Source organism: Oncorhynchus masou, chromosome 32, assembly GCF_036934945.1.
Source record: "Oncorhynchus masou masou isolate Uvic2021 chromosome 32, UVic_Omas_1.1, whole genome shotgun sequence".
Classification (NCBI taxonomy): Eukaryota; Metazoa; Chordata; class Actinopteri; order Salmoniformes; family Salmonidae; genus Oncorhynchus; species Oncorhynchus masou.
In genome coordinates, this window is record NC_088243.1 from 26,901,264 (window position 1) to 27,045,442 (window position 144,179).

The window sequence follows — 144,179 nt, forward strand, 5'->3', positions numbered from 1 at the left end:
TCCCTACATCGTAGTTCCTCTCCGTGGCATTGAGACAATGTGAGAAGAAGGCGAAGGGATGTAACTTGAGGTCCAGGGCAAAACACTGGGACAGGACAGCTCCCACTCTGACATCCGAAGCATCGGCCTCCTGTTACGCGGGATGGAACAGGGGAACCCAAGAGCACACTCAGACGAGGAGACTCGGATGAAGTAACCAAGGTATTTATTGAACCCCTGGGGTAGATGGAGTGCAGATCAGGGAAGCTCGGGCGGGCGGGTTGCTGGAAACCAGGTGCGGAGACTGAGGCTGGAGTGAGAGGGGTTGAGACAGGGTAAGCAGGTCCGGAGGGGAATCCAAGGGGGTAGTAGAGTGTGGAATCCAGGACAGAGGAGCAGGATGATGAGACGTGGGACAGGAGACAGGGACCAGAGGCAGAGCGGGCAGAACTGTAGCAGAGAGAAAAACTGCGTCAGGCAGAAAACAGGCACAACAGGATAACAACTGAATAGTAACTATTCTGCCCTTGTGTTGCATTCCCATGCAAAACTAGACAGATAGCTAACAACTAAGTCTTCAATAAAACTCCCAAGGCGTGAATTTTCTTGAATAAATATATTGAAAATGTTTATGTTGTGAAACTGCAAAATACAGAAAAGAATATATACTTTAGCATTCGATTCACACCGACATACTGTAGCTGTACATTATACATTTGAAGTTGCATTAATACAAAGCACGTGCTAAGGTACCATGCATCTGGCATGATGCCAAACCATATAGCTAATTGTTACTCATATGGTAATTGGTTAACTCCTTTCATTACTCTAATAATGTACAACCATCTCTGTAAAATAACAAAGCATATTACACTAGAAACAGTAACAAAACTACAGTATTGTATATTTTACAATTCATTTGCATGACGCACGAGCAAAGTAATACAGCTGACGGCATACATGAAAGCCATTGCAATTTGTGTGAGTAAATGCAACCAACCAACATTGATATGTAAGCAACTCTATCAATAACAAGATTATCATCACTAGCTTAATGCTTGAATCGAACTTACAAACAAATATTTTCTGAGGCTGAAGCGTGACTAGAAATAACTACACTGAAAGACCTAGCGTTGTTTTTAGCTGCTTCTATGCATGCAGAACAAATTCTCTATTTCCTGTTTGCGTACAGTCTAAGTACCAGAACGCTCCACTAGGGGGCGAATATCACCATGGAACACAATGAAAATCCATCTTAACTATTGTAATAAAATAATCTGTTACCTTCTAACAGGATGGCAGAACAGTAACAAATGGCTAGAACGTGGACTGACTAAGCAAAGATTATGATCCGGCAGCGTGGAAGTGGCAAGGCTGAGTATTTGGTGGTGAAACGGTGTTTGAAATCCCGGAACGCCCGGTCAGCAGCTAGGGACTACCTGAACTGAACCTTGGTAGAGGTGAGTGCAGACTGGGTGGAAGCCAGGGTGCTGTAACCTTGGATTAATCGGAGATAAAATTTGGCGAACCCCAGGAAACGCTGCAGCTGCACCCTGGACATAGGGTGGGGCCAATCCACCACCGCTCTCACCTTTCCAGGATCCATCTGTACACACCCTGCAGTGATAATGTAACCCAGGAAGGGGATGGTGGAGCTTTGTAATTTGGAGAACCTGTCCGACGTGGACCACATGGTCTTGAGTGGAGCAAGAGAAGATGAGGATGATTTCGAGGTAGATGAAGATGAACCGGTTCAACATGTCGCGGAGAACATCATTAACCAGAACATGGAACACAGCTGGGGCGTTGCTAAAGGCCAAATGGCATGACTAGATACTCGTAGGGACTGCTGGCCGTGTTGAAGGCAGTCTTCCATTATTCCTGTAGCCGCACTAGGTGGTAGGCATTCAGTAGGTCCAGCTTGGACAACACGGTGGCCCCCTGGAGTGGCTCCAAGGCCGAGGAGATGAGTGGTAGTGGGTAGCGGTTCTTCACCGTGATGTCGTTGAGGCCCCGGTAGTCGATGCACGGGAGCAGGGTTTTGTCCTTCTTCTCCACAAAGAAGAACCCTGCACCGGTGGGGGAGGCAGAAAGACAGATAAACCCTTTAGCTTGGGAGTCCTCAATACAGGTCTTCATAGCCTTGGTCTCCGGACCCGACAGAGAGTACAGTCATCCCCGGGGCCGGAGTGGTGCCTGGGAGAAGGTCAATCCCGCAGTCATAGGGTCGGTGCAGCGGAAGCGAAGTGGCCCAGGCCTTACTGAACACCCCCAGGAGATCCTGGTTTTACGCAGGAATTGCAGAGAGGTCCGGGGCAATTTCCTAGCCCCCAGGAAGACGTCCTGGGGCAGGCTGCGCTGACTTCAAGCAATGAGCTTGGCAGAACGGGCTCCAGCTTATGATGGAACCAGCAGACCAGTCAATAAGGGGACTGTGTCGCTGGAGCCAAGAGAATCCCAATACCACGGGAACCTGAGGAGAATTAATTGGATCATCTTGCTGTGGTTCTCTGACACACGTAGGTTGATGGAGGTGGTATTGTGGGTGACCCAGCCTATAGAGTGCCCGTCCAGCGCTCTAACATCCATAGGAATGGAGAGGGGCTAAGTGGGGATGCCCAGCTCGGACTCCAGGGCAGTGTCCATAAAGCTCTCATTTTCCCCAGAGTCGATGAGTACCCCGGAGAGATTTCGACTGGTTCCCCCACAGCAAAATGACATGAAAAGGAGTGCGAGTAAGGGGAGAGGAAAAGTTGTCCGTATGGCCCAGGAGAGTACTCGCTCCTACCGGTGAGCCTGGTCTTTTAGTCGACAGGTGGTGACGAAATGACCAGTAGTCCTGCAATACAGGCAACTCTTAGTGTGAAGCCTGTATAGCCATTCGGCTGGAGACAGCCTAGCTCTGCCTAGTTGCATTGGCTCGGGAAGAGGTGAATCGGCAGACTTCAGAGACTCTCGGGGGAACTCGGGTAACCTTGGGTTCTCTTGGCAACAAAGCTGTCGGGGACTTCTGGGATGCCTCAGAGGCGAGGTGGAATCCTTGGGTGAGCGAGTGAAATCGAATCTCCTCTCCTTCCTTCGTTCCCGTAGTCGCACATCGATTGAATGGTCAAAGCGATGAGCAAGTCGAGATGAGTCAGTAGTTCCCGGGCTGCAAGCTCGTCCTTTACTTCCTCCGATACTCAGTGCAGGAACATGTCGAACAGCGCCTCCGGGTTCCAGACCCTCTCAGCTACCAACATGTAGACATCTACTGCATAGTCTGCCACACTGCAGAAGTCTTGTCGAAGCTGGAGTAACTTCCGGGCAGGCTCTCACCCGGACAATGGAGCATCAAAAACTCTCTTTACCGCCACCATGAACTCTTCCAGACAGAAGCATACAGCCGACTCTTGTTCTCATACTGCCGTAGCCCAGGCGAGAGCCTTCCCGGACATCAGCGTGATGAGGTACGCTTTCTTAGAGTGGTCCGAGGGGAATGATGAGGGCTTTAGCTCGATGATGAGGGAAAACTGAGTGAGAAACACCCAACAGCTGCCCGACTCTCCATCTAAGCGTTCCAGGGGAGATGAGCCGGGTTCCCAGGAAACTGTGGTGGCCGGGGAGACGGCGCTGCTAACAGCCGAGTTACTGAGTGGCTGGAAGGTTACCGTCGTGGTAGGCTGCCTAACAGACAACCCTCAGATTTGCTCCAGCAATGTGTTCAATGCTCGTCATGGCATTCGGCCAAGGTCTGGATCCCTTCCATAAGACCACACAGCCACTCCTTGTGCCTTCCAATGGCCACTCTTTGGGAGGAGATGGCGTTACGGACATGGTCCAAGTCTGCTGGGTCAGTCATGACCAGTTCATACTATCACGTTTTAGGGAAGACCCAGATGCAGACAATGTCGAAGTAACAAAGGTTTATTACTCGAACAGGGGCCAGGCAAAACGACAGGTCAAGGCCAGGCAGAGGTCAGTAATCCAGATCAGAGTCCAAAAGGTACAGAACGGCAGGCAGTCTCAGGGTCATGGCAGGCAGAATGGTCAAAACCAGGAAAACTAGAAAACAGGAACTAGAAATAGACAGGAGCAAGGGGAAAAACACTGGTTGGCTTGACAAACAAAACGAACTGGCAACAGACCAGTAGAGAACACAGGTAAAAATACACTGGGGATAATGGGGACGATGGGCGACACCTGGAGGGGGGGTGGAGACGGGCACAAAGACAAGTGAAACAGATCAGCTCTAACGTTACAAGCTTCACTGTCATGGTGCACTGTAAAGGTCTGCGTGGGACCGATTTCTTGAACCCGCTCCCACCTTCACCCGCTGGCTTCCTGTCCGACTCCCATCCGCTACCTCAAAAACTGGTCCCAAACCCAACCGTAGTCCCGCAATGTCATTTTAGGCGTATGTGACGCAACTCACTTGCCAGCCATGGTACCAGCAATTGTGCCCCCTATAGCCAATATCAAATGCGCAAAAATAACTTACGAAATAGGTTAAATTACCAGAGATGTTTGCATGGCCCTTACATTGTATTACTGGGCTATATCAGCCAATAAGCTAGATGTAGTTTGAGGAGAGCAGAGTTGGAGATAGCCCACCTTTTAGGAGTAGGAAGATTTTTAGATGGAGAAATATGGGTGATCAATATTTAGGCCTATTTCTATGCAATGTAGTAAACTATAGCCTCATCATAGGCCTATTTAGGAAGTACATTTCCTTGGAAAGTTAACTGTCCCGTACTCTATTTAATTGAGACCACACGCAAGAATTATTTGACCTATAGGATATAGCCTGCCGTTTAGGAGGACGATTTACAGGCAGAGAAAAATAAAGAGGTAATCCATACCCAGCTAGCAATGAGGAATCGGCCCAGAAGCGGTCCTTTTCCGGGGGGGCGGGACTAATTGAATAGGCCCGGAATCGGGTGTTGGACTCGGCCCGGAATCAAAATCAATGACTGCACAGAATCTGCCCACGTACATCGGGCCGTTTCGCCGTTTCCATTCAGCCGACATTGCTGGCAGTTTACCAGGATCCCCCCAGAAGCGGCCGATGCAAATTTAAATAAATGTATACAAAATTACCCGATGTAGTCATTTTAAATGTTACTATTATACATTTTATACATACAAAGTATACCCATCCACAAAAAAACATTGTGTTAAGAGGAAAAACCATACACCTGGTGACCATGTCAGCGTACATGCGCCTGGAGTCGCTACTGCGCGATGGGACAAGGACATCCCGGTCGGCCAAACCCTCCCCTAACTCGGACGATGCTGGCCCAATTGTGCATCGACTTCGTGGATTTCCCGGGCGCGGCCAGTACGGGTCTCGAACCAGCATCTGTCTGCGTCACTCCGGAGGTTTCGGATTGCCTTGCACAAAGTATCAAAATAATAAAATACTACACAGGACTCTTAAAGAATTTCATTTCAATGTTAACTGTATTTTTTGATCACAGAAACAATGAGAAAATCTGGAAAAATAAATAATGAAATGCTAATTATATTAAGCAGCCCGTGAGATAATCTGCCAGATAGTTGCCCCAATCCACCCGAGCACCAAGTAATATATTTGGGCCAGATAACTAAGGAATCACCAGAACACCAAGTAATACATAATAACCCATTAACTCAACACCGGAATTGGCTTGAGCTCAATCCCCGCATCGTATCCATTAGTAATACTGCCGAAAGTGGTCCAGACTAGGGCCACATGACGTCGGCCGAGTCTGACTCTCAGCCGAGTCCCCTGACTTTCAGCCAGAATCGGTCCAGATCCACTGTGCTAGCTGGGTACTTACTGAAAATGAGAAGGCGCAATGCTCGCTAACCACAGTAGCCTAATCTATGTGCCCGTTGTGCCTTTTCCTTTTCAATCATGATTACATATTTTGATTGCACCTAGACTCCTATTGGTTGAGTGCCCTCCACTTCTTTTCATTATCAATATTTATTTACAGACACTGTAGTAAACTACAGTCTAAAAATATTTAAGATAATTTCATATTCAAGTTAACTGCCACGTGATTCTCCGTCTATGTAGGCAGCCTACTCTATTTCAATGAGACCACACATACTAGGCGCTCTTCGACTGTCACGGCCATCAAGGAGAGGTAGGCTTCTGAAGTTGAAGCTGCGAATTCTGTGTGTGAATAATGACAAAAAGTTGTGCTTTTAACACAATAGGTAGGCTAACGAATACAAAGCAGAATAATCTGTGGGACAACAGAAATATTTTCTTTCCCAGTCATCTGTCTGACCGCCTGCTCCTGCCCGCTGCATGAAAAATGCCGACCCTGCCGCAATGATCACCCGCGTGGTCAAACAGCCAGGGAAGACCAGTCTACCGAGCGTAGGTGAATTTTGCAGTTTATTAATTGAATGATACAAAGTTCGTTATTGAATTGATGGGAAGACCTACAGTAGCTACAGGACAGCAGTTTAAAGCTACAGTCTGGGATCTGGGAATAATGGTCATTTCAATTATTGAACCATTGATTCTATTCTTGGACAATACAATGTATAAATGTACACCAAGGGAATTCTTTGTCATGCCTCATTTTAGGAGGATCAGATGGTGACAGGGGTCTCAGCCGAGTCAGGCAGCCATGGAAGACAAGTCTGTAACAGAGGTGAGGTGAACTTTTGCAGAATAAACACTTAATTCTCTCTGTGCAGCAAATACTGGACACGCTAGAAGCTTAAAATATTTCATATATTTTAAGGCAGTATGACAAACCTGCATAGTTGATTTCCAAACTGTATCAAGGGTTGATAGAGGCTTTCCTGATGACACAAAACATGTCAAACAAAAATGTGAGGAAGACCTGGGAGATGCTATTGATGATGAAGAATGGATACAGATAAGTTAGAATGTCTAGTCATGTTCATATCATCTCAGACATAAGTTACTGCAGGTTAAGACCATCCATAGAACATACTATATGCCAGTGAAACTGAATATCATGCACTCGGAAACTGTATTATTCTGATTTAGGTGTAAAGCACAGTAGGTGACATATTTGCATATATTGTGGTCTTGTGAAAGCTGGCTGAATTCTGGCAAAGAGTTTAAAATATTTTCCTGTTTGAAAGTTCGTCAGAGGACATAGCAGGATTTCGTATAAGCTTCCGGGTTAGAGTACCGCTCCTTGAAAGTGGCAGCTCTACCCTTTAGCTCAGTGCGGATGTTGCCTGTAATCCATTCTGGTTGGGTTATTTACATACAGTCACTGTGGGGACGACGTCTTCGGTGCACTTATTGATGAAGCCAGTGACTGATGTGGTGTACTCCTCAATACCATCGGAAGAATCCCGGAACATATTCTAGTCTGTGCTAGCAAAACAGTCCTGTAGCTTTGCATCTGCTTCATCTGGCCATTATTTTACTGACTGAGTCACTGGTGCTTCCTGCTTTAGCTTTTGCTCATCAACCCCCAAATCTGTGCATTACTGTACTTTTCAGTGAGGGCCATCAATTGCCATTTGATGTCAAGCAAAGCAAGGTAATGACAGTGCACTCACTCGCTCAGTCATTAGCCCTGCTTAAAGCTGGGAGTTAACACAAATTAATTGAAGTTAAGTACATGCATTGGAGGAGCTCTTCAGGGGAGAGAGCATTCCACTCTTGCAGAAACTAAACTCAGAAACGTTCCTTTTTCAGGACCCTGTCTTTCAAAGATACATTCGTAAAAATCCAAATAACTTCACAGAGCTTCAATGTAAAGGGTTTAAACACTGTTTCCAATGCTTGTTCAATGAGCCATAAACAATTAATGAACATGCACCTGTGGAACGGTCGTTAAGACACTAACAGCTTACAGACGGTAGGAACTTAAGGTCACAGTTATAAAAACTTAGGACACTAAAGAGACCTTTCTACTGACACTGAAAAACACCAAAAGAAAGATGCCCGGGGTCCCTGCTCATCTGTGTGAATGTGCCTTAGGCATGCTGCAAGGAGGCATGAGGACTACAGATGTGGCCAGGGCAATAAATTGCAATGTCCATACTGTGAGATGCCTAAGGCAGCACTACAGGGAGACAAGACGGACAGCTGATTGCCCTCGCAATGGCAGAGCACGTGTAACAATACCTGCACAGGATCGGTATATCCGAACATCACACCTGCGGGACAGGTACAGGATGGCAACAACAACTGCCCGAGTTACACCAGGAATGCACAATCCCTCCATCAGTGCTCAGACTGTCTGCAATACGCTGAGAGAGGCTGGACTGAGGGATTGTAGGCCTGTTGTAAGGCAGGTCCTCACCAGACATCACTGGCAACAATGTTGCCTATGGGCACAAACCCACCGTCGCCGGACCAGACAGGACTGGCAAAAAATGCTCTTCACTGACAAGTCGCGGTTTTGTCTCACCAGGGGTGATGGTCGGATTGGTGTTTATCGTCGAAGGAATGAGCGTTACACTGGGGCCTGTACTCTGGAGCGGGACCGATTTGGAGGTGGAGGGTCCGTCATGGTCTGGGGCGGTGTGTCACAGCATCATCGGACTGAGCTTGTTGTCATTGCAGGCAATCTCAATGGTGTGCGTTACAGGGAAGACATCCTCCTCCCTCATGTGCTTCCCTTCCTGCAGGCTCATCCTGACATGGCCCTCCAGCATGACAATGCCACCAGCCATACTGCTCGTTCTGTGTGTAATTTCCTGCAAGACAGGAATGTCAGTGTTCTGCCATGGCCAGCGAAGAGCCCGGATCTCAATCCCATTGAGCACGTCCGGGACCTGTTGGATTGGAGGGTGAGGGCTTGGGCCATTCCCCCCAGAAATCTGGGAACTTGTAGGTGCCTTGGTGGAAAAGTGGGGTAACAACTCACAGCAAGAACTGGCAAATCTGGTGCAGTCCATGAGGAGGAGATGTACTGCAGTACTTAATGCAGCTGGTGGCCACACCAGATACTGACTGTTACTTTTGATTTTGACCCCCACTTTGTTCATGGACACATTATTCCATTTCTGTTCTGTGGAACTTGTTCAGTTTGTCTCAGTTGTTGAATCTTATGTTCATACTAATATTTCCACGTGTTAAGTTTGCTGAAAATAAACGCAGTTGACAGTGAGAGGACGTTTCTTTTTTTGTTGAGTTTAGTTGTTGTTCCATAAGATTTAATCAGGTCACGTTAGCTGTGAGCATAACCTAAGACATTACTGAACATCGACTCAACCTGAACTTGAATCAATGTGTTACTCCGTGGAAGATCATTTGCAGTGTTCTGACTAACAGCAGGCTGAGGGCAGGGCGTAAGGAGCACTAGGGACACCTAGAGGTCAATGGCATCACTGGGTGCAGGATTACGTAGATTACTTTCTAAATGTAATCTTTAAAAGTTACTAGTTACCTGTCCACAAGCATAATCAGTAACGTAACTTTTTTTTCTCTCGCAAACACTCTTTCTGAATTAGTAAGTAATCACCTAGTTTTTCAAAAGTATCTGTAATCTGATTATTTTTTGTTGTTGTTACTGGTAACGTAACTGATTACAGTTTTTTGTAAACGGATTACATGTACCTGATCACATGTAATCAGTTACTCCCCAACCCTGACTGGATGTGTGGGAAACCAACTTTCACTTCATGTTGGTTTACATCATTAGCTCGGGGCACAGAGGGCATACATGTGCATGTTACACCCAGGTTAATTCCTGATTTAGTGCTAATACTGTACTTATCAGAGGAGCCTTGTTTCTGTTAAACTGTCTAATACTGGGCTACATTAACATGAATACAGCAATGATGGTAAATTAAGTCAGCTCTCACATCACTCAAAGGGCCAACTGTAAGAGATCACTGGTTTATTTTTGTAGTAACGGTCCATGAGAGTTGCCTATTAGAGGGAAAACCAGAGTGGGCCTTTTAAAAGAGGCTAACATGCTGAAACTGACAGATCTCTGCAATCCATTTGGATCTCATTCAAGATTATGACCCAATCTAAGTGACTGCAGATTATTGTCCACAGAGAGGTGCGCTAAACCCAGATTATCCACTTGCTGGGGATCCATTTGACCCGATGAACACAACAAGCCAGCTTCACACGCCCTTGCATCTGTGGGTGTTTATTATTTTTTCAGTTTTGGAGGCAAGGAAAGGAGTGTAATGGACATTACTCAAAACCTCACAGTATTAAATAGATTACAGCGGTCACTGGTTGGAGAATAACAGTTGTGGATAGAAAGAGACAGTTGTTCATGCCCCACTCTCCTAACATACGGATACTGTATACACAGTTGAAGTCAGAAGTTGACATAAACCTTAGCCAAATACATTTAAACTCAGTTTTTCACAATTCCTGACATTTAATCCCAGTAAAAATTCCCTGTTTTACATCAGTTAGGATCACCACTTTATTTTAAGAATGTGAAATATCAGAATAACAGTAGAGAGACTGTTCTCTCTACGATCGAATGACAAGCGGTACCGGAGTGCCAAGTCTCGGACAAAAAGGCTTCTCAACAGTTTTTACCCCCAAGCCAAAAGACTCCTGAACAGGTAACCAAATGGCTACCTGGACTATTTGCATTGTGTCCCCCCCCCCCCCAACCGCTCTTTTACGCTGCTGCTACTCTCTGTTTATCTTATATGCATAGTCACTTTAACTATACATTCATGTACATACTACCTCAATTGCCCCGACCAACCAGTGCTCCCGCACATTGGCTAACCGGGCTATCTGCATTGTGTCCCACCACCCGTCAACCCCTCTTTTTACGCTACCGCTACTCTCTGTTCATCATATATGCATAGTCACTTTAACCATACACACATGTACATAATAAGCCTGACTAACCAGTGTCTGTATATAGCCTTGCTACTCTTATTTTCAAATGTCTTTTTACTGTTGTTTTATTTCTTTACTTACCTACACATACTTTTTTTTCTTTCTCTGCACTATTGGTTAGAGCCTGTAAGTAAGCATTTCACAGTAAGGTCTACTACACCTGTTGTATTTGGCGCACCTGACAAATAAACTTGGATTTGATTTGATATATTTCAGTTTTTACTTCTTTCATCACATTCCAAGTGGGTCAGATGTTTACATACACTCAATTAGTATTTGGTAGCATTTCCTTTAAATTGTTTAACTTGGGTCAAACGGTTTGGGTAGCCTTCCACAAGCCTCCCACAATAAAGTTGGGTTAATTTGGCCCATTCCTCCTGACAGAGCTGGTGTAACTGAGTCAGGTTTGTAAGCCTCCTTGCTCGAACACGCTTTTTCAGTTCTGCCCACACATTTTCTATGGGACTGATGTCAGGGCTTTGTGATGGCCACACCAATACATTGACTTTGTTGTCCTTAAGCTATTTTGCTACAACTTTGAAAGTATGCTTGAGGTCATTGTCCATTTGGAAGACCCATTTGCGACCAAGCTTTAACTTCCTGACAGATGTCTTGAGATGTTGCTTCAATATATCTACATCATTTTCCTTTCTCATGATGCCATTTATTTTGTGAAGTGCCCCAGTCCCTCCTGCAGCAAAGCACCCCCACAACATGATGCTGCCACCCACTTGCTTCACAGTTGGGATGGTGTTCTTCGGCTTGCAAGTCTCCACCTTTTCCTCAAAAACATAACGATGGTCATTATGGCCAGACAGTTCTATTTTTGTTTCATCAGATCAGAGGACATTTCTCAAAAAAGTACGATCTCTGTCCCCATATGCAGTTGCAAACCATAGTCTGGCATTTTTATGGCAGTTTTGGAGCAGCGGCTTCTTCCTTGCTGAGCGGCCTTTCAGGTTGTGTGAATATAGGACTTGTTTTACTGTGGATATAGATACTTTTGTACCCGTTTCCTCCAGCATCTTCACAAGGTCCTTTGCTGTTGTTCTGGGATTGATTTACACTTTTTGCACCAAAGTACATTCATCTCTAGGAGACAGAATGCGTCTCCTTCCTGAGCGGTATGACGGCTGCTTGGTCCCATGGTGTTTATACTTGCGTACTATTGTTTGTACAGATGTATGGTACCTTCAGGCATTTGGAAATTGCTGGATGAACCAGACTTGTGGAGGTCTACAATTTATTTTCTGAAGTCTGACTGATTTCTTTTGATTTTCCCTTGTCAAGCAAAGAGGCACTGAGTTTGAAGGTAGGCCTTGAAATACATCCACGGGTACACGTCCAATTGACTCAAATGATGTCAATTAGCCTATCAGAAGCTTCTAAAGCCATGACATAATTTTCTGGAATTTTCCAAGCTGTTTAAAGGCATAGTCAACTTAGTGTAGGTAAACTTCTGACCCACTGGATTTGTGATAGTGAATTCTAAGTGAAATAATCTGTCTGTAAACAATTGTTGGAAAAATTACTTGTGTCATGCACAAAGTAGATGTCCTAACCAACTTGCCAAAACTATAGTTTGTTAACAAGAAATTTGTGTAGTGGTTGAAAAACGAGTTTTAATGACTCCAAACTAAGTGTATGTAAACTTCCAACTTCAACTGGACATGTAGCTTTTTTCAAGTATCATCAGCTCACTGGCCCTGAACGTGTTTGTGAAAATGAAAAGAAAAAAAACGGAAAGTATCGACATCACATATATTTTGACAAAGCATACAGCAGTTCATGTTTCACATTATATATGTCACAAAAGTAAATATACTGAACAAAAATGTTAACGCAACATGCAACAATTTCAAAGATTTTACTGACTTACTGTTCAAATGAGGAAATCAGTTAATTGAAATACATTCATTATGCCCTAATCTTTCAATTTCACATGACTGGGAATTGGTCACAGAAACCTTTAAAAAAAAAAATGGGCCTCACAATGGGCCTCAGGATCTCATCACGGTATTTTTGTGCATTCAAATTGCTATCGATTAAATGCAATTGTGTTTGTAGTCCGTAGCTTAAGACTGCCCATACCATAACCCCACCATGTTGCACTATGTTCACAACGTTGGTATCAGCAAACCGCTCACACGATGCCATACACGTGGTCTGCGGTTGTGAGGCCTGTTGAAAGTACTGCAAATTCTCGAAAATGACATTGGAGGTGGCTTATGGTAGAGAAATGAACATTAAATTATCTGGCAACAGCTCTGGTGGACATTCCTGCAGTCAGCTTGCCAATTGCACGCTCCCTAGAAACGTGAGACATCTGTGGCATTGTGTTGTGTGACAAAACTACATATTTTAGAGTGGCCTTTTATTGTCCCAAGCACAAGGTGCACTTGTGTAATAATCATGCTGTTTGATCAGCTTCTTGATAAGCCACACCTGTCAGGTGGATGGATTATCTTGGCAAAGGAGAAATGCTCACCAACAGGGATGTAAACAAATTTGTGCACAACATTTGAGAGAAACAAGCTTTTTGTGCATATGGAACATTTCAGCTCATGAAACATGGGACCAACACTTTACATGTTGAGTTTATATTTTTGTTCAGTGTACATTTATAAACAGACAAACTAAAGGAAAGGGGGTTATCCGCAGTTCACTAATCTACAGTCTATGGAGCAGAAGTGAACCGAATTCAGCTGAACAATACTTTCCACTCTTACTCTGCATGTGTGCAATGACCCACACAGGAGTATCAGGATCCTCCCATTTCTCTACTTCCTCGTGCCCACAGTAGTGTCTCCCATTCCTCTGCCCAAACCCCTAGGGTGCTACATAGGTGGGGGTTTAGGAGCACCACCACTCTGGTATCTGTAAAAGAAACACAAGCATTCGGGTAGGGTTTTACAGTGTATCCTCCGCTCTAGAACACGGACATCTGACCTCAAGACCAAACTAGGTTTATTCACTACAACCCAAGGGTCTGAGTTTAGGGCTTTACCCACCTGCTGTCCTGCTCGAGGTTGGTAATCAGGACCCTGTACCCGTTAGGAAGGAGGCCGGTGGATGGCAGGGTACTTGCCATTCCTCTGATCTGCCTAAAGGTCATCTCTGCCTGGGCACTGCGGGCGTGGTGGGCAGTGCTGCTGTGTTTTTGCTTCTTGTCTGAGATGGGAATTAACACAGTTGTGTGGATAAAGTGGTATCTCTGACCGGATGAGTGTCAAAACCTAATGAGTGGATAACCGAGCCTGAGTCCCATAGCATAGCCAAAAAGAGATAGAGAGAGACGTATGCGTCTCTGTGTTGGTTAACAGCTCTGCCCATCATGGAGGTGAATGATACATGTGTGTTCCCCATAACCAGACACTTTTAGATTCTAATGTTGGTATTTCATTAATATTGATGAGGATATCATGATGTACTGTGCGGATGTGCCGTGTGTGTGACATATAAGAGGGAGTGCTAACTAACGTTTGGGCGTGTCATGGGGCGGTGCTTCATCTAAGTTGCAGGGCATCAGGATCTCATGACCCAGGAAGTGCTGCAGCTGCAGTCCTCCACTCAGACTGGTCCCCCGCAGAGGGGCAGTCCGGGACATGAGGGGAAGCAGGCCAGGCAGGTTCATATCCATGCCGGATCCATGAGCCATTGGGCACTGTGGGGAGAAAGGGAGAGACAGTGAATACTACACCAATACTATACCACAAAAGGGGATCTCCAGCCTACATAAAGCTACTTTGAGTCAGGTGATATTAATGGGTGTCCATAATAAGTGCACCTGGGGACACGTTAGCAACACTGTCTCAACTCTCTGACCTCACTAATTAATATGTCCTGCATTGGCTCCCATCTATGCTTCCTGCCTCACTACACCCTCCATAGCTAGTCTCTGCTACACCCACGTTACAGTATGGATGGACAAATTTCTATTGTCTTTTATCACGTGTAAAAATCTAATTAGAGAATGATAATGATCACTCAATAATAATAACTGTTGAATGAAAACAAAAAAAGAGCCGGGTGAGAGCAGGCATAAGCCTGAAACGAAAGGGATGGGGGTCAAGAGCAGGAAGAGGGTTTTGAATTTATGTTTTTAATGAGAAAACCCAGGCTCCCCCTCTCTCTCTCGCTCCCAAATACTCTCTTAACGAGCACAGGGGGCAGGGTTGACCCAGCTAATAGGGGGGCAAATCCATTGGTGCATTATCGGCCGTGCACATTTCATCTAATCAGCAGGATGAACTGAGCTGGCTTAGGCTGCTTTTAATTCAGCACTGGAGGAGCATTACTGCCCCCATCTCTTGTTATGTGCAGATCAAATCAGGGAGACAAACTGGAAGTTTGATCCTTGTTTTTTGGTAGTTGCTGTTTGGTTGTTGTTTTTCTGTACGCTGTTTGAGTTCAAGTTGCATTGCAGTTGACATGATATGGCCAGTTATCTGGCCTTTTACAGAAATTAGGCCTTTGTGGCTTTTTAGGTCAGTCTCGTAAGGGCATGGAGATAGCTGCAGTGGTCGCAGGAGAAGATGCAGGTAAGAAGACAACGCTCTTACCAAACAGGTGATACACAAAGGCAGTACAATAACTCTCACCTGGACCTCTGTGCAGAGTAGCTCAGCCCTGGTCCTCTCCTCCAGGGTGACCATCACCCCATCCAGAACCTGCAGTCTGGAGAGGCGCAGTACCACTGCCGGCCTATGGAGGGATCGCCGGGCCACCTGGGACAACAGAAAACATTTACTCATGTAGGACCTCGGAGTGAAGGATGCAAGGCTGTCCTGTAAGGACTAAACTGGCATGGGTCTGTTTGTGAGTCCAACAGTGAGTCCAAATCACCACCCTCATAGACCACACTCTCATCATCTCCTATGCCGGCCCCACTAGCCCTACCCTTCTCCCTGGTCCAGCTGATGGAACCCTCTGCTCCCCCTTCACAGGGGACAAAGCCATCCTCTCCGGTCAGAGCCCTGTCAGTCCATACAGGAGGTAAAACTGAACAGAAGAGAAGGAGAAGAGAGGAGAGATGATCTGGCCAGGGCACATGGGTGCAGCAGTGATTTCATGCGGCTGACAGCAGGAGGTATTGTCTCTGGAGCGGCTGCTGGCTCTCCACCCTGGCAGGATTAAGTCCCATGGGGGAAGGGATGGGACGGGGCCTGTGGGGTAAATAGGCTGGCCCAGCTGAGAAGGCCTCCATGGATGGCAAGCCCTCTGCACTGGGCAATAAGAGCTCTGATCCATGGGCTCCAGATGGGTGCTGAACCCAGGCCAATAGTGTCTGATAACGGCCCTGCGATTTGGTCAGCGGATTTGTCTCTGATGCAGGCCAGTTTGAGGCACAGCAGATGGTCCATCATGTAATCGCTTAATTTATAACTATAGAGTTGCACTGAGTGTGTGTTTTGTAAAAGTGAATCTGTGAGCTTGTGTGTGAGAATTTGGGTGAGCGTGTAAATGAGGTAGTGTGTGTGTGTGTGTGTGTGTGTGTGTGTGTGTGTGTGTGTGTGAGTCTGTGTCTCAGTACACATATTTGAAGTGTCCTCTGGCCTCTAAATAAGAGCAGCCAAGTTTGGTCTCTTGGATTTCCATTGCGCACAGAACTCCGGGGCTTTTCAGACAAAATGAACACACACTGAAATGCAAGTGAAGGAGACCCATAATGGGAATAATTTGACAATTGTCATACTGTCATGGGGGTAATACAATTCACTTAGCCCTTGCTTGATTGTAGTAATTGTAGCTTCCGGTAGACATACAAGGTTGTAACCGACATTGGTAAAAAATAAAAAAAATAAAAAGATACTCACAGGATTCCCTACAACTGACAGCTCAATCAGGGAGGGAAGGACTTCTAGCTTATCCAGCTCTGAGATGTCCTACAGGGAATAGAAATGAGAGATAAGACATATTATACTGTCTGTCCTACTCACTTCATAGCAGCATGAATTTAACCCCTCCCCAATCCATTAGGGCCAAACCTCATTTTGAAGCTGTGAGAGAGGAGCAGGGCAGCTCATGGGAGAGATTACATGTGTGATCTTTCATTAATCTCATGAGAGTTTAGGTATGCAAAAGGGGAGCGGGGGCCTCTCTCTCCCCCACGGAACGTGACTGAGCCGGGCTATGACTCACACATACCTCCATTAATTGAAAACATGAAAAGATTAAGGAAGAAAAAGAAGCGAATTGGAGAAAAAAAATTGAGACAAAGCACAAATCACCCGCCTGGGGTGAGAATGAGATGTAGGCTGAGACACTGATTACACGTTGCCTTGATTGTTCCTCTCTGTCCTCATATGTATAACCCTGACCTTCAGTCAATGTCGATTCTCCTTAATACTAGCTACTCCCACACACACACGCCACAGCGGGGTGGTAACGATCTATAATTATGGGACTATATTTTCACCCTCTAGAATACACTGTAGATAAAAATTAAAAATAAAACACATTTTAGATGTCAAACGCTTTGCACATGATGAGTGCATCACCATAATTCAGTAACTGCTGTACAGGGAGTTTGACTTTGAACTTGGTGGACATTTCCACACTGTATGAATGAATTCCTCATTATAGTATATGAATGCATATGAAAGGCTCAGTATTGCCAGAAAGGACAATAACTTGCAGTTGCAGGACACTGGAGGACTGCTGGAGGAGGGGTACCTGTAGTTTGTTCATGCCCAGGAACAGCCTCCTCAGCTCGGTAAGGGGTTGGAGGTGGTTAAGTTCCCGTAGGCGGTTCTCTGCCAGGTGCAGCTCCAGCAGAAAAGCCTGACCAAAAAAGGAGTTCTCCCCCAGGGCCTTGATCCGGTTCCGGTCCAAGACCAGCTCCCGGAGCTGATGCAGACCCTCCAAGCCCTCCACCTGGCTGATCTCATTACCTGAGAGGAGAAGGTAAGATATTAAATCAGTAGGTAATTACATGACTACAGCTACCCCTGTTACAAATATGATTTGACCGGGCGGCATCATTGCAAATTACAACACTGTGAATTTCAATCATTAACTCTGAAATTCACTCAGATATTTAAAGGGGAAATCTGTAGGTGAAACAACAACAGAGCGAACACCCCACCACTGTTTTTGGTAAACTGCTGAAGGATGGGGCTTGAGCAATGTAACCACTCTCTAATTCATAGACAGAGCTATCGATAGGACTGACCATCCATGCGATTAAAATAATAGTTTTAACCATATTTTGGGGCTATACAGTGTGTGTTTACAATTACATCGTTTACAAACAATGGAATAAAACAAGCTTATATTTTGGGTTCTGATAGGTAACGACAGTTGAACAAAGCTAATGAGGCATTTATAAGTTATACATTGGGGCAAAAAAGTATTTAGTCAGCCACCAATTGTGCAAGTTCTCCCACTTAAAAGTATGAGGCCTGTAATTTTCATCATAGGTACACTTCAACTATGATAGACAAAATGGGAGAAAAATAATCCAGAAAATCACATTGTAGGATTTTTAATGAATTTATTTGCAAATTATGGTGGAAAATAAGTATTTGGTCAATAACAAAAGTTTATCTCAATACTTTGTTATATACCCTTTGTTGGCAATGACAGAGGTCAAAGTCTTCACAAGGTTTTCACACACTGTTGCTGGTATTTTGGCCCATTCTTCCATGCAGATCTCCTCTAGAGCAGTGATGTTTTGGGGCTGTTGCTGGGTAACACAGACTTTCAACTCCCTCCAAAGATTTTCTATGGGGTTGAGATCTGGAGACTGGCAAGGCCACTCCAGGACCTTGAAATGCTTCTTACGAAGCCACTCCTTCGTTGCCCGGGCAGTGTGTTTGGGATCATTGTCATGCTGAAAGACCCAGCCACGTTTAATCTTCAATGCCCTTGCTGATGGAAGGAGGTTTTCACTCAAAATCTCACGATACATGGCCCCATTCATTCTTTCCTTTACACGGATCAGTCGTCCTGGTCCCTTTGCAGAAAAACAGCCCCAAAGCATGATGTTTCCACCCCCATGCTTCACAGTAGGTATAGTGTTCTTTGGATGCAACTCAGCATTCTTTGTCCTCCAAACACGACGAGTTGAGTTTTTAACAAAAAGTTCTATTTTGGTTTCGTCTGACCATATGACATTCTCCCAATCTTCTTCTGGATCATCCAAATGCTCTCTAGCAAACTTCAGATGGGCCTGGACATGTACTGGCTTAAGCAGGGGGACACGTCTGGCACTGCAGGATTTGAGTCCCTGGCGGCGTAGTGTGTTACTGATGGTAGGCTTTGTTACTTTGGTCCCAGCTCTCTGCAGGTCATTCACTAGGTCCCCCGGTGTGGTTCTGGGATTTTTGCTCACAGTTCTTGTGATCATTTTGACCCCACGGGGTGAGATCTTGTGTGGAGCCCCAGATCGAGGGAGATTATCTGTGGTCTTGTATGTCTTCCATTTCCTAATAATTGCTCCCACAGTAGATTTCTTCAAACCAAGCTGCTTACCTATTGCAGATTCAGTCTTCCCAGCCTGGTGCAGGTCTACAATTTTGTTGCTGGTGTCCTTTGACAGCTCTTTGGTTTTGGCCATAGTGGAGTTTGGAGTATGACTGTGAGGTTGTGGACAGGTGTCTTTTATACTGATAACAAGTTCAAACAGGTGCCATTAATACAGGTAACGAGTAGAGGACAGAGGAGCCTCTTAAAGAAGAAGTTATAGGTCTGTGAGAGCTAGAAATCTTGCTTGTTTGTAGGTGACCAAATACTTATTTTCCACCATAATTTGCAAATAAATTCATTAACAATCCTACAATGTGATTTTCTGGATTTTTTTTTCTCATTTTGTCTGTCATAGTTGAAGTGTACCCATGATGAAAATTACAGGCCTCATATTTTTAAGTGGGAGAACTTGCACAATTGGTGGCTGACTAAATACTTTTTCCCCCACTGTATATCTATAATTGAAAAGTACAAAAATGTATGTAGCAACTACATATTGCCATTTTAAAGAGGAACTGGAAAAGGTGCATCTTCTGCCCTGAATCCGTGTGTATAGTGAGTGTGGTCTGTGCTGTGTACAAAGCTGTCTTGACAGGATTATAAACAAACACCCAGGGTGGGATTAGGATCAGACAGTCACTCAACTGAAGAAAATAATAATCAAATGCAAACAATGGCAGACAGAAAAAGGCACTGTTTTCCTGTGACTCATTGCCATGCCCATTTCATTCCTATTCTTGTTGCACCATCTCCACCTGGACAGGTCTGAGAGAGCCTCGTCTGTTACTGAGCTGTACTTTTCATCAGCTTTGAAACCTGAAGGAAGCTGTTACTGTACCTTGGAGGAAGAGTGCTTTGAGATTTGTGAGCCTGCTGAGCTGCAGATTGGCCATATTTGAGATGCCATTGTGGCTCAAATGCAGCACCTCCAGGCTGCTCATTAGTGGCTCTAGGCTGTCCACAGGACCCACTTCCCTGAAAGAGAGGGAAAGAATGGGCACTGAGCTTTAGCTGCCACTCTGACTGAATGCACTGCAACTTCTCTCCCCAGTGCCTCATTTAGAAGGCCAGACCTCAGGTGCACAGCAACTCAAGGCAAACCACACAAAAGCCTGACCCCCCCCCCAACCCCTTCACATTTTAAACCTTTTACTTTGTGTAAACTCTCCTCTGGTCTTTTTCAATAGTATCAGTGAAAAGGGAGATTTGTGCTTTTCCGAGAGCAGCTAACAGAAGCCTAAAGTCTTTGTCACTTCAACAGCTTCGTGCTGCCCCCAAGTGGCTGAAAGTAGAAAAATATACTCTAGTCTATTGCAACAAAGACATGAAATGAGTCCTTTGCCAACCACACAGTATACTGAGAAGACAGAAATGTTTAAAGCTATTCATGAATTGTACAGTTACACCTCACAAACTAGGTTTAAAAGTAATACATTTCAATGCCATGTTCAAATATTATAATTTTATCTGTACTGCTGGTACCTGCTGCCTTTTGATGAGCCTTGCTGGCCATAGCCACTGGAGTTCACCTTGTGATAGAGAATCTGTCTGTTAGTCAGGGGGGCCTGGGCCTTCTGCCTGGGCAGGATGGATTCTATGTGGTTATAGTTCAAACATAGTGCCTACATGGAAGAAAATAAAAAAATGTTTTTTTATTGTTGATGGTTTTAAAAAACCTGACAGTGCAACTGATAAATGTAAAATATATGGCACAGATTACATTTTAGAATGGTTGGAAAAGTTTGGCCGGTTGGTAAAAATAATTTGGCAGGCCCACCTTGATGTTGGGCAGGTAGACAAGGCCACTGAAGGAGGTGAGGTTGTTGTGCTCCAGGTTGACACTGCGCATGTTGTGGAACAGGTCTGCTGGGGCCAAGTCCACCATACTGGGGAGAAAGGGCACAGTTTATAGACACTCACTCTTTCTTTTACTGTCTCTTCTACTCATCTAAAAGGTGACTGAAATACTGTGATGAACTATAAAACACTATGCTCAATGACCTGATAGCACTAGACTGCAGGTTGAGATCAACGACGTCGGAGTAGTTGGAGTGTCCCAGTTTCTCTGCCACCATGTCAGGGGTCAGGCGTCCACCAAACACATCCTTGGCGTTCTCACACTCCGTCATTTCCTGTGGATCACAATGACGTCACTTCTGTTTCATCTCAATTCAGCAAAAGTTTGATTTATCTCTAAAACGAATAGCTCTATTTGATTATGACGTAAACAAACCACTGCAACCCCATCCAGTGCCTTTAGAGAGGGTAGATGGAACACCACATAAATCCTGTAGCTTTCCAGTTTCTCCACTAAAGGATTACCATACAGATCCAGAATGATTAAGTTTGTCAAAGCCTAGAAGAAAATGTAAAAAACAATGATCTTACTTTATTTTAATTTCCACATTGACTATTAGTAACAGTGTATAAAAAACAGCTTTTATGTATCCTGTGGGTTGGTGTACAGTATGTTATCATGCTTGGCTGTGTGAGGTCAGCTCACCTTTAGGTGGTAGATGTCTCGTGTGGAGGTGATGATGTTGTTGCCTATGTACAGCTCGAATAGTGAGCGGGCCCTATGCACCCCGTTCAGGGAGCCAATGCAGTTGTTCTCCACAGACAAGAAGTGGAGGTTGGGCATCCGGTCCAGGACAGTGCCATCCAGACAGGACAGCTGGTTCCCATTCACACTGAGCTTAGTGAGCTGGTGCAGTTTGGACACACCTGAGAGGACAAAGATAGGGAGGGATATCTCATACATCTTTGATGGACATGATTCCCTTGTCAATACCAAATTGTTCTCTCTTCCTTGAATAGACCTAGTGCATTCTGAACCAAGAGTGCCAAGGGTTTTCTATTGTGTTAAAATATATATGACAACACTTAATAATTTGTCATGTGGTGACCATTGAGATTAGGACTGACCGTCGAGCCTAGAGATGCAGTTGTCGTTGAGGGACAGCTCCTCTAGATGCTGGCAGTTGTCCAGACCCTCCACTTTAGAGATGTTGTTGTCATTGAAGGAGGCCCAGCGCAGGTTGACCAGTTTGTCCAGGTTGGTGAGCCTGGAGAGCCTCTGGCTGTCAAAGTTAAGGGCTGTGATCTGCTCAGAGTTCAGAGGTCACTGTTAAGTAAACAGACTGCACTTGTACCCCAGATGAAGCACCAGGAGAGAACCCATAAACTACAAGCTGAAACGAGTACATCTTTATTGTTCCTGGACTCCAGTATTGTGTATATTAGTGTTTGTTTCACCTTGGTGGTCCAGCCTTGCTCTAGGTCTCCAGTGATGTCCCAGGGCGAGGGGCTGAGTTGATCCAGGAGCTGGGCTGCAGAGAGCAGGCTGAGACTGCGGGGGCGCTCACTGTCCGTCCGGGAGTGGGCCAGCAGAGATGCCTGTAGCCAGAGTGTGAATCAGACTGAGGAATTACTACTCTCAACACAGACGGTAGACCAAACTTTGTCATGCAGCATGTAACAGCAAAGTTAGCCCACTTACATTAAAGTATTCAACCTATCTGGCAAATCATGAACTAAGAAGAGAGAGTGATTCTCTTGTCTAACTCTGTTTCAAATATTTTTATTAAACACACACAAGAATGGTGTATAGGTATACAAGACAGGTATACAATTCTTATCTAAACATAAAAGAGCATTCAGGAACAACAAGACCCAGAGCCCTGGGTGCAAAACAAATAATACAAAACACGACATACAAAACAAGGACATGTAGAAAGAAAGAGGGAAGATGTACCCCCTGTCCCCCAATTATTCCCCCCACCCCAACTGCTCGGGTGGCAGGGCCAGCACAAGCTGCCCAAAGGTAGATTAAAATATTACAGTTGAGTGCGTTAATAAGTACAAATTCACAGCGCCGACTCGTCCAAGTAGGAGAGGAAAGGCTGCCAGATTTGATCAAATGTTGATCATTTATTGTTCAGAATATATCCAATTCTTTCTAAGTGTACAGTGTTTGCCAATTCACTGAGCCATAATTTGGTAGAGGGCGCTTCCCTCCTTTTCCAAAACAACAAGATTAGTTTTTTTGCCGAAATGAGACCGTACGAGATGAGTTGTTTTTGGGGGTTGGTTAATCCGTTTAGGGACTCAGATACTCCCAGGATTATCAGAAGCGGGTCTGGATCTATTGAAGTCTCCAAAACTTCAGAGAGGATCCCAAAAGTTCCACACCAATAACCATGCAAGCTAGAGCATAGGGCAAAGCAGTGGAGTAGTGTACTCTGCGCAGCCTGACATTTATCACATGTAGGGGATGTATCAGGAAATATCCTATGCAGTTTAGTTTTGGAATAGTGTAATCTGTGTAAAACCTTGAATTGTATGAGACGATGTCTGGAATTAATGGAGCATGTGTGGATATACTCCAAGCTCTCTTCCCAGTCTGCCACAGAAATGTCAGTCCCTAGTTCTTCCTCCCATTTTGCCTTGATGGCATCTGTAGAAGGTGTGCTAACAGATTGAAAAGCATCATATAGACGCGATATCAGTTTATCTGAGGTGGGGCATAATTTTATGCATCCGTCAAACATGGAAGGTTTAGCATTCCCAAATGTTGGGAGGTGTTTTCTAACGTAGTCTCTAATTTGTAGGTATCTGAAAAAATTACTTCTGGGAAGATTATAAGTTTCCCTCAGCAACTCAAAGGAAGCAAAGGTCCCTTCTATGTATAAATCCCCTACGGTACTTATCCCCAGCTCTCCCCATCGCTCAAAGGTGTTATCAAGGTTAGAAGGGGCAAAGGAGGGATTCTTGGCGACAGGGAGCATGAATGACATTGGTCTAAGCTCAAAGTGGACTTTAATTTGCTTCCAGATTTGGACTGTTGTGCTATGTATAATAGGATTGTTACAATAAAGTGATATCTCCAGATTGACAGGCGACAAAATCACAGCGCCAATAGAGAAGGGGTGACACTCCTCACGCTCCATACTAAGCCAGCTGGATGACGGAAGTGCGTCATCCAGCAGAAACGTAACAACGCGGAGGTTAGCGGCCCAGTAATAAAATATAAAATTTGGGAGAGACAGTCCTCCTTCCATTCACAGCGCAGCGGTGTTTTTTGTACCTATCCTGTGTGTTTTATAATCCCAGATGAAAGGATTAATAATTGAGTCCAGTTGTTTATGAAAGGATTTAGGTATGAATACTGGGACGTTCTGATATAGGTAGAGCAGTTGTGGGAGGAAGACCATTTTAATGGCATTAATTCTTCCGAGGAGAGAAATTGGGAGAGTTCTCCAAAATAGTATGTTTGCTTTGAGTTTTTGTATCAGAGAGGGGAAATTCTCTTTAAATAGTAAGGAGTATTGTTTGGTAACTACAATTCCTAGGTAGGTAAATTTTTCTGAAGATAACTTAAATGGGAGATGTTCTAGCCAGGAGGTGCTTTGCGACCGTATGGGCATTAATTCACTCTTGTTCCAATTTATTCTGTATCCCGAGAAGGTACCAAACAAATTGATCACATCAAGAATAGCTGGGATAGTAGCCTGGGGTTCTGTTACATAGAGGAGGATGTCATCTGCGTATAGGGAAATCTTATTTAGAGTATCTTTAGTATAATAGCCGTGTATTGCTGCATGAGATCTAATCGTCTGAGCGAGGGTTTCGATAATTAGGGCGAAGAGCATAGGCGACAGCGCACAACCCTGCCTTGTCCCCCTGTTAAGGTTAAATCGGGGCGACAATGATTGGTTAGTGAGTATTCTGGCACAGGGGTTCCTATATAAAAGCTGGATCCAATTTATGAACTCATCTCCAATATTAAATTTCTGTAGGATCTTGAATAGATAGGGCCACTCAACTTGGTCAAAGAACTTTTCGGCGTCAAGAGATATGACGGCAAGGTCCACGTTGGGTAACCTCTGAGAATACATAATATTGAAGAGGCGCCTGAGATTGAAGAATGAGTTTCTGTTAGGGATAAAGCCGGTCTGATCCGGGTGAACCAATTTGCCAATTAAAGTGCTAAGCCTGTTAGCCAGAGTTTTTGCTAAAATCTTTTGGTCTGTATTAAGGAGAGATATTGGTCTGTATGACCCTACCTCTTCTGGATCTTTACCCTTCTTATGTATAACTGTAATGAACACTTCGCTCTTGTCTAACTCTTACCTGGCTGATTCTGGAGCCTGCAGCCATCTGAACAGCAGCACCTGCCTCTTCCTCTGTCACCAGCATGTCATCCAGGTGTGTAAGGCTAATCAGACGTCCCAGAACCGTCATCCTTACCGCCTCGGGCTGGGACAAACACATCACTTTCATCAGCACAGTGTCTTATGGTCTTACTATATGGACTCTAGACTAGACCAATGTTAAAGCTGGTGTTAGTGTGTGTGGTTTTACCCTATGCCAGGGGTTGTGGCGGGTGTCCAGTCTCAGCAGGGTGGGGGCATGTTTCCGGAGCACAGCCGTCTCCTCCCTAGCGCGGGTCAGCTGGTTCCAGCGCAGGTCCAGTTGATTGAGCCGCCCCAGCCCTCTCAGCCCCTCCAGGGTCAGCAGGTGGTTGTAGCTGGCGTCCACAAACTCCAAGTTGGGCTGGAGGAACACAGAGAAACATTAGGGAACATATTTGCTGTATGTAGGACTCCCAAGTTGAAAATGATTCATGAAGATTGGTCGACCTAAATGCCCCACCCATCAGAACGCACCATGTGGGAGATGTCATCTAGTTGTGTAAACTCATTGAAGCTGATAGTCAGGCGGCGCAGGGCTGTCAGACGAGAGATCTCCTTCAGTTTACTCAGGCTGTTGCCATGGAGATTCAACACCTTTGACCAGGGAAGAAGAAAGATGAAAGTGGGGCACCAGCACTGTACAGAGAGGATATCAGTGCTAAACCTAGTGGGCTAAAGTACCATTATGTGTTAGTCCCTCACTCAGAAGCCTCAACCCTTACTGTAATCTGACTGAGGACGTTGGCCCTGGCTACATTGAGTAAAGTCTTCTCGTCCAGGCACAGCAGCTTGGGCCGCCGTTTGAGCTTGGGCTCCATGTTTAGAGTCTCTTCGTCCAGGTTGATATCGTTGGGAGGGGGGTTGTCTGTGCCTCTGCTGCTGGGCTCTGGGAACGCAGGCTGGGCTCGGTCCTGAGAGGAGGGAACATCATAGTGGTGAGGACAAACGGTTGGTGAATATCAGCACTTGGTTGGTTGGTGGGTTTACAAAAATTGGAACATTGAAAGACAAACAGGGTATACTTTTTCCTACCTGCGTGATATACTCAAAGTCGATGAGGTACTCCGGCAGGACAAGCTCACGGTCAAATACAAACCACTGACTCTGTCTCAGACTGCAGTCACAGCCACTGTGGATATTGGAGGAGCAAGGCCTCTCTATTTGGATAAAAGTCTCAGGTTGGTCAACAATAAGATGGAATAGAAGAATGTTGACTTTTGCTGGTTGTTTCCATTCCACTGTCACCAGTAAAAAAACAGGTTGTTCTGAAAAGTAGCAGTTGTGATATTTCACATGACATTACCTCCATTTGTCTTATGGACCTGCTCTGGGCTCACATTGCGGTAAACAGAGTGAGCTTTGGGGTAGTTGAGGGCGTCCACTGAATCCCCTTCATGGATGGGGAAGCTGCGGCCCAGGAACACTTTGGACACTATGAGCTGACCTTGAAACAGAGGGAGAGTTTGAATAATTCCATTTCAGTTTCTCTGACACAGGTTCATTTAAAGCAAAAAAATATAATTTGTACATTTACATTTTTGTCCTGATTTATATCCTCAAGGTTTCATTGGCAATACAAAGTCATTGAAGTGTGTGAAAGAATGAAATAGGACCATACAGACCATGTCTGAAAAGAAGAGGGTCTATGCTCTGCTTGGAGGTGCCTTGGTTGGCCTGTCGCTGTGTGTACTCAATCCTGGGGCTGTCCGTCACACTCAGGCTGTTAGACAAGGGTACAGCTCTCTCTCTGCCCAGGGCCTAACACAGACACAAGACACATGACAGTGTCAAGAACTAAAACAATGACACAATCTCAGGCATAGTGTACAGTCTGAATAAGCAATATGTGTACCTTATACATATCTGCTGTTTTAAAGCCATCCTCTGGAATGTGCAACATCTCATTCTTCTCACTGGTTCTTTCAGGATCAGACACATAGAACAGGTACTCCAGCCAGCGTTTGTAATTCCTGCACAGATGGAACTGCAGTCAGACAAATGTAAATACTGTCAAAATATTTCAGGTTATGTGGTCTGTTATCATAAACATAAATGTTCAACTATTTCTGTGTAATATCAGACATAGACATAATACTGAGGAGCTGAGGTGAATATCATAGAGAAAAGGAACGCTGCGTGTCGAAGAAAGAGGTGCCATTTTAAGATTTAAGTCTCATCATGGGAACTCACTGTGAGAACATTGTCGACTCTTCGCTGGCCAACAGGGTATGAAGCTTGTCCTCGAAACGAAGCCGCAGCGAACGGTTATGGATGCGAATGATGCGGTTGATCTTGATGCCAGTGATGCCATGAGCCTTGTAGTCCCACGCACAGAACCGGGAGAGCAGGAGGTCATAACAGGAAGTGAACCTGTTGGGAGGAGAGAGAAAACAGTGGACTCAATAGCTAAATGCTGCAAATCACCAACATAATCATCTACACAAATCACCAACACAAATGAGGTAAACTCAGTCCGCAGAAAACTTGGATGAAACATATCATTACATGATCTAGTACTATATGATCACATAAGTAATTTCCCTGCAGGTACCCTGGCTAATGTCACTGTTATGTAAAAGGAGATAATTTGTACCAGGGGTCTGTGGAGCAGCCCTCTTCAAACCGAATATTCCCCACTGTCTCAAGCTCCATCAGCAGAAAGTAGACCATCATCTCGTTCCTTTTGGTGGCTTGGGCCAAGTCCCGCTGGTACCAGGACTCAATCCTGCAAATACAAGATAAAAACAATCTCCTTTTCACGCTTCATAATCTTAGTGCCAATAGAAAGCTTACATATAAACAAGAATGCCAAATGAGACTATTAAGCCCTTCTAAACTCAAAGAAATTTAGAAATTCTCAGAATGGCGCCGTTTTACGGGCTCTAACCAATTGTGCTATTTTGTGTTTTTTCATATTGTTTGTAATTTATTTTGTACATAATATTGATGCTACCGTCTCTTATGACCGTAAAGAGCTTCTGGATATCAGAACAGCGATTACTCACCTCGAACTGGACAAAGATTTTTCATTTAAATGAGCTGACGTGAAGGATATAATGTTGATCCCCGACAAGGCCCAAATCCACGTCATTAGCATGAAGACAATAAGGAAATACAGGGGGCAGAGATCAGGGTGCCTAGTGAAAATTAGTCGGCGAGTGTGTAACCCGCATCTACCATCCGTTCTATTAGCCAACGTGCAATCACTGGAGAATAAACTGGATGATCTCCATGCGAGACTATCCAACCAACGGAACATTAAAAACTGTAATATCTTATGTTTCACCGAGTCGTAGCTGAACTGTATAACGTACAGTTGGCTTGGTTTTCCGTGCATCGGCAGGACAGAGCAGCTACGTCTGGTATGACGAGGGGTGGGGGTGTGCGTCTATTTGTCAATAACAGCTGGTGCACAATGTCTAATATTAAGGTAGACCCAAGGTATATGCTCGCCTGAGGTAGAGTACCTCATGATAAGCTGTAGACAGCACTATCTACCAATAGAGTTTTCATCTATATTTTTCATAGCCGTCTATTTACCATCACAAACCAACGCTGGTACTAACACCGCTCTCAACAAGCTGTATAAAGCCATAAGCAAACAAGAAAATGCTAATACAGAAGAGGCGCTCCTAGTAGCCGGGGACTTTAATGCAGGAAACTTAAATCCGTTTTACCTCATTTCTACCAGCATGTCACATGTGCAACCAGTGGAAAAAAACTCTCGACCACCTCTACTCCACACAATTCTATCCTCCTGATTCCTGCTTACAAGCAAAAATGAAAGCAGGAAATTCCAGTGACTCGCTCAATAAGGAAGTGGTCAGATGACGAGGATGCTACACTACAGATCTGTTTTGCTAGCTCAGACTGGAATATGTTCCGGGATCCATCAAATGGCATTAAGGAGTATACCACCTCAGTCACCGGTTTCATCAATAAATGCATCAACGACGTTGTCCCCACAGACTCATATCAAACATCTCCAATCTAAAATCAAATCTAGTCGGCTTTCTATTCCGCAACAAAACCTCCTTCACTCATGCCGCCAAACTTACCCTAGTAAAACTGACTATCCTACCGATCCTCGACTTCGGCGATGTCTTCTACAAAATAGCTTCCAATACTCTACTCAGCAAACTGGATGCAGTTTATCACAGTGCTATCCGTTTTGTTACTAAAGCACCTTATACCACCCACCACTGCGACCTGTATGCTCTAGTCGGCTGGTCCTCGCTACATATTCGTCGCCAGACCCACTGGCTCCAGGTCATCTACAAGTCCATGCTAGGTAAAGCTCCGCCTTATCTCAGTTCACTGGTCACGATGGCAACACCCACCCGAAGCACGCGCTCCAGCAGGTGTATCTCACTGACCATCCCTAAAGCCAACACCTCATTTGGCCGCCTTTCCTTCCAGTTCTCTGCTGCCTGTGACTGGAACGAATTGCAAAAATCGCTGAAGTTGGAGACTTTTATCTCCCTCACCAACTTTAAACATCTGCTATCTGAGCAGCTAACCGATCGCTGCAGCTGTACATAGTTCATCGGTAAATGGCCCACCCAATTTACCTACCTCATCCCCATACTGTTTTTATTTATTTACTTTTCTGCTCTTTTGCACACCAGTATCTCTACCTGCACATGACCATTTGATAATTTATCACTCCAGTGTTAATCTGCTAAATTGTAATTATTCACCTACCCCCTCATGCCTTTTGCACACAATGTATATAGACTCTTTTTTTTCTACTGTGTTATTGACTTGTTTATTGTTTACTCCATGTGTAACTTTGTGTTGTTGTCTGTTCACACTGCTATGCTTTATCTTGGCCAGGTCGCAGTTGTAAATGATAACTTGTTCTCAACTAGCCTATCTGGTTAAATAAAGGTGAAATAAAAAATTAAATAAAAAAATTTAAAAAGTGACCGTACGTACATTTTCCCAACCAGAAGCAATGGATAACAGGCAACATCAGGCAGCATCCGCACAGAGCTAAAGGCTAGAGCTGCCACTTTCAAGGAGCGGGACACTAATCCGGACTCTTATAAGAAACCCCACTATGCCCTCAGACGAACCATCAAACAGGCAAAGTGTCAACACAGGACACTGGCAAGTGTCTTCACTAACATTTTCAACCTCTCCCTGACCGAGTCTGTAATATCTATGTTTCAAGCAGACCACCATAGTCCCTCTGCCAAGGTGGTAAGGGTAGGCAACAACACATCTGCCACTCTGGTCCTCAACATGGGGGCTCCTCAGGGGTGCGTGCTTAGTCCCCTCCTGTACTCCCTGTTCACCACGACTGCATGGCCAAGCACGACTCCAACACCATCATTAAGTTTGCTGACGACACAACAGTGGTAGGCCTGATCACTGACATCGATGAGACAGCCTATAGGGAGGAGGTCAGAGACCTGGCAGCATGGTGCCAGGACAACAACCTATCCCTCAATGTGATCAAGACAAAGGAGATGACTGAGGACTACAGGACAAGGAGGGCCGAACACGCCCCTATTCACATTAACAGGGCTGTAATGGAACGGGTTGAGAGTTTCAAGTTCCTTGGTGTCCACAACCCCAACAAACTATCATGGTCCAAACACACCAAGAAAGTCGTGAAGAGGGCACAACAAGGCCTTTACCCCCTCAGAAGACTGAAAAGATTTGGCATTGGTCCCCAGGTCCTCAAAAAGTTCTACAGTTGCACCATCGAGAGCATCCTGACTGGTTGCATCACTGCCTGGTATGGCAACTGACCGCAAGGCACTAGAGAAGTTTGTGTGTACGGCCCTGTACATCACCGGGTCCAAGCTTCCTGCCATCCAGGACCTCTATACCAGGCAGTGTCAGAGAAAGGCCCTGAAAATTGTCAAAGACTCCAGCCACCCTAGTCATAGACTGTTCACTCTGCTACCGCAAGGCAAGCGGCACCGGAGCGCCAAGTTCTAAACAGCTTCTACCCCCAAGCCATAAGACTTCTGAACATCTGATCAAATGGCTACCCAGACTATTTGCATTGCCACCCCCCATATTCTACGCTGCTGCTACTCTGTTATTATCTATGCATAGTCACTTTAATAACTTTACCTACATGTACAGTTGAAGACGGAAGTTTACATACACCTTAGCCAAATACATTTAAACATTTTTCACAATTCTTGACATTTAATCCTAGTAAAAAGTTAGGATCACCACTTTATTTTAAGAATGTGAAATGTCAGAATAATAGTAGAGAGAATGATTTATTTAAGCTTTTATTTCTTTCAGCACATTTCCAGTGGGTCAGAAGCGTACATACACTCAATTAGTATTTGGTAGAATTGCCTTTAAATTGTTTAACTTGGGTCAAACATTTTGGGTAGCCTTCCACAAGCTTCCCACAATAAGTTGGGTGAATTTTGGCCCATTCCTCCTGACAGAGCTGATGTAACTGAGTCAGGTTTGTAGGCCTCCTCACTCGCACACGCTTTTGCAGTTCTGCCCACAAATGTTCTATAGGATTGAGGTCAGGGCTTTGTGATGGCCACTCCAATACCTTGACTTTGATGTCCTTAAGCCCTTTTGCCACAACTTTGGAAGTATTCTTGGGGTCATCGTCCATTTGGAAGACCTATTTGAGACCAAGCTTTAACTTCCTGACTGATGTCTTGAGATGTTGCTTCAATATATCTACATCATTTTCCTTTCTCATGATGCCATCTATTTTGTGAAGTGCACCAGACCCTCCTGCAGCAAAGCACTCCCACAACATGATGCTGCCACCCCCTTGCTTCACGGTTGGGATGGTGTTCTTCCCCCTTTTTCCTCCAAACATAACGATGGTCATTATGGCCAAACAGTTCTATTTTTGTTTCATCAGACCAGAGAACATTTCTCCAAAAAGTATGATCTTTGTCCCCATGTGAGGTTGCAAAACGTAGTCTGGCTTTTTAATGGCAGTTTTGGAGCAGTGGCTTCTTCCTTGCTGAGTGGCCTTTCAGGTTATGTTGACATAGGACGCATTTTACTGTGGATATAGATACTTTTGTACCGGTTTCCTCCAGCATCTTCACAAGGTCCTTTGCTGTTGTTCTGGGATTGATTTGCATTTTTTGCATCAAAGTACGTTAATCTCTTGGAGACAGAACGCGTCTCCTTCCTGGGCGGTATGACGGCTGCATGGTCCCATAGTGTTTATACTTGCGTACTATTGTTTGTACAGATGAATATGGTACCTTCAGGCGTTTGGAAATTGCTCCCAAGGATGAACCAGACTTGTGGAGGTCTACAATTATTTTTCTGAGGTCTTGGCTGATTTCTTTTGATTTCCCCATGATATCAAGCAAAGAGACTGAGTTTGAAGGTAGGCCTTGAAATACATCCACAGGTACACCTCCAATTGACTCAAATTATCAGAATCTTCTAATGCCATGACATCATTTTCTGGGAGTTTCCAAGCTGTTTAAAGGCAGTCAACTTAGTGTATGTAAACTTCTGACCCACTGGAATTGTGATACAGTGAATTATAAGTGAAATAATCTGTCTGTAAACTAATAAAAATAATCTGTCTGTTGGAAAAATTACTTGTGTCATGCACAAAGTAGATGTCCTAACCGACTTGCCAGAACTATAGTTTGTTAACAAGAAATGTGTGGAGTGGTTGAAAAACGAGTTTTAATGACTCCAACCTAAGTGTATGTAAACTTCCGACTTCAACTGTATGCACGCACCACTTTTCCATTTTTAAACAAGTTATTTCTTTCATTTCACTTCACCAATTTGGACTATTTTGTGTATGTCCATTATATGAAATCCAAATATAAATCCATTTAAATTACAGCTTGTAATGCAGTAAAATAGGAAAAAAACGCCAATACTTTTGCAATGCACTGTATCTGGGACAGATACCAGTGTGGAAGAGCTGGTCACTTTTAAAGGACTTTGTGAATGATTACCTTGCCAATAGGACGATTGAATATTGTTGTCTTGCAGACAATATTTTTTTTGTGTGAGTTTCCTCCAAATACATGATGTGGTAGGAATCGTGAGACATCATCATTACATCTGTTAATACGTAGTTTTTAAACTAAGTTGTAAAAAATATGTCTTATTGTAACAGCAAGTAAAATATGCCCTTTGTGTTTTATAGAAATACAAGCTGTTTAATGTTATTGATTTCATGTTTACTGTTAATGTTTTTTATACTATCTATTTTTTCATGTTTTCTAAAAATTCATTTGAAGTATATTTCTTTTTAAAATGGTCTAGAGGAGTGTATGGATATTTCGAAGATAAATACACAACACAGAGGACTAAAAGTCAATAGAGTACTAACGATCAATGGATCACGATAGATACATGTCACTCAATGCAAGGTTTTTTCTATAAAAGGGGATTAATGATCAAAGGGTCAGAGATATGGGAGGAATTTCAGTTTGGAACTCATAGCTCCATGGCAAGTTCTCATTGGTCCAAATTGTTTATACATTGAGCCTGAAATAGGATACTTGTTATTTGGCCATTGGCCAAGTTTGATTGCAAGGAATTCTAATTGGTCAACCACAAGCTAGGGTTGGGTTATAAATTACATCCTGTCTCCTTTGTTCTGTGGAGAGAATCACTGAGGAGAGAATCACTGAGGACAGTGAAGAATGAACATCTTACCTCTCAGCATAACATCTATGATTTGTCCTCTTTGAATAAACCTATTTTTCTCCCGCTGATTTGCTTTGGGGTCTGTGTGAATGAAGAGTAATATCAACTGCTAACAGCCCAGTACATCACTGGGGTTAAGCTTCCTGCCATCCAGGACCTTGGCGGTGTCAGAGGGAGGTCCAAAAAATTGTCAAAGACTCCAGTCACCCAAGTCATAGGCTGTTCTCTCTACTACCGCTGAACAATTAATCAAATGGCCACCCGGACTATTTACATTGACCCCCCCATCCATGCATAGTGACTTTACCTCTACCTGCATGTACACATGATTTTGACTAACCTGTACCCCACTCACTGACTCGGTACCAGTACCCTCTGTATATAGCCTCATTATTGTTATTTTATAGTGTCATTTATTATGATGATTTTTTTAAACTTAAATGTATTTAATAAATATCTTCTTAACACTATTTTCTTAAAACTGCATTGTTGGTTGAGGGCTTGTAAGTAAGCATTTTACGGTAAGGTCTACTACACCTGTTGTATTCGATGCATTTGACAAATATAATTTGATTTTAGATTTGAATCTATCTTGGAGGTCTAATCCATTATTAATGTACATGAACTCACTCCTCCAGCTTCCTGTTCCAAAATTGCAACCTCTCCTTCAGGGTGTCCAGCTTGGAGAGGATCTTGTGTTCCAGGCCGGGGTCGCGGGTGATGTCAGCAAGGGTGTCACTGCGGTCCCCTGAGCCCTCACTCAGCGGTGACAGTCCATCCTCCCGGGTACGGGCCGACTTCCTGCACAGGGCCTGCACCTCCGACAGCTCACACTCCAGCTGCTCAAGACACCAACACAATAGTCATATTAAGCACCACTGTAAATGTATGACATATGCATCAAAAGTCCATTGTTGAGGGCATAGTGTTGTACGGACGTTTTTGAGGGCATAATTGAGAGCTCTGATGCGGTCCTCTGGCAGCTGTAAGAGATTCCTCTTGTTCTCCAGCAGATTGGCCTTGGTCTCTGCCAGGTTCCTCTGAGCTGTCCGCACACGCATGTTGTAGTACATCATCTTCTTAATCACAGTGGACTGGAATGAACAGATGTTACAATGTACTGTATGCAATGGAACCCCTTTATTTATACCATAGTTCATTAGACTGTAATTACAAGAAGATTAGAAAAAAAGCAACACTGGAAAAATACATTCATCATCAGAGGTCAGGGACGACTTTTTAAACATATGCTTTAATCTCTCAGTAGTAGAGAGTATCAGACATTAAGATCCTATTAAATTACTAGAGGGATTATGTCATAAACCCTGAAAGTTCCAGAATGGTGTGATAATGGCAGCCATTTTGGTCAGGGAGAAATTCTACTTCTTTACCAAAATGGCTGATCTTTAATACTGTTATAAGATAATTAATGTCCATTCTAGTATTCTAATTGCTAATTCTATGCTATCACAGCCCTGGAGCCTGCACAGTGACAACAGTTACAAAAGCTGACCCTTGGCACTATTGACCTGTACCTCGGCAGCGTCCTTCAAATGCTTGCTGGAGACGTCGTAGGTGTCAAGCCGCTGGAGGCCTGGCATGTGGTAGAGCACGTGGGTGGCATAGTTACACAGCAGACATACTGGGGTGGGACTTGACTGGGGGTCCTTCAGTCCCAACACTCTCAGACAGGTCAATGGGGCCAGGAGGGTCAGCTCCTGTTACACAACACGATAACATGATGTTGATGCTTAAGAGGGACACGTTTAAAAACACTAAACTGAAGCATGCACAACCCTGATTGGCACTCAACCCCACTAATGGTTTTGATGCTGTATATCTGTGAGGAGGGCATCTCCTTAATGGATTTACATTAACATAATTGATTGATGAGATGATTGGATTTCTACTTGTTTGCTGGTGGGGGGTTTCTCTGAGGTTTCAGGGTAGATCATAGAGGACCAACTGTTCCTTCACCCAAACTCAAGCCATACCTGACATTCTCTATACCCTATGTTGTAAGAATATGGTAAAACATTTGTTTTTTTACACAATTTCATGCATCATTTTGTGGGAATCTCCCTTTAACCCTGCATAGTTCAAAAGAAATTTGATACAGGCAATTCATGCAGCTCAATGAAATTAGTGTTTGAGTGAATGAACATTTGTGTTTGTATTATTTGAAAAGAGAATAATTATTTCCTTATTTTTCTTTTTAACAGGCAACTAAAGGAGAAATGTCATATCAAAATGGCAAAGATGGTAAGTTCAGATGAATTGTGCAACAGTTAAAATCAGCAGATATTTCTGTACTGCCGTAGCAATAGGCCTTCGACATGAGGTCTTTCAAAACCAAAGAGACCGGGGAAATAGGAAACTATCGAGACTGACGGCCAATCAAAAATAATACCCAATCCTTTGTCGGGTGACTGATTTCTACATTGTTGACTAGAATAAAGGTTTGAATGAATTATCATATATAGAATCTACTCTAAATTAGGCAATCAAGATATTCGACTGAAAAGCAAGCCTGTAATTCACCATATGCAAAGGTGGTAGTCAGATATTAGATTGAGAAGGTGCAGATTTTTTTCTTACCTTAAAAGAGCAGATCTTGTTCCCAGATAAATTCAGATTTTCAATGCTGATATTAGGATCAAGACTGTGTCCTGTGAAAAAGCTTGAATAATTATCATTATAAATACATCAAAGATGTCATCTGTCAAGTTTATAGCCATTGGAGATGAACCTTCAACTCACCTATCTTCTCAATGTTATTGTCAGCTAGGTTCAGCTCTCTCAGCTTTTGAAGTCTGTTTAATCCCTTTAAACGGGTATGAAGAAAGGATGAGACATCTAAAAAAAATGCAGATTTCAAGAAACCAATCTATACAGATTATGAGGTGCATTACATGACACAGAAATGCATCCATACCTCTATGTGAGTGATGAAGTTATTGTTAAGCCACAGCACCTGTAGATTGACAAGTGACTCCAAATTCTCAATCTTACTGATCTGATTGTCATAGAGGTACAGCTTCTGTAACTGATGGCAATTCTGAAGTCCAGAAATGTCCTACAATAATGAAAATAAATACCCCCCCCCAAAAAAGTACTGTTGGTATTAAAGACAAAGATGCAAATCCTAGCTAGATACAGTTATTTTGCAGTCTACTCTGAATTGAGAAATCAAAGATGCTCAGTTTTGATGGTCAATATAATTCTGTTTTAGATACTCTTTAGATGAAAACTCTACACACATCTCCAAGGTGTCAGCTTGAAGGAATGAAGAGAAACATGGATCTTACTGTCAGCTGGCATTCCACCACCCAGAACTCCCGAAGCAGGGGACAGGACTCAAGGCCCTTGATGTGACTGATACTCTGGCCTACCAATGTGAGCTGGCACAGCCTTGGAAAAAGGGAGAGGCCAACCATACGAGGATAACCTGAGAAGAACACCTCCAGGGCTGTGATGCTGCTACCTTCCTGGGGTATCTTCTCATAAGACACCCCATTGGCAATACACTGTTGAGGTACAAAAAAAGTGTCTCCACAAGCCAAACAGAAAATGACACTCGTTTTAATCATAAGTATCTGGTTGACACAAAATTACACTCACCAGTTCTTTGACAACCTCCTCATCACCATTATGTCTTTGCTTTTCACTCTGTATCATGTTGTTCTGTGCTGAAATATAAGCACTTGTTAATGTCATGTCATGTATGGCTAAAATAAGGAACATTGCTAAACTTAACTGGTCTTGGTTCGGGGGCTTTAGGGGGTTGTCTGGGGTAATATTACCTATCAGTAAACAAGCATCTGAAAAAATTCATAATATGTACCGTTAGCTAAAATGTGAGGACAGATAAGAGATAGAAAACATTTGATATAAGTACAAATAGCAAGAATACCTGATTTGTGTCACTCAATAATTAGTTTACTAGCTAGCTACGTTAGCTCTAGCTAAGCTAACTGTAACGTCAGCTAATGCAAATGTACTTACATTCGAAGTTGCAGCCTGCACATTAGTTCACTGTCACGGACACTGACTGCTCAGATCACTAAGTTAATCGAATACCAGTTTTGGACATCTGTTATTGCAGCTATTCTCTTTATGAAAACAAAAATATAATTTTAGCGTGTTTATATGGTAGACATTTTGCACCTGTAGCTAGCATGCCCCAGCAAGGTTTGTCATCAACCCGTATCTAGGGAAGTGCGTCCCTGTTGCTCAGGAGTCATCTGAACTTTTTCCTCGTACTTTTGATCATCACCACACGAGGGCGCTACAGTGCAATTCATTTGAGCACGAACTGGCATGAACAGAACAAAGAAATGGTTCTCAATTGGAAATTTGCACGAGTGAAATTACTTGCATCTACTAACGTGAAAACCTTGAACAAAAAAAAAAAAAAAAAAACTGTCGTATGTTCAAACATAACATGGTACAGGAATATTACAATTTGCCATATTATTGTGATATTGTTTTAAACATTTCAAACATGATATGCTTGAAAGATGCTTCAATATGCTCAAGTTATTTTATGCATACTCTTGGAAACATACTGCATTGACTTCCATTGTATATTCAAACACTTTAATATTAGTCATGCTGAAACAGTTAACAGAATGTTACTCTGCCCCAAATATGTGCCAACCATAATAAGCTAATACGATGACGTCAGCTTTGAAGCGCTGAACTAAAACAATCAACCTCGCTCACTTGTGCTCTCGGACTGTACCGCGTAGCCATTAGAATTTTACAGTTTAAATATACATTTGTAAAGGCAGTCGGCCTTCATAGCACATTTTCTTGTTTTATTCGTTTGACCAACCCACTATCCATTGTGTAGCCCGCGTTACAGCTTGTGCCTGTTATCTCTCGCGCAACCTCTCCCTAAAAGCATGTCTTCGAAGCCCAGCGACGAACTAGGTTCGGAAGGGAAATGGTTTGGGGACGATTATGAAAGAAATGGCCTGTTTGGAAGCACCCCACCCCGGTTTGATGAGCTACGTGAAGATTTAAAACCGAAAACCAGGGAGGAGACGAGCGACCTGGATCAATTCCATCAATTTGAGGACGATGGGAAAAGGCCTCCCGTTGCTATGGAAACTACATCTACAGGTAAAGCGGTTTATCAATAACATTTATCTGATTACTTATATACAACACTTGTTTTATATAGATATACATCGTGCGTAATTTAAATGAGTCTGTTGACATTTCTCATAGCAGACGATGCTATCACAAAGACCTATTTTTGGGGTGTAACATGTCTGAGATGCAACCTTCGTCATCGCAGTGTACCAGACATTCTGTACTTTCTCACGGAGTGAAAAGTTTAGTAGATCGAATCTACACCAGTCATGGGTTTGGCTGGGAAATGTACTTAAGTGTAAATAATGGAATCGATTTCCTATTAGTGGGTAACTACAGAATAGAACACAACGAACATAGCTTGGATAAAGTACAATTCAAAACCGTTTATGGACTATGAAATCTAGGTCTACATAACATTGACATGTCTTAGAGAAACATGTCAACAGAACAATCCAAGAGAAGACAGCAAACAACAGTCCGGCTGTGACCTAGCCATGGGCCTAGCCCTTGATCATGACTCAGTTCCAGTACATTACACATAAGTCATTGGACGAAGGCGAGTTTTGTTCAAGAGCCACTATGCTCTGAACATTAACACGCATCGCTTGCGTTATTGTTTTGGAAGCATAATGACCTTATCCTCCATATCACTGAGAAAACAATTGTCAAAAATCAAAACGTTAAATGTATACACCATATGTAATGTGTGTATATATATATATTATATATATATATATTATATATATATTATATACTGTAATGTATACATACACACTGCCGTTCAAAAGTTTGGGGTCACATAGAAATATCCTTGTTTTTTAAAGAAAATATAATTTTTGTCCATTTTTAGGGAATATCTACATAGGCAAACAGGCCCATTATCAGAAACCATCACTCCTATGTTCCAATGGCATGTTGTGTTAGCTGATCGAAGCTTATCATTATAAAAGGCTAATTGATCATTAGAAAACCCTTTTGCAATTATGTTAGCACAGCTGAAAACTGTTGTCCTGAAGCAATAAACTTCAGGACAACAGTTTAGGCCAGCATCCCAGAGTCACCTCTTCACTGTTGACATTGTGACTGATGTTTTGCTGGTACTATTTAATGAAGCTGCCAGTTGAGGACTTGTGAGGCGTCTGTTTCTCAAACTACACTCTAATGTACTTGTCCTCTTGCTCAGTTGTGCACCGGGGCCTCCCACTCCTCTTTCTATTATGGTTAGAGACAGTTTGAGCTGTTCTGTGAAGGGAGTAGTACACAGCGTTGTATGAGATCTTCAGTTTCTTGGAAATTTCTCGCATGGAATAGCCTTAATTTCTCAGAACAAGAATAGACTGAGTTTCAGAAGAAAGTTATTTGTTTCTGGCCATTTTGACCCTGTTATCGAACCCACAAATGCTGATGCTCCAGATACTCATCATGTCTAAAGAAGGTCAGTTTTATTGCTTCTTTAATCAGAAACAGTTTTCAGCTGTGCTAACATAATTGGAAAAGGGTTTTCTAATGATCAATTAACCTTTTAAAATGAATAAACTTGGATTAGCTAACACAATGTGCCATTGGAACACAGGAGTGATGGTTGCTGATAATGGGCCTCTGTACGCATATGTAGATATTCCATTTAAAAAATCTGCCGTTTCCAGCTACAATAGTCATTTACAACATTAACGATGTCTACACTGTATTTCTGATCAATTTGACATAATTTTAATGTACAAAACATTTGCTTTTCTTTCAAAAACAAGGACATTTCTAGTTCTAACTTTTGAACGGTAGTGTATATATTATATACTGTATAGGGTTAGTGTTCCCAAACGGACATATCTCCATGTTACTGCACATGTTTATGGAAGACCGAGAGACCACTTGTGATAATTAGCTATATAGCATGTTCCCGAACACCTGTGTGTAACGGAAGAAGGCCGCCAGAAAAGTTGTCACTGAAATAGACTGTCATCTGCAACTCTGATAAAGCCGGTTAAAACAGTGTACAGTAAGTTTGTATTTTGCATTTGTGAAATTATGTTGATGTGATATGAAAGTAAAGGGCTTTATGTTTCTAGAACCGTATCGCAATTGAGAATTTGAGTCAACCTCTGAAACATAATAAGGTACTTGCAGCTTAAGGAGTAATGGTAACGTTAGTCTCCTTAAGAGTACATCTTGGGCTAGCCATTGGCCTAGTAGGCTACAAACATTGGTAGGGTACAGTCCTTTTACTACATTTAAAAAATATTATTCAAGGTAGGGACAACACACTGCATAGCTATATCACTAGAATGTTAAACTGAAAGTTTAAAAATATATTCCTTTAAATCAGCACTATATGCCTTTTTGTTGTGTCTGCATAATAAGCCTTTACTGAAAATGTTAGCTCCAAAGGCCTGCATTTCAAAATAGTCCTAATTGTTTGTTTACAAAGGCAGTCTGGCTAGAATACAATCAGTCACTCACATCTTAAGCAGAGTTGGGTAGGTTACTCTAAATGTAATCTGTTACAGTTATTAGTTACCTGTCCAAAATTGCAATCAGTAACGTAACTTTTGGATTACCCAAACTCAGTAACTTAATTGGATTACTTTCCCCTTTAAGAGGCTAGCTTCTAGTCCAGTGGCTAGTACCAAACTAACTTCATCGGACTGAGTCCCACTACAAAACCACAGTGACAGATGGCGTGGATGGCAAGACAACACAATGACAATGCGCTGTCTGCCTGTTCCCGGCTCTCTGAACCATCCAATGACCTCAATCAAGCCATTAACTTTTTCAACCTTTCAATCTCTTCACCATTGATCTACAGATGATGATTAAATGTTGTTTAAATTGCTTGTTTTTTGTTGTCGCTTTACAGCGCTTTTAGTTGTTTTCTTTATGTGATGAATAGCGCTATAAAAGTTGAATAAATTATTATTTTTAAACAGACTTGGCGTGTCATCATAGTGGTCTCTGGCTGTGGTCAGACTCACTTAGTTGCAACAAACTTACATTTGTTCCTTTTTTCAGTGCTGATTTATTTGTATGTTATTGAGAAAACAGACATATGTCATAATGTATTTTTATTTTTAAATGTAAAAGTAATCCAAGAAGGAATTATCCCTTCTCACAAGTAACTATAATCAGATTACAATAATTTTTCTGGTAATGTAACTGATTCATTGTTTTGTTGTAATCAGTTATTCCCCAACCCTGAACCCTTATCACCTTATCACACATGTTAATGAGGTTGGGTAGCATTGATTAAGCAGTGTGCTGTTGCACCTCAAAGCAGTGTTTTTGTGGGAGCATCAGTCATGCTTCAGTTCTAAGTCCATCACCCTCTTCAGCAGAGTTCAGCCTATGCTGCTATTTTTAATCCAGGAGAAACAGCTCACCATCCACTTGGAGAGTAGGGAACTGGAGCCCTGCACTTGCATTTTGATTCACAGTTCCTCTGAAATATTCATAAGGGGGTGTTTCAAATCCCGGCTCTCTTCTTAACCCAGACCTTTTCCTTAGATCTTTCAGCACTGTAATTTAGTTTTTTGAGATGGCAAGCACATTTTTCCTACATAAACAGAGAGGCATCTAAGCCTGTAATCTGATTTAATGCAGTGTCTTAGTAAACGTGGCATTAAATATCAGTGTTTAAAAAAACAATGTTTTTGTTGTTGAGTGGAAAATGAAGTTGTCTTCTAAACATGGCTTCAGTTCAGACAGCCTGCTAGATTCTTTGCCCTAATGGCAAGATAAACATTTTTTTTTAACTAGGCAAATCAGTTAAGATCAAATTCTTATTTACAATGACGGCCTACCGGAGAACAGTGTGTTAACTGTTTTGTTCAGGGGCAGAACAACAGATTTTTACCTTGTCAGCTCGGGGATTTGGTCCATCAACCTTTCAGTTACTGGCCCAACGTTCTAACCACTAGGCTACCTCCCTCCCCAGGTTCACGTGAATGGTTTACTCACTCTGTGGCTTCACAGCTCAAGTCAGAGGATGGACCTGTTCCTAAACTCACACAGACAAATGCACGCACGCACACAGACACACACACACACACACACAATGCACACATGCAGTCACACACGCACTCACTTGTGCACATACACAAAGCAGCCATTTCAAAATCATCAAAAGGGAAACATAACTACCTTTTAGCCTTGCCTATAACATAGAAACACTCTGTTGTGACACTTGTGGTATTGGTAGGCACAGTGTGGATCTTTTCAGAGCTAGGCTGCTTTCAAATACTGTAGGCAGACACTGGACAACCAGGTCTACAATAGTGTAGGTGTCACGTAGAGTAGGCCAGAAGGCTAAACTGGATAACCTAACCTCTATCAAAATAAAAAGATGGCGGAACCGCAAAAGTTCTTCTGTGCAAAGGTGTTTATTTACAAGTGAATTCCGGAACAAAAAACAACAGTACTGCCATCAACGTCTACCTTATGGGACAGCTTAAAAACAATGCTGCCCCATCCACAGCTCAATCCAAACTGCCCCTTTAGAGACTGGAGGAGAGGCTCCTTTTGTAGGGCTAGCCCCTCCCCTCAGAACAATTAACCCTAATTAATTAATCAATTAACAATAGAAACCTACATTTTCCATGAACTAAACATACTAAAGGATATACATTGCAACACAGTTTTAAACAATATCACAACATAACATTTACAACATTACATCACTACTGACAATATCTTTCAATATGCCCATATGCATTAATGAGCCATTTGGGACAGGCACTATAAAGCCAACCCAATTCCCTTAGCTCGGGTCCTTTTCCAGCATACCCGGAAGCTACAGAGATGGAGAGAGAGGAACAGAACAAACAAACAATGCGCTCATCCACAACATTGATAAGTATAATAATTATTGTATCTCTCAAATATGAACATTGACAACTGTGAAATGCATGCACCAAGACAGAAGTTAATTTGTGTGTCGACCCACATTGTTAACCCATCTTATAATGGCGCAGGGAGGAGTGATGAATATGTGTGTGCGTTAAAGAACCAAATGCTGCCCGCGGCCAGTGACGGACTTCTACGTCACAGTAGGGAACAGAGGGGCAGGGAAGTGAACCCCAGGTCAAAGGTGTGAAATGCAAACACCCTATGCATTGCGCCAATAGGGATAACTCGCTTGCTGGGAATTGTAACGTGGCTCATATAGAGGGGATGATACAATAGCCTTTGGACAGAAAAGCCCTAGCCTGTTCTGACCTGTCTAGGAGATGACTAGAAATGATTTGGTTGACCGTTTTATGTGTGGATTAATTGTCGGAGTAGAGGACCTTGTGCATTTCAGGTAAAATAACAACTCAATGTTTATATCCCAGGATAAATTAGCTACCAACAGCAAGATAGCTAAAAAGGACAAATTAGCTAGCAAGTGCAAGGTGCAGAGTTTGTTTTGATATTTTAACCTGTGTGTCGTGATCGCGTTTGGTGTGGGGGGACAAAATACATTTATGCACGATGGTGCACGCGTGCAGCTGGTTTGGGTTCCATGTTAGGCCTACAGTACATGTTCATCAACCAGGGAGATCTCTGCTCTTATTCCCAGAGACCCAGAAGTCCTGTGATGTTGCTGGGAGGAAGGATAATGAAGATGCAAGAAATTGTGCTGCTAGTGTCTCTGTCTGTGCTGCCTCATAAAAACACTTGAGCCCCTCTGCCTGTCCTGTTTCTTGCCAGACTGCCTTCCAATCTCATTCTTCTTCTTCAGCTTCCAGGGCCAATTAGCTAATGCTGAGGGAAGGACCCAGATAAAGCAACGAAGGAGAGGTTCATGAAACTTCCACTCCAGGGACAACACAGAATGTCAGCTGTCGTGAACTGTGGACCTAATTAGATTCTTCTCCAAATATTTTTCTATCCCCCCACAGACAACGATGTGCTATCTTTGAATCGAGCCTAATGCTTTCTCAAACCTTCTCACTGTCAGTGTGCATGGTTCTCCCCAGGATTTTTTAAGAAGTTGGTGCTGCTGAGTACGGCAAGTTGATGTTTATTTTTTATATTTTTTTACACCTGTAACTGCCATTTCCAGCAATCTAGAGCAATAATATAATAACAAAACAGTGGCACAGTCAGTCCACACAGTGGCTTTATAAAAAAAGATGGACAGAGATAGATGTGACATGATTGTGTTTGAATTGCTCAATAGCACTAGGCCTCTCTCAACACTCAACTCTCTGTTCACATTGGTTGGTAGTTGGATGCAGAGGCATGTTGGCAGTCAGTGGACTCCAACCACTGTCCTCAGCATTTAGTCCAACTTTAATAGACTGGGGACAAAAAAAGACTAATTTGTGCATGTTGTCCTACGTGTCCTTTGTGTATGTGTGTGTCCTTGAGTGCATGGCATGTGTGTCTTGGCTATAAATGAAAGTGAAGTGAGACAATAAAATAGTTAATTGACAACTGGGCTCCAAAGCTGGCAGCTTGTAGACAGTCTGGAGCTTCAAATAATCTATCCTCACCATTCCACTCAGGCAAGGACTCCGCCAGGATCGATAAATGACAGGTGGCACTGGCAACCAAAGCTTCCATTGACTTCACAACTGGAATACAATAGGGCTTCTTGCGTGTAGGCGGACTGTTTTTATAGATTTTTCTCATCCCAATTGACAATAACAATTTTCTGCCTGTCCAGCCATAATGGGCGTTTAAGAAGATGGTGGATAAACAGAATATTTTTACAGTTGTTGTATGCCATGGATCAATCTTAATGCCCTGATATCAATAGTTAATTTGCAATTATATACCCTGACTTCCCTCTTAGCTGCCTGCCTATTGACCTTCAGTATTAATACCCCCGTTGTCACTTTTGAGCAACTTCTATTTGCTGTGTTTGTGAAACCTCTTGATAACTTCAATTCAACGCCTCTGTTTCTTTCTTCCCCTTTCTCATTGTCACCCTCTTATCTGCCCGAGGTTTCCGTTTGAAGAACCCTAATGTAAGGCCCCTCTCGCCCTGTTTGTCTGGTTTGCTGGAGAGGACTCTTGAAAAGAAATACCACACTGGTTGAACATGGAAAAACAGTAACACGTATACTGTTCAGTGTTTATTCAGGTTCGCATACAATATAAAACGCTGGCTGTACAGTGTAAGCCTACATTCACTTTTCAGTTACTGTCATTCAACGAGACGTCATTCTAGTAATTATAGCATTGTACAGTAAAGTTGAACAACAGTGTCTGTAAAACACAATAACTTAATTTGAAAGTCAATACAAGTAGAGAAAGAACCATGATGGCTGTTTATTAAAAGGCCTTCCTGCTCCAGAGCGATGCTGATGCAGCACAGCATCTCCTATGCCCCCCTCAGGGCCAGGAGGCTGCATGGAGGTGGTAGTGGAGAGGTTTAGGGAGTGGGGCTCCTGGGAGCTAGAGGGGAACTGACAGTTCTGTGTGCAACTGCAAGACATTAGGAAAACAAACCAAGACTCGACATGACTCTTTGATTTCAAATCCCCTTGATAGTTGTTTTGATTGTTGTTATTTTAGAAATATCAAATTAGCACAGCCAAACACAATAGAGATAGATCATCAACATTGAAGACCACTGTCATTATCCTGAGATCAATGGCAGAGTCTTGTGGAATGACTGCATTGGGCCACATGCAGTTCATCGAACCTCTACTTCCAAGCCTATACAGTACATGTAATAATCAATACTTGACATGTCATCTATTATCACGTTTTTGTCTCCAGCCACATAATGAGAGAAGCCTAGTGTAGCAGCTATTGCCAGGGTGCATTAGGCGAATAGCTGTGTTGCCTGTGTGTAGGGGTCATTTCCATCTAAAAAAATAGCCATGACCACCAACAAGTGAATGTTACGGTTTTCTAATAACTCCTCCTCTGACGAAGAGGTGTAGCAAGGATCGTACCAAAATGTGGCGTGGTAATTTTCATACATGTTTAATGAACGAATAAACACGAACAATACAAAACAACAAACGTAAAAACCTAAACAGCCTATCTGGTGACAACAAACACAGAGACAGGAACAATCACCCACGAAACACTCAATGAATATGGCTGCCTAAATATGGTTCCCAATCAGAGACAACGATAAACACCTGCCTCTGAGAACCACTTCAGACAACCATAGACTTAACTAGCACACAGTGAAGTTCATAGGAGCATATCAAATGAAAACTAAGAATAAACATTTTTGAAATTTACATCCTAAAAATGTGGAATAAGTACAGACTTTGATTTCTGGTCAAATAGATGGCAAAGGAGTGTTAGACAACATTTACCAGCAAACATCGTAAACATCGAAACACAGTAATGTTGAATTAAAGACCCCTGCCAACTAATCAACACTTATTTATTTTTGGATAAATGACTTACCTTCTGTAAGTTTAAGAAACATTACCTTGTGCCTTGTAATTCCGTTACCAAAAACCCACATATCTTTAAGATATTTTGTCATTTTTCTCCCATATTAGATTAGAAGTGTGAGTAGAGAGGATAATAAAAGTTCACAGAAGTATCAAGTAAAGGTAGACCTATCAATTAGTTAGTGTTTACTAATACTAAGTTTGTTTATGAAGTCTTACGTGATTAAAACTCATAATTCTGTTACCAAGTCGGTAACGGAATTACTGCTATTTTTTTTCTCTTTCTGTCATGCGTGCTCCCTCTTCGGCCTCTAGGTCACCAGGCTGCTCGTTATGGCGCACACCTGTCATCATCGATACGCGCATTATGACAATCACCTGGACTCCATCACCTGCCCTTCCTTTGGTTCTGTCACTCTGGTATGAATGATTCAGGAGACAGAAGCAGGAATGCGTAATAGTTTTTGTTATAATACCCCAAATTACGGTGTGCCGTGTAAAGGCACGGGGAGGAAGACCAAACAAACACGTATAGAAAACACAGGGTTGAAACCCCAAACAAAAGAGCGAGGAGTACCTCGAATAAATAACACACGCGCACGATGATTAACACACTGGACGAGACCTGTAATCATCTGCGCAATCCACAATGGCACGAAAGCCCAAAACACGCAACACAGGTACTCACACGCACCAACGGACATAGTAACTAATCGACGGTGAACAAAGGGCGCACTACTAATCAGTGGGAATAGGGGCCAGGTGCTCGCAATGAAAGTTCCAGAGGGATCCGTGACAGGTTCCTTCCCCAGGCGTCATTGTTTCTGTTTCATTTTCATTTCTGTGAACTGTTAGTGTGTCTTGTTTTCCATTATGTTTTGTTTATTAAAACACTCTTAGAGCACATCGTTACACTTTCTGTCATCTGGTGGTCAAAAGCAAGACTGTGAAAACAGTCTGGATATTCTCTCTCTCTCTCTCTCTCTCTCTCTCTCTCTCTCGCTGTCGCTCATTCTTCTCTCTCGCTACAGTTAACCCCACCTCTCCGGGCTCTTATTGACACCTACCACCTACACTCTTTCCATTTGCTGTAACGAGCATCCTTCGGTCGGACCAAATCTGAACCAATCGTAGATGTTTCACAAGTTTGAACACTACAGTAGAGCACAATAAAGTAGAGTACAGCATAATGTACTGAACTCTACTTTACTGGCTGTACTGTGTGATGTCCAAATTTATGAAATATAGATGTCTATGATTGTTTCAGATTTGGTCTGGTCCGGACCAACCAAATGTGGTCTTGTTTGGGGGCGTAGCTCATTACAATAATAGCCTTTGTTGGATCCTGTGTTTTACATTATAGCCATTACCATATATGATTGACTATTATCTGCTGTTGGCTTGTGTGGATGTATGTATGTGTTATGCAACATAGCTGACTTGAAACATTGTTAAAAGCTTCAGGGCCATGGGCCTTTCTCATGATGGAAAAATACAGAAGATGCAATGAGTTGGGGGGTGGCACATTCAGAGCGTGGGGTTGCAGAACAAGCAGTCTTTTGTTAGATAACAGGAGCCAGGTGCGAGATAACGGTATGGAGCATGGATGTTCTTCACAGCAACAGTTACATCTATCAACAGAAGCGCCAAGAGGCGGGGACCTTCCTGAGCGCCTGCAATAGGCTGAGCAAGTTTAAACCACGCCCAGGCTCTACTGTGATAGGCCAACAGACGGGTTGGAACTGTCTATCACAGTATCAAGAATACTGTTTACATACATCTTGTCAGTTCCCTGTTCTGCACTGCGTGGTATTACAGAGAGCCCGTATATACGAAAGTTGCATTTGCCATTTATTACTTAGCTAATAAAAAATACATAGTATAAAGTCGGTGACTCATTGTTATATTTATCCTCATACCAGATTCGAATTTACGCAACTCTAACACCCTTGTGTAAAATAATACCCAAATATGTAGGATATTGCATATTTCTACCGTTCTTTACCTATCATCAGGAAAATAATGATATTCATATCATATTATGCATTTCTATATAGTACAGATCTGGGACTTGTGCATAGAGTTATATGGTTTATGAGGCATATGTTTGGCATACATACATTTTCAAGTGAAAAATCGAGTCAAAGCGTATTTCCGTTAATGTGGAATTACCCCTTCACAACGCATCCACCAGAAATGATTTATTTAAATGTGTTATCCACTCAGAAGCATGATTATGTTATGTGGCAAATTCTGAAAAGAGAATTCCCTTGCTGTCACATCTGATCCAGCCTGAATGAACTAAAGCGTTTGCTTGGTCTTGTGGGGGTTTTTCAATGTCTGACTGTCTGGGTGCTGCTGCTGCTGCTGCGCCACAATGTCCACTGCTGCTGTATGCTGATGTGGCTCAGTAGACAGCTTCCCTGTCTGTTTCAGCAGACTCTTATTGCCACTGCTGCCCTGATGTCTGTCTGCTGAACACTCAGCCCATCTATTCTCATCATTCTGCATCTTCGACGCCTCTGCGGGTCGTAAGCAAGTAACCGCTCAGCGCTACGTCACTGTCAGACTCTAGAGCAGCCAGCGGTGTGGAGAGAGAATATGGGGGGTGCGTGTGACCCACTGCCATGAATCAACGGGACTTCTGCAACCAGTTCCAGAGGTCACCTCTGTTCACAGTATGTTGTCTTTATGAGTCCCGAGTCCTGTCCAATTCTGTATAGTTAATTTGACCCCGTCGATGGTAGCTTATGCTGCTGGTGTTGTCAGGGGGATAGCAGAATGGGCCTAGAGGGGGGAAAGGAGAGCCATAAGAGGATTATACATTAGGAGCCTGACTTGCTGTCAGTATGGCTTCATGAACCCTATTGAACTCTAGAAACCACAGCAACAGCTGTTGCCATCTGCTTTAGGAACAGCCTGGTGATGCTCAGACACTTCATGTGCTGCCTTGTCTACTCTATTTAACAGAATATTATCTACTGCAGTGTGTCAAAGAGCTGCCATGTTGCTCTGCTTAGGAACTCACCATGTTTTTTCATCTAGTGTTTTGTCTCGTGTCTCTGCATCATTGGTTTAGCCTAGTGTTCATGACATTGTGTTTTGTATTGTTAAGGACATTGTAGACATTTTCTAATGCCATGAGGAAAGGGAGCAGGACCAGCAGGGACAACAGAACAGGGGGAAGGGAGGTGGCCATTCAAGGAAAGATGGGGAGGAGGGTTGCAAAGGGTCGGAAACTTTCCAGTAAATTTCCTGCATTTCTCCGGAAGTTAAGCCTGGGAATTTTGGGAATTTTGCTTAAATTCATCAAAAGACTTAGCTTATAACAGTGAACCTTTTTTTTGTGGGATACATATAAGGCAATTCTAGGTCTTGTAGCATATTGTGGTTAACTATCCCCAATTCAATGGCATTGTATTTCTCTGCATGCACAGTGCATTCTTCCATCACATGTGCAGCTGATTCTCAAGATCTTGCACACTAATGAGATGCTATTGATCCCACACTACTACACTGTCTGAGCCAAGGACCACATGCTTTCTCGTAAGTTTTGATTACAATACTGGGTGGGGTGAATATATTTTATATGACCTACATGATTTTTTGTCGACTAGTAAATAGTAGCCTACAGAAAAGTGTGTTTAAATCATTTCTAACTTGGTAACAACAATTAACTAGCAGAAATTGTTAGCATGTGGGTTTTAGCTTGCTTGAGCCTGCTAACTGAGGAGTATTAATTCTCCTATTTCCATACATGTTACATTTTAAAAATTGTATCTTACAAAGGAGTTGTTTAATCAAACTGCTTAACTATTTATCTGTACATGGAATCTTATTTTATTTTTTGACACATCTGGCCAAGTGCATAACGTTCTCTCAGCGCTCACAACAAGCAACCTCTGACAAAAGTCCCTCTACTTCTATTCAAGGTGAAAATTATGAATCAGACACCTTATCGATAGCAACAGCTCATGGTCCTCCAAGAATCAGCAGGTTTTTTTGACTCTGAACTGATTCCCCTCTGATGCTCACAGGCAATGTAAGCATAAGAGCACCTCCCAGCTGCCCACTGCACTGAGGCTAGGAAACACCGTCACCACCGATAAATCTACAATAATCAAGTTTTTCAAGAAGCATTTTTCTACAGCTGGCCATGCTTTCCACCTGGCTATCCCTACCCCGGTCAACAGCTCTGCGCCCCCCACAGCAACTTGCCCAAGTCTCCCCCATTTCTCCTTCACCCAAATCCTGATGTTCTGAAAGAGCTGCAAAATCTGGACCCCTACAAATCATCTGGACCCTCTCTTCCTAAAATTATCTGCCGCAATTGTTTCAACCCCTATTACTAGCCTGTTCAACCTCTCTTTCATATCGTTGGAGATCCCTAAAGACTGGAATGCTGCCGCAGTCATCCCCCTCTTCAAAGGGGGAGACACTCTAGACCCAAACTGTTACAGTCCTATATCCATCCTGCCCTGCCTTTATCAAGTCTTCGAACGCCAAGTTAACAAACAGATCACCGTCCATTTCGAATCCCACCGTACCTTCTCCGCTATGGAATCTGGTATCCAAGCTGATCATGGGTGCACCTCAGCCACGCTCAAGGTCCTAAATTATATCATAACTGCCATCGATAAGAGACAATACTGTGCAGCTGTATTCATCAACCTGGCCAAGGCTTTTGAGTCTGTCAATCACCGCATTCTTATCGGCAGACTCAACAGCCTTGGTTTCTCAAATGACTGCCTCGCCTGGTTCACCAACTACTTCTCTGATAGAGTTCAGTGTGTCAAATCGGAGGGCCTGTGGTCCGGACCTCTGGCAGTCTCTATGGGGGTGCCACAGGGTTCAATACTCAGGCCAACTCTTTTCTCTGTATACATCAATGATGTCGCTCTTGCTGCTGGTGATTCTCTGATCCACCTCTACGCAGATGACATCATTCTGTATACATCTGGCCCTTCTTTGGACACTGTTAACAAACCTCCAGACAAGCTTCAATGCCATACAAGACTCCTTCCATGGCCTCCAACTGCTCTTAAATTCTAGTAAAACTAAATGCATGCTCTTCAACCGATCGCTGCCCGCACCTGCCCACCTGTCTAGCATCGCTACTCTGGACAGTTCTGACTTAGAATATGTGGACAACTACAAATACCTAGGTGTCTGGTTAGACTGTAAACTCTCCTTCCAGACTCACATTAAGCATCTCCAATCCAAAATTAAATCTAGAATCAGCTTCCTATTTCGCAACAAAGCATCCTTCACTCATGCTGCCAAACATACCCTCGTAAAACTGACTATCCTACCGATCCTTGACTTTGGCGATGTCATTTACAAAATAGCCTCCAACACTCTACTCAGCAAATTGGATGCAGTCTATTACAGTGCCATCCATTTAGTTACTAATGCCACATATACTACCCACCACTGCGACCTGTACGCTCTCGTTAGCTGGCCCTCGTTTCATATTCGTCGCCAAACCCACTGGCTCCAGGTCATCTGTAAGTCTTTGCTAGGTAAAGCCCCTCCTTATCTCAGCTCACTGGTCACCATAGCAGCACCTACCCATAGCACGCACTCCAGCAGGTATATTTCACTGGGCATCCCCAAAGCCAACTCCTCCTTTGGCTGCCTTTCCTTCCAGTTCTCTCCTGCCAATGACTGGAACGAATTGCAAATATCACTGAAGCTGGAGTCTTATATCTCCCTCACTAACTTTAAGCATCAGCAGTCAGAGCAGCTTTCCGATCATTGCACTTGTACATAGCCCATCTGTAAATAGCCCACCCAACTACCTCATTCCCATATTGTTATTTATTGTTTGCTTCTTTGCACCCCAGTATCGCTACTTGCACATTCATCTTCTGCACATCTATCACTCCAGTGTTTAATTGCTAAATTGTAGTTATTTCGCCACTATGGCGTATTTATTGCCTTACCTCCCTAATCTTACTACATTTGCACACACTTTATATAGACTTTTCTATTGTGTTATTGACTGTATGTTTGTTTGTGTTACACTCCTTTGCTTTATCTTGGCCAGGTCGCATTTGTAAATGAGAACTTGTTCTCAACTGGCCATCCTGGTTAAATAAAGGTGAAAAAAAAAAAAAAAAAAAAAAAAAAATGTGCATTGGAAGAGATTTCTGAATGTTCTTCGCCCAGCGTACACCCCTCCAACCAGACATGCTTTATCTACTCATTTGCTGGATGCGGAGTTCAACAGAGTTCAATTAAAGGTCAAGCAAATCATAGAGAACGTAGACTGTATTGCAATCATCTCTGATGGGTGGTCGAATGTTTGTGGGCAAGGAATTATTAACTACATCATCTTCACCCCTCAACCAGTATTCGACAAGCGCAGATACAGATGAGCTGAAGGCAGTCATCAATGACCTTGGACCACAGAAGGTATTTGCACTGGTGACAGACAATGTGAACATGAAGGCTGCGTGGTCTAAAGTAGAGGAGTCCTACCCTCACATCACACCCATTGGCTGTGCTGCTCATGCATTGAATCTGCTCCTCAAAGACATCATGGCAATGAAAACAATGGATACACTCTACAAGAGAGCCAAGGAAATGGTTAGGTATGTGAAGGGTCATCAAGTAATAGCAGTAATCTACCTCACCAAGGAAAGTTAGAATAATAAGAGCACCACATTGAAGCTGCTCAGAAACACCCTTTGGGGTGGTGTTGTCATCATGTTTGACAGTCTCCTGGAGGGGAAGGAGTCTCTCCAAGAAATGGCCGTATCACAGTCCGCCGATATGGAAAGCCCCGTCGAGATCCTCCTGGATGATGCATTTTGGGAGAGAGTGGTAAGCAGTCCAAAACTCCTGAAACCTATAGCAGTAGCCATTGCACAGATTTAGGGAGACAATGCCATCCTGTCTGATGTTCAGACTCTGCTCTGCAGTTCTGAAATACATCAAACTAAGTCATTTTTAAAATTAATTTTGGAAGGATTTAATCATTTGCAATTATGTCTACTTATTATATGGTAAAAGGTGTATCTTTCTGGCCTCATATTATATGGTAAATATATCTAATGCAAAACACATCTACATTTAAGTATAAATAATAATTTGCATACAATCCCGTTAATTTCCATATATTCCCGTTAATTCCCATATATTCCAGTTTATTCCCACGGAAGTTTCCACCTCTGAATATTCCCCAAAATGTGCAACCCTAATGGGGAAGGACGGGACATCCTGACCCGTAGGGTATTCAGCCTACATCCTCTGGGGGAGCCTGAAGGTTCCTATGTAAATCCCCCACCCCTCCCCCACCCCCTCATCCTCACCTACCCCAGCAGCTGGATCCAGCCTATTTATAGAGGTACTGCTGCCCAGTGAGAGGTAAAGAGTGGAGAGCAGCTCTGGGGAGCGAGGGGAGGCGCTCACAGCACAGTTAGTGGGGGAGTAAACTAGGCTTTGCACTCAGCTGTGCAAACACAGCACACATTCCAGCAATGGGCCCCACTGTCTGTGCAAGCTGTGTGGGGCAATGCCACGGTAACGGCATTGTGCTTTGACTCAGTTTTTTTCACTTTAAATTGTGTGCCAACCATTGATTTTATTTTATTATTATGCAAACATGTTTTCCAAAAACGGTTAAATATCTGCTACCAATTAAGATTCAAAGATGTCTGCAGAAAGAATGGGGTATCAGCTGTGGCATGGCATCTTGAGTTTGAAAAAATCTATTTTGATTATGGAACTACAGTAAGTAAAGTGGATTCACACCAGGTCACGGAATTATGGTAACGGAATTACATCATTGGTCCCTGATCTGTACTACACAGAGATGCATAATTATGGATAGGAATGTCATTCTTATGTTTCACAAGTTTGGAAAGCGCAGCACAGTAGAGTACAGTGCAGTACAATACAGCATAGCAGAGTAGAGTTTGGTAGAGTACAGTACAATATACTGTATTCTACTCACTGTACTGTGCTATTCATAATTATGAAACATACTGTACGTCTATGATTGGTTCAAATTGGGTCCAGTCCGGTCGGTCTGTGGACCAGGGGGAACTGACAAAATGTTGCCTACTTTTCAACGTCCATGGATGTCCGGTGTCGATCGGTGCTTATGGGTAGTAAGAGCTGGGGGAGGTGACATTAACTGGAGAGGGAGAGGGAGAGTGAGAGAGAGAGAGAAGGGTTGTCCAGACCCTCTTGGTTTGACCAGCAGACAACAAAGACAAGGAATAGTTATGAGCTAAACATAACATATGCCAGAAGGGAGGACAGTAGCAGGTGACCCAATTCAGTTTCAGTAATTCCGTTACCAATTTGGTAATGGAATTACAAGTTTTAATCTCTTAATAATTCATAAACAAAATTTATATAATCAGTAAAATCACTATAACTAATTGTTAGGTCTATCATTACGTGTTACTTCTTTGGACTTGTATCATCCTCCCTCATGAGGGAGAGAAATTAAATAATATCTTAAAGATATGCTAGTTTTGGGCAGTGGTGTAAAGTACTTATGTAAAAAATCTTTAAAGTACTACTGTAGTTTTTTGGAGGAAAATGTACTTCACTTTACTATTTATATTTTGGACAACTTCCTAATCCAAAATCACATTCCTAATTAAAAAATAATGTACTTTTTATTCCATACATTTCCCTGACACCCAAATGTACTAGTTACATTTTGAATGCTGAGCAGGACAGGAAAATGGTCCAATTCACGCACTTATCAAGAGAACATTCCTTGTCATCCCTACTGCCTCTGATCTGGCGGAGTCACTAAACACAAATGCTTCATTTGTAAATGATGTTTGAGTGTTGGAATGTGCCCCTGCCTATCCGTCAAAAAACATGTTTAAAGAATGATGCCGTCTGATTTGCTTAATATGAGGAATTTGAAATTATTTTCACTTTTACTTGAGTCATTTTCTATTAAGGTATCTTTACTTTTACTCAAGTATGACAATTGGGTACTTTTTCCACCACTAGTTTTTGGTGTCTGAATTACAAGGTACAAGGCAATATTTCTTAAACTTACAGAAGGTAAACAATTTCTCCAAAATAGGATGAGTCGATATTAGTTGGTACTTGGCAGGGGCCTTTATGTCAACATTATTGTGTTTTGATGTATTCTGATGCCTTTTAAGTCCCCTTTTCCATCTGCTCATCTAGAAATCAGAGCCTTTACTGATGCCTAATTTTTAAGATTGAAAAAGGTTGAATAATGTATCTATTTCTTCATTTACCAAAAATATAGACTCTTATCTTAAGTAGATGCCACTTAACATAATGTTTACATACCCTATATTACTCATCTCATATGTATATACTGTACTCTATACCATCTACTGTGTCTTCCTGTCTTTATGTAATACATGTATCACTAGCCACTTTAAACTATGCCACTCATGTTTACATACCCTACATTACTCATCTCATATGTATATACTGTACTCGATACCATCTACTGCATCTTGCCTATGCCATTCTGTACCATCACTCATTCATGTATTTTTATGTACATATTCTTCATCCCTTTACACTTGTGTGTATAAGGTAGTTGTTGTGGAATTGTTAGGTTAGGTTACTCGTTGGGGCGGCAGGGTAGCCTAGTGGTTAGAGTGTTGGACTAGTAACAGAAGGGTTGCAAGTTCAAATCCCTGACCTGACAAGGTACAAATCTGTCGTTCTGCCCCTGAACAGGGAGTTAACCCACTATTCCTAGGCTGTCATGGAAAATAAGAATTTGTTCGTAACTGACTTGTCTAGGTAAAATTAAGGTAAAAAAAATACAAATCACTGCATTGTCCGAACTAGAAGCACAAGCATTTCGCTACACTCACATTAACATCTGCTAACCATGTGAAAAATAACATTTGATTTGATTTGACACGCAATTTGATATGTTCCTATGAACTTCACATGTTGGTGCTCATGGGTAATTTTCTATGGAAATGCCCTGTGCAATAACTTTGCACAAAAATGTTGGCTGTCTCCACTGTAAATATTTTCTACTGAGGTCACTGAAACTAAATATTTATTTTCACATTATTTTTGCCGGTAGACGACACATGGAGGGTAACAAAAGATGACTCTTTCGTAACTACTGTTATTGGGATGCCTTTGCATTTTGCAATGCTCTCATACTGTGGTAGCCTTCATGACATACTGGACAGGCCATACCGTAGGTGGAAAGTCACACAGAAAATGATAGGGTACAGTAGTATGTGTGTGTACCTCAGTGACAATCGGCCATCTTGTCAGAGGAGATTTCTGAATACAAACGAGAGATGGGAATGGAAGGAGGAAGGAAGGCCCAAAAAATTGTCAAAGACTCCAGTCACCCAAGTCATAGACTGTTCTCTCTGCTACCGCAAGTCAAGCAGTACCGGAGTCTAGGTCCAAAAGGCTCCTTAACAACTTCTACCCCCAAGCCATAAGACTGCTGAACAACCAATCAAATGGCCACCCGGACTATTTACATTGACACCCCCGTTCCCCCTTTGTTTTTACACTGCTGCTACTCGATGTTTATTATCAATGCATAGTCACTTTACCCCTACCTTCATGTAAAATTACCTTGACTAACCTGTACCCCCGCACATTGACTCGGTACCAGTACCCCATGTATACAGCCTCGTTATTGTTATTTTATTGTGTTACTGTTTATGTAATTGTTCACTTTATTTTATTTAGTAAATATTTTCTATTTCTTGAACTGCATTGTTGGTAAGCATTTCACGGTAAAGTCTACACCTGTTGTATTCAGTGCATGTGACAAATACAATTTTATTTTATTTGAATACAGAACCCATCCCCCGTACCTCAGTCTGAGGATTTTTAGCTGGCGGGATGAGTTTGGGGGTTTGAACAATCCCCCTTTGTATGGCTCAGGGCACAAGTACCCTCTGTTAGTGCTGCATCATGGATCTGCACCGCCATCAGATCTCCCAACTGATTCCCATACTCTCCCTATGATCCCACACATATCCACTATCAGGCCTGGAGTACACATATGTAACATAATCCTGTTATTATTGTCAATTCAACATTGCAACTTGATTGGAACGTGTTTTGAAGAATTTCAACTCTAACGCAGCATTGTCATATTTGCCCCAGTTCACTGTTGACTGAAATATATGAATGACATGTTATGTTGCCTGTGATGCTATCTTCTGCCTATTTCATCTATCCGCTTTTCCATTTGTTTAAGTTTGCCTTATCCAATTGAGGTCTGTGATTAAATCCACTGTCCATCCTCTCCTTCTAGGTGACGCCTTGTCTGACCTTTTCCGGAAGCCCATGAGTGATGATGGTGACCTGTACACCTCACTCCTGTCCAATCAGAGCCATCCCTCAGGCCAGGATGCCTCTTACCTGTCTGATGATCTGAAGCTCTCCTCTGGCCCCTCCTCCCAGGACACCTTCGACTCCTACAGCATCTTTGGTTCCTCCAACACTAAGACGATCACTGACCTGGTTGATGAGATGCCCAAGTCCCTGCTGGGGGGCTCCGAGTCAAAGACCGAGGCCTACAACTACATGGATATCAGCCATGGTGATGACGTCCACAACCAGCACCAGAGCCAGGGGCCCCTGCATAGCCTAGTAGACACTGGGCTGTCTAGCTTGGACTCCCTGGGAGGCTACATGGATAAGAGCCCTGCAGAACACGAGGAGGAGGAAGAGGAAGAGAACCTGGGCCCGGCGCTTGACTCGCACTCCTTCCCTTACGTAGAGGAGCCTTCTGAGGATGAGGAGCTGTCTGACTACCGCTCCTACCGTAACCTGGGCACCCCTCAGACCGCTAGCCCTGTGAAGATCACCCTGACCGAGTCCCACCCCCCTGCTTCTGCCAAACCCACCTCCCCGCAGGCCAATGTGTCTGACAACATCCTCAGCCTGGGCCTGCAGGGCGTTCCCACGGTTACACTCTCTGAGCCAGAGGACGACAGCCCCAACTCCTCCCCCAATGCATCCCCAACAGGTAGCTATCACCCACACTCTCCTACTGTGTTCTAGTGAGTTAGAGAGTTCACTATCAACATGGTCTATGGTCTTGGACTATGGTTTAGCTATGATTTGAAATACAGTATTTCAAGTTTGGTAAAAATGTAAGGTTTTAAGGTTTACAACACATCATAAAAGGACAAAAACATTTTAAAGATGACCCTGACTCTCTCTCTCTGTCTCTCTGTCTCTCTTTCTGTGTGTGTGTGTGTGCAGAGAAAGAATCTCCGTCCCAAGAACTGTTCAAGGCTGTCCCCAGCAGCAAGCCAACCCCAGGCTCCACCAAGACCAGGGAGCAGGATGGCAGTAGTGCAGAGTCAGGGGACTCTGAGATAGAGCTGGTCTCTGAGGATCCTCCCCTGCAGAGCCCCCCCAGCACCAAATCCAGTAACAACCCCTTTGAGCAGCCTCCCCGCAGCAAGGGAGGTTTCAGCCAGACTGGCAACCCCTTCGACAATCCCCCCAGCGCTAAGGGGCCCATATCCTACAGCATCCTGAGGGAGGAGAGGGAGGCTGAGCTGGACAGTGAGCTCTTCATCGAGTCTGCCAATGAGGAGAGCCCCAAGAGAGAGGGGTCCGGCCCCAAACAGGGGGGCAACACCCCTTCACCTCTGATCCCCACCGCTGCTCCCCCCGCCTGCCCTGCCCCAGAGGTGGTTCCAGCCGAGCCTGTCACAAGCTCCATGATGAAATCATCCAATGACAAGAGCAAGAGCCACATGAAGATGGAAGAGGATTGCCCCACCAAGCCCAAGCCCCCCACGGCTGCCGTGCCCCCGGAGGTGAGGTCTGAGAGGCCCCTCCTGGATGACAAGCACATCACTGAGGGGAAGGGAGACCTGACCAAACCTGCTGCGCCAGTCTTTATGGAGGGCTTTGACAAACAGAAAGGTAAGTCCTGTAATTAATCAACTTGTCCTCATCTGTTGATAGAGAATTTGATATGGTATTCTGTAGCCTATTTATTTTCTGCCCATTAACTCTTATAGCCTGCATTCCAACATACAATCTGTGGTGATAAACCTACCTAACTACACTATTATCCCTCCTTGCAGCCGTGTTATCTTTATATCTTTCCTTGTTGCAGTTGTGTTGCCTTTGCATTATATTTCATCACAACATTCCAGAAATTTCACTACCATCTTATCAAACAGGTTGTACGGTATCTGTCGGTGCATTTGTTTGTCAGTGGAGAATCCAGTGGCTGTGTGGTTTGCCGTTTTTTAACACTAGTAACTGCATGTCTTTTACCAGGCTGTTGCTATGACAATGGAATCCCTCTAATACAGCAGGTTGTTCATGCACTGTTTTTACTGCCCTGAGTGTGTGATGCATCAGAAGAGATAGCATGGAAGGTCAAAGAGTGTTGTTATCTCGGCTGTGTTGACAAGGTTGGAAATAAAAAGGGCTGCTATGAGACGGCTAGTTCTGTTCTCTCTGTGCTGTGGTGGGTGTGAGCATCTTGGATTTTGAGCTGCTGCATGATTTCAAGATCTGCTTCCCTCTGGTGGTAGGCTATAGTTACAAAACATGTCTGAGGCCAGCATTTTTACGATGACAATCAACAGAGGCTGAGCCTCTACATCTTTAAAGATATCAACTTATCCCTCACTCTCATTGGATATGTATAGAATTGTTTTGAAACAGCCCTGACTCTCTCACTCCCACATCCCAAACAGGCCATCTGTCTCCTAACTCTTTCAGACAGACATCATCACAGATCACGCCAGAGATCACTTTGCACCACATTGAGCCAGATAGTTCTCTGTGTGTAAAGCCGGACATTTTGTGTTGGCACTTAGAAGAAAGACAACTGTTTGCTTCTTTTTCATCCTTGTTGTAAATAGTGGGTTTATGTAATCCTGTGATGTCAAATCTGGGGCACACACACATCAATTTACGCTTAGGAGGATTCATTTGATGTGCAGATAGATGCAGTGACAAAAATATCACAGTTCACTTATTATCTTATGGTTCCTTTGCTGTCATAGCACAATATCCACCTATAGTATGTAACTGACATTCCTTATTCAGATGGGGAGAATAAAGAGAAATGAAAACATCTGATGTGCTTGAGGAAAAGTCGAAGCCCCTCCCCTCTCCTGGTGTTTACAAACAGACAACCACAGAAGAAGGTTCTCGAATCTCTAAAAGCAGGTCAACCCATTTGATGAAGTTGATATTCCTCCACCACTAGGTGGTGCAGGGCACCATAGACTATAAGAGAGGTCCGTGTGTACGCTGGAGAGTGAAAACAAGCAGAGCAGACATTATGTACCACGGCATGCGCAGCTCCGCAGAAGTTGCCATGGCAACACCGTCCAAGGGGGAGCGCACATCACAGGCTCATATATTTTTTGCCCATTGGCTGTTGCCGTGGTAGAGAGCTTTCTCAAAGCTGCAGCAAGCAGAAAGTGTGAGGGGGATGTCGACAAGGCTGTCTGTGCACTGACTGTACCAATGTCACTGAAATAGAGGGGTCAATGTTAACATTCAAAATCCTGATGATATAGTTATTCTCTATCCAAGCACACAGACTCTGTTTAGACGTGGTATTGTCTGTGTTGGACTCAGCTCCTACATGCATCACTGTGGCAATTCCATGCCATCGTAGCCCAAAAATATTTTTTTGTATCTCAGATTGTTATAGCAATTCTCACATAGTAACTTCATTGGAAGGAAGTAATGTTTGACATGGTTTGTACATTTGTATCACAATTTATTTATTTTTTAATCATATGAAAGTGTCAATTATGGCCCTTTTTAGACCTGTACATGAACCGTACTTGATACAACATCTTGGTGTACTTATACTCCTTATAGTGTTGTCTCAAATTTGGAGTATATCTAGATTCTGAAATTAAAATGTTTCACATTCAAAAAATATTATGTTGTTTGTAGCAATCTACTCTTTAAACACGTCAAATTCCCAGAGTGGGCTCTCTGGTAATTTTAATGATATGACCCGTTTTATACCTAGAAATTGATATTATAGGTAATTAACTGCCATTGCCCCAACTGTAGACCAGGTGTTGTTAGAGCTGCAATCTGACTTTGTTGCCTTACAAAAATCCCTGGTTGGTTTAAAAAGTGTACTTAATGTGGGCAAGACCAAATATGTTGTTTATGTGGTATTGAGATGTGGGATGCATAAGAGATGTTATGATTGATTTTATGATTGATTTTATGAGTTATTATAGGCCTCTGTGATCTAAGTTTTCATGAAGTCACAGCCCTGCTCTACAATTACTCATTCAGCAAATCACCCTTTGAATTCCATTTCCCATTCACTGTGTTGGTGGTGCTCATACAATGTACAATGTAGCAGAGAGCCCACTCTGGAAATGTGATGTACTTGTAGAGTATATCGTTCCAAACAATGTCTTAAAATTAACAAAATCAGAAAGGGTACTTTTCAGATATTCATATTTTTAATGTTGAATAAATGAATGTGAAAGATTTATATTTCAGAATCAAGACATACTCCATATTTTAGATCACACTATAAGGAGTATAATGACATCAAGATGTTGTCTGTATCATGTACAGTTCTCAGATCATAGGGTCTAACAGGAGACATGCATAGGTCTAAAAAGGACCTAAAATGGCCACTCAAAAATTGTTTGTGATACAAATGTAAAAAGCATGTCAAACATCCTTCCTCCTAATGACGTTTATTTGTGAGAATTGCCAGAACAATCTGAGATATCCTAAATATTTTCAGCCTTCGCTGTCATGGAAACGCCCTAGAGCTTTGTCAGGTCATTTGCATTGCTAATGCATCCTGGTGGGACCTAAAGCACAAACTGAACCACAGCCATAAAGCAGTCAACCTTTGAGGGCTATGCCTGTAGGCTACAGTGTTATTAAAAAGACAAGCACTTAAGCTGCTCAATAATTAGTGAGACATATTGAAAATAACTACGGTATTTGTGTCATATTGACCACAAGCTTAAACATTATTTTGTACAAAGCGTAGAAACAAAGGACAGAGGAATTGACTATTTGCTAGATGATTTCTTAGCTACGCTAGGTCCCTTCCCCAGCAGTAGCCTATAGAATCCTCAGTCTTAACACAAAACCTTTTACCCACAGTCTCAATGCTGTGAAGGATGACGTCAGATTTGCTTCAATTGTAATTTCAATCTGGCACCTTATCCGTAAATGATCTTCTATACAATATTGATCATGAAGAAACTAGCCCCAAAAATGGAAGCATGAGGGGTGGGCTAGGAAGTATGACAGTGCACCTGCCTGCTTCCGACTGAGCTTAATCAAAGGGCATGTTGGTTAACTCTTTCACTACCAAACTCCCAGCCCACCACCTAGTCTGCTCTGAGAATCAGGATAAGCATGAGGACTTTTATTGTGAAGGGATGCCTACCCCCCCGCACTAAATCATTGCATGGATGATTTGCTGCAGTAGCGACTGTGGTGTGGCGTTTATTCGATCACCCCCCCCCCCACACACACCCCCTCTCCTCCTTCTGTTCTCGCTAACACTGCTCCACAGCATCATTCTGTTTTTTCCGCGAGCCAGCAGTACCTTGGAAACCTTGACTCCCTCCCTCTCGTCTCCGCATCTCATCATTCCAACTATTCATGCCTTTGTGAGATGAGTGAGTGAATCAGTGGCACAAGAAGAAGAAGAGCTAGAAGAAAACGGAGAAGACCAAGAGAAAGGAAAATCAGGGAGATTGATCATCAGCATGCAGGCCACTGCAGACGGTATCAAGAAGGAGTGCTCCTGGAGTAGCTGGAAAGGCCAGGGTACTGATGTGTTTGCTGTGTTTATTGTGTAAATCAAATCACATTTTATTGGTCACATACACATGTTTAGCAGATGTTATTGCGGGTGTAGCGAAATGCTTGTGCTTCTAGCTCCGACAGTGCAGCAATATCTAACAAGTAATATCTAACAGTTTCACAACATATACCCAAAATACACGTAAATCTAAGTAAGGAATGGATTTTCTGTCTCTGTTTGTGTGTTAGGAGTGTGTGTATCTAGGCTGTGAGTGGTGATCTGATTTGTGTGTATGTATGAGGTGCACATGTAGTCTATTTATGCTGCGAGTGCAAAGCTCTAGTTGTGTTTGTGTGAAAGGGGGATGTTGCATGTATGGTCGTGGTGGTATCCAAGGTGTGTGTTAGTCGGGGCCTGGGTGAACAGGCTTAGCTATTTACCCCCGTCCCCCCGTCTCACAGCAGACACGCCCTGATCACGCTCTCTGTGTGCCGTGTGAGACAAAGGGGAAAAAGAGGGTGGGAGGGTGGGTGGCTGTGAGACGTTGCTGATTATGATGACGAATGTATATATACATGCTGTGAGACGTCTGTTGTTCAGTGTCTGTGTGTGTTTTGTGTGTGTGTGTGTGTGTGTTAAGGTGAAACTCTATGTTGGACCAAGGTGTGTCATTGTTATCGCCCTCCCAGTGTGACGCTCTGTGGGGGAGCTGTTTTCATGCCGGAGACTTTGAGCTATTTTTGTGTGCGAGGCTGTTGGAGCATCCGGATGGCACTGACGGACTGTCTCCATGGCAACCAGGCCACACCCATCCTAATTACATCAGTCTCATCCATCGGCTGCCAGGGCACCTTGCAGCGACTGGGAAAGAAAGGCACAGCCTCCGTCTGCCTTTTTCTCCATCATGGTGTGCATTAGTATTGCCTGACGAGGAGAGAAAATGGTGTCCCTTCCTCCTCCTTGCCTTTCCAGCTGGCTGTCATTTTCTATTGCAGCCATGCTTATTGTAGGAGAGAGATGGGGTTGGTTGGTCTGCCTTTTCCTTACCTGTGAATGAAACTGAGTGATTTTAAGATTTAAAATGGAGAATAGAATCTCCAAATTAAAATGCAAGACTAATAGCCTATAAATCTCTTTATAAAATATACAGAGAAGGAGCCACACAGGTCTATGTGGATACTTTATTTTCATTGAACAATAACCAGTTCCTTTCATTCAGTCACAGAGTTGTGAGCATAATAGCTTGTATTCTCTGAGCTTTCACTATAGAAGGGTTGGTTGTTTAGCAACAAAAGTGACGCGTGCGCAATTATGGGGCAAAACAGACTGGTTTCACTTAGCTTGTTGATAACATACATAATTTCTCAAATACATTGTTACAGTTGTTGGTTAGCTAGCTAGTGAATCTTAGCCATATTAGCATTGACAATGATACACCTTGGTCCAACATAGAGTTTCACCTTAACACACACAAAACACACACAGATAAATTATAAAATTGACCAGTTGGATGTTCTTTAGTTTGAATAAGCTGTTGAAGCAAAGACACAGGTTTGGATACATGTTTGATCATGCTGGCTTGGGGCATGGTTTGAGCCAGTGTCGTTGACTTTAGTGGTCTAACCGGGTCAGGCTCAAACTGGTTCACTCTGCCTCTACCTAAAAATGTAGAACATAATCTGACTACAAATCTGAAGAATGAGGAATATTGCATCAGCTTGTTGAGTATCAGAAGCAGAAATCATACAGGCCTGTATCAGTGATCAGGGTTTGTCTGCGTGCCACGGTACCTACTGTACGTTTTGGTTCAACATCTTGTGTTCATGCTGGCTGGGCAGGACAGTAATCCCCAGGGTCTCTACAAACCAGAGAGCTTGACAGAACCTCACCCGTGACTCACTCTGTGAAATAGGCTATAGGCCTATACCAATTGTTTACTGTGCAGTACCAATGTGAAAGCAAAGCCTGCTATCTAGCGCTAAGCCTAATAAAAGGGAATTAGATGCTGAACAAATTATTAATGGGACTTGCAAACGTCTCATTCTAAATCTCTACCATACTTCTGACTTATTGGCTAGTTATTATGAGCACTCCATCCCTCCTACACCGTTTAAGATAGAAACGTCATTCAAACTTTAAAACGTTCAGACAGATCTGGAATAGTGTGGTTACATACTTTTGATATACACTGCTCAAAACAATAAAGGGAACACTAAATTAACACATCCTAGATCTGAATGAATGAAATATTCTTATTAAATACTTTTTTCTTTACATAGTTGAATGTGCTGACAACAAAATCACACAAAAATTATCAATGGAAATCAAATTTATCAACCCATGGAGGTCTGGATTTGGAGTCACACTCAAAATTAAGGTGGAAAACCACACTACAGGCTGATCCAACTTTGATGTAATGTCCTTAAAACAAGTCAAAATGAGGCTCAGTAGTGTGTGTGGCCTCCACATGCCTGTATGACCTCCCTACAATGCCTGGGCATGCTCCTGATGAGGTGGCGGATGGTCTCCTGAGGGATCTCCTCCCAGACCTGGACTAAAGCATCCGCCAACTCCTGGACAGTCTGTGGTGCAACGTGGCGTTGGTGGATGGAGCGAGATATGATGTCCCAGATGTGCTCAATTGGATTCAGGTCTGGGGAACGGGCGGGCCAGTCCATAGCATCAATGCCTTCCTCTTGCAGGAACTGCTGACACACTCCAGCCACATGAGGTCTAGCATTGTCTTGCATTAGGAGGAACCCAGGGCCAACCGCACCAGCATATGGTCTCACAAGGGGTCTGAGGATCTCATCTCGGTACCTAATGGCAGTCAGGCTACCTCTGGCGAGCACATGGAGGGCTGTGCGGCCCCCCAAAGAAATGCCACCTCACACCATGACTGACCCACCGCCAAACCAGTCATGCTGGAGGATGTTGCAGGCAGCAGAACGTTCTCCACGGCGTCTCCAGACTCTGTCACGTCTGGCACGTGCTCAGTGTGAACCTGCTTTCATCTGTGAAGAGCACAGGGCGCCAGTGGCGAATTTGCCAATCTTGGTGTGCTCTGGCAAATGCCAAACGTCCTGCACGGTGTTGGGCTGTAAGCACAACCCCCACATGTGGACGTTGGGCCCTCATACCACCCTCATGGAGTCTGTTTCTGACCATTTGAGCAGACACATGCACATTTGTGGCCTGCTGGAGGTCATCTGCAGGGCTCTGGCAGTGCTCCTCCTGCTCCTCCTTGCACAAAGGCGGAGGTAGCGGTCCTGCTGCTGGGTTGTTGCCCTCCTACGGCCTCCCCACGTCTCCTGATGTACTGGCCTGTCTCCTGGTAGCGCCTCCATGCTCTGGACACTACGCTGACAGACACAGCAAACTTTCTTGCCACAGCTCGCATTGATGTGCCATCCTGGATGAGCTGCACTACCTGAGCCACTTGTGTGGGTTGTAGACTCCGTCTCATGCTACCACTAGAGTGAAAGCACCGCCAGCATTCAAAAGTGACCAAAACATCAGCCAGGAAGCATAGGAACTGAGAAGTGGTCTGTGGTCACCACCTGCAAAACCACTCCTTTATTGGGGGTGTCTTGCTAATTGCCTATAATTTCCACCTGTTGTCTATTCCATTTGCACAACAGCATGTGCAATTTATTGTCAATCAGTGTTGCTTCCTCAGTGGAAGGTTTGATTTCACAGAAGTGTGATTGACTTGGAGTTACATTGTGTTGTTTAAGTGTTCCCTTGATTTTTTTGAGCAGTGTATTTTATGCTTTTTAACCTATTAAGCTTTTTGTATTATTTTCCCCCAAACTTCACATAAATGGGACTTTTTTCAACATTCTAAAGCATTCCCCATTGTTAGACAGTCACATGACTTCCAACAGGTCATTCACTGTAAACAATGCAATTTTAGACACAAATCAGCTACTTTGACCACTTTCCCAACAACTTAGGCAAAAGGTTAGAGCATATGAAATGTCCCTCTGCTTGTCTGCTATTCAAGTCCGAAATCAGAACAGAAATATATTTTGCCAATCAAAGGGTGGAGCTGTTTTAGTAACCGTGTCAACAGTAAGCAGGTGACGCCAACCTTTGTCCTATAGTGATTATGTACCCATATATATATATGGGTACATATATTTGTTGGTCCCATGTTTCATGAGCTGAAATAAAAGATCCCAGAGACGTTCCATATGCACAAAAAGCTTATTTCTCTAAAATGTTGTGCAGGCTGTGTAAGAGCTATTTGACCAAGAAGGAGAGTGGTGCATCAGATGACCTGGCCTCCACAATCACCCGACATCAACCCAATTAAGATGGTTTGGGATGAGTTTGACCGCAGAGTGAAGAAAAAGCAGCTAAAAAGTGCTCAGCATATGTGGGAACTCCTTTAAGACTGTTGGAAAATAATTCCAGGTGACTACCTCATGAAGCTGGTTGAGAGAATGCCAAGAGTGTGTAAAGCTGTCATCAAGGCAAAGGATAGCTACTTTGAAGAATCTAAAATATATTTTGATTTGTTTAACCCTTTTTTGGTTACGACATGATTCCATATGTGTTATTTCATAGTTTTGATGCCTTCACTACTATTCTACAATGTAGAAAATAGTAAAAATAAAGAAAAACCCTGGATTAGGTGTCCAAACTTTTGACTGGTACTGTACACTGATCAAAAATATAAACACAACATGTAAAATGTTGGTCCCATGTTTAATGAGCTGAAATAAAAGATCCCAGAAATGTTCCATATGCACAAAAAGCTTATTTCTCTAAAATGTTGTGCCACTAATTTGTTTACCTCCGTGTTAGTGGGCATTTCTCCTTTGCCCAGATAACCCATCCACTTGACATGTGTGGCATATCAATAAGCTGATTAAACAGCATGATCATTACACAGATGCACCTAAAAGGCCACTCTAAAATGTGCAGTTTTGTCACATAACACAATGCTACAGATGTTTCAAGTTTTGAGGGAACATGCAATTGGCATACTCACTGCAGGAATGTCCACCAGAGCTGTTGCCAGAGAATTGAATGTTAATTTCTCTACCATAAGCCGTCATGTATATCACGTACAACCACAGACCACACCAGCCCAGGACATCCACATATGGCATTTCTGTCATGTCTTATTATGTCTGTTCCTGTCCTTTCTCTTCACTCTGTCTCTCTCTGCTGGTCTTATTAGGTTACCTTCTCTTTCTCTCCTTCTCCAGCTGTTCCTCATCTCCCCTAACTAGCTCATTCACCCTTTCCCCACCTGTTCCCTTTTTTCCCTCTGATTAGGTCTCTATTTCTCTCTCTGTTCCTGCTACTTTCGGTGTCAGATTCTCGTTTGTGTTTCTCTTGCCAGAAGCAAGCTATCGTCTCGTTTGCTTCATCCTAGTCCTATCCTGTCGGAGTCTGCCTGGCAGGTGCATCCTGCACTCTACTAACTATCTTTTGTTTGCACCGTGTCCAGTTCATCATATGCTACGTGTGATCAGCTACCACCGTTCCTCTGTGACCCGCACCGACCCAGAGCGACCTGCAGCCTGTCGCCGCTACCCAGCTATTCATCAGAGGGACTTTATGTTTCATTTGTCACCCTCTCTGCGGGTATTCTATTGTGCCATTGACAACGTCGGAAGAGGATCTATGCCATTCCTGTTTTTTCATTAAAAGAACTCTGTTTCTGTTAAAACCGCTTTTGGGTCTTCACTCAAGTACATAACAATTTCCACCTGTAAGATCATTTGAGACCAGCCACCCGGACAGCTGATGAAACTGTGGATTTACACAACTGAATTTTTTTTGCACAAACTGTAAGAAACCGTTTCTGGGAAGCTCATCTGTATGCTCGTTGTACTCACCACGGTCTTGGCCTGACTGCAGTTTGGCGTCGTAACCAACTTCACTAGGCAAATGCTCACTTTCGATGGCCACTGGCATGCTGGAGAATTTTGCTCTTCACAGATTAATCCCGGTTTCAACTGTACCGGGCAGATGGCAGACAGCGTGTATGGCGTGGTGTGGGTGAGGGTTTGCTGATGTCAACGTTGTGAACAGAGTGCCCCATGGTGGCGATGGGGTTATGGTATGGGCAGGCATAAGCTACGAACAATGAACACAACTGCGTTTTATCAATGGCAATTTGAATACACAGCGATACCGTGACGAGATCCAGAGGCCCATTGTCATGCCATTCATACGCCACAGTCACTTCGTGTTTCAGCAAGATAATGCATGGCCCCATGTTGCAAGGATCTCTACACAATACCTGGAAGCTGAAAATGGCCCAGTTCTTCAATGGCCTGCATACTCACTAGACATGTCACCCATTGAGCATATTTGGAATACTCTGGATCGACATGTACAACAGCGTGTTCCAGTTCACACAGCCATTGAAGAGGAGTGGTACAACATGCCACAATCAACAGCTTGATCAACTCTATGCAAAGGAGATGTGTCACGCTGCATGAGGCAAATGATAGTCACTGGTTTTCTGATCCACGCCTCTACCTTTTTTAAGGTTTCTGTGACCAACAGATGCATATCTGTAATCCCAGGCATGTGAAATCCATACATTAGGGCCTAATGAATTTATTTATTAACTGTAACTCAGTAAACTGTTTGAAATTGTTGCATGTTTATATTTTTGTTCAGTGTATATCACATACGATGGTATTGACCCCTATTGGCCAACCAATAAATAATACTTGACTAAACCGTTGGGCTAATCGAATGCTACAACTGGACGAATCATAATGACATATAAAGTTGTTGAAAGCCTAGGCCAAGGCTAAGTGCAGGCAAATATTTAATAATATTCCTTTCTGGTGGAGGAGCTCCAGCATGGAATAGGTATGTGTGTCGCACACATGACGGAGCGGTGACAGTCTGATAAGGAACGTCCTCCGACGCCAGATGGTTGAAATGTCAAAACGATCTCTGAACCAATTATATTAATTTGGGGACAGGTCGATAAGCAAACATTTATAGAAATTTCGCTAGCTAGCGTGCTGTTGCTAGCTAATTTGTCCTGGGATATAAACATTGGGTTGTTATTTTACCTGAAATGCAAGTCATGGTCCTCTACTCTGACAATTCATCCACAGATAAAATGGTAAACCGAGTTTGTTTCTAGTGATCTCTCCTACTTCAGGCTTCTTCTTCTTCTTTGGACTTTATATGGAGGTTGGCAACCAACTTGAAGGTGCATTACCACCACCAACTGGACTGGAGTGTGGACCTCAGTTCATCTTTCAATCACCCACGTGGGATATGCTCCTAAAAACCAATGAGGAGATAGGAAAGGCGGAACTTGCAGCGCATTAAGCATCACAAATAGAACCATGTTCAATTTTAGCACCTGGCTACGCACACGCAATGATTGAATAACATGTATGTGTACATTTATTTTGCAACACGAGCAGTGTGGTCAGCATGTTATCGTAGTGAGTAAGGTTAACATCATGGGCTGGATAGAGGCAGTCTACCACGTTCAGAACTGAATAATAGTGGATTTATTTGCCTCATAAAATAATTGTAAAAGAATAAATAAATAATAGTCTAATAGCACAAACTATCGCTTATAAAGCTGTGATTTAAGAATAGCCTAGGCTATAGACTTTCATACTTGTTCTTTTTGAAAGTGGCAACTTTAGGACAACACCTTCTTAGGCTAGAACATTTGGGAACTTTAACTTCTCTTAAAGCTTTATGATAGACCTAGTAGGAGGATAGGTTATTGGCCATTTGGTTTTCAACTTCGTGTAGAGGGATTTTCTTGGTCCGCATGGATCATCTCTTTCTTAATAAGCTTAAACTTTATTAAACTGGTCATTAGCTGTTTTCTATAGGCTATTGATATTGTTTATTTTCTCTCATTATTAACTCTGTTACCTTCATTGTTTGATCGGGGGAAAGCGATGCATACAATCATGAGTGTAGCCTGTAGCCCAAAGTCCTATTCATAGCCTATTGAATGGAAAGAGAGGGGAATATAGGCAACCAATTCTTTTTTACAGCTAGACACAAGAAAGTCAAGGAGTGTCCGACAGAGAGAGAGAGAGAGAGAAACAATATTTTCTGACTGGACCTTTTGCGCTGCTTGGGTGGAATTCTTCTCTCTGACTGGCCTACATTTCTCTCTTGCGCTCTGTATATAACAGAAAGTATTTATTTAAATAGGCTTTGGAAAATAGGAAAAGGCCAATTCCTCTGGAATGTCACTTGCGTGCTCCCCTGCTGTGTGCCGCGAGACGCCGTTCTTCACTGCGCAGCGCCAGTAAAGTTAAAAGGCTAAACCATCATCTGTCACATCACTGTGTCATCACCATCGACTATGGCTGTCAATCATCGTCAGTAGACGATGCTACAGTGCCTTGCGAAAGTATTCAGCCCCCTTGAACTTTGCGACCTTTTGCCACATTTCAGGCTTCAAACATAAAGATATAAAACTGTATTTTTTTGTGAAGAATCAACAACAAGTGGGACACAATCATGAAGTGGAACGACATTTATTGGATATTTCAAACTTTTTTAACAAATCAAAAACTGAAAAATTGGGCGTGCAAAATTATTCAGCCCCCTTAAGTTAATACTTTGTAGCACCACCTTTTGCTGCGATTACAGCTGTAAGTCGCTTGGGGTATGTCTCTATCAGTTTTGCACATCGAGAGACTGACATTTTTTCCCATTCCTCCTTGCAAAACAGCTTGAGCTCAGTGAGGTTGAATGGAGAGCATTTGTGAACAGCAGTTTTCAGTTCTTTCCACAGATTCTCGATTGGATTCAGGTCTGGACTTTGACTTGGCCATTCTAACACCTGGATATGTTTATTTTTGAACCATTCCATTGTAGATTTTGCTTTATGTTTTGGATCATTGTCTTGTTGGAAGACAAATCTCCGTCCCAGTCTCAGGTCTTTTGCAGACTCCATCAGGTTTTCTTCCAGAATGGTCCTGTATTTGGCTCCATCCATCTTCCCATCAATTTTAACCATCTTCCCTGTCCCTGCTGAAGAAAAGCAGGCCCAAACCATGATGATGCTGCCACCACCATGTTTGACAGTGGTTATGGTGTGTTCAGGGTGATGAGCTGTGTTGCTTTTACGCCAAACATAACGTTTTGCATTGTTGCCAAAAAGTTCAATTTTGGTTTCATCTGACCAGATCACCTTCTTCCACATGTTTGGTGTGTCTCCCAGGTGGCTTGTGGCAAACTTTAAACAACACTTTTTATGAATATCTTTAAGAAATGTCTTTCTTCTTGCCACTCTTCCATAAAGGCCAGATTTGTGCAATATACGACTGATTGTTGTCCTATGGACAGAGTCTCCCACCTCAGCTGTAGATCTCTGCAGTTCATCCAGAGTGATCATGGGCCTCTTGGCTGCATCTCTGATCAGTCTTCTGCTTGTATGAGCTGAAAGTTTAGGGACGGCCAGGTCTTGGTAGATTTGCAGTGGTCTGATACTCCTTCCATTTCAATATTATCGCTTGCACAGTGCTCCTTGGGATGTTTAAAGCTTGGGAAATCTTATAAAGCTGTGATTTAAGGCACTGTATCTTAACATCACCCAACTGTAGTAGGCTAACTTCCCACTGACTGCCTTGAAACTTTGAATTTGTTAACTACAGCACAGGGGGAGCACATTCTAAGAATGACACAATCAGTAATTCATGTAACTTTTGACACAGCCACTACTTTGACCACTTTCCTAACAACCTGGTGTATTAAATATTAGTCTACTTCTCTGCTATTCAAATCGGAACAGAAATATCTTCTAAGATATTATGAAATCTACTTCTCTGCGACCCAGATCTGAAATCAGAACAGAAATAGTTTCAACCAATCAATTGGTTCAACTACCACAAAAATACTTTTAACCAGATTTTTTTTTTAACTTAATGCAAAATTACCATCTAGTTTGAAAACGGTATTATTCACCAATAGTCTTCCTTGAAAAGAATAAGCAAAACACGTTTTTTAAAACACGTTTTGTTTTCTTCTCTTGGGTGGCAGTATTTTGTCAGTAAAAGAAAATGTAGGCTAGTTCCAGACAATTGCATGATTTGTAATATGATTCAAGGATTGGCATTTTAGATGACAACCCAAACTCAGCCATCAAACTCCATTAAGCCTTTATTATGGTATTTAAACCGTGTCAGATTCTATCAGCAGCGTTTAGAAACCATGTCTATGACGTTTGTGTCTGTTGTTTTGACGGCTTCCTGTTAAACCGTCCCTTTGTCCTTTTGTGTTGAACAATAAAGGCTGGGTGTGTCGGTGTAGACACGTTACGTGTCCCTCATTCCACATATTCAGAGCAAGTGAATCTGTCTCAGTCCCCCAGGGAGTGCTTTCGCTCTCTCCCTCCATCTCTCTCATTCTCTCTCCTTCCTCCTCTCTATCTGTGAGTGGGGAGAAAATGCAGCACCGTAGCTATGGTAATTACACCAGGCAGGTGCTCACAGAGCTGAAGCATTTTAATAGAGCAGTACATTTCAGTCTGCATCTTTCATCCTCACTGTAAGGTCATATAACACCCTCACAGACGTTGCAGATCTGCTGAGAAACCCACTCAGTAGATGGTATACTGCCAATGAAGTCACATGCTGCAGGTTATAGATATGAGAATAAATGATGGGAAAGAATTCCATCTTCCTGTCTGGTGGAGGGAGATACCCAGCCACCATTTTGAATAAGATAGTCACTTTATTTTTGCCCTTGCTTGGCAGTCTTAAAAGAGCTCACTGAGAGGGTGTGTGTACGAGTGTGTGCTGGATCGCAGCTCAGGTCTCTGGCAACCTATCCCCTTAACCCACCCCCAGACCAATGACTAGCCTGTGTGCTTGTGGCCACTCCCCCTTCATGCTCTCCTTTTGTCTGTGGATAAAGCAGCTGCCTCTATCCCTGTTCAGCCATGGGAGCCACAGGTCAGTACACACGCTTCTACTGCACTAGCTAAAGCTTTTCTCTCTTTGTGCAATCTGTAGATCAGATCACAATGCACATATGCTGCTGTATGTCAAGTCTCTCTGGCATTGCTGTCCTGCCTGTCTGTTTTACGGCTGCTTCGCTTGGTGCGTGTGTGAATTGTTATTTTTTTGCATCTCCATTTTAAGCAATACAGTAGATAAATGGCAAATCATAGTGAGTTTCTGAGTAGTTATTGATTACAGGGAAAGAGGTTAGTCCGTATTGGTTATTGAGAAGGGAAGCTCAGTATTGGTGATTTGGGCAGATGATTATGGGGGTATGGCAAAATGTGCACCCGCCCCTCACAAAGTGAGAGGGTCAGTGGTGGTAAAATTAGAGTCCTTTCAGCACCCAGTTTTAGAACACCTTTTTGGCATCCATAGATGCCTGTTAGAAATCAAGATGGCCATCATCTCTGTGCCGCTCACAGCTCCACAGCTAAAATTAGAGCAGGAAGGCGGATGGGCAGGCACGAGGGCTTAGGGAGGAAGGAGAAGACACCCAGAGCACGCAGCCGTTTTTCACTCCTCTATGGAACAGGAGCACAAACTCTTTGGAACAGGCTTTGTCTCCTCCTCCTCGTAAAACAGAGGGCTTGCAGGTGTCACATCAACAGTTGAACATTGAAATACATGAATGTACACTGTGCCACAGTCACTGGATGTGGAGGAGCTGGCTCACAACTGTGGGTGAACCAGACACTTTTCTCATGGAAACAAGCCTGTGTTTCCAGCCAACACAGGAGAGGGCTGTGGGGGTCACTTGAGCTGAGCTGGAACGGTACACTGACTCAGGCCTAATCCAGGGGTGACAAACCTCTGCCGTCTTTGTTGGGGGCTGAAAACATACTGAGTCTTATGCCCAAAAACCATAAATAGCAAGACATGGTGCCAGTCTTTTAATATACCATTGAATTGGATGTGTACTGAACATGGCAGGTAGCCTAGTGGTTAGAGCGTTGGGCCACTAGATCAAATCCCCGAGCTGACAAGGTAAAAATCTGTCGTTCTGCCCCTGAAAAAGGCAGTTAACCCACTGTTCCTAGGCTGTCATTGTAAATAAGAATGTGTTCTTAACTGACTTGCCTAGTTAAATGTAAAGTGTTGGTTTCATGAGCTGAAAGAAAATAAATGTTGTATTTGCATAAAAAGCTTATTTCTCTCAAATTTTGTGCACAAACTTGTTTGCGTCCCTGTCAGTGAGCATTTCCCCTTTGTCAAGATAATCCATCAACCTGACAGGTGAGGCATATCAAGAAGCTGATTAAACAGCATGGTAATTACACAGGTGCACCTTGTGCTGAGACAATAAAAGGCCACTGTAAAATGTGCAGGTTTGTCACACAAGGGAGCGTGCAAATGACATACTCACTGCAGAAGTGTCCACCAGACCTGTTACCAGAGAACTGAAAGTTAATTTCTCTAACATAAGCCACCTCGTTTTAGAGAATGTGGCAGTACATCCAAATGGCCTCACAACAGCAGACTATGTGTAACCACGCAAACCCAGGACCTCCACATTCGGCTTCTTCACCTGCGATATCGTCTGAGACCAGCCACCCAGACAGCTGATAAAACTGTGGGTTTGCACAACTGAAGAATTTCTGCACAAACTGTCAGTAACCTCAGGGAAGCTCATCTGAGTGCTCGTCGAACCTCACTAGGGACTTGACTTGACTGCAGTTTGGTGTCGTAACCGACATCAGTGGGCAAATGCTCACCGTCGAGGGCCACTGGCACACTGAAGTGTGTTCTTCATGGACGAATCCCGGTTTCAGGTGTACCCAGGCAGATGGCGTCATGTGGGCGACGGTTTGCTGATGTCAACGTTGTGAACAGAGTGCCCCATGGTAGCGGTGTGGTTATGGTATGGGCAGGCATAAGCTATGGACAACGAATGCATTGAGATACGTTGATGAGATCCTGAGGCATATTGTCATGCCATTCATCTGCTGCCATCACCTCATGTTTTAGCATGTTTTCAAAAGGGTCTGTACACAATTATTGGAAGCTAAAAATGTCCCAGTTCTTCCATGGCCTGCATACTCACCAGACATGTCACCCATTGAGCATGTTTGGGATGCTTTGCATCAACGCATATAACAGTGTGTTCCAGTCCCCGCCAGTATTCAGCAACTTCGCACAGCCATTGAAGAGTGGGACAACATTCCACTGGCCACAGTCAACAGCCTGATCAACTCTATGCAAAGGAGATCTTGCGCTGCATGAGGCAAATGGTCACACCAGACACGGACTGGTTTTCTGATCCATGCCTCTACTTTTTAAGTTATCTGTGACCAACAGATTCATATTTGTATTCCCAGTAATGTGAAATCCATAGATCAGATCAAATAAAATTGTATTAGTCACATGCGCCGAATACAAGAGGTGTAGACCTTACAGTGAAATACTTTCAGGATTTCTGATCGATTTGACGTTATTTTAATGGACAAAAAAACTTACTTTTGAACGGTAGTATATATATAGTACGGCCTCGAGATATATATATATATGCGAAAAGAAGCCGGATAGAAAGGTTTTCACTTTGGCACATTCACTCCTCCGTTTAATCGACAGCTCAACCAAACACAATAAAACATAGGTTAGAGCAAAATCCCACACGTCAGGGGCCTCTGAGGTTATCTGACCTAACTGCCTGGGGTACCCTGGGATCACTGCTGTAAAGGATATCACAACGTGGTGGTGTGGTGACCCTGCAGTTGGGTCATGTTGGGGTGACCCTACGGTTAGTCATGTTGGGGTGACCCTACGGTTGGGTCATACTGTGTCATGTTGGGGTGACCCTACGGTTAGTCATGTTGGGGTGACCCTATGGTTGGGTTATACTGTGTCATGTTGGGGTGACCCTACGGTTAGTCATGTTGGGGTGACCCTACGGTTGGGTCATACTGTGACATGTTGGGGTGACCCTACGGTTGGGTCATACTGTGTCATGTTGGGGTGACCCTACGGTTGGGTCATACTGTGTCATGTTGGGGTGACCCTATGGTTGGGTCATACTGTGTCATGTTGGGGTGACCCTACGGTTGGGTCATATTGGGTCATGTTGGGGTGACCCTACGGTTGGGTCATACTGGGTCATGTTGGGGTGACCCTACGCTTGGGTCATACTGTGTCATGTTGGTGACCCTACGGTTGGGTCATACTGGGTCATGTTGGGGTGACCCTACGGTTGGGTCATACTGGGTCATGTTGGGGTGACCCTACGGTTGGGTCATGTTGGGTTGACCCTACGGTTGGGTCATACTGTGTCATGTTGGTGACCCTACGGTTGGGTCATACTGGGTCATGTTGGGGTGACCCTACAGTTGGGTCATACTGTGTCATGTTGGGTTGACCCTACGGTTGGGTCATACTGTGCCATGTTGGGGTGACCCTACGATTGGGTCATACTGTGTCATGTTGGGGTGACCCTACGGTTGTGTCATACGGTGCCATGTTGGGGTGACCCTACGGTTTGGTCATACTGTGCCATGTTGGGGTGACCCTACGGTTGGGTCATACTGTGTCATGTTGGGGTGACCCTACGGTTGGGTCATACTGTGCCATGTTGGGGTGACCCTACGGTTGGGTCATACTGTGTCATGTTGGGGTGACCCTACGGTTGGGTCATACTGTGTCATGTTGGGGTGACGCTACGGTTGGGTCATACTGTGCCATGTTGGGGTGACCCTACGGTTGGGTCATACTGTGTCATGTTGGGGTGACCCTACGGTTGGGTCATACTGTGTCATGTTGGGGTGACCCTACGGTTGCGTCATACGGTGTCATGCTGAGTTAACCCTACGGTTGGGTCATACTTTGTAATGTTGGGGTGACCCCAGTCACCCCACAGATGGGTCATCATACAGTCTCTGTAATCATGGGTCTTGGTCATACTGTCGTGCAGGGATCATCAGTTAGATTCAGCTTCTGGACGATTTTATTTCTTGAGCGAATAATCAGGGGGCCAGAACATAATTTGTAGACTGCAAATTGACCGCAAGAAGCCCAAACAGATATTTGACTAAAACAAACATTTAAAACCTTGTTTACATTTGTGTACAATCACATCTCTTTCTATTATGCATGGTAATACTTTGGAACAGATTTCCAAGAATAAAATCACTTGGAACTGATGTGTTTTTAGTCTTATGTCCCCCCCCAAAAAAAGTTGGGGGGCCAAATTCGGCCCGCCAGTTAGAGATCCCTGCTGTAGTGTGTAATGCTGGGTCTAACACTGGATCCTAACTCTGCTCTCGTGTCTCTGTCCTCCCCCCAGCCATTGACCTGCTCTACTGGAGGAACGTGAAGCAGTCTGGAGCTGTGTTTGGCAGTGTGCTCCTGCTGCTCTTCTCTCTGACCCAGTTCAGTGTGGTCAGTGTGGGAGCCTACTTAACCCTGGCCGCCCTCTCTGCCAGCATCAGCTTCAGGATCTACAAGTCTGTGCTTCAGGCCGTGCAGAAGACCGATGAAGGGCACCCATTCAAGTGAGTTAGGGAGGATACAGGATCTGTGTTTTTTCAGCACATTAAATAATCTGACATTTAAACATTCACTCATCTTTTTTGTAATGCCACTTTAGCCTGGACACTAATAGTCTGTTGTACTTCTTCCCTACAGATCTTATCTGGAGGTGGAGATCTCTCTGTCCCAGGATCAGATCGGTAAATATGCTGACAAGGCTCTGCTCTACGCCAACACCTGTATGAAGGAGCTCCGTAGGCTGTTCCTGGTCCAGGACCTCATCGACTCACTGAAGGTCAGCCTCACTCTCGCCTCTGGGCTTAAAATAATGACATTGTCTCCCAAGTGGCACAGCGGTCTAAGGCATTACATCGCAGTGCTTGAGGCGTCACTACAGACCCGGGTTCGATCCCAGGCTGTGTCATAACTGGCCGTGACCGGGAGTCCCATAGGGCGGCCGGTTATCGTAATTGGATCGCAATTGGATATCACGAAATTGGGGGTAAAAAAACATCATAATAATAATGACATGGTGGACACAACCAACTTAGCAAAACACTATATTATTTAACATATGTCATCTCAGTACTATTCCTGCTGTCAAACATTAAATTACACTTAAAACATCAAATCATTTTATTATGACATACCTTCAGTCAAATGTCATATGCACATACTATACATTTTGGGAGTGGATTTGTTTAAGCAGTGCCAATTGTTAAATGTTTTTACCCTGTGTTGCAGTTTGCTGTCCTGATGTGGCTGCTGACCTATGTGGGCGCTCTCTTCAATGGCCTGACTCTGCTTATTCTTGGTGAGGATCCTTCTAAGACTGGCTACTGTAGCTGTTATACTCAGCTCTGCACCTCTCTACTGCACACAATGTTCAGCCTGACACAAAGCTCATATTGTATTTTGTCTCAGCTGTCTAACATTTTATAAAATGTAATATAATGAATCATATTGAAACCTCCATTTACACCATCACAGAGCCAATCGGAGTATGTACTATAATCAGGGGAGTGGGCTGTAATAAGCAAGCATCACAGTACCCCAGTGTCTGTCAATGGTTAACCCAACACAGTGAGAACACACGCTGTGGAGCAGGGAAACATGACCTGACAAGAGCAACTCAGACAGCCTAATGGTTGCCTCATCACATATGGTTCTTCATGGAACCAGTAAGAGTTTTACTGAAATCTGTATCAATTCTGTATCACAGTGGATTATTGATCGCTCTGCCCTTTTGAGCAAAAACAATCGATTTCCAAGATTAGGATTAGTTGCATCCTAAAAAAAATCCATATTATGAAATTCCAGAGGTCAATTCAGTAAGGGCCTTGTTCAAAGGATTCATTCACAACTGAAGACGTAACAGATCTCATATTTTTGTTAAGTCTCTGAGCTGGGGCTTGGTTGACACATTGTGTACATGAGAATATTCCCAGGGGGACACTCCAGGTCTAACTGCTCCAACACGCGCTCACTCTCTTCCCCTACAGCCGTGGTGTCCATGTTCAGCATGCCCATTGTCTATGAGAAAAACCAGGTAAGAACTTCCCCTCACTCTCTAGAACACATGTACTGTACATGATTATTTTTTTACAATACAAAACACACACATACAAGCATAGTTATAGTCAACATCACACGTGCCCAGACACACACGCCCATCTGCAGCACCCGCACACTCTCCTCCATATGTCCTCAAACTGTACCATTTTGATTCTCTCTGTCACCCGTGCTCTTCAAACATTTCGATAATAAAACATTTGACCTTTCCGTTGTGTTAACCATGGAGGATTGGTTGATTTCCAGTTCAGTTTTTCAAAAGGATTGACAAAAGTATCATCCAACCCATGAGGTATCTCACTGCACCCTCATTTGCCATGTCTTGAAATATGCAGACGGATTAAAAGTAAATAAATGTACATTGTAATACTTCTGACAGCCACCTAACTCTGGCCATAACTTTTGAATTTAATAATCCATGCCTTCTGGAAATGTTATAGTCATTGTTAATTTTACACTTACAAATGACTGCTATTGTGGTGTAGAATTTGTGAATTTTGTCTTGTGTAATAAATTGTATATATATTAATATACTGGATTAAGCATAGTTTAGTTAACTGTAATTTTATTAGTTATGTTCCAACATTCCCTCCATTTATGCCAATATCAGTTATTTTTAAGTCTATGTTCCAATAGTTAATTCTGAAAGATATCCAAGGATTGTTTCATAAGGTTGTGTTTTTAGGGAGTGACATTGGTTCTTGTAGAATACATTTAATTTTCTTTGCTGTTGTTATAGTGTTAACTATGAAGTTGAATGTTCTTAGCTTAATCCTTTGAAAAAACACATTTTGGGGCCATAAATGTGCATCTTCAATATGTACCCATTGTTCCTCTTTAGTGCATTTAACAATATGTTGCAAGTAAAAGCCCTGGATGGTGAGTTGATACAAGTCCAAGTCTGGAAGGGTAAAACCACCCTCAGATTTAGGAAGATCTAAAAAATTCCTTTTTATTCTGAGTTTTATTTTCCCATATATTCTTATGACAGTATACTTTTTACAAGAATGTCTTCGCTGGGGTAGTTGGTATTACAGAGAAGTATAAACTCTGGCAGTCATGCTATTCTGAAGAGGTTTATTCTACCCATTAGATTTATAGAAAGACGGTTGCGTTTAATCATTTCTACTTTCATAGAGTAATGGGATAAAGAATATATTTTTTATGTAATCCAAGTTGTTTTTCCTCTCTTCACCCTCAGGCACAGATTGACCAATATGTGGGACTAATACGGACCCAAGTGAACTCTGTGGTGGGGAAGTGAGTAGTAGTTAATGACCTTTTATACTCAAGAATAAACACACTAGTCCCTGGAACATCCCACTATAAAATAGATTGGAATGATGTTCATCTTGATACAAACTAGAAAAGTTTAACACTGTATCAGAGTGGTGACCTCCATGTTGTCCCGACAGGATCCAGGCGAAGATCCCCGGGGCCAAGCGAAAGGAAGAGTAGACCTGCGTCTTGCTAACGGTGGAGCCCAGCTCAGACTCAGTGGCAGACAGCTTGATCATTGTTGGATAGCCTTGTCATTATCTGGGGTAGTACTATGTCATCTAGAAGGTGTTCTCTAAAACCAACCACTGGAGAAGCCTTGACCCCAAAACTGTCTAGAATGGTTAACACACACAGTAAATCACCCATGTTCAAGATAGTCTAGATAGACAAGTACACAATTTGGAAGAAAATGTATTTTTTATTTTGTGTTGCTTGTTATTAAGCGCATGAAGTCAAGCCTTGAGTAAATATTATTTTGTATCTTTCGTGCAGTTTTCACACTACTTTTTATTTTCCTTCAGTGCTTACAACGAACTAAGGTTTGGCACAAAAAAGTGATATGCCTACAGAAATGCTCTGCTGCCAATGTTAAATACTGCTTCATGTTTCTGAGTTAGCTGGTGGGGCTTCTCTCAGTATATATATACACATTTCAAAATTATTTCCTTTGTTTTCAAGCACAAAATAATTTGATGTAATTGTAGTTTTTTTTGCATAACTATGTAACTACACACTATCATGTTTTAGGTACTGTTGTTCAACTACTATGAAGACAAGGATTATCTGATGATATTTAGCTTGTTTGAATTAACTGTCCAACTTTGTACAATGTTCACCTATACTCAATGTAGTTCTTAGACCCATGTCTAACTATTTGCACTTACAGTATGTATTTAATTACAGAATAAGACAAATAAATGTTCCTTGATGTATAATGTTATCATTTTTCAGATGCATTACTGAAAATAGGGTCCAAGACAAAATGTTTTGACAAGGGCAGTCTTGTCTTGAGTTAGAAATATTAGGACATACGAGATGTTATGTTTCGTAATGGTACAGAGTGCATACAACACTAGATAAATATCCAAAGTGACTTGAAATAACTTTCTATGAACAAACACAGATACCTTCTGGCACAGAAGGCCCTTTCCTGTTACGTGTGTGCTTGCATGTCAGTATGCTGAGGTGACAAATTTAACTTGGCTGTCAGGTCACTGAACTAAAGCCAGCACCATACCGTGACTAAGTCAGATTCATTTATACAAAAGAAAAGGAGTTCCATTCCTTGAATATCAATGATTTATATCCCAAAATTAGTGTCGTTAAACTTTCCAAACACCTAACACAGCAATAGCAAAGCTGAATAAAAAGAAATATCCAGGACATGAGAAGCATGGCAGAACCATGTGCAAAATGATCCAAATATATACCACAATTATCAAATGAGAATGTCCTCCCTGAGGGTTCCAGAAGAAGAAAATCTTGTAAAACATAAATAAGGGGAGTCAAGGTGCAAACAGCAGCATGCTGTGCTTCTAGTTGCTGCTTTAGAATGGCCTCACATGTTGAGCAGTGTGACGGGTTGTAGCTGGAACAGGAGCCCTTTGTTCTTTCCATCTTCCTTCTGGACAATCTCCATCTTCTGACTGGGATCCACCTGCACACAAACACCACGCGCACAAAATAGTCCCACATACACGCTCAATATACACTGAACACAAGAAATTATAGTTAAGTATGGGCCTTACTTTCTATTTAAAGTCAGGACTGATTGATTGAAGTGGGGAAAACATTACACCATGAATTCAAGCTATACCTGGTTCCATTTATTTGGTTCCTCATAGTACACAGGAACAAGGTCTTCGAGGGGGTGACTTAGTAAATAACCTTTCTAGGCATTCGCGGCAGTCCTCCTGCAGGCTGTTGATCCTGTCAGGCCCCAGGTGCAGAGGACCGTTGGGCCCCTCACACACCAGACGGTTGATGGCACAACGCAACGCATTGATCTGATCCAACAAACAAAAAAACACTGGTTATGTGTGGAAAGTTGACACTTGTGTTTTATGATAAATATTGATTTGAATGGACTGACGCAGGAACTACAAGGATGTTAGCTACCTCTGATGTCCTCTACATCAAATTTGACATCAAAGGCGAGCTCTGTGTCATGTTCAGGCAGGACAGCCTCCTGAGACTGGACGTTCCACCCCAGACCACAGAGGGCACCAGTGTAGCTGGTCCTCTCCTCGTTGGTGCTGCAGAGAACAGGCAAGGTTACATTACAGACCTGTAGAACTTAATGCATGATTTCAAGTGAATATTACAACATTATTTATGTTATCCCTTAGCCCCCTAGAGTACGTGTGGAAATATAATAAGCAAAAAATAAAAAGCTGTCAGTTTAAGCTAGAGATGTGTTTTTTTCCGCATGAGGCTGCGTCTCTATCCACCGATGTCGCCCTTCCGCATCTGCTGTGAAGGGTGGCAGAGCTCGAGCCGTGTAGGTCAGACCATGAGACATCCCACCCGCTGTGAAGGGTGGCAGAGCTCGAGCCGTGTAGGTCAGACCATGAGACATCCCACCCGCAGTGAAGGGTGGCAGAGCTCGAGCCGTGTAGGTCAGACCATGAGACATCCCACCCGCAGTGAAGGGTGGCAGAGCTCGAGCCGTGTAGGTCAGACCATGAGCCATCCCACCCGCAGTGAAGGGTGGCAGAGCTCGAGCCGTGTAGGTCAGACCATGAGACATCCCACCCGCAGTGAAGGGTGGCAGAGCTCGAGCCGTGTAGGTCAGACCATGAGACATCCCACCCGCAGTGAAGGGGGCAGAGCTCGAGCCGTGTAGGTCAGATCATGAGACATCCCACCCGCAGTGAAGGGTGGCAGAGCTCGAGCCTTTGTTTGTCAGACCATGTGACTTCCCAAAAATTGGTCTTCTCACGAAAACAGCTGTAGTGTCCGAACGGTTTGCCAAACAGTTTATATAAACTTAAGTAGGTTAGGTGCGGTTAGCATGTTATTGGCATGCAAAAAGCACTGCTGGTCTCACGGTAATTGAACTTTAACAAACATGCTTAGTATCTCCACGCATACAAGCCGCTGATGCGTGCCTTTGGAACATTAATTTACACCAAAAAAAAGTATAATAAATCAATTCAATATACACCATTACAATAAATCCATTACTTATTTTAGCCATGTCTAAAGACACATTATGAAAAACAGAATATAAGTTGGTCTACTGTATGTTATCTGGCTATGCTCCATGCCATAGGCATGTTCATTTAGCTGATAAAATATGCCTTTAAGTCCCGTGCCATCATTTTCAATTATATTCCTATAAAATAAAGAATTTAGCGGAATAAAATAAAAGGGATATTTTTTCCATTACGGAGCGAGTGTGCGTATGAAGTGGTTATGTTGAGCGTAAAATGGATAATTTGAAACAGGTTCTATATGCTAGATTTAGAGTTATTTGGCAACTTTAGTTGTGAATGATATAAACCTTAGAATGTCTTGAATAAAAACATAAGGGCTGCATGGTGCGACTGTAGGCTATTGATGATTTGAGAAAGTTGCAAAAAAAAGCTTACGCTCCACTCCGTTCCATGCCTCAGGCTGCACAGCTGTTCCCTCATCAAGTAATCATATTTTCACCCATCAGACTATTGTCAATTTAATCTAGTCTTTACTAATGTCAAATTTGTTTCCATTTAGAATGGACCATTATCAAATGGGCAGGAACAGCGGCAGGGGGGAAAGCCATCATCTCTATGAACTCCAATTGAGCTTTTCCCACCTGTCCTTTTTTCCAATGATGCCTGGTAGGCTACTTTGGTTTTATAGTGGTGCTTATTATGAGCAGCTGAGAAAGAAAGAGAACATTTATTTTACTCCACGCATTAACCACTGTTTGAGGAGAATGCTGACATTCTGCCCAAACCCTGCATGCCATGGGCTCTCCAAACATGTTCCTGCAGCTACCCAGTTGTTAATTTGGGGAAACCAAGTGAAATCTGTTCGGGAACAGCAATAGTAGAACGCTTTCGCAACTAAACATATTTCACTAAAACTGTTGACGTCCCTTCTGAACGCTCGAGAAAAAAATAAAGGAGAGATGAGATGGAAACGCAAGGTGGGGAGATTCTGTATAGCTTAAAAAGGTAGTGTCAACCAATTAATTATGAAAATATATATTTTTTAAATATTTCACTTGGCTATTTGAAAATCAAATTCAATATAATTGTAGGCTAACTGTAAGCCACCGTGCACAAGCAATGAACCAACAGCATCGCCTACGACTATACGTTCTCTTCCAGATTCGTCGATAGAAGTTTTGGAGAGTAGCATAAGGCTGTAGTGTAAAGAACTTAAGTAAAAATACTTTAAAGTACTACTTGGGGTATCTGTACTTAAAGTTAAAAATACCAATAGTAAGTAAATAATGTACTTTGTACATTTTCCCTGACCAATGAAAAATATCAAGAGAACATCTGGCAGACTCACTAAACACACATGCTATGTTTGTAAATGATGTTTGAGTGTTGGAGTGTTCCCCTGGCAACAAAAAACAAAACAAGAAAATGGTGCCACCTGGTTTAATTTATGTAAGGACTTTGAAATTATTTATACTTTTACTTTTGATACTTAAGTATATTTAAAACCAAATACTTAATATTTTACTGGGTGACTTTCAATTGAGTCATTTTCTATTAAGATATTTCATTTTACTCAAGAATGACAATTGGGTACTTTTTACACCATTGGCATAAGCTAACCAGTCCATCCAGTATGCATAATAACAGACCACACTCAAAGGCAATTACTTGAATTTGTTTAACTTGAGTATAGGCTAGACCAAAGATGTACCAAAGACATCTTAAATCAGTGTTGAATGTTTTTCTACCATGAGTAATATGCAGTAGGCCATGTATTGTATAACGGCACAATCCTAATATTAATTCTGTTTCTTTTTTCATATGCATAAGCTCTAATATGAGCATGTATTTTGAATTAATCACCTTAGAAAGAGCTCTTCATTTAATTGTGTTAGGCTTTGAAACATTCACAACGACCATGTTTCACAACGGCTTTCAAATTGATCACCACATGATTATCCATTCCACCGGTCTAATGTCCATTGCGCCTGTTTCTTGCCAAAGCAAGTCTCTTCTTATTATTGGTGTCCTTTAGTAGTGGTTTCTTTGCACTAATTCCACCATGAAGGCCTGATTCACACAGTCTCCTCTGAACAGTTGATGTTGAGATGTGTCTGTTACTTGAATTCTGTGAGGCATTTATTTGGGCTGCTATCTCATATGCAGTTAACGCTTGTGAACTTATTCTCTGCAGCAGAGGTAACTCTTGGTCCTCCTTCCCTGTGGCGAACCTCATGAAAGCCAGTTTCATCATAGCGCTTGGTTTTTGTGACTGCACTTCTTGACATTTTCCACATTGACTGACCTTCATGTCTTAAAGTAATGATGGACAGTCGTTTCTCTTTGCTTATTTGAGCTGTTCTTGCTATAATATAGATTTGCTATTTTACCAAATAGGGCCATCTTCTGTATTCCACCCCTACTTTTTCGCAACACAAATGATTGGCTCAAACGTATTAAGGAAAGAAATTCCACAAATTAACTATCAACAAGGCAGAACTGTTAATTGAAATGCATTCGAGGTGACGACCTCATGAAGCTGGTTGAGAGAATGTCAAGAGTGTGCAAAGCTGTCATTAAGGCAAAGGGTGGCTACTTTGAAGAATCTCAAATTGATTTTGATTTGTTTAACACTTTTTTGGTTACAACATGATTCCAAATGTGTTATTTCATATTTTTGATGTCTTCACTTTTATTATACAGTACAAAATAAAAACCCTGGAAAGTGTATCCAAACTCTCTCTGTGTGTGTGTGTGGTGTGTGTGATATATATATATATATGTGTGTGTATATACACACACACACACACACACACACACACAGCTCAAAAAATAAAGGGAACACTAAAATAACACATCCTAGATCTGAATGAATGAAATATTCTTATTAAATACTTTTTTCTTTACATAGTTGAATGTGCTGACAACAAAATCACACAAAAATGATCAATGGAAATCAAATGTATCAACCCATGGAGGTCTGGATTTGGAGTCACACTCAAAATTAAAAGTGGAAAACCACACTACAGGCTGATCCAACTTTGATGTAATGTCCTGAAAAACAAGTCAAAATGAGGCTCAGTAGTGTGTGTGGCCTCCACGTGCCTGTATGACCTCCCTACAACGCCTGGGCATGCTCCTGATGAGGTGGCGGATGGTCTCCTGAGGGATCTCCTCCCAGACCTGGACTAAAGCATCCGCCAACTCCTGGACAGTCTGTGGTGCAACGTGGCGTTGGTGGATGGAGCGAGACATGATGTCCCAGATGTGCTCAATTGGATTCAGGTCTGGGGAACGGGCGGGCCAGTCCATAGCATCAATGCCTTCCTCTTGCAGGAACTGCTGACACACTCCAGCCACATGAGGTCTATCATTGTCTTGCATTAGGAGGAACCCAGGGCCAACCGCACCAGCATATGGTCTCACAAGGGGTCTGAGGATCTCGGTACCTAATGGCAGTCTGGCTACCTCTGGCGAGCACATGGAGGGCTGTGCGGCCCCCCAAAGAAATGCCACCCCACACCATGACTGACCCACCGCCAAACCGGTCATACTGGAGGATGTTGCAGGCAGCAGAACGTCCTGCACGGTGTTGGGCTGGAAGCACAACCCCCACCTGTGGACGTCGGGCCCTCATACCACCCTCATGGAGTCTGTTACTGACAGTTTGAGCAGACACATGCACATTTATGGCCTGCTGGAGGTCATTTTGCAGGGCTCTGGCAGTGCTCCTCCTGCTCCTCGCACAAAGGCAGAGGTCCTGCTGCTGGGTTGTTGCCCTCCTACGGCCTCCTCCACGTCTCCTGATGTACTGGCCTGTCTTCTGGTAGCGCCTCCATGCTCTGAACACTACGCTGACAGACACAGCAAACCTTCTTGCCATAGCTCGCATTGATGTGCCATCCTGGATAAGCTGCACTACCTGAGCCACTTGTGTGGGTTGTAGACTCGGTCTCATGCTACCACTAGAGTGAAAGCACCGCCAGCATTCAAAAGTGACCAAAACATCAGCCAGGAAGCATAGGAACTGAGAAGTGGTCACCACCTGCAGAACCACTCCTTTATTGGGGGTGTCTTGCTAATTGCCAAAAATTTCCACCTGTTGTCTATTCCATTTGCACAACAGCATGTGAAATTTATTGTCAATCAGTGTTGCTTCCTCAGTGGACATTTTGATTTCACAGAAGTGTGATTGACTTGGAGTTACATTGTGTTGTTTAAGTGTTCCCTTGATTTTTTTGAGCAGTGTATATATATATATATATATTTTGAATATATTTTTTTATATACCTTAAGGTGTCCTAAAATTCTAAACCAAATAGCTAAATTATCCTTGTTATGATCGTCTTAAAACAATTCCACGTTAGCTTGGTAGAACCCCAATCATTTCACATTCCCTATAGGACCTTAGGGTATGGTTCTCTGATAGGAAATTTGATCAAATGTGAATGTGGTGAGGAGCATACTATCTCCAAGCAGACTGACCTTAGCTCTATGACAGGGCTGAAGAGCATGGCGATGAGAGCAGGCAGGCCGTGGATGTGAGGCATCAGCTTAGTCTCCTTCAGTAGAATGCATGCGCCTAGAGCAGCACACACACACATCTTACTGTTATAACAAAGTCAATGTCTGGTAGGGTCTCACCCTTATTCTAGAGCCCTCAAATTCAAGTGTAGACCACGACGCCAGTTCACTTGCGCACACCCCCACCACCTCCTCGAATCAGGGACTGATTTAGACCTGGGACACCAGGTGGGTGCAATTAATTACCAGAAAATAAAACCCATCAGGATCCGGACCTCGTAGGGTAAGAGCTGAATACCCCTGTTCTAGAGTGTGCTTACGTCCTAGACCACATCCCATTCCCAGTACTGTCCCCGTGGCACTGACAGACACTCCGCCGGCCACCAGCATCCTCTGATGGCTGTCCTGAGGCCTGTCCTTCAACGCCACTGAGTTGATGCTGTCCTTTTCTATGCGCACCGACCTGTAAGGAGTTGACATTAGCACTGTCACCAGAAGTGGGCCAAACTATAACCTGATCTGGGTGACACGGACTAACCTGTAGTGGCTGACATTGCAAAAGCTGTGGAAGTTGACTTTGTGAGGGCTGGATGGGCCATGCACAGGAACCTGTTGGGAACAGCATCAGTAACACTTATTTACAAATCAGCAGTAAGACTCAAATGGGCATTCTGTAGCCACTAACATTCATACACATTTATGTTCGGAGTCTTTCTATAAACTAGGACACCAGTTAGTATTTCCTACACTGAACACCTTGTTACAGCTGTTGATAAGTCTGATAATAATCAGAACCCCCCTGCCATTACATTAAGATAAGGGGGGATTCATAGCTACAGTCATGTGAAAAAGTGCATTCCCTAGAATTTTTTATTTTTTTTTTTTGTAAATATTTGGACAGATGGATATGTAATCTTCACTTCAACATTATTGAGAGATAAAGGTAACCTAATATAAATTAAACTGGGACTATAATTTGCAATCATTTAATCATAAAAAAAAACAATTTAAAAAAGGAACAGAAATGGAATTCCATAGTGCGGAAAAATAAGTACACCCAATCAGTCTCTTATATCGAATGGGAGGATTTTTTTCTCCCACTCTTCTTTAAGGTACTGCTTCAACTGTGACATGTTGGAGGGATTTCTTGCATGCACAACCCGTATCAAGTCCCCGCACAGCATTGACAGGATTGAGATCTTGGCTTTGACTTGGCCATTCCTTAACCATTTCTTCTTTTTGCACCATTCTGTTGTAGCTTTGCTTGTGTGTTATGGATCATTGTCCTGTTGCAAGATCCATGTTTGGTTCAGGTTCAGCTTTTTGACAGATGGCCTCACATTCTCCTCAAGAATTCTCTGGTACAATATGGAATTCATGGTTGACTAAATGAAGGCAAGCTGTCCCTCAGGCAGCAAAGCAGCCACAAACAATAACGCCAAACATGCTTTACAGTCAGAATGAGGTTCTTCTGTTCAAAGGCAGTTTCATTTTCACCTGGCATTGCGGCCAAACTCCACCTTTGACTCGTCTGTCCAGAGCACATTGTTCCAGTAGTTTTGGGCTTTACCCAGGTGTTGTCTGGCAAACGTCAGTCGTGTCTTGATATTATTTTTTTGAGATTAGCGGCTTCTTTCTTCCTGACCTCCCACGTAGGCCAAGTTTGTGCAGTCTCTGACAGTTGACTCATGCACTTCGATATTGATTGTGGCAAAAGAGGCCTGTAGATCCCTTGATGTTACCCTGGGGTTCTTAGACACTTCTATGAGCATCTTTCGGTCAGATCTTGGGCTGAATTTGGTTCGATGACCTGATTTGCCAGTGGTCTGGAATTTTCTCCATTTGTAGATGATCCGTCGGACAGTGGAACGATGTACTTCGAATTGCTTGGAAATGGATTTGTAACCCATCCCAGACTCACGGGCATCAATAATCTTTCTTCTGAGGGCCTCTGAGGTATGTAGATCTTTGCATGACGTGTTACCATACACCCATATGGTTAAGGCGGCGCACAATTGCCCCAGCGTCATCCGGGTTAGAGTTTAGCCGGGGTAAGCCGTCATTGTAAATAAATTGTGTTAAATTGAGTTACCTTTATCAATGGATGTGGTTGGAATTTTGCAAAAATATCCATGGGCCCAAATACGTAAAAAATTAATTAATTAAAAAAGATACTTTTTCACAATAAAATTCACAAATTGATTTAAAAAACTGTGTTTAACACTATCATGGTTGGCATCTAGTTGGGTTTGTCCAACATTGTGTGATGTCTTTGCATTTATGGTATTGTAAGTTATTTTTTATCATATATTAAGCATTAATCAATTAAATGAGACATTGAACTTGAACAGTGTACAAATCCTGGATCGAGCTGTTAGACAGTTTTTTGTATAGATCTCAGAAATGCAGTGTAACATTGGGTCTCCTTATGTTACACGGTGTGAAAACAGTTCAAGGGCATACAAACCCAAAATGGGGAACCAGGCCCAGTCAATCAATTTGTTTTTCCCCACAAAAGGGCTTATTACAGATAGAAATACACCCCCCTGCCACGATTCCGCAGGTGAAGATGCCAGATGTGGAGGTCCTGGGCTGGCGTGGTTACACATGGTCTGCGGTTGAGTGGCCGGTTGGACATAATTCCAAACCAACATTGAAGGGGGCTTATGGTAGAGAAATTAACTTTCAATTACCTAGCAACAGCTCTGGCGGACATTCCTGCAGTCAACTTGCCAATTGCACGCTCCCTAGAAACTTGAGACATCTGTGGCATTGTGTTGTGTGAAAACTACACATTTTTGAGTGGGCTTTTATTGTCCCCAGCACAAGGTGCACCTGTGTAATGATCATGCTGTTTAATCAGCTTCTTGTTATGCCACACCTGGGATGTAAACAAATTTGTGCGCAGAATTTGAGAGAAATAAGCTTTTTGTGCATATGGGTTCTATATTAGGCCCTATATGTACAATTATATAAATTATACAATTGTATAACATTGAGGTCCTTGAAAATTACAATGAAGTGGTTGAAAAAGTCCCTGGAAGTCCTTGAATTTGACATACATTCTTTAAGCAGGGGTCATACAGACATTGTATGTTGTTGTATAGGTGGAGATATGGGCTAATTTGCATATATTCACTTTAATTCCTCTAAGTACCATTCAGAAATGTTTTGCCCAATGTTACACATTGGCCCCATTATTTATAGAAAGACCCTTATACGTGTTAAATAACAGGAACAGTGAATTAATTAAATACATTTTTTTTTTTAAATCACCAGATACCTATTGTATCCCAGGAATTCCTGACAGGAAGGTGTGGCCCTGGCACACTAATACACTGTAGAACAAAATTTACACCAGCTCACATGGTACCAAAATGCCAATGACGCCATCTTGTGGTGAACTAACACCGTCTGGTTGAACCAGACAGGCAGTCTATTGAACACAACCTAGGAAATGTGAGTTAGCCGTTTGGCCAGTGTTCTTGCCTTGCTCTTCAGAAAGGACCAGGCTGGTCTTGGAAAAGGACTGGAGCAGGCTGTCGATGAGCTGTTTCTCTTTCTCCTTGTTGGTCTTCCAGGAGCTGCTGGTAGCATTGGGGGTGAAGGTTCCGTCCTGCAAGTCTTTATACAGAGACATCAGCACTTCGTGGCTCTGCTGCAAGACACAACGACACAGCACTGTCAGGGCCACAGCCTGTGTTTCTACTGCTGGACAGCTAGGACACACTTAATGATATTTGTTTATAGCCAAGCCTTACAAGAATACAACAATTGAACAATTCCCCATTAGCACAACTTTCCAAAAAGATACATGGCAGTTGATTCTGCAGTGAAGACAGAAAGCTGGTCTGTGTTTAAGGTACCTTGGACTCAAAGCTCTCTTCGGTCTTAATGGCGTGTCCCTCCTGTATCATGATATCAGCCACACTGGAGGTGACCGTGTCGGTGTTGATGAGCAGCTCCACGTGCATGACGCCGTGCAGGATAGAGAACAGGGAGACAATGAGTGAGAGGCCGTTCACCAGTGTTATGAAGCGGTTGCTTGCGCGACTGCTCCACTGGTCCCCCAGGATCATGGACTGGGCTGATGGATGCATCCCCGAGATACGACACTCCTGGGCCTGAGTAGGACACAGTCACACCAGAATACAGGCACATTTTATCTGGTTAGGATGTGGCCAAAATAGGGTGGATCAGTTAGATACAGTATGTTTCCTATATAGACTTTGTAGCTAATACCTGCAACGGGTTGGCCATGATATCAGCAGGTAGCTCCCTCAAACAGCTGCATGACACCAGGGTGGTGTTTCCATAGTTCAAAAAGAACACCTGGGACATTCAAAACACATACTTTACATGGTTCATCCACTATAACAGCAACTATAATTAACCTGTATTTACGTGTATGAAAGGGAGTCATTGTGTGTGCCAGTAAGCTTGGAGAGCATGTGATTGTACCTCCACAGAGCTGCCGCGGACGTGCAGGATCTTGGCACGGTAGTAGAGGCCCTGCTCGTCGCCCTCAGAGAAAGGTGCCAGGCACAGTAGGTTGGGGTAGAGGGAGACAGGAACTGGACACAGCTCACGAGAATTAATCTCAGCTGTCAGATAGCGCTGCTTCTCCATGCTGGCCTCGCCTGCCTGGAAGCCCCAGAAGTGGCCCACCTCCACCACTTAGGGAGCCAAGATGAAGGGGGCATGCTCGGTTACCACCTCCACTGTAGACTGTACATAACGAACATGGAGGGTATGTGATCACCTAAACTCAGTTACTCTAGATATAATCTTCACCACATTACTCATTTACACAAATAACTCAAAGAAATGTGACTGAAAAAGGAGTTTCAGCCTGATTACTGACTTCTGTAATGTTGACCACAAAGACGGGGTTGGAAGGCAGCTTGTCTGGGTCGATGGTACTGCTCAGCACCCCCACTGGGTAGACCGAGTTGTCCTGGAAGTCCACATTCACCCTGCAAACCACAGAACTGGATAGAATGAGTGATGAGAAAACCTGGAGGATCCCTCCAAGGGGGAACACAGTTCAAGTGTAACAGTCAGTCACTGAGCTGCATCAGTGACACAAATAATCTATGAGACTGACCCAACTGTAACTCACTCTCATGACAGCCCAGTCTCTAAATGTGTGTAAGGAGGAGAAGGGGGGGTCTAGCTCAGCCTAAATCTCCCCTCTAAGAGGCTGTGTGATGGCTGTGGAGTGTTAACCATAGTGCCAGCACATCAGGTTACATCAAGGCCCAGTGTGGAGGGGTGCAGCCTGTGGGTGGCTGCAGGGCCCACTTCCCCCAAACACTGACAGGAGAGGTACCTGGCCCTGAGCCAGAGCTGGCATTACCTAGACATCAACTGACCGCAAAACACATTTATCTTGAGAAGTTGGGGTAAGATGCTTCACCCATGCAGAAAACTGTATTTTGTAGCATATGAAAGGGTTAAAACTACAGCTCCGAGCAGAGTATTATTAGCGTGAGAAGGATGTATAGGCTTTCTACCGAGCGTATCTCATGTGGCAGACGGTCCTGCTCCCAGCGTGGGACTCCACTTCGTCACTGGGGTGCACAAACAGGTCCAGAGGATGCCTCTGGTGGGCCAGGAGGAGGGCCAGTGACACCTCAGGGAGCACCCCCGACCCCCGGGTAGTCATCCGGTAGAACTCCACATGCCCCCTGAACGAACAAACAAATGTTCATCTTACGAATGAACTATGGGTATGCTGTTAGACCATTTAGGTCAAAACATCTAAGAAGTATTTATCTATGAAACATGATGAGTTATGGTACATATAGTCAAGGTTTCATCTATTAGTTTGTTACCGGGATCCATCAAAGGCTATGGACTTGACCTGGCCACACTGGCGGAACAGGGACTGCAGCTGCTTATAGTACAGGAAACTATAGGGGGGCAGGTTACTCACCTGAGACCAAACAGTCAACGAGCCGGTCAGTGGGCTAGCATTCACAAGATACAACACGGTTCATGTATAGGAATCTGATGAATCGGGGGTACTAGCACATCATACTAGCACTGTTGTTTTGGGATCATGGCCGGACAGGTCTTTGGAGGCCAGCCCTTCATCCATTTCCCCTTGGACAAAGTAGTTGGGGTAGTAGGCACCAGCGATAACCACCTGAGAAAAAGAAAGATGAGATTCTATCAAATAGACAAGGCCAGAGTGATAGTCTGTGTAGAAGGGCTAGGTACACAAGGTGAAATTAGTGTCATAACAATAATGATAAAGTAGTTGATAACGCAGGTTCAAAATCAGTAAGGCTGGTCTGAATGGAGAGCTCACTCATTTCATTCAGTAAGCACAATATAATTGGCATTGCTTCCTCTATGGGCACAGCAAGAATTTACATCTGATGTTTACAATGTTCTCATGTCGCTTTTCCTCCTTTACGGCAGGGTAGCCTAGTGGTTAGAGCGTTGGACTAGTAACCGAAAGGTTGCAAGTTTGAATCCCCGAGCTGACAAGGTACAAATCTGTCGTTCTGCCCCTGAACAGGCAGTTAACACACTGTTCCTAGGCCGTCATTGAAAATAAGAATTTGTTCTTAACTGACTTGCCTAGTAAAATAAAGATAAAAAATAAAACAAAAAACTGTTAATTAGCCACATGCAGAACGTCAGTCACCTATTACCCTATGGCCAATAAGCACTGCTGAATAATGCAATTTTACCACACTTGCTAATTAATCCATGGGCATACCTGTGCAATCATCAATCTGCTCTCTTCTCACCAATCTTATGATGTATTTCAATGAAGGCTTACTGTATTCAGTTAAGCCTTCCCTCAATTGAATAGAGATAAGTTGGAAGTAAGGTGTAGAGCTCCCGAATGCTTGATGAATCTCTGCTTGTGGAGGCTGGGGTAGTCCATGGGCAATGGGTTCTCAATCACATGCATGTTGAACTGGGACGTCCTCTTCTTCAGGTCCTCATAGAGCTCGGCCACCTGGGGGTCACAGAGTCGGGGTCAGGTGGTCAGAAATTAGGGACAACTGGTGTGTGTTTCGTGAGACGCTCGTCTCTATACCTCTCTGATCTGGATGCAGTTCTCCTTGTCCCACTCCAGCTCATCCTGGGAGGAAGAACACACACACACACCTTGTCTGATGTCTTTAGGCACCTCCTTTATTACATACGCTTCTATGTATTATCCATGTTGGAAGTTAATTTAAGTAACATAACGATCTAAATGCTCTCACTTTTGGGTGCCTCAACTCTCCCTTGTTTCTGGACGTGTGCCAAGCCTTGAATGCATTGACAAAAGCAATGGAATCACTCGGCACACCGTGTGCAAAGTACAGCTTGCTCCTAAATATTCAAACATTTAAGAGAAGACAGGGACGAGTGTTATAGCTAGCACTGTGGTGGTAATTTAATAACTGACTTATGGATGAAGACTCATGAAAATAAAATAACGTTCAAAACCTTCTAAATAGGACTACATTCATTATTTTTACTAACTGTATTTTCATGTAAACTTGACCTAATAGTGGGAGTGTGAAATAATGATAAGCAATTGTTTTGCTATATTAGTCTATTCAACTTTTCTACATCCTCGTCTTTCCAACTGTCCTTCGATGCTGGAGCAGCTAATCCGGCTAGATGTGTGGGGGTGTAGAGAGCTATAGGCTATGGCACTTCAGTAAAAAAAAAAAAAAAAAAAAAAATTGTGTAAACTTTTTTATACAACAAACGTTTTCATTGCTTGTAAGTAAAATAAATAAATTGGTATTAAAAAAAAAAAGGTTGGGTGTGTGACTTTTCATTTATAAAAGGTTGTTCTGGCTCTGAGGCCTATAGCCTAACGCGCTAATGATGTGTCAAATGGACAATGTCCCAATCCTCTCCAACCTGGCATGGTATAAATTGATCCGGAATCTTCTTTATTTATAGACTAACCAACGCTGATCAGGCCCAGTCCTGGACGACATGCCACCACAGGCGAGACAAAGAAAAATTAATTATGCCCTCCTACCCCCGCAAATTAGAATAGCAGCCTATGCTATATAGCATCGGCCTACAATGCACTTTTACGAATGCCCATGTGGTAGCCTACCATATGTAAAACAGGCAATTTACCGTTAAACCCTGTCATTTGGTTACATTAATTAATTACATTAATATTTGCTTGTGTCTGACATATGCTGGTGGCTTTGATTTGACAGGTGCTTTTACAAGGGTGGGTGAGTTTGCTGATTCTCTCTATAGTCCTATTATGTCCATTCACCAAGTTTCCTAAAGTAACCTGTATGGACTCCATCTCTTGTAAAAGGACTATTTTCAGTAGCTTTTGCTCCAGTACATTATTTCTCATTATGGCATCCTCTCTTTGAATAACATATGCCAATGTTGTCGAATGACTGCAGCAGCGTGGATTGTGACTTCATGCAAATATTTCGGGAAAAGCGGCCTTCGTTTTAATGGTTTTGTACATCGAAAGAGGATATGTATTTTATTTATTTATATGCAGAAAAAGCCAACAGACAAGAAAAGGGTAGGCATGTAGCTTTATTTTGATTCCATTAATTCTGTGTCAATACGAAAATGCTACAGATTCTCTCCAACCTGGCATTTCTTAATTGATATTTAATAACCTGGGAGAAAAAAAATGAAATGCCACGGTAATAACAAAATGTAATGGCTTGTTTAAAATAGGTTTTATTAAGAAGCATATGCATGTAAACAAGCAAACAGAACTGTAACCTACCCTTTTCTGACCCTCCCTACTGGTTGTTGGTGACTGTGTACATTGGCCCACGCAAAACACGACAGTCCTGAGCCATGGTATATTGGCCATATATCACAAACCTGAGGTGCCTTATTGCTGTTATAAAACAGGTTATCAACATCTGATATACAATGGCTGTCAGGGCTCAAACCACCCAGTTCATAAGTGCAATTATATATTTTTTGCTGAATGAGAGAAAATGCATACATTTTAATGTGCTGACTCACCTGTAGCCTGCCAGCTGTTATAGGGAGGGCATGGCAAAGAAGCTCTTCAGAGACAGGGAGGCAGCTGAGAGAGAGAGACACACACGGAGTCGTCGTTGTTGACCAAACACACAAAGCAAAAACCCAAACCCCACTGACCTATGATGAGGCACTCCTCCAGACAGCCAAAGACGTGTCCGATCATCTTCCCCAGGTGCAGGTCCACAGGCAGGTTAGCCAGCATCCGACCCAGGAACGTCAGCTCTCCATCAAAACGCTTCTGGCCCTGCCCATTGTTCCCCAGGGACAGTGCGCCCACAAACCACAAACACGTCATGACAATTCTCTTTCCTTCAATGATAACTGACTGCAAGAATGCTTAGTGTCACACATTACACACACACTGATTCACAGTCAAAATGTCTCTATCCATCAATCCTTCCAGCCAAAGAGACCCGACTGTCCTCTCTGCTACCGCACAACAAGCGGTACCGATGCACCATGTCTAGAACAGGACCCTGAACAGCTTCCACCCCCAAGCCATAAAGACTGCTAAATACAGAGGACAAAAATATAAAAATGCAGCATGCAACAATTTCAACCATTTTACTGAGTTACTGTTCATATAAGTAAATTAGTCAACTGAAAAAAATTAGGCCAGAATCTATGGGTTTCACATGACTGGGCGGGGGCGCAGCCATGGGTGGACCTGGCTCCTAAGTGGGTGTGCCTTCTTGATATGCCACCCATAGATGCGCCCCTGCCCTCCCAGGCCCACCAATGGCTGCGTCCCTGCCCAGTCATGTGAAACCCATCGATTAGGGTTTCACATGACTGGGGAGCCAGGCCCAGCCAATCAGAATGAGTTTATCCCCACAAAAAGGTCCTGGGCTGGCGTGTTTACATGTGGTCTGTAGTTGTGATGCCGGTTGGATATACTGCTAAAATCTCTAAAACAACGGAGGCGGCTTATGTTAGAGAAATGAACATTCAATTCTCTGGCAACAGCTTTGGTGGACATTCCTGAAAGTCAGCATATCAATTGCATGCCCCTTCAAAGCATATGTGGCAATGTGTTGTGTGACAGAACTGCACATGTAATGATCATGCTGTTTAATCATGTTTTTGATATGCCACACTTGTCAGGTGGACGGTTTATCTTTGCAAAGAAGAAATGATCACCAACAGGGATGCAAACAAAATAAGCTTTTTGTGCATACTATACGGAACATTACTGGAATCTTAAATTTAGCTCATGAAACATGGGAACAACACTTTACATGTTGCATTCCTATTTTTGTTCAGTATACAGCGCATTAGGAAAGTATTCAGGCCCCTCGTCTTTTTCCATGTTGTTGTGTGACAGGCTTATTCTAAAATTGATTAAATGTTAGTTTTCCTCATTCTACACACAATACACCATAATGACAAAACAAAAAAAAGGTTTTTAGAAATGTTTGGAAATTTGTATAAAAAAATAATAATTTAATATTACATTTACGACAGAGTCCAGACTCGAACCAGGATCTCTGGTGGCACAGCTAGCACTGCGACAATCCTTTCTCTGAGCTCTACAGACAATTCCTTCGACCTCATGGCTTGGTTTTTTCTCTGGCATGCATTGTCAACTGTGGGACCCTGAATTTACCACATGGGGACTCCAATCAAGTTGTAGAAACATCAAGGCTGATCAATGGAAACCGGATGCACCGGAGCTCAATTTCAAGTCTCATAGCAAAAGGGTCTGAATACCTTTTATTTACAAAAGTATGTTTTTTATTTTTAATAAATTAGCACCAAAAAAATTCTACAAGCTGTTTCCACTTTGTCATAATAGGGTATTGTGTGTAGATTAATGAGGATATGTTTTTATTTTATCCATTTTAAAATAAGGCTGTAATGTACCAAAATGTAGAAAAAGTCTAGGGGTCCAAATACTTTCCAAAAGCACTGTAGTTAGTTAAAATAGTTAGTCCGGGTGGCTTTCTGCATGAACCTTTTTGTGTCAACTCTTGACCTCATCACATTCGCTGCTGCTACCGTTTATTATCTACCTGTAGCCTAGTTACTTTATCCCTACCTATATGTACATTTCTACCTCGATTACCTCATACCCCTGCACATCAATTCAGTACTGGTACCCCATATAGCAAAGTTATCATTGCTCATTGTGTATTTCTTCCTTGTGTTAATATTTTTCTATTATTTGTTGGGAAGGGCCCATAAATAAGCATTTCACTGTTAGTCTACACCTGTTGTTTAGGAACATGTGACAAATATTTTATTTGAAGAGCCCATCCACAGCACGCACCCCCCCAAAAATCACACCTGACAACCACACTCACAAACACCACTGACAGAGCTAATGCTAGCTGACGCAGAGGTCCTGATACAGCAGAACCAACGTTAGGAAATCATTGCAACATCACAAACACACAGTGACAGAATTGGGCTTTCAGCACCGCTGTATCTATACTGAACAAAAACATAAAAACGCAACATGTAAAGTGTTGGTCCTATGTTCTCAAATTTTGTGAAAGTTTTTCTCCTTTGCCAAGATGATCCATCTGACAGGTGTGGCATATCAAGAATCTGATCAAACAGAATGATCATTACACAGGTGCACCTTGTGCTGGGGACAAAAGGCCACTAAAATATGCAGTTACACAACACAATGCAACAGATGTCCCAAGTTGAGGGGGCGTGCAATTGGCATGCTGACTGCAGGAATGGCCACCATTGCACTAATGTTCATTTCTCTACCCTAAGCCGCCTCAAACGTCATTTTAGAGAATTTGGCAGTACGTCCAACCGGCTTCACAAACACAGACCATGTGTAATCACGCTAGCCCAGGACCTCCACCTGTAGGATCGTCTGAGACCAGCCACCGGGACAGCTGATGAAACTGTGGGTTTGCACAACCCGAAGAATTTCTGAACAAACTGCCAGAAACAGTCTCAGGGAAGCTAATCTGCGTGCTTGTTGTCCTCACCAGGGTCTGCAGTTCGGTGTTGTAACTGACTTCAGTGGGAAAATGCTCACCGTCGATGGCCAATGGCACGCTGGAGAAGTGTGCTCTTTATGGATGAATCCCAGTTTCAACTATACCGGGCAGATGGCAGACAACGTGTATTGCTTTGTGTGGGCAAGCAGTTGACTGCAGTCAACGTTGTGAACAGAGTGCCCCATGGTGGTGGTGTAGCTTACCACCATGGGGCACCATTACGGTAAGCCACAGACAACAAACAATTGCATTTATCGCTGGCAATTTGAATGCACAGAGACACCGTGACAAGATCATGAGGCCCATTGCAGAGTCATTCATCCGCCACCATCATCTCATGTTTCAGCATGATAATGCACGGTCCCATGTCGCAAGGAACTGTACACAATTCCTGGAAGCTGAAAATGTTCCAGTTTTTCCATGGCCTGCATACATTTGTGGGATGCTCAATGATCGATGTGTACGACAGCATGTTCCAGTTCCTGCCAATGTCCAGTAACTTCGCACAGCCATTGAAGAGGAATGAGAACATTCCACAGGCCACAATCAACAGCCTGATCAACTTTGCAAAGGAGATGTGTCGTGCTGCATGAGGCAAATGGTGGCCACGCCAGATACTGACTGGTTTTCTGATCCACGCCCCTACATTTTTTTAAAGATATGTGACCAACAGATGCATATCTCTATTCACAGTCATGTAACATCCATAGATTAGGATCTAATGAATGTATTTAAATTGACTGATTTCCTTATATGAACTGTAACTCAGTAAAATCTCAGAAATTGTTGCACATTGTATTTTTTTTCTCTCCATAAGTACAGGAATCCAATTCCATCAATGTCTGTTTGGGATAAGGATGTCAGCAGGTCCACAGTGAGGTACCTCTTTGAGCTGAAGCACAGTCCTCTCGATGTCGTTGAGGTTGGGGGGTGAGAGGGCAGTGGAGGAGGGGGTCCCCCATGTCCAGTAGCTTCACCTTGAGCATGATGTTGGCCAGGGGGGCACGCTGGGAAAAGTACAAAAATATCCTAGTTACTGTCAGAATAAACTAGCAGCTTTATAGGTCTAGTTGAGTAGCCTGCCGAGTCTTTCAGTAATCACATCCGGTGCATAAGTCAATCAACAAATGAATCCATCAACTTCGCAGTTGTTAATCATCATACTATCAATTATAGTTATGAGCTTGGTTCTTTGCCATCAGGGCTGACCTAATGTATGACTCTTACCACCAACTCAGGAACCACATAGTCTGGGATCTCATTGCTCCAGAACTCCTTGGTCACCAGCCGGTAACAGTAGCCCTTAGACACTCGCCCAGCCCTGCCTGAGAGGGAGAGAGGATTCACAAATCCTCATTGGAAATTTTATTATTGAATTGGAATATCAATTGCTCTCTTGAAATGGAATTGCCTCCCTGATGGCCAGTCTGAGGTGGAACTGCATAGTACTGTACCTCTGCGCTGGTTGCAGTTGGTCTTGGAGGCCCAGGTGAGGCGGAGGGACTGATAACTGGTCTCTTTGTCACAGACCATGTGACGCGCCAGACAGAAATCAATCACTGTCAACAGGAATACATCAAATTCAGACACGGAGTGAATACAGTGTGCAGTATATATAGCAAGGAATGTCTGTAAACATTACGAAAAAGGCCCCCCTGAGTGGCACAGTGGTCTAAGGTTCGAGTCCAGGCTCTGTCACAGCCGGCCGCGACCAGGAAACCAATGGGGCGGCGCACAATTGGCCCAGCGCTGTCCGGGTTAGGGGAGGGTTTGGCTGGCAGGGATGTTCCTGTCCCATTGCGCACTAGCAACTCCTGTGGCGGGCCGGGTGCAATGCACGCTGACACGTTGGCCAGGTGTACGGATTTTCCCCCGACACATTAGTGCGGCTGGCTTCCCGGTTAAGCGGGCATTGTCAAGAAGCAGTGCAGCTTGGCTGGGTTGTTTCAAAGCACGCACGGCTCTCAACCTTCGTCGGTACATGAGTTGCAGCGATGGGACAGGACTGTAACTACCAATTGGATACCACGAAATTGGGGAGGAAAAAGGGGTATATTTTCTTTAAATAATAATATAAACTCAGCAAAAAGAGAAACGTCCCCTTTTCAGGATCCTGTCTTTCAAAGCTAATTCGTAAAAAATCAAAATAACTTCATAGATCTTCATTGTAAAGGGTTTTAAACACCGTTTCCCATGCTTGTTCAATGAACCATAAACAATTAATGAACATGCACCTGTGGAACGGTCGTTAAGACACTAACATCTTACAAACGGTAGGCAATTAAGGTCACAGTTATGAAAACTTAGGACACCTAGAGGCCTTTCTACTGACTCTGAAAAACAAAAAACGAAAGATGCCCAGGGTCCCTGCCCATCTGCGTGAACGTGCCTTAGGCATGCTGCAAGGAGGCATGAGGACTGCCATGTCCGTACTGTGAGATGCCTAAGACGGCACTACAGGGAGACAGGATGGACAGCCGATCATCCTCGCTGTGGCAGACCACGTGTAACAACACCTGCACAGGATCGGTACATCCGAACATCACAACTGCAGGACAGGTACAGGATGGCAACAACAACTGCCCAAGTTACACCAGAAACGCACAATCCCTCCATCAGTGCTGAGACTGACCGCAATAGGCTGAGAGAGGCTGGACTGAGGGCTTGTAGGCCTGTTGTAAGGCAGGACCTCACCGGCAACGTCGTCACCTATCGGCACAAACCCACCGTCACTGGACCAGAGAAGACTGACAGAAAGTGCTCCTCACTGACGAGTCGCGGTTTTGTCTCACAAGGGGTGATGGTCGGATTCGCGTTTATCGTCAAAGGAATGAGCGTTACACCGAGGCCTGTACTCTGGAGCGGGATCGATTTGGAGGTGGAGGGTCCGTCATGGTCTGGGGCGGTGTCACAGCATCATCGGACTGAGCTTATTGTCATTGCAGGCAATCTCAACACTGTGCGTTACAGGGAAGACATCCTCCTCCCTCATGTGGTACCCTTCCTGCAGGCTCATCCTGACGTGACCCTCCAGCATGTCAATGCCACCAGCCATACTGCTCGTTCTGTGCGTGATTTCCTGCAAGACAGGAATGTCAGTGTTCTACCATGGCCACTGAAGAGCCTGGATCTCAATCCATAATGAGCATGTCTGGGACCTGTTGGATTGGAGGGTGAGGGCTTGAGCCATTCCCCCCAGTAATGTCTGGGAACTTGCAGGGGCCTTGGTTGAAGAGTGGGGTAACATCTCACAGCAAGAACTAGCAAAGCTGGTGCAGTCCATGAGAAGGACATGCACTACAGTACTTAATGCAGCTGGTGGCAACCACAGATACTGACTTACTTTTGACTCCCCCTTTGTCAGGGACACATTATTCAATTTCTGTTAGTCATATGTCTATGGAACTTGTTCAGTTTATGTCTCAGTTGTTGGATCTTGTGTAAATATTTGTATGAACATAACATGTTAAGTTCGCTGAAAATAAATGCAGTTGACAGTGAGAGGACGTTTCTTTTTTTGCTGAGTTTATATATAAACATTATGAAAAAGAAAACACCCACCATATTTGACATCTGGGACTGTAACAGAGCTTTCTGCAATGTTCGTGGAGAGGATGATCTGTGGAGACAGACAGAACATTAAAGAACAGAGCTACGTTCTGGAAGTCCTATTCAGTAGAGTGGTGTGATAGTTACCTTCCTGTACCCTGGGACAGGCACCAGAAACACCCCGTTCTGCTCCTCCAGAGTGACAGAGGAGTGGAGAGGGTACACCTGCAGTCTAAAACATACACCATAACAACACAATCAAGTTTCTACTAAGTACCGGACACACACACACACCACACACACACACACCCTACCATAGTCATGCCCCAGAGACGTAACCAATGAACGTCAGACACACAACACCCACCTCTTGCGCACCAGCTTAGACAAGGCCTCTTGCATGTAGTGGATCTCACCCAGACCAGGAAGGAACACCAGCACACTGCCCGGTCTGGCAGAGACAGGCGTCCCTCCCGCTCAGTGCTGCAGTTGAGATACACACAATGGGATAATTATTGGACAACTATAGGACATCTAAAGTCAACAATAACTAATAAATAGTGAACAAATTCTTAATTTATCAAGCAAGCTAAGATGAAGAGTACTGCTGCTTGAACCCTAACCTCTGATCTTTGGCCTTCAGCTCATCAAAGCTCTGGATAAGGCTGACAGCCACGTTGTACATCTCCACAGTGATGTAAGGTTCATCTAGATATCCACCTGATAGATAATACACAGACAGTGTTAGGTTAGTCTAAACTGTGAGTACCAGCTACATCCACAGACGAGGCTTGATGCTTCCCCGCCCACCCTGTGAGGAATCAGGCTGCAGAGGTTATCCAGGTAGAACTCCTCAATGGCGTAGGGAGCCCCCTCCACCTCAAACACATAGGCTGGGTTCATCTGGCTGCGGATAGGCGTGCCAAAATACTCTGCAAACTCCCTGCAGTTGATGGTGGCTGACATGAGGATGACCTGCATAAAGAGGGAAGGGAGGCGTTGTGTGTCTGTTTCGTCAGTACGGTTTAGGATCATGGTGGTGAGTGCTGAGAAGGGTGGGCTCACCTTGATGTAACGAGAGTTGGAATAGAGGAGCTTCCTCACAACCAAGAGGAGAAAGTCCAACTCCTCTGTCCGCTTATGGACCTGAAATCCATAGAACCACCCTGCTTACCTACTGGCTCATCCACTGCCAAGGCAAGATATTACTCACCATCAGCTAGTTTGACGTTACTGGGTACTAAGATACACTGAACACCAGATAGGACAACATTATTAGCGGTCAAGTCATCTGTAGACGACTTTGAAATGACGACCAGTCTGTTTCAACAGGAAAGTGAGTCTTGGTTAACTCATCTATGAAGATGTGAGAGTACTCAGTCAGGCTCTTGGCGCCGACCAGTTTCTGCAGCAGCACCCCAGTGGTCATGTAGATGAGTCTGGTGTGTTCAGTGGCCATCTTCTCTAGGCCCACCTGAAACAAACATAATGGCGAAGTGGCAAGTGTACATTCACACACAAGCACATAAACACATCCATGTAGGTCAAGAGGAAAGGTGAAGCCAAAAGGCAGACGTGAGGATGCTACATCTACTGTCGCTTCCATCTGTGACGTCAAACAATCATTACCCAGAGCACTGTCTCACCACACAACGGGACTCTCTATCAGACAAATGACCTGTCCTAACAACCCCCCCCCCCAGGGAAGATGCCCTCATGTTCTGCTACTCAACTCAAGTACAAATTCCCTTACGGCTTGACTTTCATAAAACTCTCAGAGAAACTAAAGATCGAGAGAGAAGGCACAGTAAATATCCACTACAATCCCCCTAGGACAGACAGAGCCAAAGCTAAGAGAACTGGATAAAAGCAGCCCTCCTTGTTAGTACTGACAGGGGAAGGTCACTGTGAAAGTGGAAACTCTCCATACATCCTCAAGGCCTGGAACCCATCAGTTTCTCCAGCTCTCCACTGGAACCATTACACTGGTAGGAACCTTATTAATTGAATAATAATCATTATATGGTAGTACATGAATGGTATAAATGACAATTTATCGCTCCCACAAGGTGCAGAGTATGAGTACTTGGCTACCATTATCTTCTAGTGTCTCCTACAGCTCTGCTTCACCCCTTCATCTTTCATTAGTTCACACACTCCACTATACTGTGACCTCCCATCTATATTTATTCTGACAAGCTTTCAAGCCCTTAGGTGTTCATCAGGTCAGCCCATCACTGTATCACTCCTCAATCACTGTCTTGCTAGCAGTGACATCACCCCTGCTGCAGTCCACAGCAGAGCAGACAGAGGCGAGGAGAAGGGAGTTATAATTAGACTGTCTCTTGTTTCAGAGCTGGACACAATGCAACCAGACAGCCTGGAAACAGTCCAGCATGGAATCCTGTCCACCCCACTCCTTCCACTCCTCTCACTGTGAGAGAAACGTCAAGTGGGCTTTTTGTACAGCGCTTCATCGAGAGATAATAGTATCGCTAGAGGTGCTAAACTCAGTCCACTGCCCCTTGTTATGCAACCTGAACTCTGAATTCTTGTTTCTTGCATCTTTTTCTCTCTTCTTTCCACCAAGGGATGTGTATGGTGTGCATGGTGTGCATGGTAATGTGTTTTTTGGGGTATAGATATCAAAATTGTATAATTAACAAGGTATGAGTGAGTGTGGTGTGAATTCTTCACTAACCTGGTATCCCACCAGACTACCCAGAGTGCACTTGCGCTCTCTGGCAATCCATCGGGCAATGCTGCTGGCGCCTATTTTGTGAGGCTGGGTAACCACGAGGTTACAGGGGGCATTCTTCTCGCTGTAGTAGTCCAGGATGAACTGAGGCAGCTGGGTAGTTTTCCCACTGCCTGTGGCTCCACAAATGATCACCACAGAGCTGTTCTCGATCAGAGAGATGAGCTAGAAATACACAAACAGAGGAGAGAACATTAGATTTGCCATTTTAAAGCTGAAAATCAAAATATGATTCAACAACCTAAATTACAGTTTATAATAAAGTATTCTAATCTGTTGTTTATGTTCAGCCACAAAAACATCCAAAACACTCAGTTCTGCTCTTGCTGGACAATAAATGTGAATCTGAGTAGGAAATGAAAGTCTGAAACACAGATATTTTCAATAATGGCCCTACTCCATCAGACTGTTACTTGAAAGCATGTGATGACAGTCACAGTGAGTTAGGGTCCCTGCTCTTGTTGCGCCTATGGCTCCATCAGATAGAATCAGTGTTCATCTGAAGCACAGTAAAACCTTGAATGGAGTTACGACCTGAGGAACTGTTGCCAATGACCATCTCTGTTCAAGTCTATGACCTGAAAAGGTCTGAAATGGAAGAAGTACCTGAAGCGTGTGTGGCTACTAAAGTATTTTACCTCCTGTCTATTCTTTGTGATGGGCAAGCTGGGGTAGTCATAACTGGCCAATGGGGGTGGAGGCGCACCTAGAGTTGGAGAGAAACACAAAAAGGTTTGCTCATTGACTTTCTTAATTGTCAGGGGAAAAAAGGAATGCAATTGAAAGCCAAATTAATTAGAAAGGTATATCAATGTGTAACTCACTCACAGAAAAGTCAGGCTTTCCTGTCTTGTTCCTCATTCCCCCATGTTCACTCTTTGGGCTGACCTGCTGTTGGGGAGCTTTTGCAGGGCTAGAGAGAAACACAGATTCTCAGGTAAATCAAAAGATTGTGCACTGAAATGTCACTGTCAACTAATGTCAATTCCATGACTCTTTGGTCTGGCCAAACAAGAGAAAATTACTGTATGGTGTTTCAGTCCAGCCACCCAATCCTTTTAGAAAACCAAACGTATCAGCATTTAAGCATCAAGGAGAGACAATGCAGTTCTGTAAGTCAATGTACACTCTTACAAAAAAAGATTCCAAAAGGGTTCTTCAGCTTTCCCCATAAAATAACCCTTTTAAGTTCTAGTTAGAACCCTCTGTGGAAAGGGTTCTATATGGAACCCAAAAGGGCTCTTCAAGGACAGCCGAAGAACCCTTCTAGGTTCTAGATACACCACTACACTCTTAGAAAAAGAGGTGTAATCAAAACTAGGTGAAACAAAGCTCCCCCCGTTGAACTCATATTAGGCAGCCGCATCCTAGTAGTGATAATGTGGCTTTTTCACTGAGTAAATAACGTTTAGTAATGCTAGTGTGTCTTTGTCAAGTCAAATAGCTCTCCCCCTACTTTCTTTCTAAATTCCCTCCCTTCCACCAAAAATGATTTCCCTTTTTTCTCTGAGTTTCTAACATTCCTCTCTTACTCGTCCTCCCTGTCATCTCCCCCACTCCTCTCATTCCGTGGCTGGGCCAGTCAGGCCTGGGGCAGTGTTGCAGAGAGAGCAGTCCCAGTCATCTCAGCTTCTCTCCGGGCGAGAGGAGGACTTTATCTACACAGCAGGCAGACACACTGTCAGAGCTGGGAGCAGCTCACACACACATCTAAAAATGCACAAGGGTTGACATGCACACACTCTTCAGCATCTAACAAAGCAGCTGACCTTACAACAAAGCAGCAGAAAAGGAAAGGACACAGCATTGAGTCAGAGGAAAACCCTGAGTAACTCCGCTGGACACAGTCCACAGGACAGGAGAGCAGGGACGAGTGAAGATTACAAGTGCGCAGTACAGAGAGGACAATTTCTTACAGACAGCAGAGGAGTGCAGACAGCGTATGAGCCACTCTCGATCAGGACTACAAGTCCAGTAAGGACCAGAGAATGGAGACTTCACTGACAGACCCATGGATACAGAGTCCTGGAGATGCTACACTGAGGTGCCTGTGTTGATCTCTCTGCCTACGACTGGCTCTCCCTCAAGCATCCTCACTGCAGCATTCAAGAGTAAGTACCAACAACCATGTGTATTTTTTTTTTTTTTTTGTAAATTACATTTCACAGTACATAGGCTATTTGCCATTTATGGTCAGAGAGTTCCAACAATAAAATGTCACTCATCTAGACAATAGCCACAGATTATTTGGCCCATTATTTTTAGACATTTTCTAGGACAGTCAGGTTTAATAAAACAAATGACTTTTCTTATGCTTTGAGACATTGATATAGCACTACAGTACCCGTTACCCCAGGCTGCCTAATCTGAGTGTAGCTAAGGTGTGAGGTACAGAGGGAACCAACAGTCTGAGGAGTTCAGTACACACCCACACCTGGTCATCCTCCTCAACAGAGAGAATGCCACTGAATGATATCAGAACACTGATGAAGACAGAGGTCAGCTTGTATGGAGGTGATTCATTTCTCACTTTCCAACATGTCAAGTCTTCAACGAGTGCAGATCAAATCAATACAATTGCAATTCTTTCAACAGTTCTGTTAAAACAGACTTCAGGAGAACAGGACATCAGTGTCAATACTTTTGATTCAGGATGTACAATACTTTATTTTCTCACTGCAGTAACCACAGTATTCCTCCGCCATGCCCCTATTCAGCTGGATGAAATGGTTGCGTGCTGAAGGAGAACAGGCTCAAGATGAGGGGACGTCTGCTAAGTCCACAGGGGTATTACCCAGCTGTACATTGATCAGGGAGCTGCTGTGGCACGTGGAGGAGAGGGAGCGCCTGGCACGGGAGGTGGAGCGGGAACACAGGTTGGCCCACAACACCGTGGGATACCCCCACTGGCTTCAGAGCTACCCAAGGTTACGTACGCTGATCCCCGCATCGGAGCGTCACCAGTTGGAGCGTTTGTGTGCCCAAATCCAGCCCATACACACCGCCACGGTGCTCTCCAGGTACATTGTACACCCATTTTCATACAGTAGTACCCTTTTCATATAAGCACACTGTGTCCGAAATAGCCACTGCCACCACACCAGGGTGACAATAGGCGAAGGAGACGAGTCTCAAGGAGAGCGGGGCAGAGCAATCTGCCAGGGAAGCCACTGTGTTGTCGTCACAGAAGTAGGGAACATGGGGTGTGAATATGCAACAGTGAAGTGGATCCTATGTGGCTAGGCACAGTGAAAACAACCCCAGGGAAAGCACTCTGCAACAGCAATATCATATCCCTATTAAAATAAAAACATCCCACAACAATGTTTTACAGTGATGGTGACATTTGCATGAACACAGATTTGGTCTTTTGGAGGGCTAAATGAGAAATCATGACCCTTGTAATCATACTTGAAATAACCTTTAAATCCACCATGGGTCTTGCAAAAATTAATGTACATTAACTAGATGTGCATAACCACATCCACATGGTTGATCTTCACGGCTGTCAAAGAAATTGTTCAATGCCCAGTTATACCACTGACGGAAGTGACACAAACACTCGACCCCCCCTCCCCCAAGAACTCTTCATTCAATCTTGAGGTGTGACTAGGTTTGCATAAGCACATTACAACAGCAACAAGATCACCCAATTATTCAAGGGATATTATTCGGTGTGGAAACTCACTGCAAGCATTTTACTTCTTTGCAAAATGTCCTCCTGACAACGAGATTGGAGTGAGCTCATAAATATGCCCTCAGCCTTGTCACCTCACACAACGCATGATACTTTGAAATAGCCTACATCATTATCAGCATAATTTGTCAACTAGGTCTAACGGATAATTGAAACCCAAAACAGCTTCTCCCAAATGGCCTCATTATTGTGGATAATGCAGTTTGGGTTAAAGAGTTTATTAACCCACTATATCCCTCTATCTATCCCATTCTCAGGTTCCGAGAGGTGCTGGCCAGCAACAACATCCTGCCCTGGGAGCTGGTGTACGTCTTCAAGCAGGTGCTGAGAGACTTCCTCAACAAAGAGGAAGGGGAAGAAGAGGAGGAGCATCTGCCGCAGCCAGCACTGCTTGGGCCAATGGAGGAATGGACCAACCGATACCAAATAAAGCAGGGCTTTGTCACACCCACCGTGCCGGACTGTGGTGAGCCCCTGAGAGAGGAGATCCCAACCATCTCTGGATATGTGGACCGTACTATGAGAGGCTCTAGTCCTTTCACTGCCCATAGGGACTGGGACCTTCCCTACTACTACCATCACCCAGTGCCACACAACTCCCCAGAGGCCTACAGCACCATGCTGTGAGAGGAGACAGGGTGGTAAAGTAGTCCCCAACTCATGACCATGCTTACCTTCTATCCTTGTTATGTCATGCCTGAAAGAGTTGTAAATCCACCCCCCAAATGTGCATAAAATGTTAGATTTATTCATTTGAATGTATGAACTGCAACACAATCTTGCACAGGACAAACACTTGGGGACAGATTTAGACATGCAACAATATATACTGCTATCTACCTGAACTAGGGGTGCATCTCAATACTAGCTACTACAATAGGCTAGTCTACTAGCGAGCCTACTTCATTTACACTGACAAGTCAACCCGTGCTTAGACATTTTGGCACCTGGCTACAGAGTACCATGAGTCATAATACCCATAAAACATACCGGTCAAACAAGGAAATGTTCCTATTGTTTTTCCACCATTCATTTTTCCCATAGGGGATTTTAGAAACACTTCAAATAAGGGCTGTGTTTTGTGAAGGCTTATTCTGGCATAACAATATTCCATCCACCTGACAGTCGTGGCATATCAAGAATCTGATTAAACAGCATGATCATTACACAGGTGCCCCTTGTGTTGGGGACAATAAAACATCACTTTAAAAACGTGCAGTCTTGTCACAACACCACAGATATCTGAAGTTTAGAGGGGGCGTGCAAATTGGCATGCTGACTGCAAGATGTCCACTAGAGCTGTTGACAGTTAATTTAATGTTAATTTCTCTACCATAAGCTGCCTCCAATATCAATGTAGAGAATTTGGCAGTATATCCAACAGGCCTCAAAACAGCAGACCATGTGTAACCATGCCCAACCCAGGACCTCCACATCAGGCTGCTTCACTTGTGGGAGGAGTATGTCTGTTATAAAGCCCTTTGTGGGGAAAAACTCATTCTGATTGGCTGGGCCTGGCTGCCAAATGAGTGGGCCTATACCCAACCAGGCACACCTATGGCTGCACCGTTCCCAGTCATGTGAAATCCATAGATTAGGGCCGAATGATTTTATTGAAATTGACTGATTTCCTTACATGAATTGGTACTCAGTAAAATCTTTGAAATTATTGCGTTTATATTTTTGTTCAGTATAGTTTACTGTGTTAGTAAATTATAACATTTTATTTTTGTTAGTTAAAACAGTACTTCTTAAATTATGTAGGTAGCTATGTAGCCTGAAGATCCAACGTTGAATCACGTAGAATTCTACATCAGCGATAAATTATCGTTTGGGTCAGGAAAGTTTCCTCTCATTACCTCTACAAGCAAGAATGCTGAATAAAATAATACTTCACCGGTTGTCCGTGAGGCTGGTCATTTTGCAGACAATATATCCACAGGAAAGTGTAATTACGTCAACTTTTCAAAGCTCTGTGCGTTCAGATGTATATCACCCGAAGCATGTGCACAATATGAAAATATACAAACATATGCATACTTAACGAGCTGGTGCAAGTGTTTACATGGTTCTGCTCATTCTTCAGGTGAGAAATCAACACACTATAAACGTTTTGAAAAGTTGATGTAAATTTACTTGTCTGTGGATATATTGTCTCACCTTTCTACCTGCAAAATGACAAACTGCACGGACAACCGATAAAGTACGTTAAAAAAAATATTCAATAGTCTCTTATGAGAAGACATTTCCAAACATTTGTAAATTACAGCATTAATCTCAGACTGAACCAGAGCAGAGGTACCAGTTTGATTATCAGGCAATGTAGCTAGCTAACACAAAAGTATAAAGTTCCAGCTTGGTAAATTAGCTAGTGTGCTACAGTGCGAGGGAACATGTACAATTTAACAATTCTACATTATCTAGCTAGCCAGTTTACTTACCTCTGTCTTGATGACTCTTCCGACTTTACTTTTGAGGTTCATCTGTGATTCTTATGTTAGCAAATTGGGTGCCCAATGTAAACCATTCTGTTATCTGTTCTGCAGTTATTGCTTTGTTCATGTTTAATATTTTGTGGACTCCAGCGACCGCTTCGATTGGTCTGTGTTCAATGGTGATACTGCAGAATTCTAAATTAGTTCAAAGGCACGTGACAGTACACCTGCTAAGGGGTTCCAACAGTCATAAACCCTGCTTATTAAAATTTTATTTTAAACCTAACCTTAACCACACTGCTATCCGTATGCCTATCCCTAACCTTAAATAAAGACCAAAAAACGACTTTTGGGTTTCATACACTTTTTACGATATAGCCCATTTTGACTCTGCTGTGGTAACTAGTGGAAACCCCGTTAAGGAGTCTGGGTTTGTCTGGATCCCTTGCAAAGGAGCCGAGAAGTCTGGGTTGGTCTGGATCAAACATCCATCTTCTGCAGGGGTTGTCAAAACTCATTTTGCCCTGATTTAGCCTCGGGAGCCGCATTGGTGGAAAAAGTACACAATTGTCATACTTGAGTAAAAGTAAAGATACCTTAACAGAAAATGACTCAAGTGAAAGTCACAGAGTAAAATATAACATGAGTAAAAGTATTTGGTTTTAAATATACTTAAGTATCAAAAGTACCCTAAAAGTATGAATCATTTTAAATTCCTTATATGAAGAAAACCAGATTACACAATGTTATTGTTTTTAAAATGTACGGATAGCCAGGGGCACACGCCAACACTCAGACATAATTTACAAACTAAGCATTTGTGTTTAGTGAGTCCGACAGATCATAGGCTGAAGGGATGACAAGGGAGATTATCCATGGGATGTCCCTACACCTAACCTTAAAAGGTGCAGTATGCAGAAATCGCTCTGCCATTTCCACGTTACTAAAATTCAAATAGTTTGTCTAATTTTTGTTTGTGACAAAACAAGCAATGGTGTAAAGAATCATTATATCATCTAATCCACTGGGAAATATATTTTCAAAAACCACAAATATTGTATTTACAGCTGTTTGAAGCTGGGTGTACAAAACCAAAAGTAAAATATGCAAAAGGGAAACTTAAGCATGGGAAGCATAGAAATAGTGCACATGGAACATATCTACCACTTCTTGCTTTCAATGAAAATGACAGATCTATAACTCACATTTATATGTGAATTTGGTCGGGTAGCACAAAAAGTTAAATATTGCAGCTTTAAACACCTATCCCTTATCAATTTCAACATGGTAATGTCAGATTTGGGACATACCAAGGATTCCATTTAGACTTTTCGAGGCCTTATTCGGTTTTCAACAAGTGCGAATGGTTGCATTGAAAATGTGTTATATATCCTCATTGTCAAAATGTGGGGGAAAAATCCTCTAACCATCATTTTTAGATTTTTGCAGCCTGGTCTCAGACTAGACGTAACACAGTAAATATAAATCCGAGACACTCAAATTAGTATGATATGTTTGGTATGGTTGCATAAAACAGAAGAAACGAGAGTGGTTGGTATAATGCAAACATCTAGCGACCCAAAGGTTGTGCGTTCAAATCTCATCATGGACAACTTTTAGCAGCGACATACTACTTTTTAGCATGTTAGGTTAAGGGGTTAGGGGAAGGGATAGCTAACCCCTAACCTTAACCCTAACCTTGCTAACATTAGCCAACTAGCTAACGTTAGCCACAACAAATTGGAATCCATACATATTGTAATGAAACAGGAAGGGAGTGCGGCTTGAACCCTCAACCTTCTGGCCCAAGGCACAGTGAACCATCGACTGGCAGATTTGATATCTGCGCTTATAAATCAGGGTAACTACACTACTCCCTCCTTTCAAAGAGCGTGTCCTCACGCTAGACCTCACAGGACGCCGTCTTACAGGAACACGCTCACCGGCTAAGCACACATATTGTCATTGATGCGAGGTCCGATCATTTTCACTTCCGACACCAATGCAATGAAACGGGTAGGGAGCATGGCTTGAAACCCTCAACCTTCTGGCCCGAAGCCCACCGAGCCATCGACTGTGCCACAAAAGCATGCTCGAGTGGCAGTTACTATCCGCGTTTAAAAATGTTTTTACTTTTTTTAAATGTAACCTTTATTTAACTAGGCAAGTTCGTTAAGAACAAATTCTTATTTACAATGACTGCCTACAGTTGAAGTCGGAAGTTTACATACAACTTAGCCAAATACATTTAAACTCAGTTTTTCCACAATTCCTGACATTTAATCCTGGTAAAAATTCCCTGTCTTAGGTCAGTTAGGATCACCACTTTATTTTAAGAAGGTGAAATGTCAGAATAATAGTAGAGAGAATTATTTATTTCAGCTTTTATTTCTTTCATCACATTCCCAGTGGGTCAAATACTAATACACAATTAGTATTTGGTAGCATTGCCTTTAAATTGTTTAACTTGGGTCAAATGATTTCAGGTAGCCTTCCACAAGCTTCCCACAATAAGTTGGGTGAATTTTGGCCCATTCCTCCCGACAGAGCTGGTGTAAATGAGTAAGGTTTGTAGGCCTCCTTGCTCGCACATGCTTTTTCAGTTCTGCCCACAAATTCTCTATAGGATTGAGGTCAGGGCTTTTTGGAAAAGAAACTAACAGGCCTCTCAACAACAGACACATTTTCTTGCAGCAAAACTACACCTGCCCCCACATGACTAGCATCCAGGCGAATAGCAGCCAGCACCGGAGTTGAGGTAAGCAACCTCTTTGCATCTTCAAATGCATGTTGACAACGAGAAGACCATACGTAAACAGCCTTAGCTTTCAGCAAATCTGTCAAGGGAGCGACCACAGTAGAGAAGTTATTACAAAAACTACGGTAATAGCCAATAATTCCCATGAAACACGTCAGTTCCTTTTTAGTAGTTGGTGGTGGAAAAACATCAATAGCTACCACCTTAGCCCAAACAAGACGCACTTCACCCTGCCCAACCACCTTTTCAAGGTATGTAACGGCCGCCTGAGCAAACTCACATTTAGCCAGATTGATCGTGAGGCGACCTGCAGCTAGGCGGTCAAACAAGGCTTGAATACGGGACAGATGTAAGTATCTGCCTCCCAAGTATCTGCATATATCACTACATCGTCCAGATAAACAGTGCACCCGGCCAGACCAGAGACAACCCTGTTCATAAGTCGCTAAAAAGTGGCAGGTGTAACGGTTCTCGTCTGTCAAAGGAGAAGCGGACCAAAATGCATCATGGTGGTTATTCATGTTCTTTAATGAAAAGGAACTCGACATGAAATAACTAACAATACAAAAACAACAAACGGAACGTGGAAACCTATACAGCCTATCTTTTTTTATATAAAAAATAATTTATTACCTTCAATACCATTCATTCTTTACAACTCATAATTTTCATACATACTCCAATAATGGTATTTTAATTTAACTAAACAAAAACCTCAAACAAAACCTCAGGGGAGCATCTTCCCTCCCCGTCACCCTACAAACTACCTTTCCCTATCTCCCCGTCCCTAATCTATCCCCTTACAAATCTAAATGACACCCAGCCCTAAACCCCCCTTCCAACTCTCCCGAGCAGCATGCTGCCCCCACTTCCTCTCCTCCCTCTTCATCCTCCCCCTCAAATCTCTTTCCACCCTCCTCACTATCCCTTCCACCCCCCAATCTCTCCCTGTCTTCACCATGTTCTGCCTGGCTTCCCACAGCCCCCGTTTAAAGAGACTCATGAGAAGCCAGAGCAGAAACCTGTCCCTATCCGTCCCTCTCGCTCTCCCTACACCTCTCTCTAACCTGGCCCACGTCAATACAAAATCCCCCTTACCAAACCTAACAACACCCGTGCCCTAGCCCATACTACTCCGGCAAAGGCACAGTCCCAAAAGACATGGCGCACAGTCTCCTCCCTGCCACAAGAGGATCTTGGACAGGTGGGGGATTGCACCAAACTATACCGGTACATGATGGAACGTACCGGCAAGCACTTATGGAGGCTCAACCAATTCAGGTCCTTGAGCCTGTTGTCCAGACCCTGCGCCTGCACTCCCTCCCAGACCACTTCCGAGATGCCCACTACAGGAGCCGGACTCCCTGCCTTTCTGACCTCGTCGTACAGGTGCCTGTGATCTAAACCTACTCAGGCAACTTCAACCTCAGGGTGCGCACGCAGCCACTTGGTCGCATGACCAAAGTGCCACGGCAGCTGTTCCACCCGAGGACCAGTGTTAGACCACACCATTACGCAGGAGGTAACCGGACGGGTGTATCACTGGATGAGCAAGCTCCGTTAACAAGAAAGAAACAAAAATTGCGTCCAGCTTGAGGGGGAAATGTGGTACCCCCCTACCTCCCTCCCCGATGGGACAGAGCATGCGTGCCCTGCCGACCCACTCGCACCTGCCACTCCACATGAACTGAAACACAAGCCTCACTAGAGGCCTCCTCAGACAAGCCGGCAATGGGTAGATGTAACCCAAATACAAAAGAGATGGCAACACATCCACCTTTAGGACCAGGACTTTGCCCATAAAAGACAAATACCTAGCCTTCCACATTGCTAGCTTCCTCTGTACCACTGCGATACACATGTTCCAGTTTAAGCCGGAGGTCTCAAAATGGACCCCGAGAATCCTCAGGTCCCCCTCACAGAGAGATAACCCCCCGGGCACATCCGTTCTACCGCGCCATCTTCCGAAAAACTTGACGGAAGACTTTGCATGGTTCAGAACTGCTCCCGACGCTCGGGTGAAATCCCCAAAGATGGCAACGGACCTTGTCAGGCACGAGACCTTGCACAGCAGCAAGGAAGTGTCATCGGCGTACTGCGTCATCTTAACACGCAGCCCACCACTTCCAGGGATCAACAAGCCTTCCACCCCTGTGTCTGCCCTAATGGCAGCCCCCAGAGGCTCCATGTACAGAACAAAGAGGAGAGCCGAGAGTGGGCACCCCTGCCTGACCCCAGACGAGAGGTCAAAAACAGGAAGGGCTGTGCGCAACCGGTCTGCTAAAACCTTTGCAAGTAGCTTGTAATCTACACACAGCATGGTCAACGGCCGCCAGTTTCCAAGGTCTGTTACTTCCCCCTTCTTATATAAAAGTGACAGTACACCAACAGCCATTGATCCCCCCGGGACCCCCCTCTCAAGGATGGCCTTCAAGACTTCGAGGACCACTGGTCCAAGTATACCCCAAAACTTGAGATAAAACTCAGCCGGCAGCCCATCCATCCCAGGCACCTTCCCTTTTCCCATCCTCCTAAGAGCGCTCTCAACCTCTTCTAGTGAGATCTGGGCCTCCATCACTTCTCTAATGTCCTCCGGCCACCGCCTGGACAAGTGTTCTAAAAACACATTTCCCTGCTCTACATCTATTTCCCTTTCCTTAAATAAACCTTGGAAATGATCAGTTGTCACCCTGACCATATCCTCTGGTTCTCTAACTATACTACCATGTTCTTCCCTAACACCATGCATTACCTTCCTACTCTGTCTGGCCCTAACCAACTTAAAGAACATAGCAGAACAAGTCTCATTGTGTTCTAGAAAGCCACTATGCGCACGCTCCAGGAAAGCTCAAGCCTTCCGCTCCTGCAACTCCCTGAGCTGCGCCTTTAGGGTTGCAGATCCCTCCCAGTCAAACGACCCGCCGAGGTTGCCTGCCTCGTACTCGAGTTCAATTAACCTTTGGATACGATCCACCTCCCTCCTCTCCTCCCTTTTTTCCCTCTTGCAATACCCTATTATAAAAGCCCTAATCCTCGCCTTAACTAATTCCCACCACTCTAACACCCCCTCGCACATGGACCGGAGTCCTTCAAGCCTCCAAAAGAAACCAAAAAACCTGTCAACAAAAGCCTGCTCCTCCAGCACATCCCGATCTAACTTCCAGTACCCCCTACCAAAGAGGCAGACTGGCGATCCCACCTGCAGGAGCACCCCGTCGTGATCCAAAAAGAAAACAGGCAACAGCCGCCCAGACAACTTACCCAAAGACCTGGGTACAAAAATATAGTCGAGCCTCCGCGCAACCCCCCTGGAGTTGCGCCATGTAGGACCGGCCATTTTCGGAGTAGTGTGCAGGCCACCATCAACCAGACCATGGCAAGCCATTAGCCCGGTGATGACGCCTGCACTGCTATCCCCCCTATTCCTAAATCTGTATTAAAGTCCCCCCCTATCACTAATTTCCTATTTGTGACACACAGGGGCGCCAGACAGTCCACCATCTCCCTCCTGTCTGCCACCACCTGTGGCCCATACACCACCACTAATCTAAATTTACAATCCCTTATCGTGACTTCCACCCCTATAACCCTCCCCTGCATCACCACAAAAGAACCCTCCACTTTTACCTCCCTGTGTCCACACAAAATACCTACCCCCGATGAGTGCACCCCCCCCAATACCCCAAACCGACTCCCCTTTGTCCCACTCCCTCTTAAACCTACTAACATCCCCTCCATCCCTCAGGTGAACCTCCTGTAAAAAACAAAAATCAAACCCCACACCCTCCAAATAACTAAAAACCGCCCTCCTCTTAACAAAATCCCTTAAACCCCTTACATTTAAACTAACAAAAGTAAAATTAGACCCCATGAAAGAATAAAATAAAAACAAACAGGCTCATCGGCCTCTCACCTCCCACTGCTCTTGCTCTTCTCAGGATATCATCATGTTTCTCCTCTGTATTTAGTGCCACGTCGTATGCTCCCTCCAACGAGTTGCCTTGGAAGCAAAACACGTCCTTCACCGTCAGCTTTAGAATCCCCATCAAGATTGTCCTTCCAAAAGTTTCCCGTCCTAAAGGCTCCAACTCCTTTTCCTTCCAAGCAAACCGAATCGTGTTGGCCAGCCCAATCCCAGGGACCGACCGTGTTGATGGATTTTGCACCATCTCCGCAAGGAGAATGGCGCACTAGGCTCACGTTCTCTTCTCTTCCAAAACAAGGAAAAAAGAAAAACCAAAGTGACTGAGCCTATCTGGTGCAACAAACACAGAGACAGGAACAATCACCCACGAAATACTCAAAGAATATGGCTGCCTAAATATGGTTCCCAATCAGAGACAACGATAAATACCTGCCTCTGAGAAGCACTTCAGACAGCCATAGACTTTGCTAGATAACCCCACTAAGCCACACACCCAACACCCCACAAAACCCCAAGACAAAACACACCACAATAAACTCATGTCAAACCCTGGCCTGACCAAATAAATGAAGACAAACACAATATAATACGACCAGGGTGTGACACCCCCCCCTAAGGTGCGGACTCCCGGACGCACATCAAAACAATAGGGGAGGGTCTGGGTGGGCGTCTGTCCATGGTGGCGGCTCCGGCGCAGGACGTGGACCCCACTCTATTAATGCCTTAATCCCTCCTCCTCACGTCCTATGATAGTCCACCCTCGCCGCCGACCATGGCCTAGTAGTCCTCACCCAGAACCCCACTGAACTGAGGGGCAGCTCGGGACTGAGGGGCAGCTCGGGACTGAGGGGAAGCTTCAGGACTGAGGGGAAGCTTCAGGACTGAGGGGAAGCTTCAGGACTGAGGGGAAGCTTCAGGACTGAGGGGAAGCTTCAGGACTGAGGGGAAGCTTCAGGACTGAGGGGAAGCTCGGGACTGAGGGGAAGCTCGGGACTGAGGGAAAGCTCGGGACTGAGGGAAAGCTCGGGACTGAGGGAAAGCTCGGGACTGAGAGGAAGCCCAGCACTGAGAGGAAGCCCAGCACTGAGAGGAAGCTCAGGCAGGTAGTTGGATCCAGCAGATCCTGGCTGGCTGGCGGTTCTGGCAGATCCTGGCTGACTGGCGAATCTGGAAGAGTCTGGTTGACTGGCGGATCTGGAAGAGTCTGGTTGACTGGCGGATCTGGAAGAGTCTGGCTGACTGGCGGATCTGGAAGAGTCTGGCTGACTGGCGGATCTGGAAGAGTCTGGCTGACTGGCGGATCTGGAAGAGTCTGACTGACTGGCGGATCCTGGCAGACTGACGGATCTGGCTGCTCCATGCTGACTGGCGGCTCTGGCTGCTCTATGTAGACTGACAGCTCTGGCGGCTTCTTGCAGACTGGCAGCTCTGGCGGCTCCTTGCAGACTGGCAGCTCCTTGCAGACTGGCAGCTCCTTGCAGACTGACATCTCTGGCTGCTCCATGCAGACTGACAGCTCTGGCTGCTCCATGCAGACTGACAGCTCTGGCTGCTCCATGCAGACTGGCAGCTCTGGCTGCTCCATGCAGACTGGCAGCTCTGGCTGCTCCATGCAGACTGGCAGCTCTGGCTGCACCATGCAGACTGGCAGCTCTGGCTGCACCATGCAGACTGGCAGCTCTGGCTGCTCCATGCAGACTGACAGCTCTGGCTGCTCCATGCAGACTGACAGCTCTGGCTGCTCCATGCAGACTGACAGCTCTGGCTGCTCCATGCAGACTGACAGCTCTGGCTGCTCCATGCAGACTGGCAGCTCTGGCTGTTCCATGAAGACTGACAGCTCTGGCTGCGCTAAACAGGCAGGAGACTCCGGCAGCGCTGTAGAGGCGGAAGGCTCTGGCAGTGCTAAACAGGCGGGAGACTCCGGCAGCGCAGGAGAGGAGGAAGGCTCCGGCAGCGCTGGAGAGATGAGGTGCACTGTAGGCCTGATGCGTGGTGCTGACACTGGTGGTACTGGGCCGAGGACACGCACAGGAAGCCTGGTGCGGGGAGCTGCCACCGGGGGGCTGGTGTGTGAAGGTGGCACAGGATGGGCTAGACCGTGAAGGCGTACTGGAGATCTTGAGAGCAGTGCTGGCACAGGACGTGCAAGGCTAGGAAGGTGCACAGGAGGCCTGGTGCGTGAGGCTGGCACCATCTTCACCAGCCGACTAACACGCACCTCAGGACGAGTATGGAGCGCTGACCCAGGTGCCATCAAATCCGACACACTCCGTCGGGCGAATTCCATGCTTAAAGCACCAACACAGCAACTCCCTCATTACTCTCTCCTCCAATTTCCCCATTAACTCCTTCACAGTCTCTGCTTCGCTCACCTCCAACACCGGCTCTGGTTCTGGTCTCCTCCTTGGCTCCTCACGATAAACAGGGAGAGTTGGCTCAGGTCTGACTCCTGACTCTGCCACACTCTCCCTGAGCCCCCCCCCAAGAAATTTTTGGGGCTGACTCTCGGGCTTCCATCCGAGTCGCCGTGCTGCCTCCTCATACCGGCGCCTCTCCGCTTTCACCGCCTCCAGTTCTTCTTTGGGGCGGCGATATTCTCCAGGCTGATCCCAAGGTCCATCTCCGTACAATTCGTCCTCCCATGTCCATTCCTCTCTTTGTTGCTGTTGCCTGTTACCACGCCGCTTGGTCCCGTTGTGGTGGGTGAATCTGTAACGGTTCTCGTCTGTCGAAAGAGAAGCGGACCAAAATGCAGCGTGGTGGTTATTCATGTTCTTCAATGAAAAGGAACTCGACATGAAATAACTAATAATACAACAACAAACGGAACGTGGAAACCTATACAGCCTATCTGGTGACAACAAACACAGAGACAGGAACAATCACCCACGAAATACTCAAAGAATATGGCTGCCTAAATATGGTTCCCAATCAGAGACAATGATAAACACCTGCCTCTGATTGAGAACCACTCCAGACAGCCATAGACCCCACTAAGCCACACACCCAACAAAACCCCAAGACAAAACACACCACAAACTCATGTCACACCCTGGCCTGACCAAATAAATGAAGACAAACACAATATAATACGACCAGGGCGTGAGGGCAGGTGCGTTATGCAGGCCAAAACTCATAACCGAATATGAGTACAGACCAGAGTGTGTAATAAAGGCAGATATTTCACTTGCCGTACTCATCAGTGGCACCTGCCAATATCCCTTTAACAGGTCAAATTTGCTCACAAACTTAGCTGCTCCGACTTGATCAACGCAGTCCTCCATCCGAGGAAGAGGAAAGGAATCTGGCTTAGTGACACTGTTTACCTTATGGTAGTCCGTACAAAATCTGTTTGTCCCATCCGGTTTACTGACCAAGATACAGGGAGAAGCACAACTGGAGAAAGAAGGCTCTGCTATATCACTCTTCAGCATGTACTTGACCTCAGCATCCAGACAACGCAGTTTCTCTGAAGAAACTCTATAGAACCGCTGACGAATGGGGTCAGCATCTCCAACGTCAATATCGTGTTCTATTAAGTTTGTACGTGTAGATGTATCAGAAAATAAACTTGGAAATCTCAGAATCAGACTAATCATCTCTGTCCGCCCATCAACAGGTAGATGAGCAAGAAGGCTGTTTAATATATCCAGTGTCTCTGAATTTTTCAGTCTACCCTGCAGTATGCAATCGTCGGGACCAAGAACATCTTCCTCCTCATGCACAGACCTAGCATGACAAGAACCCAGCGAAATATCGGTATCGGGTAAAATAACAGGTTTCCCGTCCTCTGTAGATTCCCACTGCCTCAGAGGAACGTGCATAATAGGGTTTTAACAAATTTACATGGTACAGTTGTTGTGCTTTTCTCCGTTCTGAAGTGGCAACTAGATAGTTTTGCTCAGTGCACTGGCGCACAACCGTATATGGATCTTGAAACTTGGCTTGTAAAGGAGAGCCAACAATTGGCAGCAGAGCAAGAACCTGGTCACCTGAACTAAAGTGATGAGGCTCAGTTCGCCAATCAAATATGCCCTTTATCCTCTCCTGTGAAGATGATAGCTTCTCTTTAGCTATTTCACCAGCGGCTTACAGGCATTGCTGGAAATCACGCACATATGATAACAGGGACTGAGGGGGCTTGGAAGACTTCCAGTCATCCTGGAGAACAGATAGAAGTCCACACACCCTATGTCCAAACGAAAGGTAATTTGGACTGACCCGTGCTCTCCTGTGAAACCTCCCTAGCGGCTAACAGTAACCAAGGCAAGCCCTCCTCCCAATCCCTATCCATCTCAGTACAATAAACTCTCAACAAAGACTTAAATGTTTGATGAAAACATCCCAGTGCTCCTTGACTTTGCGTGTGTTAGGTGCTTGACAAATTGTGTTAAATATGGAGCTGTTCAAGAACCTGACCAAACAGATTAGAGGTGAAATTAGATCCTTGATCGCTCTGAATGACCTTAGGGATTCCAAACAGTGAGAGAAACGGAGTCAAAGCTTTTAACACAGACTTCGTCGTGATAGACCGGAGAGGACAGGCAGCAGGAAACCTAGTAGTCTGACACATCACAGTGAACAGATAACTACTACCCTTTTTAGAATGAGGCAGAGGACCAACACAGTCAATAATCAGATACTCAAAAGGTTGGCTGAGTACAGGAATAGGAAACAGTGGTACCAGCTTAATAGCTTGATGAGGTTTACCAGTTAATTGACAGGTGTGACAAGTTTTGATGAACTCAGAAACATCCCTCCTTAACTTAGGCCAAAATAAATGTCTTAATATGCAATTGTAGGTTTTCCTCACACCCATATGTCCAGCAATGTCGTTGTGGGAAGTTGTCAACACCAACTCACAAAGCTTAACTGGTACAACAACCTGACTAATCGCCTCCCCCAGAAAACAACTACCATGAGACACCCACTTTCTCATCAGAACATCCTCTTGGAAAAAATAGTGTTGCGGCAGAATCAGAATTAGTTAGGTAACATTGATAATAAGATGTTTTATTTACATAATAATGCGTATGTGAGATATTTGTCATTAGAATGTCATCTTTTTGAATAATACTGTTGGCAGTTTGCAGTTATCCCTTCTCTGCAAAGTAAAGGGGATGAATAATTTTGCACGTCCAATTTTTCAGTTTTTGATTTGTTAAAAAAGTTTGAAATATCCAATAAATGTCGTTCCACTTCATGATTGTGTCCCACTTGTTGTTGATTCTTCACAAAAAAATACAGTTTTATATCTTTATGTTTGAAGCCTGAAATGTGGCAAAAGGTTGCAAAGTTCAAGGGGGCCGAATACTTTCGCAAGGCACTGTACATTCGTTTTTCCATTGACCCGGACCTTGACAGTAGTGACACTCTTGACCAAAGTCAGCTTTACCACAAGATTCAAGCTCAACCCTAGTTGAATGAAACTCTGCCTGTGAACCAAAGTATTTCGGTGAGCGAGGCCCAAATCTCTCCGAACGCCCCAATTCACTCTCTGCAAAGACACTCTTGTGAGTCAAAACATACTCGTCTGCCAAAACCGCAGCTTCAGCAACAGTCTTTACTTTTCTTCGTTAATGTACGTGGCTATATGATCAGGAATTGTGTCCTTAAATCGCTTTAGCATAATCAGATCACACAGCCCTTGGAAAGTCATAACTGCAGAGGCGGAACACCAGCGATTTAACTGTGAAGATAACTCTCGCGCAAACTCAACATGAGTCTGTTTATTATCCCTTTTTAAAGTTCTAAATCGTTGGCGGTAAGCATGAGGGACCAATTCGTAAATCTGTGACACAGCCATTTTAACCTTATCATAACTGACACTGTTGGCTACCCTAAGCTGAATATCCTTCCTGCGCTTTACCAGTCAACACACACTGCAACATTAAAGTGCGGTCAGAATCAGGCCAACTCCTGGCGTCAGAAACACGCTCAAACAACGAAAAGAATGTCTCAGGGTCCTTCTCATTAAATTTAGGCAATAACTGTAAGTTCCCAACAATATCAAATGTGGCTAAATCTGGGTCACCTTCCCAGAGCAAACTCTTCCCTGAGAGCTTTCCTTCCCTAACCAGCTCTAGCCGCTCTTTTGCAGCTTGATTTTAGAACGCTCCAAATCCTGTTTAAATTCCAATTCCTTTTCATACTTTACTCGATCAGCACGCTCCAAATCCTGTTCAAATGGCAATTATTTTTCATATTTTGCACGGTCATCCTCTAGCTTCTCACGATCATGCTTTAGCTTCTCACAATCATGTTCTCGCTGTAACAGAAGCAGTTCTTTCTGCTGTTCAAAAAGAAGACTAACAGATTGAGCGGCCATTGTAATGTTACGGGGAGACGGCGAGTCCTCAGCAGTGGCTGCCCCAGTGGTAACTTCAAGAATACCACTCTCCATCAGATTGGCCTTCAATATTAACCTAATAATTTCAACCTAATTTCAACCTTGTAGTGTTCAGCGATCTTCAACAGATGTTCTTTAGTACATAATTCTAACAGTTCCCATGATGGAAAGCGAATGAACTCGTCTATATTAGACGCCATAGCCAGAAGTTAATACATTTTTTTTTTTTTTTTTTTTTTTAAATCTCTCTTCCTCTCTGCTGAACACACCAGACCGGACCACAAGAGAAGTGACAATCACACTGGGCACCACAGAAGAGAGATGAGATATATATGGAGTTTCCCCAAAACATACATTAACTCAACCCTAGTCTTCTGTGCAGATTCGCGGTGGGGAATTTTGCACTGTAGCCCGCTGGCAAGGAAATAAACCACCCAGCACGCTGGCAGATTCCCCCAAGCCACGGATGTGCCCCCGAGACAACTGCTCAGTCCAGACACCACACAAAAATAACAAACAAAATAACCATGCCCAACTTATTCCAAAAATGGAATACGTCGTTAACCCTAACAGGGGGAAAAAGGCTGTACCTCCGGGTAGTAAGTGTCACTACCCTACCCAAATCTCCCACTGAGGTACACAGCCGACTGTACTCAGCCCCTTGGACCAATGTCCCAACAGCGAGGAGACGTGTTCTGTCTCCTAGAGATGAACGTACTTTGTTGTGAAAAGTGCAAATCAATTCCAGAACAACAGAAAAGGACCTTGTGAAGACGCTGGAGGAAACAGGTACAAAAGTATCTATATCCACAGTAAAACGAGTCCTATAATCGACATAACCTGAAAGGCCGCTCAGCAAGGAAGTCACCACTGCTCCAAAACCGCCATGAAAGAGCTAGACTACGGTTTGCAACCGCACATGAGGACAAAGATTGTACTTCTTGGAGAAATGTCCTCTGATCTGATGAAACAAAAATAGAACTGTTTGACCATAATGACCATCGTTATGTTTGGAGGAAATAGGGGGAGGCTTGCAAGCCGAAGGACATCATCCCAACCGTGAAGCACTGGGGTGGCAGCATCATGTTGTGGGGGTGCTTGGCTGCAGGAGGGACTGGTGCACTTCACAAAATAGATGGCATCATGAAGCAGGCAAAGTATGTGGATATATTGAAGCAACATCTCAAGACATCAGTCAGGAAGTTAAAGCTTGGTCGCAAATGGGTCTTCCAAATGGACAATGACCCCAAGCGTACTTCCAAAGTTGTGGCAAAATGGCTGAATAAGGACAACAAAGTCAAGGTATTGGAGTGGCCATCACAAAGCCCTGACCTCAATCCTATTGAAGATTTGTGGGCAGAACTGAAAAAGCATGTGCGAGCAAGGAGGCCTACAAACCTGACTGAGTTACACCAGCTCTGTCAGGAGGAATGGGCCAAAATTCACCCAACTTATTGTGGGAAGCTTAAACAATTTAAAGGCAATGTAAACTTCTGACCCACTGGGAATGTGATGAAAGAAATAAAAGCTGAAATAAATAATTCTTTCTACTGTTATTCTGACATTTCACATTCTTAAAATAAAGTGGTGATCCTAACTGACCGAAGACAGGGAATTTTTACTCGGATTAAATGTCAGGAATTGTGAAAAACTGAGTTTAAATGTATTTAGCTAAAGTGCATGTACATTTCCAACTTTGACTGTACATCGATTCTTGAAGAATATAATTTGCCTCGTGATCTTAGTTCAACTGTCCTACTCCATGAGAACCCCAAATATAAGCTAGTTTTACCTCAGTTTGTAAACATTGTTTACATTTCAACACTGTATAGCCTCAACATGGTTAAAACAAAAAAGTTTATCATGGATGGTCAGTCCTTGCACCCATAGCTGTCTATTAATCTGAGAGTGGTTATATTTCTCCAGGCCTGTCCCTCAGCTTTTTACCAAAACAGAGGTAGGGTGGTCATTTTGTTTCATCTGTAGATTTGCCCTTTAAACAGCTGCATATTATAAAGATATCAGTGTCACCCACAAAAATGTAAACAATAGGCCTATGGCACATGTAGCATATGGCATTCCTTTTTCAATGTAAATAGCACTTTTCATTAGTGCTCAAAGCATGCCATTCCATGAGTGCAGCATTTATGTTTCAACTCGAATCAATGAGCCCAATCAGTCCTCCATGACAACATAATCATAAACAGTAGGTAACAGTAACTGGCTAATAAGTCCTTAGTTTGAGTCATTCTCAGGTAAAACAATGACTAATCTATATATCCATATTTCCAAGTTTTATTCTTGAAGATCAAGGGGTCTAATATTTATTGGAATGAGTGGAATTCTGAAAGACTTTCATTATTAATGTAAAGATATAATTTAATTGTAATGTGTAGTAGAAAGGGATGGGTTAGAAGAAGCCAATATAACCAACCCATAAAGTAAAATGTAACATCCATATGCCCAGCTATGTAATCGAACATTGATTTATCCTGCAATAGGTAACATACATTTGTCTTCTAATGCATCATAAAAAAGGGGAACTAATGTAAAAGTAACAGAATGTAATCAGATTACGTTAGTTTAATCAGTAATTTAACTTTTACCCAATTTGACATAATGGATTACATTTCAAAATTAACCTACCCAACCTTGGTACATCTACCCTCAGTCCAGGTTGAATTTGATTCTCCCTGACTATCTAGCTTTCATTTCGGATATTGAGGATTATATAATTCCTTCAGTCTCGATTTAGTTCAAGTCATTTCAAAAGTATATGGAGTTTGTCCCTCACCCCCACAGCCTGTATGTTTGACACCTGATATACTGTAATGTGTTCCTAATGCAAACCACAAGAAACGTAAATATACATTTTGATGTCTTTATTCATCTCATTAACACATATTACAAAGAGTAGAAATGGTAGAAAGAAGCAGTACACAGTTTAGCATAAAGTAACAGGATATTATTTGCACCCTGTCCAAAGACATGATCCTGTCACTTATTCTAAAGCCATAGATGAGACTAATAGAAAAAGTCAAACAAGACACACATTGTTCCAACAGACAAGATAATGGTAACAAAAACTAAATCGCAAATTCACCCGTATTACTTATTATTCTACTACAGAGAACATCCATTTACAGTTTTGAAATATATTTACTCCAGCAGTTCAGTTGTTAAACAATGTGACTACCCTATTGTGGCATCTCTGGTAGCCACTGCGGTAAACACTAGGGCTGGGCGATATAGACCAAAATGTATATCAAAAGAATTAGAATACAAAGGATGATATCGTATAAACGAGTGTAAAAGATATAAATGCAGATGACGCTGTGGCATGGCCTCCATTTAAACGTGGCCTAGGGTGCTACACTGGCTGCAGGTGAGAACAAGTAGCCCATGTTTTAACCTGCAGAGGTATAGTGGAAATATCATGGGATACTAAGATCCAATGAGATGCAAACCTACCGCAATTGTACATATTGCAGTAAAAATAAACAATGTATTGGCCAGCCCAGCCTTAAAACTAGGAGTATATTCATATAGAAATATTAAAATACTTTTGAGAGAATCAGTTTTTGAAACAGGTAATGTCCTGTTTATTGACCTGTTTATCCTATGTGATGATACAATAGTCAACAAGAAATTTTGAGTGGCCAATGAGAATCTCTCCACGCTTCATGCATTTTCTCGCACACTCATTTCCGATCTGAGTTTTTCATTTTCCTTGAATAAAAAATAAAATAAAAATTGGGTTAATTATAGTCTATTAATGCAGTGAAATGGCCCCTCAGTATTTCACTGCCGAGGCCAAGTTTCTTGATGGTACACCATGCAGACATGTGATGAAATGTTAAATATGATAATTACCTCTTGAAGTTTGGTATTCTCCTTTTTTAGCTTAACCAGGTACTCAATCCTCTGCTTATGGTTCTTATGGCCCACAAGCTTGCCGTTCTCCTCAGACAAGTGGTCAACCTGCTTCCGAAGAACCTCCACTTCCTGTAGGGGACAGTCGGGCAGAAACAGACATTTCCCACCTTCACACTAAAACAATGTCAATATATTAACTAGATTCAGTACAGAAGGACCCTCCTAAAACTAATCATGGACTAGGACAGCTCCTGATATCATTGCTGTCTGGAGGAGCATGGAGATCGATGTCTCCCATAAAATGATCCAGCCTGTCAACTAGTGAAAGTTGCTATTTTCTGCATTCCATATAAATTACATGTATTTATTTAAATAAGAATTTGATCTTAATTGACCTGCCTGCTCAAATAAAATAAATAATTTTGTCTATTCAAAATTACAATAACCAGAACCCCTTCAGACCCTGATGACGTTCTCACCTGAAGCAGTCTCTCCTTGTCGTGCTCCTTAGTGCTCAGCTCTCTGAGCTCCAGGCAGCGATTCCTCAGCTCGTTAGTCAGCTCCTGGACACAGATGTGAGACTGGGCCAGTAGGGATTCCTGACTCTGCAGTCTAATCAAAACCAGAAACAAACATAAACAGATGTCAAACATTAACAAATGCATATTAGAGAAAGTGTATTTGTATGTGATTACACATAACATACATTGTTCTCTCACACATTCTATTTGCATACCTTTCCTGAGCTTCAGTGAGCCTCTGTATTACTGTGCTCTGAAAATGAAAGGAATGAGGCAATATGAAAAACCACCTGCAAACCATGGCATTTTCTGTTTACAAAAACTAAAATTCAGGTGAACAGGAGTTGAGTGATTGATACACACCTTTTCACGCCTCTCCTCCTGCAGCTCCCTCAAGACATTCTGATGAATGGTCTCATTTAAAACTTCACTGTCAATTAATATATCCATCAGAAACTTGACAAATCAACTGTCTGATAACACCTGGGTTGCAAAAATTAATTGGTGAAAATAAGAGATTTTGAATGGACTAACCAATTTGTGTTTTCATTCTGAGCCAGTTGGTTTTGCTTGGTGTAGAACTGGTCAAGAAGAACTTGGATCTCCATTCGCATAATTTCCTTCTCATTCAGCTGACCCTGTGGGAAATCAACACAGACTTGTTAGATGCCATATGTGTTATATCAATGTGTTAAATAAGTGTCTCAAGATTGAATGTTTAGCATTCATCATGACATCCCGTAAACAAAAAAACCCACCTTGAGCCTCTGGATCTCCTCGTTCTTGGCGGCCCTTTCCGAGTTGAGCTCAGTGAGGAGCACTTCCATAGTCAACATGGAGGAGCGTCGGTTCTCCAGTTCCCTCTCCTGGCACTCCAGCACCTGGCTCAGATCAGTGTTGAAGCTCCGGGGGGTGTGAGGTGTCTGAGAAATCAATAAGATTAACTAACCCTCTCTTGATCAGAGTTCCTTCCTGGTAATGCATACAGGAGGGAAAACCATCAGACACAAGTATCCATTACCTGTGGCAGCACTTTAGGGGTGACGGATGACTGTGGAATACGATTGGCACTCTCGCCTCGGACAGTCCTCTCAACCGCTTCTTGCTGTTGTTTTAACTGGTGAAAAGCAGGCAGGGAAATCCCATGAGTAAAGTAGAGATTAAATCAATTTTGTCTGGTCTCAATTCTACCATTTTCCATGCTACTGTAGCCCTTGATTCATTTTCAGTGGCTCTTTGTATATGTATAGAAATAGGTCTGTTACCTTCTCCTGGAGAGTTTGGATGATAGCCTCCTTCTGAGCAGTCTGATCCTGTGAAGCTTGGAGAAGACCTGCCTGCTCATCTAACACCTTGGTGAGTCGCTCCACCTCCTCAGTGGCATAGACCACCTCCTCCTGAAGCACCTCTACCTGAGGACAAACATCCATCCAGACATCGTCATAATGATGGATTTCAGGCACATGTTATCGTACCAAAGCTCAAGAGGCCATATTGTTAATTTAAAATTAACTCCAAGTCTTACCTCTATCAGATTAGAAGCTACCTTTCTTTCTGCTGCTTCTCTCAGGTTCAGGAGCTCTGCTTGCATCCTGTTGTTGTGTTCCTTGATCTCCTCTCTCTCAGAGCAAGCAGCACTGTACTTAGCCTGTCAGAACAAAAACAGGCCAAAACTAAAACACATTGATAAAATACAGTACGAATTGAGAAGAATACAAGTTAAACATAATTCATTAAAAGATTAACAAATTACTTGAGTCAGTACCGTGAGGTCTTTGACATCTCCAGACAGCATGGCGAGGCACTGATCCTTTTCGCCCAGCTCACTGCGGAGGTCCCTGGTCTGGTTTATCAGCTCCAGCACAAACTCCTGTCAAACACAAGAGACATCATATCCATGCTATAATCCAAAATAATAATAATTAAACGGCAGGTCATTTAAGTGAGCAGACTTACTTTGTCTTGTGCAATCTTTTGCTCAAGACTGGTTATGGTCCCATTGGCAGCTGTCAGATTTTGTTCAAGGCTTTCCATATTAGAAGCCTTTCAAAGTAAAATACAAATGGAGAGGGTCAATTACAGTTGATTGGAGATTAAGATTCAATATGGCAAAGAGTGTTCAACTAAACTAAAACATACTGTTGATAGCAACTTCTAAAAAAAAAAAACATGTAAACACGAAACACTAACGATGAAAAACAGACCTGTTGTTGGCTTTGTGTAGTCAGGTCAGACACTTGCTTCCTTAACACTGCATTCTGCTCCATTGTCTGAACAAGCTCTCTGGGGAGAAAAATGAAATATGTCAACATAACATTTCAAATACACTTCAAGGAGGTCTCATCAGCCACAAATCGAAAACAATCCTTTATACAACTCACTCTAAAGTGCTCTCTTTATCCTCTTTCAACTGGGAGGTCAGATTACTGGTGTGTTCTCTTTCAGACTGCAGAGCGTTTGTCAATTCCTACAATGCAAGCAACATATTCATCAAGAAAAAGTAATCACACAAAACCCTCAAACGTTCAACTGTAATTTAATACAAATGAGAGACATGTTCTGAATGTCCTTAACAGATAAGCAGAGCTTGGTTGATTTAAAGAGAGGCTGACTGACCGTGATTTGAGCCTGCTGAGCTGTGACCTCCTGCCGTTTCTCCTCTAGCTGCTGCCTGGACTGGTCTGCATCAAACTTGGCCTCTGCCTGGAGCTGGTCAAAGGCATCCTGCAGGGACCGCTGCTGCTCTAGGAGCTGCTCCCACTCCCGCCTGGGGGAGAGAGGGAAAACATGTGAGGGGGAGGAGATGGAGAGTCTGCTAACTACTATGGTGACATTGAGTTCGCAGGGTTTCCATCAAACGGAGGAAATCTCATCCGACACACACGAAACAACAAGACAGCTGTAGCCATGCATACATACTGGACTTCTTGGAGCTGTAGCTGAGTGCTGATCAGGCTGCTAGAGAGGTGTGACGTCTCCTTCTGCTGTTCACTCTGGCCCTCACACAGCTCCTTCTTCACAGCAGCCAGCTCCCTATCAGAGGACTGCAGCACCAAGCGCAGGTCATGCACCTCGCTCTTCAGAACTACAAAAGAGAATGGATTGTTTTGATAGCCATATAATACCCAGGAAAAAGACAAACCCTCCTGTCACCCGACTCAATTATTGGTACATTATGGTTTTAACAGTGGGTGCCTGGGTGGTGAAGTACGGGTTTCTTTAGTCTAACACTAGTAACACAATTGAGTATTACAGTTCTGGCCATAGTGGATGCATACAGCCTTTGACTACTATCGCCAGAGAACCCTGGGTAACTCAGTATAAACTTGGTAAAGTGTGTGATTGGTTATTACCCTCCCTGGTCCTTCTCTCTGCCTGTAGGTTCTGCTCCAGGTTGCTAATAGTCTCCTGCAGGCTCAGCTGTTCTCTGTTCCAGCCACTTCGCTCAGTGGAGAGCAGCTGGACATGCAAATAAAGAATTCATTACCATAGTGTCATAGTCTTTACCTGTAAACCAATACAGCTCAAGGGATGACTTTATTATCTTCAAGACAGGGCTTGAATATCACATGGAATGAAACACCTCAGGCAATGTATTCAGCTTTATCTGTATATAGTTATGCAAGTTTCAAGTTGAATTAAATCAAATGTACAGGATACACATGGTACAGTGCCTTGCGAAAGTATTCGGCCCCCTTGAACTTTGCGACCTTTTGCCACATTTCAGGCTTCAAACAAAGATATAAAACTGTATTTTTTTGTGAAGAATCAACAAGTGGGACACAATCATGAAGTGGAACGACATTTATTGGATATTTCAAACTTTTTTAACAAATCAAAAACTGAAAAATTGGGCGTGCAAAATTATTCAGCCCCTTTACTTTAAGTGCAGCAAACTCTCTCCAGAAGTTCAGTGAGGTTCTCTGAATGATCCAATGTTGACCTCAATGACTAATGATGATAAATACAATCCACCTGTGTGTAATCAAGTCTCCGTATAAATGCACCTGCACTGTGATAGTCTCAGAGGTCCGTTAAAAGCGCAGAGAGCATCATGAAGAACAAGGAACACACCAGGCAGGTCCGAGATACTGTTGTGAAGAAATTTAAAGCCGGATTTGGATACAAAAAGATTTCCCAAGCACTGTGCAAGCGATAATATTGAAATGGAAGGAGTATCAGACCACTGCAAATCTACCAAGACCTGGCCGTCCCTCTAAACTTTCAGCTCATACAAGGAGAAGACTGATCAGAGATGCAGCCAAGAGGCCCATGATCACTCTGGATGAACTGCAGAGATCTACAGCTGAGGTGGGAGACTCTGTCCATAGGACAACAATCAGTCGTATATTGTACAAATCTGGCCTTTATGGAAGAGTGGCAAGAAGAAAGCCATTTCTTAAAGATATCCATAAAAAGTGTCATTTAAAATTTGCCACAAGCCACCTGGGAGACACACCAAACATGTGGAAGAAGGTGCTCAGGTCAGATGAAACCAAAATTGAACTTTTTGGCAACAATGCAAAACGTTATGTTTGGCGTAAAAGCAACACAGCTCATCACCCTGAACACACCATACCCACTGTCAAACATGGTGGTGGCAGCAGCATCATGGTTTGGGCCTGCTTTTCTTCAGCAGGGACAGGGAAGATGGTTAAAATTGATGGGAAGATGGATGGAGCCAAATACAGGACCATTCTGGAAGAAAACCTGATGGAGTCTGCAAAAGACCTGAGACTGGGATGGAGATTTGTCTTCCAACAAGACAATGATCCAAAACATAAAGCAAAATCTACAATGGAATGGTTCGAAAATAAACATATCCAGGTGTTAGAATGGCCAAGTCAAAGTTCAGACCTGAATCCAATCGAATCTGTGGAAAGAACTGAAAACTGCTGTTCACAAATGCTCTCCATCCAACCTCACTGAGCTCGAGCTGTTTTGCAAGGAGGAATGGGAAAGAATTTCAGTCTCTCGATGTGCAAAACTGATAGAGACATACTCCAAGCGAGTTACAGCTGTAATCGCAGCAAAAGGTGGCGCTACAAAGTATTAACTTAAGGGGGCTGAATAATTTTGCACGCCCAATATTTTAGTTTTTGATTTGTTAAAAAAGTTTGAAATATCCAATAAATGTCGTTCCACTTCATGATTGTGTCCCACTTGTTGATTCTTCACAAAAAAATACAGTTTTATATCTTTATGTTTGAAGCCTGAAATGTGGCAAAAGGTCGCAAAGTTCAAGGGGGCCGAATACTTTCACAAGGCACTGTATATACCATCCAACTAAATTATTTTGCAGGTTCCTTCTCAGCAATGCAACAATAAGAAATAAAAGATAAGAATACTAACATAACCAGACCATGACAGAAGTTCCCTACCTCATCCTTGGAGCTGAACTCCTCAATCATCCCAGTCACCTGCTCCTCCAGCTTGACAATCTGCTGCAGCAGCTTCCTGCTCTTCAGCTCCTCCTGGTCCAGCAGAGTCTGCACCTGACTGGCTTGCTCCTGCCAAGCAAAAGGGAAATAGATTTGTAGATTCCACCAAGAGAATGAGAAGTATAACGTTACGTTATCTGTTTTATAAGTGATGAGGCCCGGGTGCTGTACCTGGACCTGTTGCAGCTCCTCAGTCAGCGCCTCACAGGCCATCTCAGTCATAGCTGGTGGAGGCTGCTCACTCTGGATGTCATCCACGTCTTCATCTCCTCTCCCGTTCACGTTCAGGTGGTCGGGGCTGGAGAGTGGCACCAGGCGGGTCCGCAGGTTGTAGGCCTTGGTGGGGGTGGTGAGAATCTGGAGAACAAAACAGTCACATAAAATTAGCATGAGAAATAAAGTATTAGTCATTAATAGGCTATCTTCATAGAATTAAACCAAGGTTGAGCAAAGTCCTGGATCTAGAGGTACCCCAACCCGTGACCCTCTATAGTAGCTCAGGCACAGCCCTCGAGGGGCATTGAGCCATCGGCGAGCTGCTAAATAAAGCAAATACCCTCACCTTGATAGTTTCAAAGTGGATCTTGTTCAGCTGAGAAACCTCCAGTTTCTTGTGAGCCTTTGTGGCCTCCAGAATGTTCTCCAGGTGCTTGTTGGACTTATCCAGGTACCTCGTCTCTGATTCCAACTCAGACATCTGTTTCCTGGAACATAAGGAACAATCCTTAAACCTCTGAAGCACAATATGGGCCTATAACAAAAAACATGGTGCCAATAAACTTCAAGTTTGAAGAGCTAATTACAATTAAATGCAACAATTTGTTTTTGTCCATGAAGTCAAGGGTTCATACTGAATAGCATGACAGCATGCATGTCTCTAGAGAGCCTCCTTACTTGGTGAGTTCCTTATACTCTTCGAAGGCTTGGATGGTGGCTGTGAGTTCCGTCTGTTTCTGGAGAAACTGGGCCTTAAGCCTCTCCATGGATATGGCAGAAATGTTTTCTGCAGTTACCGGAGTGGAGTAGGACGGCTGAGCTGTGGAAAAATGTCAAATTCACTTGACTGAATACCCTTGCATGCGTTGATGAATTACATCACTAATATAATCACAACAAGAATAATAAGCATAATACAAACATATTACTACAAGCATACTTAATAAGCATAATTCAAAATTTACAGCGCTACAATGCGGTACTTTCACAATGATGTGCAGTCCCTTCATTACTTGTGCATCTCCTGTGCTTACCTCCAGCAGACCACTCAGTCTCCAGAGCCCTCTGGAATTCCTCCTCTAGCTCTGCAGCAGCTTGGCCTGCAGCCTCTTTCGCTCTCCTCACAGACTCAAGAGAGCGGAGCTGCCGGTTCTCCTCCCGGAGGCTGTAGTTCTCTGCTGCATACCGGGTCATCTTTGGGTGATGCGCAATCTGTAGGACAGAGGGAATGAGAAGTAGCCACAAATGCCAAATTCAATCAAAAAAATGTCACCAATTCAGATTGGGGTCAACAGTACTTTAACGCGGTAACATATTGTACCTGGTCTCGAAGGATCTTGATCTCGTCCTTGAGCTGGTCGACGAGGGCTTGGCTCTGTGGGTCAGACAGTAATCCCTGGCCACCCTTTAGGCTCTTCTCCAGGCGAGAGATGTGTTCCTCTCTAAACTTGAGAATCATGCGGTTGGAGTGAATGAACTTCTCCTTCTGGGACCAGGCCTCCTCAAGCTGAGCCACCTTCTGGAGCAGCATCTAAGGAGGGGAGGATGTACAGTATGTCTATTAACTACCATCCCTCTCTAACAAACAATATTCAGACTAGAGGTTGGCCTATTAAAAATCGGCATGGCCGATTAATTAGGGCCGATTTCAAGTTTTCAAAACAATCGGTAATCTGCATTTTTGGACACCAATTATGGCCGATTACATTGCAATCCACGAGGAAACTGTGTGGTAGGCTGACCACCTGTTACGCGAGAGCTGTGTCAAAAGGAACTTGTGGCTGCAAGGAGCCAAGGTAAGTTGCTAGCTAACATTAAACGTATCTTATAAAAAAAAAAAAAAAATCTTAACATAATCACTAGTTAACGACACATGGTCGTTAATATATTACTAGGTTAACTAGATTGTCCTGCGTTGCAGAAAATAAATGCGGGGCCTGTTAATTTATCAATCACAGCCTACTTCAACGTCGCCAAACGGGTGAGGATTTAACAAAAAGCGCATTGCCGAAAAAAGCACAACCATAAACATTAATGCCTTTCTTAAAATCAATACAGAGAAGTATATATATATATATTTTTTAAACCTGCATATTTAGTTCAAATAAATTAATGTTAGCAGGCAATATTAACTAGGGAAATTGTGTCACTTCTCTTGCGTTCAGTGCCAGGGTATATGCAACAGTTTGGGCTGCCTGGCTCGTTGCAAACTAATTTGCCAGAATTTTACGTAATTATGACATAACATTGATGGTTGTGCAATGTAACAACAATATTTAGACTTAGGGTTGCCACCCGTTCGATAAAATACAGAACGGTTCCGCATTTCACTGAAAGAATAAAAGTTTTGTTTTTGAAATTATAGTTTATTGGTTTGACCATATGACCAAAGGCTCATATTTCTGTGTGATTATTAGATTATAATGAAGTATATGATTTGATATAACAGTCTGACTGAGCGGTGGTAGGCAGCAGCACACTTGTAAGCATTCATTCAAACACCACTTTACTGCATTTTCCAGCAGCTCTTAGCAATGCTTGAAGCACAGCGCTGTTTATGACTTCAAGCCTATCAACTCCTGAGAATAGGCTGGCAATAGTAAAGTGCCTATTAGAACATGCAAAGGTATATGATATGCAAATGGTATAGAGAGAAATCGTTGACGCCTCATAATTTCTATAATAACTACAACTTAAAACTTCTTAACTCGGAAAATTGAAGTACTGGGAATATTAAACCACCAGCTTCATATGTTATCATGTTCTGAGCAAGGAACTTAAACGTTAGCTTTTTTTACATGGCACATATTGCACTTTTACTTTCTTCTCCAACACTGTGTTGTTGCATTATTTAAACCAAATTGAACATGTTTCATTATTTGAGACTAAATAGATTTTATTGATGTATTATATTAAGTTAAAATAAGTGTTCTTTCAGTATTGTTGTAAATGTCATACACACAAAGTCAGAAGTTTACATACATTTAGGTTGGAGTCATTATAAGTCGTTTTTCAACCACTCCACAAATTTCTTGTTAATAAACTATAGTTATAGCAAGTCGGTTAGGACATCTGTGTGCATGACAATTTTTCCAACAATTGTTTACAGACAGATTATTTCACTTATAATTCAATGTATCACAATTCTAGTGGGCCAGAAGTGTACATACACTAAGTTGAATGTGCCTTTAAACAGCTTGAAAAATTCCAGAAAATGATGTCATGGCTTTAAAAGCTTTTGATAGGCTAATTAACATCATTTGAGTCAATTGAAGGTGTATCTGTGGAAGTATTTCAAGGCCTACCTTCAAACTCAGTGCCTCTTTGCTTGACATCATGGGAAAATCAAAAGTAATCATCCAAGACCTCAGAAAAACAATTGTAGACCTCCACAAGTCTGGTTCATGCTTGGGAGCAATTTCCAAACGCCTGAAGGTACCACATTCATCTGTACAAACAATAGTAAGCAAGTATAAACACCATGTGACCACGCAGCCGTCATACCGCTCAGGAAGGAGACGCGTTCTGTCTCCTAGCGATTAACATACTTTGGTGTCGAAAATTGCAAATCAATCCCATAACAGCAGCAAAGGACCTTGTGAAGATGCTCGAGGAAACAGGTAGGGAAGTATATATATCTCCACAGTAAAACTGGTCCTATATCGACATAACCTGCAAGGCAACTCAGCAAGGAAGAAGCCACTGCTCCAAAACCAACATCTCAAGACATCAGTTAGGAAGTTAAAACTTGGTCACAAATGGGTCTTCCAAATGGACAATAACCCCAAGCATACTTCCAAAGTTATGGCTTCAGGAGAATAAAGTCAAGGTATTAGAGTGGCCATCACAAAGCTCTGACGCTTGTCTTATGTGGCAGGGCTTGCAAACTATTAGAGACTACAAAGGGAAGCACAGCCAGGAGCTGCCCAGTGATGAGCCTACCAGACGAGCTAAATCACTTCTATGCTCGCTTCGAGGCAAGCAACACTGATGCTCTCATATGCCTCAACTGTTCCAGACGACTGTGATTATGCTCTCCGTAGCCGATGTGAGTAAGACCTTTAAACAGGTCATCATACACAAGGCTGCGGGGCCAGACGGATTACCAGGACGTGTGCCCCGGGCATGTGCTGACCAACTGGCAGGTGTCTTCACTGACATTTTAAACATGTCCCTGATTGAGTCTGTAATACCAACATGTTTCAAGCAGACCACCATAGTCCCTGTGCCCAAGAACATAAAGGCAACCTGCCTAAATGACTACAGACCCGTAGCACTCACGGCTGTAGCCATGAAGTGATTTGAAAGGTTGGTAATGGCTCACAACACCATTATCCCAGAAACCATAGACCCACTCCAATTTGCATACCGCCCAAACAGATCCACAGATGATGCAATCTCTATTGCACTCCACACTGCTCTTCCCAACTGGACAAAAGGAACACTTATGTGAGATTGCTATTCATTGACTACAGATCAGCGGTCAACACCATAGTACCCGCAAAGCTCATCACTAAGCTAAGGATCCTGGGACTAAACACCTCCCTCTGCAACCGGATCCTGGACTTCCTGACGGGCCGCCCCCAGGTGGTGAGGGTAGGTAGCAACACATCTGCCAAGCTGATCCTCAACACTGGAGCTCCCCAGGGGTGTGTGCTAAGTCCCCTCCTGTACTCCCTGTTCACCCACGACTGCATGGCCAAGCACGACTCCAACACCATCATTAAGTTTGCAGACGACACAACAGTGGTAGGCCTGATCACCGACAAGAGCCTATAAGGAGGTCAGAGACCTGGCCGGGTGGTGCCAGAATAACAACCTATCCCTCAACGTAACCAAGACTAAGGAGAGGATTATGGACTACAGGAAAAGGAGGACCGAGCACGCCCACATTCTCATCAACAGGGCTGTCGTGGAACAGGTTGAGAGCTTCAAGTGCCTTGGTGTCCACATCAACAAACTAGAATGGTCCAAACACACCAAGACAGTCGTGAAGTAGGCATGACAAAACCTATTCCCCCTCAGGAAACTAAAAAGATTTGGCATGGGCCCCGAGATCCTCAAAAGGTTCTACAGGTTGCATCACTGCCTGGTACGGCAATTGCTCGGCCTCTGACCGCAAGGCACTACAGAGGGTAGTGCGTACGGCCCAGTACATCACTGGGGCTAAGCTGCCTGCCATCCAGAACCTCTACACCAGGCGGTGTCAGAGGAAGGCCCTAAAAATGTTCAAAGACCCCAGCTACTCCAGTCCTAGACTGTTCTCTCTACTACCACATGGCAAGCGGTATGGGAGTGCCAAGTCTAGGACAAAAAGGCTTAACAGTTTTTCCCCCAAGACATAAGACTCCTGCACAGGTAATCAAATGACTACCCGGACTATTTGCATTGTGTGCCACCCCCCAATACCTCTTTTTACGCTGATGCGACTGTTTGTTATATATGCATAGTCACTTTAACTATACATTCATGTACATACGACCTCAATTGGGCTTGACTAACGGGTGTCTGAGAACAACCAGTGCTCCTGCACATTGGCTAACCGGGCTATCTGCATCGTGTCCCGCCACCCACCAACCTCTCTTTTACGCTACTGCTACTCTGTTCATCATATATGCATAGTCACTTTAACCATATCTACATGTACATACTACCTCAATCAGCTTGACTAACAGGCGTCTGTATGTAACCTCGCTACTGTTTATAGCCTGTCTTTTTACTGTTGTGTTATTTCTTTACCTACCCATTGTTCACCTAATACCTTTTTTGCACTATTGGTTAGAGCCTGTAAGTAAGCATTTCACTAAGGTGTTGTATTCGGCACACGTGACAAATAAACTTAGATTTGACCTCAATCCTATAGAAAATTTGTGGGCAGAACTGAAAAAGCGTGTGCGAGTGAGGAGGCCTACAAACCTGACTCCGTTACACCAGCTCTGTCAGGAGGAATGTGCCAAAATTCACCCAACTTATTGTGGGAAGCTTGTGGAAGGCTACCAAAAACGTTTGACCCAAGTTAAACAATTGAAAGGCAATGCTACCAAATGAGTGTATGTAAACTTCTGACCCACTGGGAATGTGATGAAAGAAATAAAAAGGTGAATCACTACTATTATTCAGACATTTTACATGATTAAAATAAAGTGGTGATCCTAACTGACCTAAGAAAGGGAATTATTACTCTGATTAAAATGTCAGGAATTGTGAAAAACTGAGTTTAAATGCTTTTGGCTAAGGTGTGTGTGTGTGTGTATATACACACACACAAAAAAAAGTCATACATCGGTATCGGCTTTTTTTGGTCCTCCAATAATGGCGTTGAAAAATTATAATTGGTCAACCTCTAATTCAGACATAACATTGACTTATGTCATCTGTTTCAAAGTACAGAAAGCTATACCTGCTTGTCGTTGTCACACTTTTTCCACAGACGCA

The 144,179-nt window shown here is 43.6% G+C and overlaps 4 protein-coding genes and 1 pseudogene across 6 annotated transcripts in view; 2 read left to right on the plus strand and 3 right to left on the minus strand.

The window, feature by feature from the left end:
* Positions 1 to 12,524: 12,524 nt before the first annotated feature.
* lrrc9 (leucine rich repeat containing 9) lies at positions 12,525 to 37,755 on the minus strand. Its single transcript, XM_064955615.1, has 32 exons — positions 37,699 to 37,755; positions 37,386 to 37,604; positions 37,013 to 37,153; positions 36,838 to 36,901; positions 36,676 to 36,746; positions 35,613 to 35,795; positions 35,016 to 35,171; positions 34,708 to 34,916; positions 28,034 to 28,165; positions 27,631 to 27,810; positions 27,293 to 27,410; positions 27,063 to 27,198; positions 26,744 to 26,884; positions 26,473 to 26,597; positions 26,163 to 26,351; positions 25,915 to 26,034; positions 25,610 to 25,801; positions 25,379 to 25,504; positions 22,502 to 22,642; positions 22,172 to 22,349; positions 21,750 to 21,970; positions 21,480 to 21,602; positions 21,248 to 21,378; positions 21,024 to 21,132; positions 20,729 to 20,868; positions 20,085 to 20,221; positions 17,453 to 17,670; positions 16,594 to 16,662; positions 15,379 to 15,504; positions 14,258 to 14,441; positions 13,789 to 13,948; positions 12,525 to 13,654 (listed from the first exon to the last, which is right to left on the minus strand). Exons 1-32 carry the CDS (start codon positions 37,753 to 37,755, stop codon positions 13,615 to 13,617), a joined length of 4,536 nt encoding a protein of 1,511 aa, XP_064811687.1. The 3' UTR covers positions 12,525 to 13,614.
* Positions 37,756 to 38,765: 1,010 nt separating this feature from the next.
* Positions 38,766 to 83,502, plus strand: LOC135525812 (reticulon-1-A-like). 3 transcript variants are annotated; one of them, XM_064953697.1, is made up of 9 exons: positions 38,766 to 39,204; positions 58,789 to 59,505; positions 59,745 to 60,419; positions 79,525 to 79,732; positions 79,866 to 80,004; positions 80,454 to 80,523; positions 81,212 to 81,258; positions 82,483 to 82,541; positions 82,697 to 83,502. In XM_064953697.1, exons 1-9 carry the CDS (start codon positions 38,985 to 38,987, stop codon positions 82,737 to 82,739), a joined length of 2,178 nt encoding a protein of 725 aa, XP_064809769.1. In that variant the 5' UTR covers positions 38,766 to 38,984; the 3' UTR covers positions 82,740 to 83,502. The 3 variants fall into 3 exon arrangements, with proteins under 3 accessions (XP_064809769.1, XP_064809770.1, XP_064809771.1); XM_064953698.1 differs by lacking the exons at positions 38,766 to 39,204; positions 58,789 to 59,505; positions 59,745 to 60,419 and adding an exon at positions 64,035 to 64,298; XM_064953699.1 differs by lacking the exons at positions 38,766 to 39,204; positions 58,789 to 59,505; positions 59,745 to 60,419 and adding an exon at positions 75,095 to 75,200.
* A 1,226-nt stretch (positions 83,503 to 84,728) lies between these two features.
* Positions 84,729 to 115,173, minus strand: LOC135527176 (ATP-dependent RNA helicase TDRD9-like; annotated as a pseudogene).
* LOC135525813 (protein RD3-like) lies at positions 111,227 to 112,847 on the plus strand. Its single transcript, XM_064953700.1, has 2 exons — positions 111,227 to 111,543; positions 112,478 to 112,847. The coding sequence occupies exons 1-2, from the start codon at positions 111,227 to 111,229 to the stop codon at positions 112,845 to 112,847; spliced, it is 687 nt and encodes a 228-aa protein (XP_064809772.1).
* Positions 115,174 to 130,557: 15,384 nt separating the features above from the next.
* Positions 130,558 to 144,179, minus strand: part of kif15 (kinesin family member 15) — a 17,045-nt gene continuing 3,423 nt past the window's right edge. Inside the window, exons 12-35 of the mRNA XM_064953702.1 lie at positions 144,145 to 144,179; positions 139,066 to 139,275; positions 138,779 to 138,956; positions 138,423 to 138,564; positions 138,091 to 138,232; positions 137,700 to 137,885; positions 137,469 to 137,597; positions 135,441 to 135,546; positions 135,007 to 135,172; positions 134,704 to 134,854; positions 134,469 to 134,554; positions 134,292 to 134,370; positions 134,044 to 134,130; positions 133,853 to 133,957; positions 133,613 to 133,735; positions 133,353 to 133,499; positions 133,109 to 133,204; positions 132,846 to 133,010; positions 132,622 to 132,725; positions 132,451 to 132,517; positions 132,303 to 132,340; positions 132,046 to 132,178; positions 131,564 to 131,695; positions 130,558 to 131,419 (exon numbers count right to left, since the gene is read on the minus strand). The exon at positions 144,145 to 144,179 is cut by the window's right edge and continues 54 nt beyond it. Coding sequence (XP_064809774.1) covers positions 131,372 to 131,419; positions 131,564 to 131,695; positions 132,046 to 132,178; positions 132,303 to 132,340; positions 132,451 to 132,517; positions 132,622 to 132,725; positions 132,846 to 133,010; positions 133,109 to 133,204; positions 133,353 to 133,499; positions 133,613 to 133,735; positions 133,853 to 133,957; positions 134,044 to 134,130; positions 134,292 to 134,370; positions 134,469 to 134,554; positions 134,704 to 134,854; positions 135,007 to 135,172; positions 135,441 to 135,546; positions 137,469 to 137,597; positions 137,700 to 137,885; positions 138,091 to 138,232; positions 138,423 to 138,564; positions 138,779 to 138,956; positions 139,066 to 139,275; positions 144,145 to 144,179 — 2,855 coding nt within the window. The 3' untranslated portion in view covers positions 130,558 to 131,371. The remainder of the gene's footprint in view (positions 131,420 to 131,563; positions 131,696 to 132,045; positions 132,179 to 132,302; positions 132,341 to 132,450; positions 132,518 to 132,621; positions 132,726 to 132,845; positions 133,011 to 133,108; positions 133,205 to 133,352; positions 133,500 to 133,612; positions 133,736 to 133,852; positions 133,958 to 134,043; positions 134,131 to 134,291; positions 134,371 to 134,468; positions 134,555 to 134,703; positions 134,855 to 135,006; positions 135,173 to 135,440; positions 135,547 to 137,468; positions 137,598 to 137,699; positions 137,886 to 138,090; positions 138,233 to 138,422; positions 138,565 to 138,778; positions 138,957 to 139,065; positions 139,276 to 144,144) is intronic.

Coding starts and splice junctions, on each gene's coding strand:
- lrrc9 (XM_064955615.1), bottom strand. CDS start 37,755: ATGATACAGAGTGAAAAGCAAAGACATAATGGTGATGAGGAGGTTGTC. Junction 37,605..37,698: donor AGGAGGTTGTCAAAGAACTG/GTGAGTGTAATT, acceptor GTACCTCAACAG/TGTATTGCCAATGGGGTGTC. Junction 27,811..28,033: donor GGCTGCTCCACAGACCCCTG/GTACAAATTATC, acceptor TCCTCCCAACAG/GTTCACTTCCTGTTATGACC.
- LOC135525812 (XM_064953697.1), top strand. CDS start 38,985: ATGTCTTCGAAGCCCAGCGACGAACTAGGTTCGGAAGGGAAATGGTTT. Junction 80,005..80,453: donor ACCTCATCGACTCACTGAAG/GTCAGCCTCACT, acceptor CCTGTGTTGCAG/TTTGCTGTCCTGATGTGGCT. Junction 80,524..81,211: donor CCTGACTCTGCTTATTCTTG/GTGAGGATCCTT, acceptor CTTCCCCTACAG/CCGTGGTGTCCATGTTCAGC.
- LOC135525813 (XM_064953700.1), top strand. CDS start 111,227: ATGCCCCTATTCAGCTGGATGAAATGGTTGCGTGCTGAAGGAGAACAG. Junction 111,544..112,477: donor ACCGCCACGGTGCTCTCCAG/GTACATTGTACA, acceptor TCCCATTCTCAG/GTTCCGAGAGGTGCTGGCCA.